Below are 144,179 nucleotides of genomic sequence, written 5' to 3'. Positions count from 1 at the left end.
TTCCAACACTTATTAGCTCTATTATCTTAGACAAGTCTGAGACCTCTCTGAGCCTCAGTTTCTTCACCTGTGAAATGGGGATTATAATATCTAACTTCAGAGTTATGTTGAAGAAAGTGCTGTGTAAACCTAAAGCCCTTTAGAACTTTCATTGGAAGAGCTTATTGTTCAATTTGTTTTGTTTTGTTTTTTAATTTGTGTCTTCCTCTGTGACCCCATTTGGGGTTTTCTTTTCTTTTCATTTTATGAAGCATTTTACATACATTATCTCATTTGAGCCTCACAACAACCCTATGAGGTAGGTAAGGCATTTCTTGGTTGCATCTGGACTTGGGACTTCAAAGACCATTCCCATTGTGGAAATTCCATCCACCCATGCATCTACAACAACTTGTCTTCAATATAATCTTTAAAAAAAATTTTAATAACAAATTTGTACATTAGTTTTCTGAAGTTATATAATCCAAATTGTCTCCCTCCCTTCTTCTATCCTCCCTCCTGGAGTAGACAAGCAATTCAACCTGGGTTATATACATGTATTATCACATGAAACATATTTCCATATTATTCATTTTTGTAAGTAAATAATCTTATGAACATTTTAGAGTTTTTTTTTAACTCTTACCTTCTGCCTTAGAATCAATACTATGTATTGATCCAAGGCAGAAGAGCAATAAGGGCTAGGCAATAGGGGTTAAGTGGCTCGCCCAGGGTCACACAGCTAAGAAGTATCTGAGGTCAGATTTGAACCCAAGACCTCCCATCTTCTAGGTCTGGCTTTCAATCCACTGAGCCATCCAACTGTCTCTCATTTGAGGTTTTCTTGACAAGGATGCTGAGTGATTTGCCATTTTCTTTTCCAGCTCATTTTCCAGATGAGGAAACGGAGGCAAGTAGCATTAAGTGACTTGCCCAGAGTCACACAGTTAGTATCTGAGGCTGGTTCTGAACTTATGAAGATGAGTCTTCTTTACTCTGGGTCTGGAGCTTTATCCACTGCACCAAGTAATTGAGCTGCTGTTGTTTAAAAACTTACTCACAATATGAGCTGGAGCAGGGATGTGGAAAGCTGGGGTGATTTTGTTTTTTATCTTTGTATCCCCCCATCACTTTCATGGTGCCTCCTAAATGGTAGCCACTTAATGAATGTTTGTTGAATTAAATTGAAAGAGTTCTGGATCAAGACTCAGGAGGCCCAGCTTCTAACCCTGCATTTGCCACTGACTAGCTCTCTGACCTTGCTCAAGATATTCCACTCCCCCACCCCATCCATGACTCAGTTTCTTCATCTGTAAAATAAGAGGATGGGATGAGAAAATTTTGAAGGTCCCTCCCAGCTCAAATTTAGCTTCTGCCTTATTACCTATTGTGCTTTCTCTTAAAAGCTGGGGCTTTAAACTTTACTGAAAACAGCTCTGGCTTCACCACTAGCTTCCTATTGCTGACCCAAGTGGGTTGGATTGGCAAACTCCTGGGCATGAATACTTTGGATTCAAGGAGAGGGAAGCACCCAGGAGTCTGAGTCCTGGAACTTCTGCACTTCCCAGGTAGCCATGAATGCTAAAAGAGCTGTCTCGGGTTCAGTGTTCAGTCATCTGTGCTTAGGGAGAGAAACCTAAAGCAGAGGAGGTAGTAGGGGCTTTGTAATCCAGGTCTAGCCTCCCCTTGTCCTGAGTGTGGAGCCACAGCAGCTGCCCAGAGGAGGCCAGGGAGAGGTGGGAGAGAGGAACCTCATCCATCTGCCACAGTGGACTTTAGCTACAGAATATCTTCTGGCCACCTTGTTCCCAGAGCCAAGCATTGCCTCCCCCTGCCTCTGACCAGCCCTTCCCAGGCCACAGACTTTGGGCTGTTCTGTAAAACAATTTAGTAACCCCTTCTCAAGGCTGTACCTTCCAGATGTATTGAAAGCTTGTTGCCCACGTCCCTTGTGGATGCCCCAGTGCTTGGAAGATCCTAATCTTCTCGCCTGGATTCAATACCCTTTGGGATTACTATTTTGATAGTTTTGTGTGTGCGGTTTTGTTTGCTCTTTATAGCCCTTACTTTTTGACTTAAAGTTGACACTAGATGCTTTGGGAACAAGGAATTTGCCCAGGTTCTTTCAGCTAGGAAGTGTCTAAAATCACATTTGAGCCAGCACCTCCAGTCTCCAGACCCAGAGATCCCCCCACTTGTGCTACTTTGCCACCCCAAGGAGTCGGGGTTTATGCAGGCTGACAGCACCCCTGGGAAAGTCCAAGGGAGAGCCAGTGTTGGCTGGGCCCCCAACAAAGAGGCTGGCTGGAAGGAGGCTGAAGACCATTTCTCCTGCAGGCTCGTAGAGGGGATGGCTCTACTTGGCTCAGCTGCTGATGGTCTTGGTTCATCAGCACCCACCTCCTCTCCCCATCACAGGGCTGATAGGACCAGGCAGGGGCATCCAATTTCACATTCCCTTTGATAAGGGGCTGGAGTAGCCAGGTCCTACAGAGTCAAAGGATGCCCATCCATCTGCATGGGAAATGTCGAGATCTTCTCTAAGCTAGGGCTAAACTCTGAGGCTCAGAGGAATGCACTCTGCAAATATGAGGGAAAATGGGTGATGGAATGGTCATCCAATGCCTTCCTGTGCCCCTGTAACAGCCTCTAGTTGTCATGCTAGACCATGCAACCTCAGACACTTAGCAGACCTTTTCTACACAACCCTAGGAGTAGAATGAGCTTCTTGTCCTTCTCAGGGAAGTCAGATACCACCTTTCCTGGGCCAGGGTTCAAGAAGTTGGAGGGTAATAGAATAATGGACTTCCTTTTTACATTGCCTGAGGAAGATTTCTGACAGGGCTTGCTTCTGTGTATACATAGAGATCCTCCTCTTGGTCCCTTCCTGAGGAAGGGTTGGATTTTTACTGTCCTATTGAGAGAATGCTTTTCCAGTCCTGGCAGAAGTCTCAGAGTATCCTTAGCCAATAGTACAGGTATTAGGGGCCTTACTCTACCCTTTGAGGACCTTAAAATGCAGGGCTGGAGTCAGAGGCTGCCTGGGGTCTCTGATTTGGGTACCTCCCCCCTGCTTTCCTGTGGCTTGGGGGTCCAGAGGCAAAGCTTCTCTGACCCTTCCCTTCCTTCTTCCTCTTTAATGTCATTACAGAGTTATCACTAGGGGCCATGTGGACATTGATTTGTTAACTCTGTGTCCTTTAGTTACTCAAATGTTAAGGTGCCAAACCCCAAGTAGTCAAATTAAGGTTTAAAGGAGAGACAGTGCGGTACCATGGAACAGATGCTTAATTTAGAGTCAGAGGACCAGTCAACAAGCACTGATTAAGGGGCAGCTAGGTAGCACAGTAGATAGATCACCAGGCTTGCAGCTGGGAGGACCTGGGTTCAAAGGTGACCTCAGACACTTCCTAGTGTGTGACCCTGGGCAAGTCACTTAACCCCAATAGCCTCTCCCTTGCTGCTCTTCTGTCTTAGAGTTGATATTAAGACAAAGGGCAAGGGTTATTAAAAAAAATAACAAGCATTGATTAAGCCCATACTTTGTGCCAGGCCCTGGGGCATGCAAAGAAAGGCAAAACAAAATAAACCAGATTAGATTCACAAGGAGCTCAGTCTAAAGTGGGAGACAACTTGCAAACAACTATGTACAAATAAAATATATATAGGATAAATTTCCAACTCTGTCATGTGTGACGTGTGTGACCTAGGATGAGTCACTCAATCTTCCTAGGACTCAGTTTCCTTATCTGTAAAATGAGGGGATTTGACCTGATACCACTAAAGTACCTTCTAGCTCAAACTATGATCTAATTTCCATAAAGGCAGGGATGGTCCATCTTTGGCATTTATTAAATACTCATTGAACTGAATAATGAATAAATGAAGTCTGCTCTGCTCTCTATAAATCTTGAGCTTAGAGGCTGGCACAGTCTTGAGTCCCAAAAATGTCTTTTCCCTTTTTTTTCAGGCCCAGACAGCAGTTTTGTGATGGGCATTTAAATCTACAATAACTAAGCCATGATCACATGGAAAAAGCATTAAAAGGAGAAGTGGGAAATTAGGGTTTTAATCCCTTGCTTTGCCACTAAAAAGCTGTGTGACTTAGATAAATCATTTCAGTTCTCTGTACTTCACATCCTTTACTAGGAAGGGGGAGGGCCAGACCAGAAGATCCATAAAGGCCTTTCCAATTCTGCAATTCAGGATCACTTCTGAAAAAATGGTTTCTTTTTTTTTTTTAATAGCTCCAAAATGTTTTAAGTGACAACACTTAAGAAAAAAGAGAGAATGTTAAAGATAGATGTGGACAAGGAAAGATTAAGAACCACAATAGAAGTAGTATGACTCCATCTACCCAGGGGTTTGGAAGAGTCAGCTCTGTAAACAGAATCCATATTTTTATTGGCCGTGTGTGAGAATATGGAGAGAGGGGATAATTATCAGATGCTCCCAGAGCCCAGAAAAAGCTTGGCATCTGGGCTAGAAAGTCTGGTGGTTACAGTACTGGCCTGGGAATGCACAGGGTTCTCATGTTTCAGGTACAGCCTCTCTTGGGAAGGGGAGTGTGAATGACAGGCATTTAATCGATGTCACATGCATGCCACAGCTTTCTAGAAAAGGCAATGGATTGAATGTCTTGGTCTATAATTACTAAATCTGTCCTTCGTGATGAGTTCACTTCCTAACTGCGTTTTCATCCTCTGGCTTAGCATGTCTGGCTTGTTGAGCCTTGCTAATTTTTATTTAGTAAAGGAATCTATTTGTGTGTAAGGAACACAAAATGAAGTGGTATATCTAGAACATTTGGCCTTCCGAGCAGAGATAGACAGACAGAAAAAGACAGACAGACAGAAATGAGAGAGAGTGAAAGAACAAGAGAGAATCCCAGAGAGAGACAGAGACAGAGACAGAGAGAGAGAGAGAGAAAGGAAGAGAGAGAGAGAGAGAGAGAGAGAGAGAGAGAGGGAGGGAGAGAGAGGACCCCACTCTTATAACCCCAAGATTCTTGATGATGCCGAATAAATTGTTTTCTCAGTCCCTGGCAGGAGTTTTTGAGTGTATTTAAGACTAGAGTGTGTGATTAAGGCCCTCACTCTATCCTTTGGGGATTCTAGCAATTCAGGCATGGAATCATAATTTAATTTAGAGAGATTCTTTTTGAGAATCATGCCACATCATAGTATGGAGCCATAGTAGATAGTACCAAACTTGGATACAGAAAGACCTGGATATGAATGCTACTTCTAATGCTTGACTAGCTGAATGACCATGAACAAGGCACTTAGTCTCTGAGTTTTTATTTTTTCCCCTGTTAAATGGAGATAATAATAGCAGCCACCAAGGCAGCCAGGTTCCACAGTGGATAGAGTGCCAGGCCTGCGGTCAGGAGGTCCTGGGTTCAAATATGACCTTAAACTCTTTTCAGCTGCATGACTCTGGATGACTCACTTACCCCTGATTGTCTAATCCTTGCTCTCTTTCTGTTTTGGAATGAATACTAAGATAGAAGGGAAGGGTTTGAAAAATAATAATAGCAGCCACCTCATAGGGCTTTTTTAAGGATCAAATAAGATAGTTTAGGTAAAGCATGTTAAAGTGCTACATGTATGTGAACCACCATTATTAACTTTGTTGCTGAAAAGAAAGGTTGTGAGTCAGGCTGTGCATATACCTTCTCCAAGAATTTCAAAGATCAGAGGGGCAATGCTGTGTTCAGGGAAGAGGATACACTGATGGGACATGGGAAAGAACTACTCCTCCAGACTCCACCACCCAGGAGAAAAATACTTCTTCCTGGAGTGAAGAGCCTCTTGGATAATTCCCAGGAGACCACTACTAGCAAAACCTGCCAAATCACATATTGTGTGGGTGTTGCAAGTCCAGACAGAGAAGTGTGGGAAGGATGGGAGAAGCAGCAGCAACAAGCCCAGGGCTGAGAAAAGAAATAGAGGCCCACAGAATTACCCAGCCAATATGATAGAGACACAGTCAACCAGTGAACAACAAAATAGAGAGACAAGGACGAGAGATAACGACAAACATAAACAGAGAGATGAAAACAGAGAGACAGAAACAGACACTGGGAGAGAAAGAAAGAAAGAAAAACAGAGACACAGAGAAGCAGGAAGATAAACTGAGAAATAAAACACAGAGAGAAAGACAGAAAAATCACAGATAGAGAGATAAAAACAGAGAAAGAAAGAGAAACAGACTAGAGAAAGAAAGATAAAAATAGAGAGACAGAGAAAGACAGAAAAAGACATAGATGGGGGAAAAGAGAGATAAAAACAGAGAGACAGAAAGAGAGAAACAGACACAGGGAGAGAAAGAAAGATAAAAACAGACAGAAAGATAGAAAAGGATAGAGAGGGAGAAAGAGATAAAAACAGAGAGACAGAGAGAGACAGAATGAGACAGAGAGAGACTGAAAACAGAGACAGAAAAAAGACAGAGAGGGAGAAAGAGAGATAAAAACAGAGATAGAGACAACGAAATAGAGAGAGAGATTAAAAACAGAGACAAGCAGAAAGAAAAACTGAGAAAGACAGATGGAGAGAGAAAAAGTAGTGAGAGAAGAAGGAAGGTAAATGGAGGGGGAGAGAGAAATCCAACTCTTGTTTTAGATAGACAGCCAATGAGCATCAGAGAAACTGGAGTAATTTCCTCTCCTAATCTCCCACCATTCTTGTCAGAATCCTGAATGTGGGAATTGGAGATGGTTCCAGGAAGGGAGTTGGAGGCTTCTCTTCCAAAATCTGGCTTTCTTGCCTTTGGCACAGAGTAGGATGAGGAAATACCAACAGCTATGAAAGATGCCTTTGCTTTCTTCAGAGTTTATACTCTTCTTTTCATTCATTCAACTAAAGAGTGGAGGTGGCCAGTGGGTGGAGTGCCAGGCCTATAGTCTGGAAGATCTGAATTCAAATTTAGCCTCAGACACTAACTTTCTGATTCTGGGCAAGTCACTTAACCTCTGTCTCAGTGTCCTCATCCATAAAATGGGGATAATAATAACACCCACTTCCCAGGGTTGTTGCAAGGATTAAATAGGATAATTGTAAAGTTCTTAGCACATTGCCTGGTACCTAGTAAGCACTATATTAAAAAATTCAAATTATTATTTGTTAGGTGCCTATTGTGTATCAGGGACTATGTTAGTTACAAGGGATACAAAGACAAAAAATCCCTGCCTTCAAGGAGTTTGCATTCTAATGCTAATGAATAACCTGAACCCAGACAAGTAAATATGGCATGTGTACAAAGTCATTTTCAGGTGGTCAGGACACTAACAAATGGGGTAAAAGGAAGGGAGGAAATCAAGATAGCCTTTCTGTGGAAGGTAGTTACTAAATTGGCATTTGAACTGAGCTTCAAAGAAAATTAGGGCTTGATTTTGGAAGCAGTGCTGAGGAGGGAGTTTGTTCTCTATGTGCGAGATATCTATAAAATGAGAAGTTTGGACTCTGGGACGCCAAAGGCCATTTCTGATGTTCAGTAAATGAAAATAGAGTTCGTGCATGGAAGGTCATCACCCTCTCCCTCCACACCTGCCCAGGTATCACTAGAACTCTGATATTACATACATAGAAGGGTGGGTCCTCTTTAAAAACAAAAAACAAAACCTTATTTTCTGTCTTACTATCAATTCCAAGGCAGAAAAGCAGTGAGGGCTAGGAAATTGGGGTCAAGTGACTTGTCCAGGGTGACACAGCTTGGCAGTATCTGAGACCAGATTTAAACACAGGACCTCTGAACCCAGGTCTGGCTCTCTATCCACTGTGCCACCTTGCTGCCCCTTACAGGCTGGATCTTCTCTGAAAAATCTATAGAAAAACACAGACAGGCATCAGACAGAATGAGAAGCTGCAGAGAGGCTGCGATCTGTATTAGCTGAGGAAGGGCCTGAGCCAATGAAATTACAAGGGACCAAAGTTCCGTAGGAGCTCCTGGCCCTAATTTAACTGAATCCAGAAAATGAGGGGCTGCGTTGGCTGATGAGTCAGGACTGTCTGCCCGCCCCACTCCTAGCGTGGCACCTCCAGGCATTTTTGTGTTTAGCCCTCTCTGAGAGTCCCAGGGGAAGTGACTGGGTCAGTGCAGGGGATCACTCAGCTTGGTAGCCTAAAGCCTGGCACAGTACTTGGTGCCTGGGGAGAGGAAAGGAGCCTGTACATTGCTTGGCCCTGGGAGCTCCAGGTGAGAAAAGGCCCTCCACCAAGGCAGACTTTGCCCTTGCAAGGTTAACTTGTGGGGGGGTCACACAGCCTTTAAGGTTCACTGTCTAGCACCTCTGCTATGCTGCCTCTCTGCTTCCCCCATATCAGAGGCTCTTAATAAATGTTTGTTGAATTAAATGAATGGTCCTTCCATATCTGTGTGCATGTGTGTGTGTGTTTATATAAATATATCTTTATATAGAGAGAGATTGAGAGAGAGATTTGAGAGAAAATGAGTGAGAGATATGAGAGAGAGATTGAGAGATGAAAAAGAGAGATGAGAGAAAGAGACAGAGATATAAGAGAGAGTTTGAGCAAACAATATGAGAGAGAGATGAGAGAAGGAAAGAGATATGAGAGAGGGAGAGAGATTAAGCAAGAGAGAGAGAATAAGAGAGAGATATGAGAGATTGAGAGAGAGATGAAAGATGAGAGAAAGAAACAGAGATATAAGAGAGAGATTGAGCAAGAGATATGAGAGATGGGAGAGACATGAGAAAAAGAGAGAAGAGAGAGAGGGAGAGAGAGAGAGAGAGAGAGAGAGAGAGAGAGAGAGAGAGAGAGAGAGAGAGAGAGAGAGAGAGAGAGAGAGAGAGAAGTTTTCTTATGTGAATTCTGGATTCGCTTGTACCAATATTAACCAAAAAGATCTAAAACTGTTACATTGTCCACTGAGCTCTGAATGGTAACTCCTAAAAGACAGAGCAAGGTTAATGATAAAGTTCCTGAAAAGCCTATTGTTTCCTAAGTATGAATAGCCTTTGCCTCCTGCTTATCTAGGCTAAAAGAACATTTTTATTCTCGATCATTTATTCCTGAGGTCACTTTCCAGGAGGATGGTGGTTTTTTGTTTTATTTTCTGTTTGGGAAGGTTAAAAAAACAACTTTTAATTTCAATATTCTGTGAATTGCATATAGTGATTTCTTTTGTCTATTTGAGTTTTAAAATAACATTATTTTTCTTTATTTGAGATAATTTTAAAAATTTCAACAAAAAGAGTGGATCTGAGTATCAGAGGGTGAGCCTGAGCTTTTTTTTTTTTAAACCTTTACTTTCTATCTTAGAATCTATACCAAGTATCAGTTCCAAGAAAGAATAGCAGCAAGGACTAGGCAATTGGGGTTAAATGACTTGCCCAGAGTCACATAGCTAGGAAGTGTCTGAGGCCAAATTTGAACCCAGGTCCTCCTGATTCCAGGTATAGCACTATATTCATTGTACTACTTAGCTGCCCTAGCATCTATTGCTTTTAGATAAACCCCTAAATTGAGCAAGATTTAAGTCTTAAAAAAACACATCAGAAATAAGAAAACAACATAAATTCTCTGTATTTTCTCAATTTCATAGAATCTCATTACACTGTGCATTCTTGTTCATTGTATGAATGTTTTCTCTAATTTCCCTGACATATTAGCATCTAGACCCCACTTGGATATTTTCAGTGAGAAGGGTCAGCCTGTTGCATTTTGGGACATCATCAATCATTAGGCAATTCTTCCATAGTACAGGAGAAAGAGCCCTTAGTCTGGAGGTATAGGAGATCCACTTGCTGTACTAAAGGCCTTTCTTGCTGTCTGATAGTGGGGTGGTTAGGAGCTCTCTCCTCGTCAGCCCTCCCCCCCTCCCCAGCCATACCCCAAGATTCCAGTACCACTTCTGAAACTTATCAATTGAGTGACCTCTGATAAATCATTTAACAGCCCTAGCCCTTGATTTCCTCATTTGTAAAAATAGTGGCCCCTGAGGTCTCTTCTGGTTCTGGATATCGTCCTATGGGATCCTTATATTGATCAGAAATCACTCTACATCTATTTGTCCCTTAGACCTAGTTCCTTTCTGGAGTTAGTTACACAGCCTAAACTGAATCCTTCTTCCAGATGGCAACAATTCGGAATATTTGAAGGGAGTATTTTCCCCTAAGTCTTCTAATATTTCCCTTGAGTCTTCTCCAGCCTGAACTTATTGCATCCGGTCTTTAAAGTCCTCTATCTAGCCTGGCTGCAGTTCTCTGGACACATTCCAGTTTGTCAGGCTCCTTCCTTAAGTATGACACCCCAAACTGACTGGTTTTGTAGCCCTGTCTGGCGAAGAAAGCAGTAATACTCTCAACTCCATTCTAGACCTTCGGCCTCTATTTTATAATTACAAGAATGCCCTTAACACAGTGGCCACAACACACCACTGAATTATTGAGCTTGCAGAAAGCAATAATTCCCAGGACATTTTCATAAGATCTGCTGTCAATCTAGGTCTTATACTTATGAGTTTTCTTTTGTTTTTTAACGTGAGTTGAGGACTACGTTTATTCCTGTTTTGTTTTGTCCGCTCGGAACAGTGGTTGGATTGCTCTATTTGGACTCCCAGTACCTGAGCCGGGATCTTGACCCATGTCCTCCCTGGGTCACCTGGGGCCCCACTTTTCTGGATGTTCAGATGAGAGAATTGGATTAAATAGTCTCTTCAGGCTTTTGTCTTCCAGTTCTAAAAATATGATCTTCTTAGATTTAGCTCATGGTTCCAGTTCTGCCCTTTGTAGGCCCTGATGGGTTCACTATGAAAAGATCCAAAGGCTGGCATCAAAGGCTCGGTGGCTCAGTGGATAGAGAGTTAGACCTGGAGTTGGGAGGTGGGAGGTCCTGGTGGCATGGGCATTGTATCCTCAGAAACTCAGGCAAACTATTATCAGGGAAACTCCTTTGCTCCCTTACACCCTCTGATTCCCAACCCCAGACATCTGACCCTGAGAGGATTATCCTCCTTTGGTTGTCCCATTGATTTGAGATGGACAAAGAGACACACCTCATCCATCTGTCCTCCAAATCATGAGAACCTCCCCCATGCCCTTGGGCAAACCTTCCCCCAAGCCATTGCCCCAGAGTCTTATCCTCACTGTTGTAAAGAGTATAAAATCCCCAGAACTGATGTCCTCTGGGGGACATCTTTTCCACCCATGCTGTTCCTCCTAGGAGGCAGGCTTCCACCTATGCTGCCCTCCTGGTCAGATTCAACATTACCTTCCAAATTAATAAATTTCTCTTTTTACTTTTAAGTTAAATTTTGGAGTCTTGCATTCTTACAAAAGGTATCCTTCCTGAACCCTAGGGGTTCACCTCTGCACCCCACAACACTGAGTTCAAATCTGGCCTCAGACTCTTCCTAGCCCATGACCCTGGGCAAGTCACTTAACCCCAATTGCCTAACCCTTACTGGAACTGATATTTAGTGTTGATTCTAAAACAAAAGGTTATGGTTAGGGTTAAAAAAAGGATCCAAAGGCTTTAAGCAATATGATTTATAGGCTTGGGTTTTCATTGACATAAGGAATTCCTAAATGAGAAGATTCCTTCTACCAGTGGAGGTAAGCCTCTTCTCTGTAACTTAAAATCTTAGAGAATTCTCCAGAATTTTGAGAGGTTAAATGATTTGTCCAGGGTTATACAGTCAGTGTCTGTGTCAGAAGTGAGACTTGAACTCAGGTCCTGCAGATTCTAATAGTAAAAAAATAGAAATATTAATGATCAATAATAATATAACTATCAATACAGAAATATTAATAATCACAATCAATAAACATATTCTAATGTGTCTGGAAAGATTATTTGGATCCAGGATGTGAAGGGCTTTAAAAGCTAAACAGATAAGATTACATTTTATTCTAGAGGCATAGGGAGCCACTGGAGTTGATTGAGTGAGTAGATGGGCTTAACAAAAACTATTTTACCAGCCATGTGAAGGATAGACTAGACAGGGAGAGACAAGGCTGGGAGCCCAAGAGGGGTCCATTGCAATAAATTGCCTTAAACTGCCTAAACAGAAACAGTGTTGGAAATACAGTAAGCAATATTCCTCTTCTATGTTGTTCTGGACACACTACTTAAAGAATGATATTTAATACTAAGTATCTATTTAAAAATAAACAAAAGGAAACAAGTATGCTAGAACAATTTTTAAAAAACAGATTAATGGGGGCAGTTGGGTAGCTCAGTGGTTTGAGAACCAGGACTGGAGATAGGAGGTCCTGAGTTCAAATTTGACCTCAGATACTTTGTAGCTGTGTGACCTTGGGTAAGTCACTCAGCCCCCATTGCCTAACCTTTACTGCTCTTCTGCCTTAGAACTAATACATAGTATAGATGTGGTAGAAAGAATACTAAATTTGAATTCTGATTCTTCATTAGAATCCTGGCGCTACCATTTACTTTTTTTTAAGTCTGGAATGATATTAATAATTAATCAAGTCAGTCAGATTATATTGTTTTGTTCATTTATGCCTGTCCTACTCTTTATATATGGGGTGTTTGGCGTGCTCAGGGAGGGGTAGTATCTCTGGTATGGAGGGCTTGTCGTGCCCTCCTAGGGCAGCTCTCCAGCCTCTGACCCTCACCTGACACCCAGCTCTCACTTGTGGCTCCCAGTAGCTGCTAGCATGCGGCAGCAGCCACACTCCGAACAATGGCTTCAACAAGCCAGCTAAACCTTGTGAGGGTAGCCATCGGGTCGTCGTGGACCCCTGGTGAACCAGGGCTTTGCTCACCCAGCATGTGAAGACTGTTTCAGTGGAACAGGCGGAAGAAACCAACAAGAAGGTTCAACTGCTGAGATGGTGACACAGCAAAGCACTGTGGAGTGCTTAGGGCATGTTGGAGCACAAAGGGCAACACGGCCATCCAATGCAGCTGAGGAAGTCTCCGGGTGTAATGACTTTTCGTGCCAATGGACCCAGGCTTCCAACGCCGAGAGAGTGGGACTATCTCTGTGCATAGGCTTTTCCACTTAAATCTCCTTCACGCACAAGTGTCTTTTGTGCAAAAACACATAAAGACAATCGTCATTCTCGGTTACCGAGAGACTACTACTACTCTTTATAACTCCATTTGGAGTTTTCTTGGTAAAGATCCTAGAATGGTCTGCCATTTCCTTCTCCAGCTCATTTTACAGACGAGGAATTTTAGGCAATCAGGGTTGTGACTTGCCTAGTGTCAGCTAATAAATGTCTGAATTCAGATTTGAACTCGGTTCCTCCTAACCAGAGTCAGCATTCTATCCACTATTCCACCTAGCTACCCTTCTGCTACTTAATCTTTTACCTAGGCAAGTCACCAACAGACTCTGGACCTTAGTTTCTTCATTTTTAATATGAGGGGATTGTACTAGATGATCTCCAAGGTCTTTTCCAACTTCAAATCAATGATCCCACAAAAATTATTATTTTAAATTTCCTTTCATGAGTCTGAGGTCTGCCTTCTTTCTGTTATTAATCAACATTGCACTTTTGACCCCATCCTTGTTTTTCTGAACAGAAAACAAATGAACAAAAAAGCTATTTCAGTGTTTTTATCATTTTTGCAAATATCAGCTGATCTTGAGTTTTATACTTCTTGGCACTATTTTCATATGGCTGCCCCTTAAAAACTCTGCCCAAAGGGCTGGAACTTTGCCCAAAGGGCTATAAAACTGTGCATATCCTTTGATCCTGTAATACTAGTACTGGGTCTGTATAACGAAAAGATCATAAACAAGGGAAAAGATGGACCATCTTTTTCTGCATCTATTGAAATAATCATGTGGTTTTTGTTGGTTTGCTTGTTAATATGCTCAATTATGTGGATGGTTTTCCTAATATTGAACCATTCTTGCATTCCTGGTATGAATCCTGCCTCGTCATAGTGGATGACCCTTGTGATGACTTGCTGGAGTCTTTTTGCTAATATCCTATTTAAGATTTTTGCATCTATATTCATTAGGGAAATTGATCTATAGTTTTCTTTCTCTCTTTTTGACCTGCCTGGCTTTGGGATCAGTACCATGTTTGTGTCGTAAAATGAATTTGGTCGAACTCCTTCTTGGCTTATTCTGTCAAATAGTTTGTTTAATATTGGGATTAATTGTTCTTTGAAAGTTTGATAGAATTCATTTGTGAATCCATCTGGACCTGGGGATTTTTTCTTAGGAAGTTCTTTGATGGCTTGTTCAATTTCTTTTTCTGATATGGGGGTTTAGGTAATTTATTTCTTCCTCTTTTAGTCTAGGCAATTTATATTTTTGTAAGTATTCATTCATATCACCTAGATTGCCATATTTGTTGCCATATGATTGGGCATAGTAGTTTTTAATGATTGCCTTAATTTCCTCTTCATTAGAGGTGAGGTCTACCTTTTCATCTTGGATACTGTCAATTTGGTTTATTTCTTTCCTTTTTTTAATTAGACTGACTAGTACTTTGTCTATTTTATTTGTTTTTTTCAAAGTACCAGCTTCTAGTCTTATTTATTAAATCAATAGTTCTTTGACTTTCAATTTTATTAATTTCTCCTTTGAGTTTTAGGATCTCTAATTTAGTCTTCATCTGAGGATTTTTAATTTGTTTGCTTTCTAATTTTTTAATTTGCATGCCCAATTCATTGATCTCTGCCCTTCTTAATTTATTAATATATGAACTCAAGGATATAAATTTCCCCCTGAGTACTGCTTTGGCTGCATCCCATAGGTTTTGAAAGGATGTCTCATCATTGTCATTTTATTCAATGAAGTTATTAATTGTTTCTACGATTTGTTCTTTAACTAACTGGTTTTGGAGAATCATATTGTTTAATTTCCAATTAATTTTCAATTTACCTCTCCATGTTCCCTTGCTAATTATTATTTTCATTGCATTGTGATCTAAGAAAATTGCATTTATTATTTCTGCTCTTTTGTACTTGTTTGCAATGTTTTTATGCCCTAATACATGGTCAATTTTTGTGAATGTACCATGTGCTGCAGAAAAGAAGGTATATTCCTTTTTGTCCCTATTTATTTTTCTTCACATATCTACTAACTCTAATTTTTCTAAGATTTCATTCACTTCTCTTACCTCTTTCTTATTTATTTTTTGGTTTGATTTATCTAGTTCAGATAGAGGAAGGTTCAGGTCTCCCACTAGTATGGTTTTTCTATTTCATCCTTGAGCTCCTTTAGTTTCTCCTTTAGAAATTTGGATGCTATGCCATTTGGTGCATACATGATGAGTACAAAAATTTCCTCACTGTCTATACTGCCTTTTATCAGCATGTAATTACCTTCCCTATCTCTTTTAACTAGATTTATTTTTACATTGGCTTTGTCAGATATCATGATTGCTACTCCTGCCTTCTTTTTGTCAGTTGATGCCCAATAGATTTGGCTCCACCCTCTTACTTTCACCCTATGAGTATCTTCCTCATGTGTATTTCTTGTAGACAGCATATGGTAGGGTTTTGGATTCTAATCCACTCTGCTATTCACTTGCGTTTTATGGGTGAGTTCATTCCATTCACATTCAGAGTTATGATTACTAGCTGTGTATTTCCCAGCATTTTGGTTTCTGCTCCTGTTCCTGCCTTTTCTTCTTTCACTATTTCCTTCTACACCAATGTTTGCTTTTAAACAGTCCCCCTTGTTCCCACCCTTATTTTACTTCCCTTTCTACCCCCATCCCTTCTTATTCCCCCCCTTATTTTCCCTGTAGTCTTTATAAAATTAATCCCCTGCCCCCTCCCTCCTTTGTACTGCTTCCCTCCCCACCAGGCCATTTGTTCCCCTTCTATTCCCCTATAGGGCTCAAATCTATTCTCTGCCCCCAATGGATTGGATTGTTTTTCCCTTTTTGAGTCAATTTCAAAGCATGTAAAAGTTGAGTATTTCCTGTCCTTGACCTCTTTACCCTTCCAGGGTATTGATGTTCTCCCCCCTCCCACCATGAGCTTCTTTGTGACATATAAATTTACCCCCATTTGTTTCTTTTCCCATTTCTTTTAATATTAACCTATTTTTAAGCTCTAGTTATATATATATATATGTATATATATGCATACTCATGTGTATGTATTTATGCATGCATATATCTATATACCTATTTATGTCTTGTCCTTTCATCCTATACAGTTCGTCACTGCTCCCTCTAAGTGTACTTCTTTTTGCTGCCCAGGTAATAACAACAGTTTTTAAGAGTTACCAATGACCTCTTTTCTTATAGGCATACAAATCATTTTAACTTATTGAGTCTCTTAAAATTTTGTTTTGTTTTGTTTTTCTTTTTCCCCCTCTTTTTTAATTACCTTTTGATGATTCTCTTGAGTGCTGTGCTTGTACATCAAATTTTCTGTTCAGGTCTGGTCTTTTCTTTATGAATTCTTGAAATTCTTCTATTTTGTTGAATGACCATACTTTCCCCTGTAAGAATATAGTCAGTTTTGCTGAGTAGTTGATTCTTGGTTGTAGACCTAGTTCCCTTGCTTTCTGGAATATCATATTCCATGCCTTTATTTTTTTCAGTGTGGATGCAGCCAGATCCTGAGTTATCCTCACTGTGGTTCCTTGGTATCTGAATGACTTCTTCTTGGCAGCTTGTAACATCTTTTCTTTGGTCTGATGGTTCTTGAATTTGGCTATAACATTCCTGGGTGTTGTCAGTTGGGAATTAAGTACAGGAGGTGATCTGTGGATTCTATCAATCTCCACTTTTCCCTCTTGTTCTAGGATATCGGGGCAGTTTTCTTTAATAATTTCCTGTAATATGATGATGTCCAGGCTTTTTCTTTTGTCATGGTCTTCTGGTAGTCCAATGATTCTTAAATTGTCTCTCCTTGAATGATTTTCTAAATCCTCTGTTTTGTGAATGAGATGCTTCATATTTTCCTCAATTTTTTCATTCTTTTGGTTTTTTTTATAGTGTCCTGCTGCCTTGTGAGGTCACTTGATTCTAGTTGTTGTATTCTGGTTCTTAAAGACTGGATTTCATCCTTGGCTTTTTGGTCGTCCTTTTCCATTTGGTCTGATTTTCTTTGGAGGTCATCTTTCATCCTCTTTATCTCGTCTTTCATCTCCTTTTTCTCATCTTTCATCTTCTTCACCTCATCTTTCATCTACTTTGCCTCATCTTTCATCTCCTTTGCCTCATTTCCCAGCTGGTTGATTTTGGCTTTCAAGACACTATTTTCTTGTTTTAGTTCAAGTGCCTCTGTTTCCAGATGATTTACCTTAGTTTTTAAGTTCTTTTCCCAATTGTCTTCAGCCTCTTTTAATTGTGTTTTGAATTGCATTTTGAATTCTCCCAAAGCCTGTATCCAATTCGCTGGGATTTCTGATTTTTCCTTTGCTGATCTCTCCCCCTCTCTTTCATTTGCTCTTTGCTCATTACCTGTGCAGAAGCTGTCTATTGTAATTTATTTCTTCTTTTTCTGTTGTTTGCTTGAGTTTACCCCTTCTTTGCTCCCCTTATTTGTCTGTGCTCTTGCTCCTCTCATTTTTTTTTATTTTGGGGCTGTCAGTCTCCCCTCTTGGAGCTTTGTCAGATCTCTTGGTACAGTCTCTAGGGGAGGAATGTTAGCTTCCCTGTCTTCTGGAGGCTTTTGATCAGATTAAGTTCAACTGGGTTGGTTGGACTGTATGTGCTCTGAGGCCAAAGACTCCTGGAAGGCTGGGCCGCCCAGGCTCTCTCTAGTTCTCTCCAGCTGCTTCTCTGCTGTCCACAAGGTTCCCCAGTGCCTTTGCCTGCCCTGAGGTTCCTGTCCTTGCCGGAGGCCCTGCACTCTAGGGGGAGAGGGGTCCTGGCCTCCCTGAGCTCTGAGGAGTCCTGATGGGATTTTGTTCAACTGGATTGGTCTGGATGTGTCCCAAGGCAAAAACCTCCTGGTGAGACTGGAGCCAGATGGAAGGACCCAGCCACCGGTCTCTCCCTGGCTTCCTCCCCACTGTCCACGCTGGAAGGTCGGAGCCCAGCACCCTGCTACTCACAAGGTAGATCCTCCAAACCAGCACCTTTGCCTTCCCAGAGGATCCCGCTGCCACTGGTGGCTCAGCCCTCTGGGTTGGGGGGAGGGGTCCTGGGACCTTCCCTCTGCCTTCCCCTTAGACCCGAGTGTTCTTGAATTCTGGCTTTTGGGGGGCGTACCTTTTGATTTGAGTCCAGAAGGAGGGTTCCCTGCCTCTGTCCTGTTGCTATGTTTGAATTTCAGTCCCCTAGGAGCATTCAGTTTGTGATTGGTAAGGAAGGGTTTTCAGAGAAGGATTTTCAGAGGTCTGACCGTTTGCTGCTTCTAAGCCACCATCTTGACTCTGCCCCCCTCACAGCTTCTTTGAGCCTCTGTTACCCTCCTGCCCCACCTGAATTTTCTTTATTTAAAAAAAAACCCAACATATTTTTTTACTTCTAAATTTCCTTTAAATGTTGGTTTGAGGACATATTTCATTCTGCATGTCCTCAGTAGGCTTTGTAAAGTTTGATCCAGCATGCTAATTGCTAGTTATGCCTCTGCTTGGAAAGATCAGAAATCAGAGGCTTGTTAGAATTACTTTCACTGAGCAGCAATTCTGAGCAGTTCTCTCAGAGAGAACAGTCTACTAACCTCAAAGGAGGATCCTAAAGATCAAAGATACACTAGTTCTAGACTTATTTAAATCCCACAAAGAGGAGTATTTGTTATTTTTGTTAATATACATTAGACCCTTTTAAGCAAAAGGTTCTATGTGAATGTGATTTATTGATAATCATTTTTAACCCAAAAGATTTAAAGCATTTTAGGAACACTGGATACTACATTGTTGATTCCATTAAATTAAACAATCATTTATTTATAGGCTATTATTTTAACACTAGTATTTGACTATGAATCATGGAAAATGGAGGTCTCCAAAAAAAAGAAAAATTTCAGTAAAGTAGCTCTAAGTAGGTTGCAGGATTCATCTTTTTTGTTTGTTTGTTTTTATTAATTGCAATGAGCTTGATTCATTCATTCATTTTAAACCATCACTTTCTTAGTTCTAAGACAGAAGAGAGGACAATCAGGATTAAGTGACTTGCCTAGGGTCACATAGCTAGGATTGGAATGAACTTTATTATTTCTGTTAAAATTAAGTACAGGAGGGGGTAGATGGGTAGCTCAGTAGATTGAGAACCAGGCCTAGAGACTGGAGGTCCTAGGTTCAAATCTGGCCTCAGACACTTCCTAGCTGTGTGACCCTGGGCAAGTCACTTAACCCCCACTGCCTAGCCCTTACCACTCTTCTGCCTTGGAGCCAATATACAGTATTGACTCCAAGATGGAAGGTAAGGGTTTTAAAAAAAAATTAAATTAAGGTATCCCTTCCCCATCATGGTACCTCCACAATCTGGAAAACCCAAGTAAAATTTTTTGGCTTTTAATTTTTTTTGCAAATTTTAAATTTTTACTTATTTTAGTTTTTAAAAGGAAATTGTGTATATTCATGATATTAAAACGTAAGATATGTTGATACGATATAATACTATACCTATTTTTAATGCATTTCTGAGTCTCTAAATTTTTTTCTGTATCATTTATAGCTTCTGCAAAACTCCCCTAAAATTTCCATTTAATTCTTATGCTGACCCATGATATATTGAAACCTTGATGGAGAAGGTTGAGATGTGGAAGGGACACCTATACTTTATTTTGGGCAGATTGTAATGTCTCCATGTCTTCTCATCCTATGTGGCACTTGTTCATATTTTATCATGAACTATTCACTGAAGAGCAGGAGGCCCTCCCTCTCATTCTTTTTTGTATTTGGAGAATCCCAGTGTACCATTTGAGTTTTTCCCCTGTTGTCTCTCATTTTCACCGTGACCTGCCTCCTTCTTTCTTATTATAAATATTCTCTCTGATGTTGTTCACTGATGTGCATCTCATCTTTTATAAATAGCGGCATCAGTGAAACCTGGTGAAGGGAATAAAATACAGAGTCAAGGTCAGGCATGACCAGAAAAAGGGGTAGATCCATTATTTATTGAAATTGAAGGATAGTAAATTAGAAAGCTATTAAATGCCTTCTATGGGTCAGGCACTGACTTGGTTACAGGGCATACACATACAAAAGTGAGATGGTCCCTGCCCTTAATGAGTTTACATTCCACTCAGAGGGGATACACCATGTTCATCGTTTTGTTTTTGTTTTTTAAACCCTTACCTTCCATCTTGGAGTTAATACTGTGTGTTGGCTCCAAGGCAGAAGAGTGGTAAGGGCTAGGCAATGGAGGTCAAGTGACTTGCCCAGGGTCACACATCTGGGAAGTGTCTGAGGCCAAATTTGAACCTAGGACCTCCCATCTCTAGGGCTAGCTCTCAATCCACTAAGCTACCCAGCTGCCCCCTCATAGTTTTGTAAGTGTGGAATGCACTGGAAATAAATACAAAGTGATTTTGGTAGGAGTAAGCGGGCTGAGGATGGGGGATTAGTCAGGACAGCTCTTGAACTGAGTCTTGAAGGAAGCTAGCGATTCCAAGGCACTAAGGAACATTCTAGCCATGGGGGAGATGGACTGTTATATATGAGAGAACAGACAGACTGCCCAAATACATGCAGGTATCCAAGCACAATTAAAGACTAGAAGGAAAGTCTATGGAGTACTGGTTTGATCCATTATATTATACTTTAAAAATTGGTATTATTCATGTCTTTTGTTTTTTCTATCACCAAATTTCCCTCCAGAATTATTTCTCCTCTTCCTCTCCCTCCCAGAGAGCCTGCCCATATAATAAATCACCTTTCTAAAGACAAAAGAAAAGAAAAAGATGAAAGATCAGCAAAACTGATCGATAAATTTTAAAAGTCTGAAAATATATGCAATGTAACACATTTGTGGATTTCTCTCCTCTGCAAAAGACCAGTTTCTCACATTTCTTCTTTGGAGCCCAGTTTGGTCTTTCTTGTTTTGTAACAGTCACTTCTGATTTTTGTGTGTGGCATGCATTTGTTTACATTCTTGGGTAGTCATTTCTTGGCCCTGCTTACTTCCCTTTGCATTAGTTCATGTAGCTATTCCCATTCTTCTCTGTGTTCATCATATTCATCATTTCTTAGAGCACAGTATTATTCCATTATCTTCACATACAATTTGTTTCACTATTCCCCAATTGACGGACATCTACTTTGTTTCCAGTTTTTTGCTATCACAAAAAGTGCTGCTATAAATATTTTGGTGTATGTTGGCACTTTCTTCTTGTTAATGGCTTCCTTGGGGTAGAAACCTAGTTGATTGGGGAATCTTTGGGTCAAGGGGTATGGACTACATTAAGTTTTTACTAAATACTTTCTGTTTGGTACAATGGAATGAACACTGGCTCTAGAATCAGAAGCTGAATTTGAGTCCTATATCTCACACTTACTTAGGGACTTTGGGTAAGTAGGTCTTGGTTTCCTCTTCTATGAAATGAGGTAGTTGGACTGAAGTCCATTCTGGCTCCATCCTCCATCCAGAACATGATCCAGAACAGCTAGGTGGCTCAGTGGAAAGAGTCAGGCCTGGAGACAGGAGATCCTGGGTTCAAATTTTTCCTCAATCACTTGTTAGATATGTGACCCTGGGCAGAATGCTTTTCATATAGCTTTCCCCTCTCAGGTTCCCCCCAGTAGAATAAAAACAGTTAGAATTTTTTCAGTCCCTCTTTATGGATATAGTTCTTTGCATGTTGTCTTCCTCTTTAGAATGTGAACCTGGGTAGTCCAGTAGATAGAGAGCCAGGCCTGGAGTTGTGAAGATCAAAAGTGGCTTCAAATATTTCCTGGCTATGTGACTCTGGGCAAGTCACTTAACCCCAAATGCCTAGCCCATGATGCTTTTCTATCTTAGAATTGACCTCAAGGCAGAAGGTAAGGGTTTTAAAAAGAGTGTGAATCTGGGACTGGTTTTTTGGTTTTATTTTTTGCCTTTCTTTGCATCTCCAGGATTCAGCACAGAGCTTGGCACACTGTAAGCACTTCTTTGCTTGTTGACTGACTGAACTTGACAATCTCTGAGGTCCTTCCCTTTCGAATACTCCGATTCTGTGTCCTCATTTAGTATCTAAAGGGCCCAGTGATAGCAGGACAGTTATAATCAGCCCCAATTAACCTAGGAGGAAACTGAGTCTCAGAGTAATGAAGTGACTCCATTAATGCCATGCAGCTTGTTACTTATGGAGCTAGAATGGGTCTCTCTTCCTCTCACTCCCCCTTCTTGAATCTTAATCTTATGCTCATCTTTCTGGAAGTCTACACGTTTCAGGGGACATGGTGTGCCCTGTATGTGTAAAGTAGTAAATAGTGTTATAATAAGGTTCCATTGTTTGTTCATTTTTGTGGAGGCAGAGCACAAGCTGGGTCTTCTTTCTAGCCACCCACCAGAGACTGGGGACAAAACCACCAGACCAGAGCTGCTTCTTTGGGACCACATTTCACAGAGGCACAAACTGTTAAATGAACATTCCATCTGCAACCTTGGAGCTGGCTAGGTCTATACACTCCTATATCAGAATTGTCCTTACTTCGCCCTCCCTTTTCCCTCTTGCCTGTCTCCAGCCTACCTCCCTGCCTCCCACTTTCCCAATTACAAGTCATCCACTGTTATCTGTCCCTGCTGCTATCTTTTCCCAGAGTGCCATATCTATCCATTCCTACACTCCCCCTACCTTCAGCCAGTTCCTCTGGATCACTTTCTGTGTTGACCTTGGGAACCCTGCTCTATTGTGAACAAATCCCCACACTTCCTCCACTGCTCCTTTAACCATCTCACCTAAAATGACCCTGTCTTTTTGCTAACCACAGGGGGAGAAGGAAGATGGGGCATTTGACTTGATCCCCACTGCTGTGTCCTAACCATTGTTCTGTCACTTTCTTTCTAAAATGTCTCCTCTATTAATAAACTATCAATAAGCACATGAAAAAGTGTTCTAAATCTCTTATAATCAGAGAGATTTAAATCAAAACAACTCTGAGGTACCACCTCACACCTAGCAGATTGGCTAACATGACAGCAAAGGAAAGTAATGAATGCTGGAGGAGATGTGGCAAAGTAGGGACATTAATACATTGCTGGTGGAGTTGTGAATTGATCCAACCATTCTGGAGGGCAATTTGGAACTATGCCCAAAGGGCGCTAAAAGACTGTCTGCCCTTTGATCCAGCCATAGCACTGCTGGGTTTGTACCCCAAAGAGATAATAAGGAAAGACTTGTACAAGAATATTCATAGCTGCGCTCTTTGTGGTGGCAAAAAAAAAAAAGGAAAATGAGGGGATGCCCTTCAATTGGGGAATAGCTGAACAAATTGTGGTATCTGATGGTTATGGAATACTATTGTGCCCCAAAGGAATAATGAACTGGAGGTATTCCATGGGAACTGGAACAACCTCCAGGAACTGATGCAGAGTGAGAGGAGCAGAACCAGGAGAACCTTATACACAGAGACGGATAAACTGTGGCAGAATGGAATGGAATGTACTTCTCTACTAGCAGCAATGCAATGATCAATGACAATTTGGAGGGACATATGAGAAAGAACACTATCCACATCCAGAGGAAGAACTGTGGGAGTAGAAACACAGAAGAAAAACAACTGCTTGATCACATGGGTCAGTGGGGCTATGACTGGGAAAGTGGACTCTAAAAGATCACCCTAATGCAAATATTAATAATATGGAAATGAGTCTTGATCGATGGCACATGTTAAACCCAGAAGAATTGTGCATCATATATGGGAGGGGGTGGGGGGAAGGGGAGGGAAGGAACATGAGTCTTATAACCATGGAAAATAATTCTAAATTATCTAATTAAATAAAATTTAAAATAAAATAAAATGTCTCTTCTGTTAGAAGTTCACACCATCAACTTAGACTATTGTCTCCTGGATATCATCCTTAGGGGTTTCAGCACCTTCTTCTCAGCACGCATTTTCTTTTCCATCTGTGACCCGCCATAGAAGGAATAGGGCTTAATACTCTGAATCTATTCTTTTTTTTTAAGCCCTTACCTTATGTCTTAGAATCATTTTTATGTATGTATGTATCATTTATATGTATATGTATGTATGTATGTATCATTTTAAGGCAGAAGGGGAGTAAGGGCTAGGCAATTGGGGTTAAGTGACTTAAGTCACATATCTAGCAAGTGGTTGAGGACAAATTTGAACCCAGGATCTCCTGTCTCCAGGCCTGACTCTTTCCACTGAGTCGCCTAGCTGCCCCAATACACAATTTCTTGAACTCTACTGATCTTCCTCTCTGCTACTTCTTCAGTGTGGTCCAACCATAAAGCTCCTAATTATTTGGCATTGCTCCATCTCTATTTGACATCTAAAAGCTTACATTTTCTTTTCTTATCGTGGCCTAGTAGCCATCCACCTTGAGGCAAAGTAGAGTGAGATAAAGACAGAGGGGAAAATAGTCTAAACAAATTTGAGTTCTGCCTAATGATTTCTCCAACTCCCATGCTAGTAAAAAAAAAAAAAGGCAGCTGGATGGCTCAGTGGAGGTCCTAGGTTCAAATATAATCCCAGACACTTTCTAGCAGTGTGACCCTGGGCAAGTTATTTAACCCCCATTGCCTAGCCCTTACTGCCCTTCTGCCTTAGAATTAATATTGGTTCTAAGACAGAAGGTAAGGGTTTAAAATAATAATAATAATAATAGTACTAGCAGGACAACTCAGTTTGAATTATTTTTCATGTACTAGTGAGTTATAAACAGTACGGTTCCCTTTTTCTTACCTGGTTAGTTACTGGAGCAACAGGTTGTGGTAGAAAAGATATTGGACTTAGATTCAGAAATCCTATATCCTGGCTCATGCACTTGACCTTGGATAAGTTAACTAACTTCTTTACCTCAGTTTCCTCATCTGAAAACTATACTTCACAGGGTTTTTCTGAAAGCCCTATAAAATGTGAGCTACTCTTGTTTCCTGTAAGAAGCTATAAGGTCTAGACAACCCCTCTGGCTCTCACACTGGTCTCATTATCAGCATATGCCCACCAACAGTTTCTCCATATCTCAGCTCCTCCATCTGCCAAACTAAAGTATCTTTTAGGGATGGCACGAGGATTTGCATCATAAAATCATATATTGGGTCCAGAAGGGACTCATAGAGGCTATCAAGGCCAGCAGCCTCGTTTTACAGATAAGGGAAATGATGCCAATTGAAGTTACATAATTTGCCCTAATCACACGCGTATAAGTCGATAAGAACCTTCAGTGGATCCTCTGGATCACTACCAGAGACCCCACCCCCACCCCCCAAAAAGGGAGCAAAAGGCCAACTAATCCATAGCTGTATTTTTTAATTCTATTTTAGTTCCTCACATGCCCCTAAATGAACGTGGCTTTGAGAAAGGTCTGCTTGCTCTTTTGGAGCGAGGGCCTCTTTAGCTACCCAGCAGGAAGAACCAAAGGATTTTCGAAAACTTGAAAATAACAGTGTTTGCCTGTTTTGGAGAGCGGGGACTGTGCACATCTTTTCAATCCAATGTTACGCTATAAATGGAGTCCGTAATATTTTTTCATTAAATATGTATGACCAAATGACACGTAACATAATGTAATGCAGTGCAATGGGATGAGGATGATACATCTCGACGTCCCTTTCTCCTGTCCGTGCCTTTGCTCCTCCTCCCCCCAAACACGAGCTTTCCTTCCCTTGGCCAGCAGAAAGCCGCAGGCGGATGGACTTTCATGGACGGCCTCAGGAAAAGCTAAAAAAGGGAAAGCGCCGCCACTTTGGCCGGGGGACCCCGGCACCACTGCCTAATTCGGGGCCGGGGCCCGCCCCCTGACCTTTCGGCGGCGCGTGGGGCCCCACCACCTGTTCCCGGCAGCCAATGGACAGCTCCTGGGGGAGGGAGCGAGGGGGGGGGTGGGTGGGTTGGACTTTTATATAAGGCTCCGCTAGAGCCGGGCGTGGGTTCGAGGCGTGTCGCTGCCGTGTAGTGCGGGTGCGAGCCAGCTGTCCCAGCGGAGACCATTGCGATCGCGGACCAGTTGCAGGAGGGGAGATGCTGCGGGTTCGGTGCCTGCGCGGCGGGAGCCGGGGGGCCGAGGCTGTGCATTACATCGGGTCTCGGGTGCGTACCTCCCTCGGTTACCCTCGGCACGGGGGCGTTGCCTCGGCTCCCCACACGGGACAGGCTCATTCCCGCTTTCCCCGCAGGGCTGGGATGGAGGGTGGTGGTAGGGGGATGCGCTCCGCGTCCTTCCGTGTGCCCGCCTCCTACAACGGGCACTGGCCGGGCTGGCTCCGGAGATGGGGGCGGATCGGCGCGGCTGCGGGCTCTGGGAGCGGAGCGTCGGGAGACTCATTACTCGAGTGCAAAATGGATTTGGAATGGAAGGGGGGAGCCCGGGCGTTCTAGTACCCGTCCCCCAGCCTTGCTCCGTGGTTCTCTCGTGGAACAGGAATAGCTCAGACCCCGCCCAGCAGCTGGCGAGGGAACAGCTGCCCTTCTCCCCCTCCTGCTGTCGGGAGTCCCCGACCCTCCTGCCGCCAGAGCCGGCTCCCTGGGCAGACTCAGGGGTGTAACTTTCTTGTGGCCCCTTGGAGGCTCGGTAATTTTAAATTTTATTTGATCTACCCACTTTCCCATATCTTAATTCTGTCTTCCATACTATGGACAGTCCTGAAAGATGCTGACGATGTGGCAAAGACCGGGAAGAATTTCAGGGATTAGAAATGGGGGGTTGGAGCTGTTTATCACGGGAGAGAATGCCTTTTTGAAATGCTATCACTATGGTTTCTTTTGCAGAAGAAATTATTATTGAAAACCTTTTAGTGACAGAGAGCGGGGGATAGATAGATAGCATAGTGGTTTCCCCACTCACATTCCAGGGAGTGCCAAACAGTAAACATTCACTGGGTGGGTGGTTCTGGGAATGAAATGTTGGAAAGTGGCAAAGCCCCTGCCTTCAAGGAGCCTTCGATTTAGTTTGGAGAGAAAGCTGTAGGTGAATAGCTGGAACAGAAGTCAGGACATGATCAAATGGCCAGGAGAGGTTAAACAGAGCGTCTTGAGAGAAATGACAAAGGACTCCCTTATAGAAAGAAGGGGAGAAGAAGAATCCAGAGAGCAGGTGGCAGAGCACCAAGCTGGACCTTGAAAAGAGTGATTCTAAGGGAAGCTGTGGAGGGACACTGTTCTGGGTGGAGGGAAGAGCTAGGGGAAGACATCCTAAGTGTGAGGGGTACCTGAGTGGATAGGGCCTTCTGAGGAATAATAAACAGGCAGACACTTTATGCCATCCCCAGAATAGAGCAGATGTGTATATGGAATAATGTTTGTTTTTTCCTCCTGGAAGCTGGGAAGAGTCTTTACAGGATGGGTGCAGCGAACTTTCCAGAGCACCCAGGCTGCAGCAGCCTCCAGAAACTCCTTTGCTGCTGATGACAAAGTCACAGATCCTGTTCCTAAGGACTGCCCTGTCTCCTCCTATAATGAATGGGACCCACTTGAGGAGGTGATCGTAGGCAGAGCTGAAAATGCCTGTGTTCCACCATTCACTGTGGAAGTTAAGGTAAGATTTGCATGTGTTGTATGGTGTATGTATGCTCCATATGTTTGCATGTCTGTTTAGGACACATTTTTAGGTGTCCCACTCTAGCATTTCCTGTATGCAATTGAAGTTGTACATTTTACATTGTAGATGCTGCCTGAGGTGTAAAACCACAAAATCAGGTAAACATTTTCCTAGGCAAGAAATCCAGTGCTCTCGGCATCAATCTAGCAAAAGTTATGCTGCTTTTCAGTTTATGTAACTTCATGCTGCTAAAACCCGGTAAATCAACTTAGTTGCCATTTTGGAAGTGAATCTAGAAAGCAGTAACCATCTTTTTTTAAAATTCAGAGATATTTTGTTTTTCCAGTTACATATAACAATTTTCAACATACATATCAGAAATTATAAGATCCAAATTGTCTCCCTCCCTCCTTTCCCTTGCTTGCCTCTGTCTCTATGTCTCTCTTTTAAATCCTTACCTTTCATCTTAGAATCAATACTGTATATTGGTTCCAAGGCAGAATTCTGAGCAGGTAAGGGCTAGGCAATGGGGGTTAAGTGACTTGCCCAGGGCCACATAGCTTGGAAGTGTCTGAGATCAGATTTGAACCCAGGACCTCCCAACTCCAAGCCTGGCTCTCTATCTATTATGCCACCTAGCTGCCCCCTACTAACCATCTTTAAAGCTATCTTTTGTTTGCCTTATAGGTCTCAGGATTGTGGACTGCCTGCTGGTCACTGTCCTAGGTTATAGGCCTGAATCTGCCACTCTTTGCTTAAGTGACTATATGGGCAAGTTGCTTGACCTTTTTGGCTCTTGGTTTCCTCATCTGTAGCATGAAGGTGTTGAGCTAGAGGTCTTCTAAGATCCCTTCAAACAATGAACATCTCATGATTTTGAGACTTATTTGATTCTTATTTTGGTGGGTAATTGGAAGATGGAGAAATACATAGCAGCCACATTGCTGGCTTAGAGGTCAGTCACCATGAGAATCATGAGAGCTCAGAGCTGGAAGGGATCTTAGAAGCCATAGAATCCAACTCTCATTTTACATATAAGGAAACATACAGAGAAGTTAAGTGACTCACAGGGTCACACAGCTAGCAAGTGTCTCAGGTAGGATTTGAATCCATGTCTTCCTGAATCTAAGTCTATTATCCTATGTAATTATTCTAGCCACTATCTTTCTTCCTTCTTCCCCTTCTCTTTTCCCTCTTCCTTTCTTTTCATTCTTTCTTCCCTTTCTCTTTTCTTGTCTTGACCCCTTCTAGCCCCTGGTCCCCCCTTCTCAACACTTGGACTTGTCAACACATTTTAGACAATTTTGTAAAGTCTTATGGACAAAATCCCAGATTTCTAGGAGAAAATATGCTTAATTTTTCAGATTATTTTTGTCCACCAAAGTCTTACTCTTGATGTTTCCTCTTGGTGTGGGAGGTAACCTTAGGTTCCTAGGAGCTGCCATTGGAGCACAGGTTCTGCCGGGTCCTACCAAACTAGAAAAGTTTTGAGTTTGGGTCTAGCCATAGACCCTGTAAGTCTGACATCTAAGGAGCAGTTCAGCAAGGTGTGGAGTCTTATCACCACATTGACTTTGCAGTGATTTTTTTCTTAACATGATAACTCTCAAAGCAAGATTGCAACGTGCAGTTAGTTGCATTGGTGGCGAGAGTTTTGTAGTAAGTTAATACTCATTCCTTTGAAGAATTTTACTTATGCTTTAAAAATTAGAATTTATGCTCATATGCGATTATTGGAAAGATCTAGATTTGTGAGAGGAGAGGTAACAGGTGGGGAATGAAATGGATGCTTCTGGTCTTCTGGGAGAAGTGAACATATGAGCTCTTCTGTATTCTCATAGTATAGGATGAAGGAGAAAGTAAGCTTTTTACCCCCAGCCACACTGTACTTCGTCTCTCTCTGAAGACAGAGTCTCAGAAGGGGAAGGGACCTCAGAAGTTATTTTACCTAACCCCCCACATAAGCAGGAAACTCTATAACACATACCTTGCCCATTGGCAGCCATTTTTTTTAAGATGGCCAGTGAAGATAATCCCATTACCTTTTGTTTTTACCCTTACTTTCTGTCCTTGTAACAACTCCAAGACAGAAGGGCAAGGGCTAGGCAATAGGATTTAAGGGACTTGCCATGGGTCACATGGCTAGGAAATTACCAAAGCCAGATTTGAACCCAAGTCTGGCACTGTCTTCACTGTACCACCACCTAGCTGCCCCAGCCCTGTTACCTTCTGAAGCAAACCATTCTACTTTTCAACAAATTGTAATTGTTAGAAAGTTTTTCTGTAATTGTATGAGTTTTTATTTTCTTAACTGTAATTTCCAAACTGAATGAGCATTTCTTGTTTCTTTGTAACTAGAAAGAATAACTATTCTGGGGCTTTTAGTTTAGCTTAGACCTTTTAACCAAGTAACAAGCATTTATTAAACCCTGGCTCTGTGCTAGATACTGTGCTTGGGGCTGGGGATACAACTGAAAAAATGTAACGTTCCCTGCCCTCTGAGAGCTTACATTTTATCAAGGGAAACATGTACATAGATCTCAGACAGACAGAGTGTATATGTTAGCCTGTATCAGAAAAAGGGGAACATTGTCTATTTCCGAGTAGGTCATAGTTTCATAACATCCTGAAGAGATCCAGTCCTTCTAATCCAGTCCCCTTATTTTTACATTTATAGAAACTGAAATTTAAGCAAGTAAGTGACTTGTCTCTGATTACAAAGCCAATGTGTCACAGAGTTGGGATTTGAACCCATGTTTCCTGCCTGCCAATCCAGAACCTTATATCTCTTTAAAAAAAAATCTTGATATCTTTTGTTTTTATATTACAATAATTTATGGACCTGTTCACATTCCCCTTGAAATTCAGTTCTTCTTTGTAATGAGTCAAAACAGTAAAGTACACACCAATGTGTACAGAGATCATACATGACAGGATCCTCAGTATTCTGCCATCATAGTTTCCTGCCTCTCTTGCCAAGAAGAGTGTCTCATTTATCTGTTCTCTGGGATCATCACTCATGTCTCTATTACATTAGCGGGGATGTGGGCCAGGACATTGAGGAGGTGGACAAATCTCTCTATTCTTTCCCACCTCATACACACATTTGGCAGCAGCTGTGCTCTGCATGCCCCCAGGGACACAGGCTGCCCACAGATGCAGAGCTGAACATCAGGGCAGTAGGGAGGAGGAGAGATGATGAGGTACCTCCTTGGTGAGGAAACCCCGGGCGCAGAGGCCAAAGCTCTGGTGGGTTTGTATCTCTGACTTGGATAGCCTTGAGTCAGTCACGTGGTCTTTCTGGGTCTTACTTTCCTCACATCTATAAATGATGGGGTGGACCAGATGACTGCTGAGGGCTCTATGATCCTAGAACTTTGATATCTTCATTCATGTGTTGCTTTTGCATTATCCACATCTCTGAATTAATCAGATTAATTATTGCTTTCTACAAAATATTCCATTACATTTATATAACATGGCTCATGTGGCTATCCCACCAGCCCTGAATATCCACTTTATTTCTAGTTCCTTGCTACCACAAAAAGTGCTGCTGAGATTATTTTGGAATACTTCGGACCCTTCTTTCTATGTTTTTGTCTCCTTGGGAGTATGCCCAGGAGCTAACTTAGATTGTAAGCTTCTTGAGGGCAGGGACTGTTTTTTTTTCTTTCTATCCTTTTTGTTTGAGCAGATGGCTCATGGCACATAGTAAGTGCTTAATAAATGTTGATTGAGAGAGTGGGATCCCTGGGTCAAGAGGTATGAAGTTTTCTCATGCAAAATTGTGCTGTAGAGAGACCAGCTAGTGATGCTGTGAAAAGAAACAAGGATCAAGTGATCAACAAACAGCACCTACTGTATACTTATATCCTTTATTGTCTAAGTGGGGAAACAAAATAGAAGTATAAAGAGCCTGACCTACTTTGTATTTACTACTCAGCTAAATGGAAAGTGTATTATTTGTTTAGGTTGTAAGAGCCTTTGGAATTCAAAGTATTAAGTGATCCCTGGAAGTTGGGGTGGTCAGAGAAATCTTCATGAAGGAGTTGGGACTTGAACTGAGGAAGGGTAGGAATTCTTACAACTTGAGGTCTGTCCAAAGTAATATTCCCTTTTCATTCTAATACTTTCAGGCTTTCACAAATGGCCTCTGGTTCTGACATATCCTAAGAATAAATTTTGTAAAGGGCACTTCAGTGCACTCATTTGATTTTAGGGTCCTTAATTGTTTCCTCCATCAATTTTAGACTTTTTTTGTGTGTGAGTATGCATTCTCCTACACAGGGAAGCTATTCCATCTCCTGGGTCATTTCTGTTAGATAAAACTCAGAAAAAAATTAAATTCAGGCATTTTTTTATCATCTTTGAAAATGCTGACCATAGTCATATGCCATATGATCTCGTTTGGAATCAGAATACTCGAATTTTGTTACAGTCTCTGTTCTGATTTGCTCATTGACCTTAGACAGTTTTCAATGAAGTTTCATGGTGATGGAAGGAATACTGGGTTGGAGGTCAGGAGACTTGATTTGGCCAGTTTTCAAGTATTTATTGGATGTCTAGTCTTAGTTCTTTGACTAATTAGCTTTGTGCCCTTGGGTAAGTTACTTCCTAGTTCCTGGTCTTGCTTTCTGCACCCATAAAATGAATACTTCTCTGTCCCTACCTTAAAAGACCATGAAAGTAAAAGGAATTAACTAGTGAAACTCATTTTTAAAGATTTTTAAGCACAAAATTCATTTTTAGAACAGAAATCTTATTTTAACCCAACAGGTCAGATGTCATTGTCTAATTCATTACAGTGTTACATTGCTTGGATTGTTGTTATTAATAAAAGTAATTCTTTTGCCAATTACTACATTAGCTAGAGCATTGATGGCAAACCTATGGCATGGGTGTCAAAGATTGCACACAGAGTACTCTCTGTGGGTGGGCACATGGCCACTCACCCCCACCAGAGTTCATTACTAGAAAGGCAGAGGGACTTGGGTGGAGCTGCCCCCCTCCCCATCTCCACCATGCCTGATGGTATTTTTTCACATTCCCCACCCCTCTGCTCAGCAGCCCAGTGGGAACTCACAGTGGATAAGGTGGGTAGCTCACAGGTGGCAGAGCTGGAGGGGATGGGAATGGAGTGTTGGGGATACTTCCTCCCTCCCCTGTGTGGGGTAAGGGGGTGGGGCAGGGAGTCTCCAGCACTGTGGCGGGGAGGGGCCTGGCACTCAGTCTCTGAAAGGTTTGCCATCACTGAGCTGGAGCATGGTTCTCAGGAGACCAAAGCTATGGATTTAAAAACAAAACGTGCTTGATTCCTCACCTCAGCTAGCCATCTTGCAAGTGACGGTGGTAGCAGGGTAGATAAAGAGAAAGAAGGATCAGGCTGGAGAATACTAGCCATGTCCTTATTATTAGAAAAACAAAGGGGCAACTAGCTGGTTCAGTGGATAGAAAGCCAGGCCCAGAGACAGAAGGTCCTGGCTTCAAATGTAGCCTCAGACATGTCCTAGCTGTGTGACCTTGGGCAAGTCACTTACCCCCATTGCCTAACCCTTACCACTCTTCTGCCTTGGAACCAATGTACAGGATTGATTCTAAGATGGAAAGTAAGTACTTTAGAAAAAGAAAAACAAATTGCATGATTTAGAGGTAGTGAGTGGGTGAGTTGCATCATTCTTTTGTACAAAGAACAAAAATTAATCCATAAGTAGTTACTTTTTTAAGCTCTTGTTTTGAATTAACACTGTTTAGATTCACAAGACATCTAGTTCCTTCTCAAAGACTACCTAATTGGAGTGTGCCCGTGACATATTTAGGAAACAATATAAGATGTAACAAAGTGTTAAAATTGTGTAGGAGAGTGTATAAAACAATATAGTAAAAGGTCCTGCATGGGGCAAGTACCAAGAAAATTAGAGACAAGAAGATGGCTAGAGATATACATACACATAGAAGCACACCTATATATAATATGCCTATTGTTCTTACCAGTATCATTTATTCTATAAAATATGATGAATACTTATTAGTAAGACCATACATCAGTCTGGGAGGCACCTCAGAGACCACCTCCAATCTATTCCTTTACTTCACAAATGAGGAAACTGAGGCCTAATGAGGTTAAGTGCCTAGCTCAAGGTTCACACAGGATTTGAATCCAAGTCCCCTGATTTTAGAGCCACTGCACCACACTGCCTGGATGAAGGAAACTTTGTGTGGTGGGGGAGGGTGAAAGATTCATTATAAATACAAAAGGTATTTAAAAAGTCACAAGGTTAAAATTAGCTCAGTTTCCAGCTGGGTAAATAAGAAACAGAACATCTGCTTAAGTTCCTTAAATTTCCAGGGACAGCAAATAGCTCTTTAACCTTGACTTGGCTAGCAATGCAGAAAATCTTAGTACTTCAAAAGCCCTAAATTGAGAGCTCAGTAACAAGGACAGCTTTTCTGTTCTCACTGCCCTCTATTAAAAGTACTGTGTGCTGAGCACGTAAAATGTTCCTTATCCCGCAGACGCTGAGTAAATGATTGTAAAGTAATTGAGCTGGTTCGTGGTAGAGTGGAGTGCAAATAGTTTCTAACTCTTGGAAAAAATATTATATCATAAGCATCTGGACCTTGTCCAACTGATTTTCAAGTACAGCTTTACCCAGTAACCCTCACACTTGTTCAAACAGTTCTCTCTCCGTGAGCAGTTTGCTTCATGTCTACCTAGGAAAATTCCACCCTGCACAGAAAAACACATGAAAAACATTTCCCAGGATGGTGTCTTGCAGTTGAGCATGGCAGGCAGCAGCAGCCCATTCTATTGTAGGCTTGGCTGACGTTTAAAAGTCTGCTTGTCCTTTGGCTGTGGCCTGCAAGAGATGTGCTTGGCATGAAAAGAAGGAAAATGTGAATGGGTACTGTAGCACCAGCATGTCTGAAAGGACTAGAAAGAGTAATTTATTATTTCTTTTTGTTAGCTGCCACAGCATGAGTTGGTGAAAGAGGCTGGAATTAACTCACTACTTAAAACCCCAGTGGACATGGCTAGGCTTTGGATGATGGAGTCACTATGAGCCCGAGTCACTTTTGTTCTCATGGTTTCGCCTTCACAGAGATTGTTTGTGGCAGAAATGGTCTCTATGGTTTGGTCGGTCCCCAAGATGGTGGCAAGTAGCCACTGATTTAAGACATTAGTGGTCAAGAGGATGATGCTGGGCCCTCTTGTGGGCCCCACTGTGGAGATCTTTTTTTCCAACCTCATGTTCCCATCTGAGATCTTATCTGATCCCAACTGACAAGAACCCAGCAGTTGTGCCATCCAGTCTGCCCATAAAGTAGGGGTATTGGCAAAGGTCTCATCCAAAGACCAGTTCTCGACCCCTGCTTTGAAGAGAGATAAAGGTTCCAACAGGCAAGGGAGGCAGTGTAGGCCAGCAACAGGGCACAACCTATGCAAAAACAAGGAAGTGGAAAATAGAATACTGTTGGGGAACAGGTGAAGAATTTGCTTGGAATGGATCATATGTGAGGGGGAGTAAATGAAATCAATGTAAAAAGGGAGTTTGAGCCAGTCAAATGGTGGAGGGCTTTGAATACCAGGGCTAAAGGGTTTTGAATTTTATGCCACTGGCATTAGGGAGCAACAAGATAGTGCCTCATACAAAACCACAATTTGCCTGCACCTGGAATATTGTGCATTTTTTTTGGTCAGTAAAGCTGAAGCAATGGAGCTAGAAGATGTCTCAGAAAGGTAACTTAGATGGATCATGCATTGCAGATTAAGAGACCAGGAAAAACATCTAGAGCCTTTGATTTGGAAGGATATGACTGAAGTCTATAAAAATCACAATTGAGTTAAGCACTTGGTCTTTTCTGCAGAGCCCTGTGCTAAGTGCTGGGAGATAGAAAAGTGTGCATAAGGCATAGTTCTTCTCCACAACCTTTGTGGGACTGGAATGCTGTGTACATAGATAGACACAGGGTGAAGGAATATTCCAGATGTAAATGAAGGGTGTAAATGGTCATCAAAAGAATGAAACTTTAGAACTAGAAGATAATTTGTTGAAGCTTGGGAAGGATAAGTGCAAATACAAAAAGCCCTACTTTTTCATAATTGGTAATAAGGACCTTAGTAGCTTCATGAGATGATAGAAACTAAAAACAATTAGCTTTAAGAAGGACTTACATACATAGCTATGTAGGATGATTTCATAGAATCCCATTTTTAGAGCCAGAATGGATTTTAAAGGTTATCTAGTCCAGTTCCCTTAATTTTACAGATGAGGAAACAGACCCAGAAAGGTGGTGATGTCACTTGTCCAAAGTCTTTCTTTTTTTTTTTAAACTTAATTTATTTCATCAATTTAGAATATTATTCCTTGGTTACAAGAATTATATTATTTCCCTCCCACCCTTCCCACAGCCAACATGCAATTTTATTGGGTATTACATGTGTCCTTGATCAGAACCTATTTCCGTGCTGTTGATGTTTGCACTAGGATGTTCATTTAGAGTCTATATCCCCGATCATATCCCCTCAACCCATGTATTCAAGCAGTTGTTTTTCTTCTGTGTTTCTACTCCCACAATTTTTCCTCTGAATGTGGATAGTGGTTTTTCTCATAGATTCCTCCAAGTTGTTCAGATCGCTGCATTGCCACTAATGGAGAAGTTCATTACATTCAATTGTACCACAGTGTTTCAGTCTCTGTGTACAATGTTCTGGTTCTGCTCCTTTCACTCTGCATCACTTCCTGGAGGTCATCCCAGTTCACATGGAATTCCTCCAGTTTATTATTCCTTTGAGCACAATAGTATTCCGTCACCAACATATACCACAATTTGTTCAGCCATTCCCCAATTGAAGGGCACCCCCTCATTTTCCAATTTTTTGCCACCACAAAGAGTGCAGCTATGAATATTCCAAAGTTTTTCTTGATAACAGGACCTCTTGCTTCAAATCTAACCTTCCTTACCTGGCAGTACATGGAGGGGACGGTAGGCATATTCATGCCCTCTCACCCATCCTGACCCCTCAGTAACTTGTCCACTGACCTGTCATTGAAGAAAACAATTTTATCTTGAGAGATTCATACAATCCCATTAAATCCTTTGATGTCAGAACACTTGGACCCCTGAGTCGGGCTTATCATGGTGACGTTTATGTTCTTATTTGGTTGCTGCCTCTTCTTATAGACTTATAAACACTTTTTTCTCCTCTTAGACAAACAGGGTTAAGTGGCTTGCCCAGGGCCACACAGCTACAAAGTATTTGAGATCATATTTGAACCCAGGTCCTCTTAATTCCAAGCCTGGTCCACTCTCTACTAAACCACCTAGCTGCCGCAAGCCTTATAACCACTTTAGTTTGTGCCAATAAAACATTGTGTAAATTGGCCAAGAGTATTTTGGAGTCTATCTTAAGACCATGCTATGGATGATTAGATATAATAATATCTCAAGCAGGAAAAAGATAGCACCAAACATATGATCAGGAAAGTAATCACAATTAAATTCTGTAATTTAAAGTTGCACATTGCTCTCAGTCAATGGTCTAATCCATCATGAGTTACATTTTTCTTCCCTAGGAATTGATCTGCTTTCTTTTATTTCTAGGCCAACACATATGAAAAGTATTGGCCATTTTACCAGCAGCATGGAGGCCATTATTTTCCCAAGGATCATTTGAAAAAGGCTGTTGCTGAAATTGAAGAAATGTGCAATATTTTGAAAATGGAAGGAGTGACGGTTAAAAGACCTGATCCCATTGATTGGTCTTTCAAGTACAAAACACCAGATTTTGAGTCTACAGGTGAGTGGGATCCTGTAGTTGACTTAGCTCATAGAGTTCCAACTATTGCTTGGAGGGAATGCAATGATGACCTTCTGGAAATTCCTTCCTATTCTAGTGATTTTTGCATATTCCAGACTAATTTAGAAACAATTTGGAAGAATGAAAAATGCTGAGAACTTCTAGGGGATCAATATTTTTATGGCTATTCCAATTCAAAGCTGTTTTATGGACAGAAGCTAATCTTTCTTAAATTACAGTCATGGTATAATGGAAAGGGAGCTGGATTTAGAAGATGGATGATTGAGTTTGAGTCCTGACTCCACTGCTTCCTCACTATGTTACCCTCCTGGTCAAGGCCCTTTGATACCTCTCTGAGCCTTAGTTTTCTTCATCTATAAAATAGGAATAATAATAATATCTGTACCACCTACTTCAAGGGGTTGTTGTAAGAAAAGGCCCTTTCAAACCATAAAGTGCTCTAGAAATGTTTGCTCCAAGAACTACAGCTCTCGTTTAATTTGTCTTCCCATAGAAAGCAAGGCACGAGGAGCCTACAGATGTAGCCATAGTGGAACTTTAGGTATTCTCAAGATGAGAGTCTGTTTTCATTGAACTTGAAGATCAGAGTTAATATTTTTAATCATTGAAAGGCTGTTCCTTCAAATATTTAATTTCATACATTTCTATAGCCTATGTGTGAACCAGTGAATTCCATTAATCATTCTTTCATTGCATGTAGTGGAATTTATTGTTTTCTTGTTTTCCTTAGATCAGTGGCCCTTAAATTATTTATTAGGGGTGACTAATCTAACAATTAACAAGTAAGTCATAGAAACAAATATTTGCTGAGTCAGGCTTCTGTTTTTATCTAGTTAATGATTTTTTAAGAAAAAAATGTAGACATAACCATGTTTCTAGACATCTAGGGCACCCTTAGATAAAGAGCTTATCCAGGAAGGCTTCCTTAGGAAATTAGTCTCCTTCTTGGCTAACTTCACTGCTACATTATTCTTGTGCTTGTATTTAGTATTCTCATTTATAATTCTGGAAATGAGGTCAAGCTAATTTGTCATTTTTGATGCAATTACCTTTCTATATCGCCAGAAATACGACATAAGCTGTAAGATATAAATGCTTATGTCTAGTGAGACCAAGAGGTAGCTCTAGTCTTTAGACAGATCTCCTTGTAGGGACATAAGAGTTAAGGCTAGAGCAAACCTTAGGGATCATTCAGGCCAATCCCCTCATGTCAGAGATGAAGAGACAGCAGCCCAAATCACCCAAGGTGATACAGGTACAAGTAGTTTTTTATTAATGTTTAATGTTTGTTAGTGGCTAAACTGTTGGTCAAGTACATTCCCTTTTTTCTTTTAATAATAGCACATTTTAGATATAAAACAAGATGCTAAAATTTATCTTTACAGTTTGGGCAATTCACAGTCTTGAAACCTATATTTTTGCGGTTACATGAAGGACCTTATTTTCTATAGCAGAAGATAACCTGTAGGTACTTAAGTATCTACAGAATAAATGTGGGTATGGTGAAGACACTGGCTGCTGGTGGTGCAAGAAGTACCTGAACTAGTCCCAAATGTCTAGAGGACTACAGGGCTGATTGTTAGCTTGGAGTGGAGGTTCCCATTAAGAACATAAGTAATTTTATGAGTAAAGATTATTTCATATTTTGTATTTCAATCCCCAAAAGCTTCTAGCACAGTACTGGGCACATAGTAGGTGCTTGCTTAATAGATGATTTTTGATGTATTGCTGAACCCTAAGGATTGGGATTTTGATAATACAACAGCAGCAAATTTTATCTCGTGCGGAAACAGTGTAGTAAGAGAATTTGGTACCGTAAATTTGAGCTTTTAAAATTTCTTATTGGAAATTATTGTTTACAATAATCTATTTCTGAAAATTTGTTCTTATGATCATTTTAAGACTTTTTGACCTTTTCAGGTTTGTATGGTGCAATGCCCAGAGATATTCTGATAGTGGTTGGAAATGAAATCATTGAAGCTCCCATGGCATGGCGTGCACGCTTCTTTGAGTATCGCGCATACAGATCAATTATCAAAGATTATTTCCATCGTGGGGCTAAGTGGACAACTGCTCCTAAGCCCACAATGGGTGATGAGCTTTATGACCAGGTACTTTCCTGTCTGTTTATTCATGTACCTTTTTCTACATAACCCATCAGAAATAAAACACAAATATATTTTAAAGCTGTGAGTAGGTTCTGACTTGCAGTCTGTAAGATTATTGCAGTTGTTGAAGTGATTTTTCTAGCATGAATTAGAAAACCCAGAACAATAGATTTATCTACAACTGAAGCTAGGTCTAAAGATTGAGGGTTCTGTTTTCATTTGGGGCCTGTGGATCTAAATTGATATTTACAATCATTAAAAGTCATCTCTTCAGAAAGAATACTATCCACAAATAGAGAAAGAACTATTGGAGCAGAAATGCAGAAGAAAACATAGGATTTATCACTTGTTTCTTTGGGTATATGATTTAGGGTTTTGGTTTTAAAAGATTACTCTATTACAAAAATGAGTAATATGGAAATAATATTTGAGTGATAATGCATGTATAACCCAGTGGAATTGCTTGTCAACTCCGGGAGGGGGAAGAGACAACATGAATCATGTAAACATGAGGAAAAATATTTAAAAAGATGAAAAAAAAATCCTTTCTTCAAATAATTAGTTACAGAAGTTTCTATAGTTTGTGGGAGGTAAGGATTACAGGAAACACTATCAACAGTCTTTATTTGATTGGATTTAATGGAATTCATTAAAGTATCTTACTAGTCAGTCTCTTTAGGTTATTACCACCTCAACTTAATAATGTTTCCCTTTTAGCAGTTAAAAAATAAGTTTTAAATGTAAAGTCATACACTTGGTTTCAAAAAAATCAACTTTACAAATATAAGATAGACATTATCAGAAGCAATTTGTAGAAGTTTAGGGTCAGGGTGATAATAGACTATGATCTTAATATGCATGAGTAATGTGACATGGCAGTCTAGAAAGCTAATTTGATCTTGGGCAGCATTTAGAGAGGCAGAGCTTCTGAGAGCAAGGAAACTGATATTCTCACTGTACAGCTGTAATCAGACCACATCTGGAGTTTTGTATTTTGTTCTGAGTGCCACAGTTTAATGAAGATGTTAACAAATTGGAAAGTGGCCAGAGAGGAAGACCTTAGATGAAGGGCATTGAATCCATATCATAAGAAGAACAAATGAATGAAGTAGGGATATTTCACCTAGAGAAACAAAGACTTAAGGCATGCGATAGCTACCTTCATGTATTTGAAAGATTGTCATGTGGGGAAAGGATTATTCTTATTCTGTTTGGCTCCAGAGATTAAAACAAGGTGCACTGGCTGGAAGTTGCAAAGAGGCAAATTTAGGCTTAATGTCAGAAAAAAATTTCCTGACAATTACAGTTATTGAAAAGTAGAATGGACCATTTTGTAAGATGGCAGCTTCCTTCCCCCTATCATTGGAGGTCATCAAACAGAGACCAGATGGGCACGTGTTATGTATGTTATAGTGAAAATTCCTTTTTAGGTATGAGTTAGATTAGATAGCTGGCTAGATCACAACTTTCAAAGACTTCCTAAGGAGAAGAAAGGAGTTTTTGTTTGCATTGTTGGAGAGAATACCCTGGATGGGCAAAATTGCAGACCTCTGAAGTATAGGGGACCCAGAAAACTCATTCTCTACACTGTTAGTTTTAGTCCTCAGACCATAGCAAGCTCTGTTTGTAATAGTATAGAACGATTTCATTCTGGTAATTTCCAAAGTTGTAGCTAACTAAATATAATAAATCGATGTAAAGCTTATGGGATTTTCTCAAGAAGAATCAGCTGATGTCCTTGGCATCATACCACCTGACTCACCAGAACACCAGAAAATTGCTGACTATCTTAATTCTTTTTTCCCTGTCACATGGGCATGTCTTCCATTCACATGCTTTTCCTCAGTTTTAGTAGCACAGTGTATTTCTTAAATATCATCATACTAATGGATTCTCAGTGAGTCTGAGTTCAAATTGAGCATTCACAGTTGCGTAGTTCTCCTGTTTTTTCTTCTTTAAAACTAGTGTATTGATTAGGCTTTGTCTTTGTTTTTCCTGTTAGGATTACCCAATCTATTCTGTAGAAGACAGACACAAATTGGCTGCTCAGGGAAAATTTGTGACCACTGAATATGAGCCGTGTTTTGATGCTGCTGACTTCATTCGAGCCGGAAGAGATATTTTTGCACAGAGAAGCCAGGTAGAGAAAACTGAAACTGCATCTATCTTGTATATCACCGTAAATTATTATAGTGGCAAATTGTGATAATTTTCCTATCATCTTCTTTTCAGGTAACTAATTACCTGGGCATTGAGTGGATGCGTAGGCATCTTGCTCCAGACTACAGGGTGCATATCATCTCCTTTAAAGACCCCAATCCAATGCATATTGATGCCACCTTCAATATCATTGGACCTGGTCTTGTGCTTTCCAATCCTGACCGGCCATGTCATCAGGTAAGAGAAATGATCCTGGAAATAGTAAATCTGGCAGCTGACAGAATAGTCTTCAGATAGTATTTCTGTGAGAACTGGAAGTTTCTAATTTAATGCTGTTATTGAAGGTTTCTCTTGTGTTCAAATGTCGGATTGCTGATGGTATGTATATTACTGTGGCATGAGATTCCATTGGATGTTAACTCTGGCCATTTGCTTTTGTCAAAGCTTTAAGTTCCTCCATATGTATGCCCACACACATATATGTGTGGTCTTTACAAAAGATTTTTTTTTGCATCATAATCATTACTGCATAAAACATCTACCCATCCCTTCTTTATAACAAAGAATAACAGGTAAGTCAAAGCAACCAATACATACATTAACCAGATCTGGCAATATAGTCAATATTCTTCCCTTCTAGTCCCCAGCCTCAACCTGGATTTGGGGAGAAATGTTTCCCTATTTATTCTCTGGGATCAATATTGGTTATTTCAGTTAATCAGAGCTTAGCATCCTTTCATTTATTTCATTGTGCATGTTGTTCTAATTCTACTTCACTCTGCATTAGTTTATTAAAAAAATTTTTTAAACCCTTACTTTCCATCTTAGAATCAATACTGTATATTGGTACAGGCTAGGCAATGGGGGTTAAATGACTTGCCCAGGTTCACAAAGCTAGGAAATGTCTGATCCAGATCTGAACCCAAGATCTCCTATCTGTAGGCCTGGCTCTATCCACTGAGCTACCTTGCTGCCCTTTCTTATGATTTTATGGATAGGCATTGGTTAATAAAAATAAATCTTTGGAACCATTTTTTTTAATGTAGATCTCTTGAGTCCTTGAAAGCACTGGAAATATTTAACAGGCACATATTCATCTAAAATGCTAATTAGCCATTATAAATCACCTTAGTACTTTCAAAACCTATTAGGCCAAATTTTCCTTGCTTTGTAACATAAAATTTGTATGATTGCATAATCAGAAGTCATAATCTGAATGTTTGAAAAATAACTGTTAAAGATGGGAAATGTTGAGATGACATTTCACATGGAATTGTTGATAAGGGCCAACAGAGGAGCAAGAAATTATAAATATTTTTGGATTTTTCTTTTAGATTGAACTTTTCAAGAAAGCAGGATGGACTATAGTAACTCCTCCAACTCCAATCATCCCAGATGGTAAGAATTCCTTTCTATAAAGAGATTAACCCTAGATTTTAAATTCATATATATGAAATACAACATTTAGCAATTTGGGGGAATTATCTCCCCCTGCCCCCCCCAAAAGTAGTTCTCAGAACTCACTTTCTTCTTTTACAGTAAGAAGCAGGGAAAACTGGCCAACAAGTAGAGGGGAATTGTTTAAAACGTCATTTAAAATATAGCACTGTGAAATCCAAATTTATAATTACTAAAGAGTGATACATATTTATATCCATGAAAAGATTATGAGGATAGTACAAAGGCCATCCTAGGGAAAAGGAATTGCATGGAAGCACTATAATTTTATTTTTGTGCTCTTTTCTTGAAATGCTCTCATTTAAGTTGAAAATAAGAACAGTACTAAGACATAATTATTGACTTTCTTCTTTTTAGATCACCCACTCTGGATGTCATCCAAATGGCTCTCCATGAATGTCTTAATGTTGGATGAGAAACGTGTTATGGTAGATGCCAACGAAGTCCCAATTCAAAAAATGTTTGAAAAGCTAGGTATGTTCACTACCTTAAATTCTTTTTAAAATTATTCATGAAAGAGTTAAGTTAAAATGAGATCTGAGAAAGCAGCATTCTGGGTCAGAGCAGTATATTTTGTTTCTAATGGTGATACCAAGAAACATTTTGTGGGAAAACATTGTATTTTGCCCTTCATGATCTCAACCTAAAAAATTACATGTCTTCAAATCTATATAACTTCCCCTTAGTAACCAGTTATTTAAGTTCATAGATTATAGTTCTCTAAACCCTTCAGGCACCAACAAACATTTGATAGCTCATGTGTAGGAACAGCCACTTTGTAGGCAGCGAGGTGAATTGATCAACTATGTTTCAGTGGTGAAAATGTTAAGAGCTTATTTAAAACTAAATGAAATGTCAATGTACTTTTAATAAGCCTTATTAGGAGGCAGTTTTCTTCACGTGTGATGTGTGAAAGAGAGTATTGAGAGTCATCTGAGGATACTTGAGCAATCTTTAAGCTAGAAAGGAAAAAGAAAATTAGCTGATCATTGTGATTTGGGCGAGTGTTTCTCCTGATATTTTCTGAAGCCAATGGCAGTCATTTATGTTTTTGAAAGGAATTTTTAAACGGCGCTCGTCTTCGTGTGGCTTTTAAGTATGTATGTATTTTCCTTTGGGAGTGTTTATCTCTAAGCTTCCAAGTCTTAAAAAGGGCATTTAATAGAATAATGGCCTGGCTGAAGAGGCAGTTGGGGAATCCAGGCTGTATCAAATGTTGAATTTCCAAGCCAGTAAACTCAATTTGCCTTGAATCTTATAAAACTATATATCCGCACACGTTTCTTAGGTACCACATATTCATCGGTTAATTTTAGATGGAGCCCAAGACTGCTCTGATGCTTTGTGTCCTGACCCTCCCTGCTTCTCAGGGATGTTGCCGTTCCTCCCTTGCCCTCAGGGATCCTCCTTCCTCTTGGGGTTCCTGATGCTGCTCCCTGGGCTCTTGTCCCCTCTGATTAGACCTGGGTCATTGCTGTGGCGCTTTCTGGGTCCCATTCCCTCACTGTGGGTGGTCTCTCCAGCAAATTCGGTTGGCTTCCCAGAGGAGTTCCCTCGAGGAAGGCCATGCTCACATCTACACCTCTTGCCTTGCTTTCTGGCCGGGGCCAAGCTGTGTCCGCCTGGATGTCCATAGGCGCCATCGTCTTCCCCAGCTGGGTTCACTTGAGCGGCACCTCCTCAGCCACACAGGCACTGCCTGGCCCTCGCTGCCTCCTTAGCTCCCTTGGTTTGCTCCACAGTCCACCTGAAGTGGGCTTAATGTTTCTTACATGGGGGCAGCTGGGTGACTCGGGGTAGAGCCAGGCCTGGAGACGGGAGGTCCTGGGCTCTGATATGGTCCCAGAAGCTTCCCGGCTAGGTGACCCTCGGCAAGTCACTTACTGCCCCACCCTTGCCTGGCCCTTATAGATCTTCTGCATTGGAGCTGATACTTAGTGTTGATTCTAAGACAGAAGGTAAGGATTATATGTCTATATCTTAGCCTTAGTGCCTCCTCTCTGAAGTGTTTGATACCTTGCTAGTATCTCTTCTCCAAAATTACCTTGTATTTACTCTGTTGTGTTTTTTTTTTAACTCTTACCTTCCATCTTAGAATCAGTAATGTATATTGGTTCCAAGGCAGAAGAACGGTAAGGACAAAGCAATGGAAGTTAAGTGACTTGTCCAAGGACTCACTATTAGGAAGTGTCTGAGGCCAGATTTGAACCCAGGACCTCTTGTTTTTAGGCTTGGCTCTCAATCTATTAAGCTGCCTAGCTGCCCCCTGTATGTGTGTATTATACCTATTTTGTATGTGGTATTTCCCTTGATATAATCTAAGCTTCTGGAGGGCAAGGCTTAAAAGATTGTGTTTGCATAAGTAAGTGCTTAACAAATGCTTGTTGATTATTCCTAATTTTATTACTTATTTTTTAAATTTAAATTTATGTTAAAATTCCCAATAATTTTAATCTTTTAAATGGAAAGCTTAATAAGTAACTTCTAAACCAATCTGAAGTCTACCAACCAAAGGTTATTTTATCTTTCTATCAAAGGAGATATCACTATCTTCCTATCCTTGGAATATTATAGACTGATTCAGGAAGAATATAAACTTAATTCCTCCTCTACACATTCAGAGCCTTCTCCCATCCTTCAGGAACCAATCCAATGAAACCTTCCCTAATTATTTCTCTGATTATTATCTTCTACTTGTTGTACTGGTTGCCACTTTTATCACCTTGTTGCATATTGTTTTTGTATGTGTATCTTCTTTAAGTTCATCTTTTAATGCTTCCAAGGACATATTGGATATTTAGTCATTGGTTGTCTAATAAGATGTTTGATTAGCACAGAAGTCATATTTATATCATGGCTTGCTTCACACACTATTTTGAATTGTGAATATAAAATTGAACAAAACTTTAGAGCTTTTAAAGTTTTGTGCATATTTTAAATATCAGGTAAGGGAAAGGTCTAGATTAATCTCTTTCTATATTGGTTGTGTACATTTTCTCCTGAATCTTCTGAGAAAGGCAAGTGTCAGGTGGTGTTTTTCTTATTCTAGATACTGTCCTGATAAATGTTTTTTAAAATACTGTCTCATTACTATAGCCCTGAGATATAAGTACCATTATTACCTCTCTTTTATAGTTGAGGAAACAGAGGCAAACAGAATGAATTGCCCAGGATCACATAGTTAGTGTCTGAGGCAGGATTTTAATTCAGTTCTTCCTCATTCCCAGGCCAGGACCTTACCCACATTGCCACCTCACTGCCACCATATATTGCACTAGAGACCTATGAAGCCAGGATTTCTACAACCTAGAATCTTCATTCTCATCTTTCTTATTTAAAAAAATCTAGTAAGAAGCAGCACCTTGTTTCAACCTTGTTTCTCTATTTTCATGCAGGTATTTCAACAATTAAAGTCAATATTCGTAATGCCAATTCATTGGGAGGAGGTTTCCATTGCTGGACCTGTGATGTCCGTCGCCGTGGCACCCTGCAGTCCTATTTTGACTAGACCTGGCCAGATGAGTGGTGGTGGGAGCTTAGCTTGAAATAAGCCGGGGAAGCTGAGGTGTAAGCTTCACTCTCCTGCTAAAACAAATGCATGAGCTAGCTGTATAGCGCTTTAAGCAATCATGTCCTTAACAGGAGTCTTGAACCTAGTTTATTCTCACTCTCTTCCATATAAGGGAAAAAAACTTAATTGCTAAGTCTTTGGGCTGGCTTTTCAAAACACTTTTTTGCTCTCTTGAAGTTACCTTGGCTTCAAGTGTGGAAACTTGACAAAATGTGTTTCAAGGCAAAGGTTAGCCACTAGAATAACTTGGCCACTAATGTTTAACCATCTACCTCTGTTTAATTTTCTATCCAAACGGCAGCTTGAAATCATAGCCCTGAATTTAACATTCTTTTTTCTCTCAGTTGAGTATTGTATATGTCACTTGTTTTCTAAATAAGAAAAGTACTTAAGTACTCAGATTTGAAGTGGTACTGGATAACTGCCTCTTTTTCTAACTTTTTTTGTTAATTTTTTATTTCTATTTTTTTAAGATAAGCTAAACTATGCAAACATCTAAGGGGATTCACTAGGAATTTTAATATTCTCACTTCAACATTCAACATTAGTGTTACTTCTAAAAGCATCTTCATGACTTACCTCGTCTCAAATGAAATATTTTGTCCACATCTCCTGTTATTTCTAAGATTCTTACAGAAATACTTAGTGCAGTGAGATAGAATTTTAATTTCCCATCTCTCACTTTTTGGTGTGTTTAGTAGCTACGTGCTACACCTGCAGTTTCCTTTCTTTGGTAAGTTAAGATTTGTTTACATAAGTGCAAATTCTTTAAAGCATAGCTGAGAGATAAAAGCATTTAGTAATTAATGGAAAAACCCTACATACCTATGTATACCGTGGTTTTAATGTTGGATACTGGACATGTATTTTTTATGCTAATAAAAATTTTTGTGTTCAAAACACTCTGTGCTAATGTGGCATTCATGGAAACCTTTCAAATTTTGGAGGCTACACAAAGACTGCCCAGTGGCCAGCATCGATGTTAAGTTCTAATGCCCTAATAGTGAATGTACTTTGAAGACAGGTACTTCAGAACTGTATTAAATTGTCAAGTTGGTTGAAGCAGTCATTTTTCTTAGCTTGAGAATCTGTGAATTTTTCATAGAAGACAGACTTTGGGACTAGAAGGGGGCAGCTATCTTTAGAGCTCATCTATCTAACAGATGAAAAACTAAGGCTATAAGAGTGACTGAGAATTCACAAACATTTTATACTGTGAGTAGTACTTAATTAAAAAGAACAGGGACAGTGACTCCACCAAGTTCAAACTATACCTGACCAAGTAAATCCTCTACAACGTGATGGATTAGTAGTCTTCAAATCTTTCCTGAAAACCTTCCAGTGGGAAAGAACATACACTGAGACAACCCATTCCACTTTGGTATAATTCAAATTATGAACATTTTTTTTCCTATCCAAGCCTAAATTTGCCTTTCTGTAACTCCAATCTCTTGTTCTTATGGGGGTAAGAAAAACCGATCAAATAAAGTTTAAGTGAATGAAGGTATAATAATAACTCATTGCTCCTTCACCACTTACCCTCTAACAGTGACCAGAGTGCCTGGGCTGTGTTTATCCTCATGCACAGGGATTTTCCCCTCAGTTTGACCAGTCCTCCCCCACCTGACTTTCCCTTTCCCTGCCAAGGGTTTGACACCGACTGAAGCAGAACTGTCCTGGATAATTGACCACATCAACAAGCAAACCAACAAAAATCACATGATTATTTCAATAGACACAGAAAAAGCCTTTGATAAAATACAACACCCATTCCTATTAAAAACACTAGAAAGCATAGGAATAGAAGGGTCGTTCCTAAAAATAATAAACAGTATATATCTAAAACTATAAACTAATATTATCTGCAATGGGAATAAACCAGATGCATTCCCAATAAGACCAGGAGTGAAACAAGGATGCCCATTATCACCTCTACTATTTGACATTGTACTAGAAACACTAGCAGTAGCAATTAGAGAAGAAAAAGAAATTGAAGGCATTAAAATAGGCAAGGAGGAGACCAAGTTATCACTCTTTGCAGATGACATGATGGTCTACTTAAAGAATCCTAGAGATTCAACCAAAAAGCTAATCGAAATAATCAACAACTTCAGCAAAGTTGCAGGATACAAAATAAACCCACATAAGTCATCAGCTTTTCTATATATCTCCAACACAGCTCAGCAGCAAAAACTAGAAAGAGAAATCCCATTCAAAATCACCTTAGACAAAATAAAATATTTAGGAATCTATCTCCCGAAACAAACACAGGAACTATATGAACACAACTACAAAACACGCTCCACACGACTAAAACTAGACTTGAACAATTGTAAGAACATTAATTGCTCATGTTACGAGCCAATATAATAAAAATGACCATCCTACCCAAACTCATTTATCTATTTAGTGCCATACCCATTGAACTTCCAAATTTTTTTTTTACTGATTTAGAAAAAACCATAACAAAGTTCATTTGGAAGAACAAAGGATCAAGGATATACAGGGAAACAATGAAAAAAAAAATACAAAGGAAGAGGGCCTTGCAGTCCCAGATCTCAGACTATATTATAAAGCAGCGGTCATCAAAACAATTTGGTACTGGCTAAGAGACAGAAAGGAGGATCAGTGGAATAGACTCGGGATAAGTGACCTCAGCAGGACCGTATATGACAAACCCAGAGAACCCAGCTTTTGGGATAAAAATCCACTATTTCATAAAAACTGCTGGGAAAATTGGAGGACAGTGTGGGAAAGATTAGGTTAAGATCAACACCTCACACCCTACACCAAGATAAATTCAAAATGGGTGATTGATTTGAACATAAAGAAGGAAACTATAAGAAAATTAGGCGAACACAGAATAGTATACATATCAGACCTTTGGGAAGGGAAAGATTTTAAAACCAAGCAAGACTTAGAGTCACAAAATGCAAAATAAATAATTTGGAATACATCAAATTAAAAAGTTTTTGTACAAACAAAACCAATGTAACTAAAATCAGAAGGGTAGCAACAAATTGGGAAGCAATCTTCATAAAAACCTCTGACAAAGGTTTAATTACTCAAATTTACAAAGAGCTAAATCAATTGTACAAAAAATCAAGCCATTCTCCAATTGATAAATGGGCAAGGGACATGAACAGGCAGTTCTCAGCCAAAGAAATCAAAACTATTAATAAGCACATGAAAAAGTGCTCTACATCTCTTATAATCAGAGAGATGCAAATCAAAGTAACTCTGAGGTATCACCTCACACCTAGCAGATTGGCTAACATGACAGCTATGGAAAGTAATGAATGCTGGAGGGGATGCGGCAAAGTAGGGACACTAATTCATTGCTGGTGGAGTTGTGAATTGATCCAACCATTCTGGAGGGCAATTTGGAACTATGCCCAAAAGGCACTTAAAGACTGTCTGCCCTTTGATCCAGCTATAGCATTGCTGGGTTTGTACCCCAAAGAGATAATAAGGAAAAAAACTTGTACAAGAATATTCATAGCTGCACTCTTTGTGGTGGCCAAAAATTGGAAAATGAGGGGATGCCCTTCAATTGAGGAATGGCTGAACAAATTGTGGTATATGTTGGTGATGGAATACTATTGTGCTAAAAGGAATAATAAAGTGGACGAATTCCATGGAGACTGGAACGACCTCCACGAAGTGATGCAGAGCGAAAGGAGCAGAACCAGGAAAACATTGTACACAGAGACTGATACACTGTGGTACAATCGAAGGTAATGGACTTCTCCATTAGGGACAATGCAATGTCCCTGAACAAGCTGCAGGGATCTAAAAAACACTATCCACAAGCTGAGGATAAACTGTGAGAGTAAAAACACTGAAGAAAAGCAGCTGCTTGACTACAGGGGTTGAGGGGATATGACTGAGGAGATATTCTAAATGAACACTCTAATGCAAATACCAACAACACGGAAATGGGTTTGAGTCAAAAACACATATGATACCCAGTGGAATCATGTGCCGGCTATGGGGGAGGGGGGAGTAAAAGAAAATGATTTTTGTTTCCAATGAATAATGTTTGGAAATGACCAAATAAAATAATGTTTAAAAAAAAGAATGAGGAAGGGTAAATTTCCTCAACTTTTTTACAAGTCAATCTTTCTACTTTAATCCAATCATTTGTGTTAATGCACAAAGAATCCATATAAGGGAGTATTATAAGTGGATTCTCATTAACCCTATTTCCCTTTATTTCTTTTCCCTTCATTTTTCTTCTCCCATCCATGATATCAGCCTCTCTGGGAAAGGAGGGCATTTAAAGAACTGCACTTATCCAACTAAGCAGTTTCCCAAGCATGTGGACAAAACAAAAAGCAGTCAGTTGTTGTTGTTATTGTTCTGTTTCATTTTTCTTCCTTCCTTTATTGATGTCTGAGCATCTGGGAAAAATGGATTTGCAGATACAAATAGATCCTAACTCACCAAATTGGGATCAAGAGAGGATGAAGGCTTTTGAGCACTAAAGTTTCCAGGAATAATAAAAATAGCACATGGCTGAAGTCTTGCAGAATGTTAAGTTGTTCCAATGGACAATACAATCCATGTAAACCCCTGTCTTCAATTTATAAATTGCTTTTTTAGCTTAAAAGCTCTTAATGCATCAGTCAGTTTTTAAACAAAGTGACTTAGACCTTTTAGACTTTGGTTAGTAAGTCATTGGGATGAAATATTTCAATTTTTACATATGATATGGAGAAAAAGTATTGTTGCCTTATATCAGTAATTGCCATCTTACTGTCCAATTAAAAAACAAAACAAAACAAGGGGGCCTTTTGCCATTTTAGAATATCTGGTTGATTTAAATAGTGATATTATGTTCAGATGGGATTTTGTTTGATACATATTTGATTAAATAATTCCTTTGTCTATTGCTATTAAATATACTTATAACTAATCTGGGATGTTTTTCCTGAATGAACTTGACAGTATTTGGAAAAAAAGAACTGTCCTGGATAGTTTAAGCAAAGCAGTGCGGTGGGGATGGCCAGCAAGGGGCAGCAGATGCAAGCTATATTCTGAAAGAAGATGCCAGCTGAAAGGCTGTTAAGAGGCCAAAAGGAAGTAATGACAATGATGTTCCTATGAAGCTACAAATGTCACTCTTGCCTTCTTGCCCATAGGGTAAAAAATGGTTTCCTGAAATAGTCCCCTGAAAATAGTCACCTTTGCGGGATAAATGTGATTTTATTTTGAAGTACCTCCCCACCAAACCCTTGTTCCCAAGATTTAGCAATTCCAGAATATGCCAGTTCCCAATAACATCTTCATAGCAAGGCCTTTATTGCATTTATGTGTTTTTTCAGAAGGCTCAGTGACAGAATAATTAGAATAGAATAATAGAATAATTGGAATATTTATCTGGCAGGAAATACTAACCCACATTATTAATGAATATTCTCTGACAAATAAGCCACAAAAGCCTACTGACCCCAGGGTTCTGCTTCCACTTCTCGTTTCCATTCTGGATTAGCTTTAGTCAACAGTCAGGCTCTTCAGCTGTGCCCACAGCCTAAGGGTGTCAGAATGATGCCATGGAGCTTCCTGCACATCCTATACATGCAGCTCCAGGGGGTCACCTTCAAGGAGGGCAGGAAGTATGGTTGAAGAGCTGGCAGCAGTTGGCCAAAGTCTCTGCCCCAGACTCCACACCTTCCCAGAGACCAGAGAAGGATGGAGACTTGCTGACATTGAGGACGGCTAGGCTCAGGCTGGCACTTAGAAATAAGGAAAACAGAGTCCATGTGTCCACAGAAGCAATTGGCATTAAATCCTGTTCCCTATCATCCCATCATATCAGTATCCTACTGTCTCCTTCCCAGCCCATTCCTGACCCTGCCTCAATTCATTCAGGCCCCTTTTACCAATGAGCAGGTGGGAGCTTGCCCTTTCTCTTCCCACTGAAAGCTTAAAGACTGCCCCTACTCCTCTGTGGTAACTGTTCTCTCCTCCCCCGTGGTTATCTTCAACAGGGCTCTTGTATTCAAAGAAGGATCCCTATAGTCCTGGAAGTTCTCACCATTTTAAACTTTTATTTTCATTTATTTTTAAACCTTTACTTTCTGTCTTAGAATGGATACTGGGTATTAAGTTCCAAGGCAGAGTGTGGTAAGGGCTGGGCAATGGGAGTTAAAGTGACTTGCCCAGGGTCACACAGCTAGGATGTGTCTGAGGCCACATTTGGATTCAGGACCTCCTAGCTGCCCTGGTTCTCACCTTTTGAAAAGATCTCTGCAGCAAACATAGTTTTCGTAGTTGGTGGTGGTAAAGTTTGTCTTGTTGAGAAAAGAAACACAGTTGGCCTCGGCTCCTCTGGGGACATAGAGGATTCCTAAGAAAAGGCAATGAGAAAAATAATGCCAAGGAGAGCTGCTATAATGTTACTCTTTTCTGGTCTCTTCTGTGAACTCCTCAAAGGCAGAGGTGATATCTTGTTTTCTTTAGTATTTGTCTTCACAGCCTGATATAATTAACTCACTGCTGGTTCTCCAAAAATGTTACTGACTGATCTGGGCTTCATCTTCCCTTTGGGTACTGGGTTGATCCCTTTTCCCTCAATAATTGACCTCCCTGTATGACCTGTGCTTATTTATATAGATCAAAATAGTATCTCTTGCCCTGGGACAAAAAGTAGTTTTAATATGTGATCCCACTTCCTGCTGAAAGCTGGAGGAGAGGTGCCTACCTGCCACACAGGCATTGACAAGGGACACACAGGATCCTGTGAGGAGAGCACTAATCACAGTGTTGGAAAAGTCACTTTTCCGCTGGGGCACCATTGAAGCTGCAGGGAACAGAGGAGACCAGGAGAAAGGATTTTCATGTGACTAAATAAATACAGTAGATGCTCACTTCTCACTGGAAGCATCATCCTTAAATGCAAAATGGTCTTTAATTCTGTCTACACTCATACCCATAACTGTTGTATTTATTAAATAAACCTCTTATTTCCTTACCAGTCATTTCAATATTTAATTGTTCTGGAAACAAACATCTAGATTGTGCTTTCTCAGACTCAAAATTCTTTAAAGAGAAGAAATATTTTTATCTGCTTGCTTGTAAACATCCCTGGAACTCTGATTTTTAAAAAAACCCTTAACTTTTGGGGGCAACTGGGTGGCTCAGTGGATTGAGAGCCAGGCCTAGAGATGGGAGGTCCTGGGTTCAAATCTGCCCTCAGACACTTCCCAGCTGTGTGAACCTGGGCAAGTCACTTGACCCCCATTGCCTAGTCCTTACCACTCTTCTGCCTTGGAGCCAATACACAGTATTGACTCCAAGATGGAAGGTAAGGGTTTTAATAAACAAACAAAAAAAATTAAAAAAAAAACCCTTACCTTTTGCCTTAGAACGAATACTAGGTATTGGTTCTAAGGCAGAAGAGTGGTAAGGGCTAGGCAATGGGAGTCAAGTGACTTGCCCAGGTTCACACAGCTGGGAAGTGTCTGAGGGCAGATTTGAACCCAGGACCTCCCATCTTGGGGCCTGGCTCTCAATCCACTCAGCTACCCAGCTTCCCCCCTCTGATTTAATAAGAAGAGAGAACTATAATATAAGGTCTGCTGAAGGTGAAGAAATTGCCTCTACCAGTGTGAGTGGGCATTGTGAGGTTACGGGACTTGCCCAGGGTTGGTTCCACAGCCAGGGTGGTTCAGAGGTAGTACTTGCTCCTGGTCTTGCACAGGCTTAAAGACCACTTCTCTATCCACTAGGTACTGTGCTACCTTTTCTGATAAAATGCTTTTTTAAATATGTTAAGGAGGACTTCCAGTCAAGATGGCGGCTTAGAGAAAGCTAAAGTCCAGATCTCCTGAAACCCTTCCTTACCGATCTCAAACCGAATGCTCCTAGGGCACCGAAATTCAAAATGATCAACAGCATAGACCCCGGGAGTCCTCCTCCTGGACCTGGACCTGGATCAAAAGGTACGACCCCCCCCAAAAGCCAGAACCTGAGACCACTCGGACCTAAGGGGTAGGTAGAAGGAAGGTCCTAGGACCCATCCCCCCCAACCCAGAGAGCTGAGTCCGAGGCAGCAGAGGCAACCTCAGAGCCCCACGGCCTGCTATTCTGAAGGCCACATCCTGAAAACAACCTAACCCAGTTGAGGGGGCACCCAGAGAGCAGGGAAACAGAGAGAGACGGGGGAGCTTATAACCCCCTGGCTGGATCCTTCCATTGGAGTCTCACGAAAAAAGTCCCTGCCTCAAGGCATACTAAATTCAACCCAAGGAAAACTAATCTCATTAGGAGCCCTTGGAGCTCCCGGAAGCCACGGCCCCTCCCCCCGCAGAGTGCTGGAACAGGAACAAGGGCCAAGCCAGGCTTAGAGCGTGGAAGTAAGGCAACGGAGAAGCATCAGGAGGGTGCCAAGGAGAGGAGGGCAGTAACAGGGACACACCAGCAATTCCTGGCTTCCCAGGAAGACAGAACAACAACTGCATAGAACGGACAATCTGCCTAGGGCTAAAACCTCTGAATGCCAGACAGAGATAAGAAAAGCTAGTCCCTCCCACTCAGATAGAGATGGCAAATGCCACAAAAGCACAAAAGTCCCAAAATTAAAAAAAAAAAAACAAGAAGAAGGGGGCGACTTTGGACACATTTTATGGAGCAAAAATACAAAACACAGAGGAGATAGAAGAGGAAACACAAGCAAATGCTCCAAACCCTTCCAAAGGAAATGGAAACTCTCCACAAACCCATGAAGAATTTGAATCTGAAATGATCAAAAAGATGGAAGCCTTCTGAGAGGAAAAGTGGGAAATAATGCAAAAGAAATTCACGCAACTACAAAACCAGTTTGACCAAACTGTAAAAGAAAACCAGGCTTTAAAGCAAGAACTAATAAAGCAAAGCCAAAAGACCAAGAAATTAGAAGAGAACATAAAATATCTCACTGACAAAGTGACAGATTTGGAAAATAGAGGGAGAAGAGATAATTTAAGAATAATTGGACTTCCAGAAAAGCCAGAAATAAACAGCAAACTCGACGTTGTAATACAAGAGATAATCAAAGAAAATTGCCCAGAGATTCTAGAACAAGGGGGCAATACAGCCACTGACAGAGCTCACAGAACACCCTCTACACTAAACCCCCAAAAGATAACTCCCAGGAATGTAATTGCCAAATTCCAAAACTCTCAAACAAAAGAAAAAATCCTACAAGAAGCCAGAAAAAGACAATTTAGATATAAATGCCAGTCAGGGTCACACAAGACCTTGCAAGTTCTACTCTAAATGATCGTAAGGCATGGAACATGATCTTCAGAAAGGCAAGAGAGCTGGGTCTTCAACCAAGAATCAGCTATCCAGCAAAACTGACTATATACTTCCAAGGGAAAGTATAGGCATTCAAGAAAATAAAAGATTTCCAACTTTTTGCAATGAAAAGACCAGAGCTCTGTGGAAAGTTCGATATCGAAAATCAAAGAGCATGGAATACCTGAAAAGGTAAATATGAAGGAAAGGGAAAAGGAGAAAAATGTTATCTTCTTCTTTTACTCAAACTCTCTTCTAAAAGGACTACATTTATATCAATCTATGTATACTAACATGTGGGGAAAATGTAATGTGTAAATAGGGGGAAAGAAAGACCAAATAGAATAATCATTTTCACACAAAGATTCACATGGGAAGGGGAGGGGAAGAAAACTCCTATAAGAAGGAGAGGAAGAGAATTTTTACTTAAACCTTACTCTCAGGGAAATCAACTCTGAGAAGGAAAAACACCCAGATCCATTGGGATCTTGAATTCTATCTTGCCCAACAAGGGTAAGGAGAAGGGAAAACCAAGGGGGAGAGGGGGAGAGGGAAAACAAAAGGGGAGGGAAAGAGAGGGGGGGAAGGGGAGGGAACAAAAAGGGAGGGACTAAAAAGGGAAACATATCAAGGGAGGGGACAAGGGGGACCAATTTAAAGTAAATCACTGGACTAAAAGGTAGAGCCGAAGAAGAAAAGGTTAGAACCAGGGAAGGATATCAAAATGCCAGGGAGTCCACAAATGACAGTCATAACTTTGAATGTGAATGGGATGAACTCACCCATATAACGTAGATGAATAACAGAATGGATTAGAATCCAAAACCCTACCATATGTTGTCTTCAAGAAACACACATGAGGCAGGTTGACACCCACAAGGTCAGAATTAAAGGATGGAGTAAGACCTTCTGGGTCTCAACTGACAGAAAGAAGGCAGGAGTTGCAATCATGATATCTGATAAAGCCAAAGCAAAAATAGACCTGATCAAAAGGGATAGGGAAGGTAATTATATTTTGTTAAAAGGGACTTTAGATAATGAGGAAATATCACTAATCAACATGTATGCACCAAATAATATAGCACCCAAATTTCTAATGGAGAAACTAGGAGAATTGAAGGAAAAAATAGACAGTAAAACCATATTAGTGGGAGACTTAAACCAACCATTATCAAATTTAGATAAATCAAACCAAAAAATAAATAAGAAAGAGGTGAAAGAAGTGAATGAAATCTTAGAAAAATTAGAATTAATAGACATATGGAGAAAAATAAATAGGGATAAAAAGGAATACACCTTCTTCTCAGCACCACATGGCACATTCACAAAAATTGACCATACATTAGGTCACAGAAACATAGCATACAAATGCAGAAAAGCAGAAATAATGAATGCAGCCTTCTCAGATCACAAGGCAATAAAAATAATGATCAGTAAAGGTACATGGAAAACCAAATCAAAAACTAATTGGAAATTAAACAATACGATACTCCAAAATCGTTTAGTTAGAGAAGAAATCATAGAAACAATTAATAATTTTATCGAGGAAAATGACAATGGCGAGACATCCTTTCAAACCTTTTGGGATGCAGCCAAAGTGGTAATCAGAGGTAAATTCATATCCCTGAGTGCATATGTCAACAAACTAGGGAGAGCAGAGATCAATCAATTGGAAATGCAAATAAAAAAAAAAAACTCGAAAGCGATCAAATTAAAAACCCCCAGCAGAAAACCAAACTAGAAATCCTAAAAATTAAGGGAGAAATTAATAAAATTGAAAGTGATAGAACTATTGATTTAATAAATAAGACAAGAAGCTGGTACTTTGAAAAAACAAACAAAATAGACAAAGTACTGGTCAATCTAGTTTAAAAAAAGGAAGAAAAGCAAATTAACAGCATCAAAGATGAAAAGGGGGACAGCACCTCCGATGAAGAGGAAATTAAGGCAATCATTAGAAATTACTTTGCCCAATTATATGGCAATAAATACACCAATTTAGGTGATATGGATAAATATATACAAAAATACAAACTTCCTAGACTAACAGAAGAGGAAATAGAATTCTTAAATAATCCCATAGCAGAAAATCAAATCCAACAAGCCATCAAAGAACTTCCTGAGAAAAAATCCCTAGGGCCTGATGGATTCACCAGTGAATTCTATCAAACATTCAGAGAACAGTTAATCCCAATACTGTACAAATTATTTGACATAATAAGCAAAGAGGGAGTTCTACCAAACTCCTTTTATGACACAAACATGGTACTGATTCCAAAACCAGGCAGGTCAAAAACAGAGAAAGAAAACTATAGACCAATCTCCCTAATGAATATAGATGCAAAAATCTTAAATAGGATACTAGCAAAAAGACTCCAGCAAGTGATCAGAAGGGTCATCTACCATAATCAAGTAGGATTTATACCAGGGATGCAGGGCTGGTTCAATATTAGGAAAACCATCCACATAATTGACCACATCAACAAACAAACCAACAAGAATCACATGATTTTATCAATAGACAAAGAAAAAGCCTGATAAAATACAACACCCATTCCTATTAAAAACACTAGAAAGCATAGGAATAGAAGGGTCTTTCCTAAAAATAATAAACAGTATATATCTAAAACCAACAGCTAATATCATCTGCAATGGGGATAAACCAGATGCATTCCCAATAAGATCAGGAGTGAAACAAGGATGCCCATTATCACCTCTACTATTTGACATTGTACTAGAAATAGTAGCAATAGCAATTAGAGAAGAAAAAGAAATTGAAGGCATCAAAATAGCCAAGGTGGAGACCAAGTTATCACACTGCAGATGATATGATGGTCTACTTAAAGAATCCTAGAGATTCAACCAAAAAGCTAATTGAAATAATCAACAACTTCAGCAAAGTTGCAGGATACAAAATAAACCCACATAAGTCATCAGCTTTTCTATATATCTCCAACACAGCTCAGCAGCAAAAACTAGAAAGAGAAATCCCATTCAAAATCACCTTAGACAAAATAAAATATTTAGGAATCTATCTCCCGAAACAAACACAGGAACTATATGAACACAACTACAAAACACGCTCCACACAACTAAAACTAGACTTGAACAACTGGAAGAACATTAACTACTCATGTTACAAGCCAATATAATAAAAATGACCATCCTACCCAAACTTATTTATCTATTTAGTGCCATACCCATTGAACTCCCAAAATATTTCTTTACTGATTTAGAAAAAAAAACATAACAAAATTCATTTGGAATAACAAAAGATCAAGGGTATCCAGGGAAATAATGAAAAAAAACCACATATGATGGGGGCCTTGCAGTCCCAGACCTTAAACTATATTACAAAGCAGCAGTCATCAAAACAATTTGGTACTGGCTAAGAAACAGAAAGGAAGATCAGTGGAATAGACTGGGGGAAAGTGACCTCTCAGCAAGACAGTATACGATAAACCCAAAGATCCCAGCTTTTGGGACAAAAATCCACTATTCGATAAAAACTGCTGGGAAAATTGGAAGACAGTGTGGGAGAGATTAGGAATAGATCAACACCTCATACCCTACACCAAGATAAATTCAAAATGGGTGAATGACTTAAACATAAAGAAGGAAACCATAAGTAAATTGGGTAAACAGAATAGTATACATATCAGACCTTTGGGAGGGCAAAGACTTTAAAACCAAGCAAGACATAGAAAGAATCACAAAATGTAAAATAATAATTTTGACTACATCAAATTAAAAAGCTTTTGTACAAACAAAACCAATGTAACTAAAATCAGAAGGGAAACAACAAATTAGGAAAAAATCTTCATAGAAACCTCTGACAAAGGTTTAATTACTCAAATTTATAAAGAGCTAAATCAATTGTACAAAAAATCAAGCCATTCTCCAATTGATAAATGGGCAAGGGACATGGATAGGCAGTTCTCAGATAAAGAAATCAAAACTATTAATAAGCACATGAAGAAGTGTTCTAAATCTCTTATAATCAGAGAGATGCAAATCAAAGTAACTCTGAGGTATCACCTCACACCTAGCAGATTGGCTAGCATGATAGCAAAGGAAAGTAATGAATGCGGGAGGGGATGTGGCAAAGTTGGGACATTAATTCATTGCTGGTGGAGTTGTGAACTGATCCAACCATTCTGGAGGGCAATTTGGAACTATGCCCAAAGGGCGACAAAAGAATGTCTACCCTTTGATCCAGCCATAGCACTGCTGGGTCTGTACCCCAAAGAGATAGTGGACAAAAAGACTTGTACAAAAATATTCATAGCTGCGCTTTTTGTGGTGGCCAAAAACTGGAAAACGAGGGGATGCCCATCAATTGGGGAATGGCTGAGCAAATTGTGGTATATGTTGGTGATGGAATACTATTGTGCTAAAAGGAATAATAAAGTGGAGGAATTCCATGCAGACTGGAACAACCTCCAGGAAGTGATGCAGAGGGAGAGGAGCAGAACCAGGAGAACATTGTACACAGAGACTAATACACTGTGGTATAATCAAACATAATGGACTTCTCCATTAGTAGTGGTGTAATGTCCCTGAACAATCTGCAGGGATCTAGGAGAAAAAACACTATTCATAAGCAAAGGATAAACTATAGGAATACAAACACCGAGGAAAAGCAACTTCCTGACTACAGCAGTTGAGGGGACATTACAGAGGAGAGACTCTAAACGAAACTCTAATGCAAATATTAACAACATGGAAATGGGTTCGAATCAAGAACACATGTGACACCCAGTGGAATCACGCATCGGCTATGGGGGGTGGGGAGGAGGAAAAGAAAATGATCTGTCTTTAATGAATAATGCTTGGAAATGATCAAATAAAATATTATTTAAAAAATGTTAAGGAAAGGGATCTAGCAATTTTAGAAAATCAATGTGTTTATGAACTAGAAGTCTACCACCAAGAGAACTGGTGAATGTGGGTTTAATGAGTTTATTTTTCAGTGTAAATAAGAAACATAAACTCTAGCTTCAAAAGAGTGAAAAAAGGTCTTTTGATGAAGGAATTTCTTTTTTTTGCCTGAAGAAGTGACAGTCATGGAAGAGATGAAATTAGCAAACAAGCTGTCCTTTTATTCTTCTAACTGTAAAAAAAAAAATTCATGAACTCTTGCCCTCAGAGATGTGCATAGATTGATTATACAAAAAGGACCAAAGTCCATTCTTAGGAAAAGAAAAGGAAAATACATATGTGATTTTTTTCACTTGAGCTCATAGTAGAAGAAATCTTAAAGATTTTTGTAAATGAGCTGTTAAGAGTCTAAAATGAAGAAATTTTTAGGTTATAAAGTCTGATTCTATTCAAATCTGACAAAACCCAGTATCTATTATAAGTTGTTCTTTTAAACACGTTTTCTTCTTAAGTATGCCAGTGTGATTTTACTTAATTTTTTTGTTTAGCTTTTGATAGCTATTTTTATAGAGAATAGCAGAACTGAATGGAAAAGTATGCTCATCTCTGTCTCAGTTGAGTCTGGCTATTTGGACCATAAGGTAAGACCCTATATACCACTCCCCATCTCCTGATAGTTTACCCAGATTGTATAAATAATAATATATCTATATATAGTGTGGCATAGCTTACAAAGTGCTTTATCTAGTTAAATCACTTGAACTTTACAACATCCCTATAAGGAAGACAAGGCAAGTATTCCAATCCCCATTTCACAGATGAGAAAATTAATGTTCAGAAAGGTTAGGGGACTCACCTGGTTACTAGTGGCAGACTCAGATTGGCACCTTGGTCTAATGGCTCCAGCCAGTTGACGTCTACCGTACTGCATCTGCCTCCACAGACAGAAGTACTTAGGCATCAAAAAGATTCTAGAATGCCAAGGGAGCTGACCAAAATCTCCAGGGCAGGCAGTGCTGGGGGAGGACTTTCCTAGTAGGCTGACACCTTCTTTACAGCTTAGAATCCTGGAGCATGGCCTTGGGGGTCCCCAGAGGCAGGACTTGAGTCCCAGCCTCCAAGGCCAGTTCTCTGTCCCCTATATCAAACTGCCTCTCAGAGCTAGTTCCTTTCTTCTCATTTGTCTCCTTTCTAGCAATAAGTCCTATATATATTTTTTCTTCGTTCAAGAACGTTTCTAGAATTTTTTTTAAAGCTACCTTTTTGATCAATGATCCCTTCCAAAGCACCCAAGGAGTTTTACATTCATTAAAAATATTGGGCCTCAGGGAGCCAGAAGCATCAGTAGACTTATGCCAAAGGAGAGCCACATCTTAGCACCATTCCAAGCAAATCTATTAGATCATGAACCTCAGAGCGTCTAGTCCACTTAAGGGCCTGTACTTCTAGAAACTCAGAGATTAGCAGCCAAATGCTGTCTCCCTGTAGTGTAGGAGTCAGTTATGCTTCATTTCCTGCTACCTTGGGATGCAATGAGCTAGGACTAAAGTCTGAATTCAGTCCAGCCCAGGGGACCCAGTCACTACTTGTAACCATCATCTGCAGCTGACTGCAGTTGCCAAATCTCAAGGAAGCAAAGGTAGCAGAGGGCATGTGCCAAAGGGACAAGGGCATTCATGAGAAAATCTGAGCCTGGAGAGCTAGAAGTACCAGAAGACTTGCTCCAAAGGAAGAATGCATCTAAGATCACTGTTAGATCCATCAAAGAGTTAAAGATTCAGAGGGTCAAAGGTACTGTGCTTCTTCAGGCAGCTGGGGAGTACAGTGAGCCTGGCAGCAGGAAGACCTGAGTTCAAATTCAGATTAAGACACTTAATACCTGTGTGATCCTAAGTGAGTCACTTAACTTCTGTTTCCCTCAGTTTCTTCAATTATAAAATGGGGAAAATAACAGCATCTCCCTTGCAGGCTTGTTAGGATTAAATGAGATGTCTGTAAAGCACTTAGCACATAGATTGGCACATAGTAGACACTATATAAATGCTTACTAATAATAAGCAGGTTTCCTCTCCCCTCTTCCCCTTTCTGGACCTCAAAGATTGGGAGCTGAAGGTTTGTTCTACACTCAGGTCTTTGGGGTATGCTTTGTACCTGTGTCATCTTGAGATGGCATGGATATTAAAGATTCAGTGATATTGGTGCTAAGTATGGATTCAATCTGACATGCTCAGAAAGAATTTCCTACCACCTTCAGCTACTGGGGTAGCCTCTCAAATTCCCTGTGTATGGAGCAAACAGCTTTGGACACTGACACATCTGCCTCCATAAGGATACTGTGCTTAGTTGTCATGAATCCCAGTGGCCCTGATCACCTGGTTTTCCCCCATTCTTTAGGGGCAGGAAACAGATGATAACTCCTGCTTGCCTTATCCCTGAGATACAAAATCACTAAAATCCCTTCCCTCGATACCTTCTCCCTGTACTTTCATTCCTATCCCCCTCAACCCCATCTCTCCATAGTTCATATTTGCCTCTGGAGGCCTCTTGGACTTGTGCCTTCTGGAATCTCCATTCTGTAAACAAGCTTTATCTTACATCTCTTCACTCTTTCAACCTTCTGATTATCATGGAAAACTGCCCCCCTCTAGATGACATAATTCTACTTGAACACTATATATTTCTTCTAAATCTATATAAACTCTACTCTCTTAAACTCTAGTTCTGCATTAACAACTGCTTGTTGGACAGTGCTACCTGGATGTCCTATAGGCATCTCAAATTCAACCTGCCCAGAACAAAGCTTGTTGTATTTCTCTCAAATCTGTCCCTCATCCAAACTTCCCACTTCTTTAAAGGGTAGCACCAGTCCTTCTAGTCCCTTAGCTTCACAGCCTCAAAATCATCCTGAACTTGTCTCTTCCTAACCCCATATTCAAATCAGTCCCTCACCAAGACTTAGCAATTCCACCTCCACAATACCTTGTAAATCCTTTCCCTTTTACTTGCTCAGGTAGTTACTGCTCTACTTCTGGCCCTCAGCACTTCTTGCCTAAACTACTGCAGCAGCTTTCCAACTGTTCTCCCTCTCTCCTATCTCTCCCATTTCCAATTCTTCTTCTACACTACTACCAAATTAATATTTTTGTATGACACACATATCTTCTCTGCTTAGGAATCTATAGTGGTTCCCTGTGGTCTCTGGGATAAAATACAAATGTCAGTTTGGCATTTAAAACCTCTGCAATATGGCTCCATTCTTCCTTTCTTGACTTGTTTTATTTTGGGCTCTGCATACTCTTTCAGACAAAATGATCCAGTAGCTGCTTACTTAATAATAATTTCTGTCGTCCATCTCTGTGCTTTTGCACAGGCTGCCCCCATGTGTCTTGGATACATTCCCTCACATAGGTCTCTCAGATCCCTTAGCTTCTTTCAAGCTTTAGTTCAAGTACCACCTCCCAAAGAAAGCCTTTTTCTGTTTCTTACCAGTTGCCCCCTTCTTCCTCAAACTAATTATTTTTTATTTACCTATTCTGGTACATATTGTTATCTCTTCAGTAACATACAGAACTCTTGAGGAAAGGCATCTTTTCATCTTGTCTTTGAATTCCCCAGCACTTAGCACAGCACATTGCATAGAGCAAGCACTTAATAATGATTACTGAGCTAAATTTGTCACATCTATGGGATGTTATAATATTTCCAACTTTATTGTTCCATCTCTCTCCATCACATTTTATATTGCATCTACACTTTTAATTCTATAGACAGATGCCACAACAAAATCCTCATTTAGCCCTTTCGATCATCTCCATCATGGTCTCTAAGATCCTATTATTGTTTAGAAGGAGTTCTAGTAAAGGATGGGAAATAGACAATGTGTTTCTTTCACTCACTCAGGCCTCCTAATATGATCCCAATAGAGCCCAGGTTGGCAAATCCACAAAGAGCAAAAGTTGTGATGATTTCTGCTCTCACCTTGAAAAAAAAGTACAGGAGAAGCTGTAGGCATCATTGAGGTTAGCTTTATAAAATCTAGTGTTCCTAGCCTTTCCATTCTAAATATCTTTAAGAAATCTCGAGCAGACACAAACTACAGAATTTCCCATAGGAAAACACTAGAGTAGGTACTCGTCTCTTCAGTGGCAGATGAGGGCAGGAGCTTCTTGGGTTTTTTGTTTGTTTGTCTGCTTTGGTACCTGTGAATATCTCAAATTGATTTTTTGGCATTTGAAGGAAAAGTCTGAGAAAAATAGCCATGGAGACATGTTAGTGGGATATTAAGCATTCTGATTCTCTGGAAAACTCCGAGAATAAAGTATTGTCAACTAAAGAGTGTGCAATCAAGTCTGTGGATGACGCCAACTTTTTTTTTTCTACTAACCTTTCCCCTCAACTTGCTTTTTACTTACATGACTGTGATAGCACCTTCACTAAGAAAAGAAACCAATGGAAAGCACCAAAACTCAAATTAGGCAACTTTTCCCTTGTACCAGCTTTGCTTTTAAAAATTTGATAGGAACTGTGAGAACATTGTACACAGCAATAGCAATACTGTACAATGATCGTCTGTGAAACACTTGGCTGCTCTTAGCAATGCAATGATCTGAGACAAAACTGAAGGACTTGTAACAAAGAATGCTATCTACCTGTAGAGAAAGAACTGTTAGAGTCAGATGCAGATCAAAACATACCAGTTTTTCACATCAGAGTATTTATGATTTTATTCGGGGGTTTTGGTTTTGTATGAGTGTGCTCTTACAACAATGAAGTGTGTTTTTCATAATACACATATGGCCCAGATCAAATCACTTACTCTCTCTGAGTGGGGGAGGGGGAGGGAGACAGTTTGGATCTTATAATTTTAGAAAATGTATGTTGAAAATTATTATTACCTGGAATTGAGAAAATAAAAACATCTTTGAATGGAAAAAGTTTGATAAGAAAAAATAAAATATTAGCTAAAAACTAAATATAGATATAGATATATATATCTATCTATATATAGATAGATAGATCTATCTATATATAGTAGATATAGATCGAAATTTATGCTATCTCTGTCTAGCAAAGTTTATTATTAGTACATTGTGAAACAAGCAGTGAGTCCCAAGATCTAGGTTCACATGTTGATTCTGCTACTATTGGACCTTGGGAAGCCATATCACTTCTTAGTCTCAGTTTCTTCATCTGTAAAATAAGGGAATTAGACTGGATCACTCTAAAATCCCTTCCAGCTTAAAACCTACAAATCTAGTTTATTTATTATTTTAGTGACACTTCAGAATCCAAGTACTGAATTTTACATAAATTCATTCAGAGTTGTGTTCTAACAATTCTTTAAGGGTCATATTTGATAGTATTATGATTGTCCCAAATTTTAAATGGCAGGGAGGATCATTTTGTTAATCCTCTCCCATAAAGCCTTTCCAAAGAGGAGAGTCAACTAGAATTCTGATAACGTAGGGTGAAAAACATTATTATTAGGTGATCAGGGTGCTGTCCACCCTGTGACATAAAACAAATACTCCCTTGTAGTCATCATTAGGAGTTGTGAAGTTCTTCATCAGAGAAAGCCTTTACAGTATCTAATGATGTGACATGCATTTTTAAAAACTAATTCAGTGTGAACAAAGTAGATGAAGTCCATGGGACCAGCAGGACTGGTCACAAGAAGAACGAAACTAACCTAACAGTAATGATATGGATTTACCGGAATGTTTGGGTGTGCTTGAATTTTAAGGTTATCAAATATAACTATTTCCTTTTTACCAGCCTCAGGGCAATACTTTGACTCTAGAGAGATAGATAAGAACCTAAGGAAATGATGACTAGGAGGCTTGGATTAAGAAATATTAGCAGTAAAAGACCCTGATATTGATAAACAAGATCTTGCTATTTTTTCCTATGTTAATTATAAGACCGTGAAAAGGATTTTCTTGAGACTACCCTTAATTTTGCTCTAAAAGCAGGTAAACATCATGACTGAAACTTCAGATGCTTCTCTGCTATCACTTACAGAAATCCACTGTTTCTCCCCCTTGATCCATTCCTCTATTCCAGAGAGACGTCTGTTCTTGTACTGAGACAACTGCTTATAGGCCACAAACTCATTCAGGAAGAATTTTATTCCCAACATCTCTGCTACTATTGGACAGTCTTCCCAGTCTACACCCATTATAAAAGCTATGGGTCGTAAAGCAAATGAGCAGATGACCTAAGAGAGAGTTTAGTACAAAGGAAAATTAATGTAAAAAGAAACTAGTAAGTAATTCCTCTATAGACTTCCTTTCTTCAAGGCTAGCCACCTGACACTTTGGGCAGGGCATATGAAACTAGTGGTCACAGCATCAAGGTCCTGTAGAACCCAGCTGTACCCTACCTCTGGTAGCTAGCAGGGAGCTCCTACCTGAAGTCACTCATACTGGCATAGGGCTGTTTGCCTGGATTCAAAACTCAAGTACTCAGGGCACAAGCAAAGTTCTTATAGCTCACTGACTACTGCTAGAAAAACTAATCATTCTTTTTTCGAACCCTGACCTTCCAGATTAGAATCAATACTAAGTATCAGTTCCAAGGTAGAAGAGTGGTAAGGACTAGGCAATGTGCCCAGGGTCACACAGCTGGGAAGTGTCTGAGGCAGATCTGAACCCAGGACCTCCCATCTCTAGGCCTGGCTCTCCATCCACTGAGCCAACTACTTGCCCCCAAATTAACCATTCTTAACAATGAAATAACATATTACCTGGAAGCTGAGGCCCTGTACGTTCACCATCTCCCCTAGCCAAGAGAGGGTTGTGTTGATAAAGGCTAATATGGCCAGGAAGGCAATCAGATTAGCAGCAATGTTAGCAACTACTCCTACTGAAATTGCTGCTCCATTGGTAACAGCTTCCAAAAGGTTCTGCGCCTCCCTGTTGGCATCAGTAATTATTTTTACTGAATTGTTTTTAAACATTAGCGACTATAAAGATCTGTCCTAACTTGTCGATTCATGGTCTAATTTGGACAAATGGGAAATCCCAACATAGTGGAAGTCTGGGAATGGAAATGAGATTAGGAACCAAGAGATCACAAAAGCATTCTTAGAAGTGGAAAGCACTGCAAGAACCATCATTTCCGCCTATAACTATACAACTTCTGACAAATGATAATTCAACCACTTTTTGATCACATCTGATGATGAGCTACTATTTCTTGAGGTATACCATTCCATTATTAGGACCGCTGACCTTTTATTACATTTAAACCCCCTTCTCTGCTTCTTCTTCCAAGGGCTCTTAGTTCTATGCTCAAAGGGCAACCAGGACAAACCTAAATCCTATTCTCCATAGCAGCCTTTCAAATACCAAAGGACCTGGGTATCACATCCTCCCTTAGCTTCTCTTTTCCTGACTAAGTGCATTTACCCAGAGCATCTGATAACTGACAATAGGTTTCTTGAGGATACCAAGGATGGGAAATAGAAGGCTGATGGGTCAGAAAGGATGAAATGACTCAAGAACATTTAGAGCCAAAAGTGAAAGATGAGAGAAATGAGCAGGTACAGAATGGATAACACAACCGAAGGGGAGAGAAAAAGAAATATAGGAAGGAGAGGGACAATGGGGCAGTATGGAACAATGATAGGTGATATATGGCATTTTTATAATTTGGAGAATACCAGGGAGACAGGGAAAAGTCTGGAGAATGGTGAGGGGGCATTCCCAGAAAATGGAAAAGGAAAGCAATTTTTACAAGTGACTTTAAACAAGAGGTGTAAAGTCGGATTAGGTAGGCAGAAGGCGAGAAAGGTTGTCTTTAGAGTTGCTTCTTGAGCAATTCATGTGAAAACCCTCTTTCTTCCCTAATTATCACTATTATACTGGGACAACTGCTTACCTTGGGACTATTTCACTGGGGCTGTTACCTCATTGTCACTCAGCCTATGACAGTCACTCTTTTCCCATACCTGACTGAATATTTCTAATCTCTTTAACTCTCTGTACCCCATTGGACTCACCCATATAACAGTATCACTCCCTCCTCATTCTTGAACTTGGAGACTTCCACTTCTGGGTAAACCAACTTGGACAATGCAAGAGCACAAGGTGCAGCCATTACAGAGGCAGCAATCAGAGATGTGGAGTCAATCTGAAAGACCAGTTAACAGGAATTGGTTCCTTTATAAAAAAAAATTCCAAATGGGGGGGCGGGAAGGTATACTTCACCAGGTTGGAAAATTATTGCATAAATTAGCTCTATGTTTAAGAAATATTATAGACAAATAAGAAGCACTGGATATAATACTGCCCCCAAATATTGGATTTCCTTTCCTTTTTCTCTCATGTATATGAGAATGTTTCCTCTATTAGGTACAAATCTCAACTCAGCACTGTCATATCTACTGTGGATCTGATCTAAGCAAGAATTAAATTCTTTATAGGTACTAGAATGATGTTTTCAATATTAATTTATCAGTCAATTGTTCTGGTGGTTTAAATAGGATTATATCTGATCCTATTAAATAAATGTAATGAAAGAATTAAGAAATGCCATTGTATTAGGTTAGCTTATCTTTATCCAGATGAATGTTTCATATATTATGTCTTGGCGAATTCTCTTAACAACACTAGAAAAGTACAAGTACCAATCCCTAGAATAAAGGCAAATGGAAACTATCTCTGAATGCTAAATTTCTGAGTGACTTCAGGGGTCTCTAGGCTTACTCCAAAATAAGGTATGGGAGAAGTGGCTTAGGGAACAATTCTGGCTCAGCTGCCAGAAAGGAGCACTCCCTGGCCAGGCCAGTTCCAGATAGTCAGAGAACTCTTTCTCCCATTAGCAGGTCAAACCTAGGTCCAATGGAGAAATTTATACTTAAGAGGGATCCCTGGAGCTTTCTCTAGAGCTGAATAAAATACACGAGAGAGCCTGGAACAAATGTAATCACCTAGAAGAACTCAGACTGGGGCAGGTTATTAGGTGGAACCTCCTCACTTCTTTGGATTCTTCCTGGACATATCTTTTTCTTGACTGGGAGCCCAAGAAGTATCACAGGGTTTTTAGTGCAGACAGCTGTTCCTTCCTTCCCCCACACATACAGCAGAAGAAATGTGGCAAAATGAAATGTGGGTAGGAAGGGGAATGTTTAATATCCCTATGGTATTGATCTATGTCATATAATAAACTATGGCAAAATTAGGCACCCTTTAGGCAAAGTTTTCTTGTCATTATCCCTAGATAACATACCACATGAAGCTTACAAATGTTCCTAGAACTATATTAGAAACAGGTATTATGAGAGATATGGAGAACTTATGTTCCAGGAGTAATTCAATAATTAATTGAAGGGATATCCATCAATTGGAGTATGGCTGAACAAATTGTGGTATATGATGGTGATGAAATACTATTGTGCTGCAAGGAATGATGAACAGAATGATTTCAGAAAGAGCTGGAAAGACCTTCATGAACTGATACAGAGTGAAATAAGCAGAACCAGGAGAACATTGTACACAGTAACAGCAATATAGTGGGATGATCAAATGTGGATTAAATGTGATAGATTTAGCTACTCTCAGCAATATAATGATCCAGGACAATTCTGAGGGACTTTGTAAAGAAGAATGCCATTCACCTTTAGAGAAAGAACTGCTGGCATCAGAATGCAGATGAAAGCATACGATTTTTCACATTTGGGTTTTTATTTTGGGGTTTTGGTTTTGTATGATTATCTTCTTTAAAAATGAACAATATGGTAATATGTTTTGCATGGTAATACACATATAACCCAGATCAAATTGCTTACCAGCTACAAGAGAGGAGAGGGAAGGGAGGAAGGGAGGAAGGGAGGGAATTTGAATCATAATTCATATGGAAATTTGTTATTACATGTAATTGGTTAGAGAGAGAGAGAGAGAGAGAGAGAGAGAGAGAGAGAGAGAGAGAGAGAGAGAATTCAATAGGAAATTCTCTGAAGGATCTCATTTTCTCTCCATGGCCTTTCAAAAAAAAAAAAAAGGATCAAAGCTCTTAATATCCTAACATCCATAAAGCATTTGCTCACATTCCATCAAAGGACAGCACTAAAGAAAAACAGTAACATCATAAGTCTGGGAAATTTGCCTAAGGAACTTGTGCTTCCTCACTGTATTAGAGCTTGATGCTTTTGCTCAAACAAGGCTGAGAGAGTAGTTCTTACCCCAAAAGACATATAGGCTCCCATTACACTGCCTGCAATAGTGGCAAAACCTCCAGTCATCATGGCATGGATTTCAGACAGTGTCATATCTGCAAGGTAAGGCTGGATCAGTAAAGGTGCCTCTGTCTGCAAACAAGAGAAGGAAATCAAACTCTTAGACATGGACAGACATATTTTTGACCACTTCATGAAATGGCTTCATAGAAATAAACATGGTATTTCTGCTACCTAGATTTGCAAAACAAGATAGTCATGGATCAAGAAGGCTTTAGATAAGCAGAGAATAGTTACTGCTGATGTGGACATTCTAAAAACTAAAATTCTAAAAGGTTCTTTTTCATCTAAAGTAGAGCTCTGTGTGGTTCTTAAAAACTATTCTGAAGCTGTTAAAGATTGTATGCTGCTTACCATACCCACAAAGATATTTCCTGCCACACTCAGAGTCTCTGTGGCTATGGTAGCCATGGTGACCTGCATCAACCAGGCAATCTATAAAAGAAAGGGAAACATTGCACATGAAGCAGACAAAATAAGTACTGGATGCACATTTTTTTCTTACCAGATCTCTTAAATGAGTCTATAGGTCTATACACTGACATGATAACACTAAAACTACTTTGAGGCCTCTATGCACAGGTTTTACATTGACTTCAATTTATATGCCACAATGGTTTGATTATTTTCGGTGCTGTCCTTTCCCAGGGTCTTCCTCATGTTTCCCAATATGAAGATGGTTATCCATATTAATTCAGAAGAAAGGGCTTAGCCATGGTTAATGTCAACTCTTAACACTCATCAAAGTATTATATATAATCCTTAAAGGCAAACTATAGACCAAACTTCTTATCTGGTTACATGGCTGCTTTCTTTCACTTATGTTCACTGAAATGACTTCTTATTTTCATTCTGCAATTTCATGAAGCCTAATTTTTAGCATCTTCCTCCTCTTCTTCATTATCTCAACCACATATGGCAGTCTGCATTCTATGATCATAAAGGAGTAGGTAAAGATGAAAAGAGGAAATGTGATGGTAACAAAAAATGGCTTACAGAGGCTCAATCTACTCATTTTCTCATATTCAAAATTGCTTTTTCTTCATTGAACAATTGTACTTTCCCCACCCATTAATATTATCCTCTGCATAAAGATAAAGAAAAGGACATTTAGAGGTCAGAAATGTAAAATGGTGGAAATCTCTGAATTCATCTCCACCTCTTCTTTAATTCTTCCCTCTGGCTCCCTCTCAACTCCTTGTTGAGAAGCTCTTTTATTTGCAATTTTTAAGCTTGGATTCAGGTGATTCTAAGGCTACAGATGGATAGTCCATCATTTTGTATTGTTCTTAGTATTGTCTTTTTGCATTTGAAAATTAACATTGTTGTACATAAAAGAACATCATTAAGACCTATTTTTTGAACCCTTACCTTCCATCTTAGAATCAATACTGTGTATTGGTTCCAAGTATAAAAAATAGACTCGAATACAGGACTACAATCCCCACAAGCCTTTGCTCCACTTCCCCAGAATGCCTTGTAATCTCACCTGAGCCGAGATGAGAAGGTATTTAAGCTGATTCAAAGGCTTTTGAGGCTTGCTCTCTTGGCTCTTTTTGGACTTCCATTGTGGAGCAGGCTCGTCTCTTGCGTGATGTGAGGTTATTTTGTCTAGGCCTCTGGCCTAGGCACATGTTTCTTACTTGTATATTCTTTAATCTTTAACCTTTAATAAACCTCTAAAAAATATAATACTCCTTGCAGAGAGAAACTAATTTCTACCTGCCTCAGATGCCTCAGTCTCCCCATCTCCCCTAAAATTTAATCTTTACACAAGGCAGAAGAGTAGTAAAGCTAGGCAATGGGGGTCAAGTGACTTGTCCAGGGTCACACAGCTGGGAAATGTCTGAGGCCAGATTTGAAGCCAGGATCTCCCATCTCTAGGCCTGGCTCTCAATCCACTGAGCTACCCAGCTGCCCCCAAGATCTATTCTATTTTTAAAGAAGTGTGTTCAATAAAGCCTCTGAGAATTGAGTAAAACTTCAAGCTTATCTAACAACTACTTTTTCATTTTTTGAACTTAATGGTGGCTTTTCAAGTCCCAGCAATATATCAATGATAATTTAGATAATTTAGAATCTAAGCTCTAGTCGCTGTCAGTTGAAAATTGATGTGTTTTCTCCAAAGAAACTTTTCAGTAGCATCACTAGGAAGTTTAACTGTGCACAGAAATGGGGTAAGCATTTCCACTTACATCTGCCCTGTAAAGTCACATCATGGTGGCATTAGTGGTAGTATTAACTAGAGAGGGATCTAGAAAAGCACCCCCCCACAAAATCCAGGATAAAGCACAGTCTGGAGTTGTCTTATGTACCACTTTAAATGAGCTCCAACATGGGGTGGCTGGGGTGAGAGACAGAGAAATTTACCTTCTGGATTAACCACTGCATGAGGCCCATGTGATAAAGAACAGACATTACACAGCTGAAGAAAACAATAATTGGCAAAACCTGTGGACAGAACAAGGCATCATGGGTCTGGAGTTTGGTCAGAGACAAATAGATCTTGCACAATGACAGAGAGCTCTCAAGAGCTACCTGCACTTTTGTTTTTTCAAACCCTTACTTTTTCCCTTTCTTTTCAAACCCTTACCTTCTGCCTTAAAATTGGTATCGGTTTGAAGCGTGGTGAGGGCTAGGCAACTGGAGTTAAGTGACTTGTCCAGGGTCACATAATGAAGTTGTGCCTGAGGCCAAATTTGAACCCAGGTCCTCCTGACTCCAGGCCTGGTGCTCACACTGTGCTACTTGGCAGCCCCCTATATACAATTTAAAGACTAACTTCAGGTTTTTGCTAAATCGATCAATTCAAGTGGCTGTAAGCTCTAGTGCTCCAGCTATCAATTGAAAATTGATATGGTTTCCCCAAAGACATTTCTCTGTAGCATCACTCAGAAGTTTAATGGTACACAGAAATATGGTAAGAATTTCCACTTACATCTGCCCTGTAAAACCACAGGGCCATAATTTTAGGACTATGGGAGGAATTTTAGAAATTACTTTGTTTAGACTGTTGTGTACTTCAATGGAAGAACTACTAGATTTGGAGTCAGAGGCCTTGGATTTGAATCCTGGCTCCTCTCCTTAGTGCCTATGAGATCTAGGTAAGCCATTCAATTTTTCTAGACTTCAGGTCCCTTATGTGTAAACTAAAGGGACCAGATGACTCTAAGGTTCTAGCTCTAAAATCCACGGTCTTGGGAAACCTAACTGGTAGGTCATGTGTTAAGATTATAGATCTACTAAGAGATAAAAGTGGGAAACTAGGTGGTACAAGGAATTGAGTATGGGGCCCAGAGTCAAGAAGAGTCTTCTTGAGTGCAAATCTAATCTCAGACACTTAATAGCTGCATGATCCTGGGCAAGTCACTTAACTCTGTTTGCCTCAATTTCCTCATCTATAAAATGAGCAGGAGAAAAAAATGGCAAACCATTCCAGTATCTTTGCCAAGTTTCCTTTGTATTACTCTATTTTATGCATTTAAAAACATTCTATAAAGGGATCTATAAGCCTCACCAGACTATCAAAGGGGTCCATGACACAACAAAGGCTAAGAATTCCTGTTCCTGAGAAAGAAGATGATTTCTTCAAGAAGTACAGCCCTTGGAGAAAGAGGATTGACTATGTAGAGAGCAGAGTCAATGAGTTATTTGGAGAGGGAAGATCCAATAGGAAGGGGATTACTTGTTTAGAAACCCCCAGAGTTTGTTTATATTCCAAGAGGAGTCTGACTCACAGGTTGGTGAGAAGTTTTGGGTGAAATCCTGTGAGAGAAACTCACTAGAATGCCAAGATTACTCAGATGGCAACCCCAAATTTAATTCCCTTTCAGAGAGAGCTGATAGGTTATTTTTTGTGTGTGTTTATCTAGTTTGGGGCTTCTATTAGTCTTTGAATCTTATGTACTTTCTGTGGAGCAAAATATTTAGTATCTTGTGCAGGAGCTGTGGCCCCTATTATCTGAATTTTTGGAAACCCAGTCATGATCAAAAGGATTTGTGATGGAGTCCCCTCCATTGATGCAGATGACATACATCCATGCCTGCATAACCTGTATGACTCTTAATCATGTCCTACCACAAGTTTGTCACAGGCTACCTAACTTGGAGTCCTTCCTTGCAGCATTCTGACATCAAGAGGTACCATGGCACACTCACGCTATGCACCTATAATTCCTAACCATACAACTATCCTATCTTTTTTTTCCTTCTCATATGATTCCTCCTCAGAGATCTCATTTCCTACCTGGCTACACTCATTTTGGACTTTTTTTTTATTTATGATACTTTCCCCACTTGTAAACCTTAAAATTTCTTAGACTTATAAATGTTGGAAATTTCACCATTGGGAAATTTCATACTTGAAAAATTTCTTACTGATAGTCTATTGGAATGTGAACCCCATTGGCATGGGAGGTTCCTCCTCCTCCCTTCTTAAGATTACTTTAGGACAGAAACCTTTTGCTGAACAATGGAAAGGGCTTTGACCTATGCTTAAGCATAGAACAGGAAGTTCTTTGAGTCATGATTGATTTTAGAATTGATACAATAGAGATACTTGGAATGACAGAACCAGGTCTTGGAAATTACAATCTCCACCCTACTCAGTCCTAACAGGATTTAGGAAGGGCTGCAGCATAGATCAAAATTTAATTATTCCAATCTCTACCCTACTCAGGGTAACAGGATTTAGGAAGGGCTGTAGCAAAGGATCAAGATTTAATTATTTGAGAATATGACCTTCAACAGACATGTGCAAAGCCAGAGACCTCTGGGCGGTCCTGGGTTAAGCTAGAGCCACCATTGGCACAGGGAAGACATGGACAGTGATTGGTAGATGGGAGAACTGAGGGGAGGGAACTTGGATGGTTTCCTTAAAGATAGGGGGGTCTGAGGACTGAGGTGGGGTTGGTTGGAGAGTTTTGGCTCTGAGTGGTTGGAGAGGTGCTCTGAGAAGCTTGCTCTGAAGGAAGCTGGAGGTGGAGGCCCCTGAGACTGTTTCTCCATTTTGGTCACGTGAGTAATAGGGACTGATCTCCTTTCTTGCCCCAGCTATCTAAGGGCTTGGGCCTTTTGGCCCAGCCTAAACAGAAGGGGTATTTAAGCCCTATTCCCTTCTCTCCCCTTTCTCTCTCCCTCTCTCTCTCTATCTCTAATACCTTTCTTCATCCTGTTTGTAATTAAACTCCATAAAAGGTTGACTGCTGACTTGAGTTTTCATTTAGGAATTACATAGATGAATTCCTTGGCAACCTTAAATTAATATATATCAGTCTTTTAAAGTGATTTCCTTGTCACACACTTCTGGCACCTTCCTTCTCCCCCTATCTTTTTTCAGCTTTCTGCTTTCAAGGCAGAGACTGTCTTTCTTTTTAGTATTGGTATTCACAGCACCTGGCACTTAATAAATGTTTATTTATTGTTGACAATTTAATACTTTGGTGACATCTTTTACTCCTATTCATCTTCAAAGCTCCCCATTCATTACATGTTATAGTCTGCTCACATTCGACACCTGCCTTTTCATTGTCTTCTATATGATATTAATTTTTAATTCCTTGGACTCCACTGTATCCCTTGTTTAACTGCCCTACCGCAACACCAGTAGAATGGTAGCATTAAAAAGATGAACCTTTCCTTTCTCAGGAAGCTTGCAGTATCCCAAAGACAACCCAACCTTTTCTCCTGAGTATATTAGGGGATTTATAAATCCCTAAATACACCCTGAACATATGAGATTTTTCTGAGGAACAACTTTAGGTGGTAACAACAACCTAAAGAAGAGAAAATGACTTTATAGCAACCTCCCTGGATTTGTCCTTTTCTCCTTGACACTCTCCTCTTTCTAGGTTTTCATGACATTCCTCTCTCCTGGCTCTTCTCGGCTGACCTGACCACTCCTTTCTTTCTCCTCTGCTAGATCTTCATCCAGGTCATGGTCACTGACTATAGGTGTCTCCCAAGGTTCAGTGCTGGGTCACCTCTTCTCCCTCTGGGTTATTTCACGTGATGATTTCATCAGCAACCAGGGATTCATCTTTATCAACCTAAAGTCCCTCTCCAGACTGCCAGGCTTGCACCTCCAGCTGCCTATTAGACATCTCATTCTAGATGTCCCATAGACATCTTGACCTCAGGATGTCCAAAGGGAACTCGTTACTTCCCCATAGCTCTCCCCCTTTCCCAACTTGCCTATTTCTACCACAAGGATCACCGTCATGCTAATCCTCCAGTCTTAAGACCCTCAATCTTACCCTTCATGTTCAGTCCATTGTCAACCCTTGACACGTCAGTCCCCAAAACGTCTCTTGTGTCTGATTCCTTCTCTTTGCTCATAGAGCCACCACTTTATTTCAGCTGTCACCATCTCTCAGCTAAACGACCACCACGGCCTCACTCTTAATTGCTTCTAGAATAGAATATAAATTCCTGTGCTAGGCTTTCAAAGCCCTCTACAACTTGGCCCCACCCTGCCTTAGACAGTCCTCTTCCTGTACGTCACAGTCCAGTCGAATGAGCCTCTTCTCTTTCCTTCCAACAGGGCACCACTGCGCACGCCTCCATGCCTTTACAGTGACTCTCAGGCCAGCTTTCTTAACTCCACTTCACACAATCACTTTTTTCCTTCAAGAGGCAGCTCAAGCACCGCCTTCTAGGTGAAGGCTTTCCAAATCTCTACCTGCCCCTAACTGCGAATGCCTTCCTTTACCCTCTCCCTTGTTTTTCCCTGCCTTGCATTTTTCTGCATACACTAATGTGTGTGCATGTCTCCCGGGATAGAATGTACGCTCCTTCACAGTAAGGTGATCTCAGTGCCTAGCACCGAGTCTGGCAAATTGTTGTTTCTTGTTCCTTGGCTTCAAACATAATTCAGAAACCTACAAATGCTATTCTATCCTTCTGGGAGGTTGAGACCTAAAACATGAAAACATGAACTACTTAGTGAGTCTGTTCTTTTCCCTTAGGATCTGCATCGTAGAAACAACGCCAAAGCAAATTTGGTGGACTAATTAGAATTGTGACCATTGTAATAACTTTTGAAAACTATTTGCAAAGTTGACAAAAAGATTTAAATACTTAGAGCTTTCTACTCTAACAAATGACCTGACCTGAAAAGCAAAGACCTCTTGAATCAGCCTGTCTCCAAAGACAAATCTGGAACCAACTGTGGTATAATCCAGGAAAACCTGGAAATAAGGACACATATGTTAAAACACAATCTTTTCAGTTCTCCAGACAATACCCCTATAATCTAGAGTTGTTTTATCTCATAATATAATAGGAACTAGTTTAGTGGGGCCTCTCATTCTACAAATATCGGAAAAATATTGAACTCTAGTCTGGAAGTTTACAGGTAAAGTTAGACACAGTCCTGCCTATTGAGATTATTCCCCAAACCATGCAATTGGACTGCATAAAGGAAGCTTTTTAAGAAAAGCAATATTAACCACCCAATGTGTTACCATCCAAATGTGAGGTGCCAATCTCTGGGGAAACATCTTTTCCCTTCTACTCTCCAATGAAAATATATTTTAGAAATTTCCTTTTCCTTTGCCTGTAATATAGCAAGAACTTTGGGTATCTAACAGAAGAGTGTACCTGGGACCAAATCATAATTAGTATTTTATAATATTGCTATTTGAATTAAAGGATATAATTAATACCTGAGACCTGCAAATATCATGACTGGCCAGTTCCTAGTTATCTACAGTGACACCATACAATGCTACTATGGCCCACTCTTGAATCTTGCACAGATCTCTGCTTCTAAACCCTCTTTGTCTCTAGGATATGTAATTCTTTTCTTTTGATGGTTGAAAACAGAGGATCAAGTGGGAAACTTCTGATCCCAGGTCAATAGCCCCTTTTCACATTCTGTTTTCTCAGATGATGCCCCTCTATACATGTCCATTAAGATAGTGGATCAGTTTAGCCTATATAGATCATAACAAGGAATTAGTTCTTTGTACTGAAGCAGCAAAAATCTTCTCTTTTTGTGATGGGTCTCATCTTCTATCTCTGGCACTCTCACCTCCATATGTTCTACCTTCAGTTCTACCCAGGCTACCCAGACTCTACCAGTAACAGAATGAATGGACTTTAAAAGGACTCAGCTCCATCTAATCAATTCCCTTGTATCTCGACAGGATAAAATCTGAGCTTCCTCCCAAACCCCAATCTTTAGGGACCCCAAAGTACCAGTTCCTAGTACCTGAATTTGGTTACCAAGCCACTGAAATGCAGCAAATCCAGGATTAGTTCTGATGACAAAGATCCCAAGAGAAAACTGCAGTCCAAGGCCCCACAGCACTGTCCTAAAGGATACCTGGGATGTCACATATATGCCATTTTAGTACAACCTGTTATACTTTTTTACTCATCAAGTCTAAGGATTCCTCCATAATTCTTGTGCATAATATTAAAAAAAAAAACAAACTTTTACTTTCTGTTTTAGAATCAATACTAAATATTGGTTCCAAGACAGAAAAGTGGTATGGGCTAGGCAATAGGGATTAAGTGACATGGCCAGAGTCACACAGCTAGCTAGGAAATGTCTGAGGCCAGATTTGAACCTAAGATCCTCTGTCTCTAAGTCCGGCTCTCTATTCACCGAGCAACCTAGCTGCTCCATAATACTTTTTAAATCAGTGAAAATTAGTTTTTTCCAGTAGTAACATATTGCTATTATATTCAACCTGTATTAGAACTTGGATTCTACTACAACAAGCAAATTTTGTCATAGTGGCACTGAATGGTCATTGACCAGACCATTTGTGGGTGTTAAGTATTTTCCCACAGTTACCTTCCTCGAACTTTTCCTAAACAAATCAAAACCTATTTGTTATTGACTATTTCAGCAATTTAGTTTAGAATCAATCCTAACACAAGGTTCTAAGAAATCACTTTCTATAGCTGTTAGGAAACAGAGAAGAAAAATCTTTAAGTCAGTGAGACTGGTAAAGATGTTACCAAAATAAAATGACTCCAATGGTTTGGTTTCACAGTATTCTAAAAGCTTTCTAAAAGCTCTTTGTACTCATGAGCACTGGGGATTTGTTTTCTCTTTCTCTCCACCTGCAAGAGTTTGTATCACTGTGTTAATTCAGGGATCAAAATTTGGTTGAAAGTAGCCCAAACCAGTTAATGTTATAGCCATACTTTGCAGCCTTTGCCCTGCAAGATGACCTGCTAAGTGGGAAAGACACCTACCTTCTACTTGAAAGGATTCCTGCCCTGCTTGGGAAATGCCCTAATCCAACTAGCCCTCTAGAATACTTTCACACTCAGCTTGATCCAGAATGACAGGAGCTTTGCTAATCTCTGAGAGCCTCTCAATCACCTTCTACCAACCCTGCAGATTGTATATTCACCCTGCTGTACTCTGTGTTAGTAGGTAGCTGCTGGGCTAGGGTGGTTAGTTACATCTTTCCCAGCCCCCTGATGTCAGTCAAGGCTGCAGCTGAGCTGTAACTTACTGCATGGTGATGTTTGGAGCAAATAAAAAGGATGGTGATGAACAGACAGAAACCAGTGAAGGAAATCAGTTGCTTTGGATTTCGTGAAGTGTCCAGAATTAGCCACAAAACCAAGCTGATCAGAATGGCTGCCCCCATACCCCTGCAGAAGGAACATATTCACATATAATTGGACCTGTAGGAGGCCAACTAGATTAGTGACAGAAAGAATAGGCTTTAAAAAAATTCAATAACCATCCAATCAATCCCCCTGTCTCTAGACAAGACTGAAAACTATACCCAAAAGATAACTAAGTGTCTGGGCTCACAGAATTGCCATGGTGTTAGAAATAACTAATCCCTCTCTGTGTATTTAACTGAAATGAATTCTTTGCTCTCTCAAAAATTAGGCTGTAAGAATTTTTTGAAGTTTAAAAATATATTCAAGGCTAATAAAAACAATTATTATTACCTAACAGAATGTTCCCAGAAAACTGTTTAAACTTTAAAAAGCAAATTTTAAAAACTGCCCAGTAGCACAGAAAATTATATACAATTTGTATGACATTTTATCATTCTAACTTTGGGTTTAGGAAAACACCTGGATAGAATTACGTAGAACATATTGCTTTTCATCAGTTGAACCTTAAAATAATCTTGATGTCCATAATAAGAACATTTAACCCATTTTTATTTTTTAAACTTGTCAGATATAAAACCTCTAATATCTCCCCTAACCTTAAATATGTAGGAGACAGTTAACTTGTTACTGTATATTTTAATATTCTGATGGTTTCATAGAATTTTAAGAGAGTTTCTACAATTCTACAATCTCTTTTTGGCAAAGGATGCAAGTGTTTCACAACAAGAATTACCAATCACCAAGAAAACATTCTTTAAATGTCAAACCTGTATCTCTTCTACTATAGTTTAATTTCAAACCCACTTTTTAAAGGTCCTAAAAATAAGGAAATCTATCTGTGAGCTGCCAATAAATACTGAAAGGTATCTCTGTCCTTCAATTCTCCATCTTCACCAAAAAGCCTGGAACATATATAAAATGTTTATATAGTTGATCTTCAATAAAGCTAGTATTCCTTCTTTCTCTTCATATAATAGAAAAATTCTTGTAGGGGTTCATTCATCTAAAAGCAGAAACATCAATCAAATGAAAGGTATTTGAAATATTGTCAACCTAGTTTTGACATTGAAACTTTTAGATAAATTAGAAAAGATCTGGTTTTTAAGTAAGTTGTAATTATTAAATGGACGACTATATGAATTAGATTGTTGGTGGTGTGTGTTGTCAACATAGCCATTTATAGTACCATAAGATAAAAGAGATAAGAGACCTTACAGATCATCTAGTTCAGTCCTCTAATTTTACAAATGTAACATAAAACTTCTGAGTATTTAGGTAGTCAGGGGCTTTCCATTCAGCAAGGCTGTGGAAATATGCCCAGTATACCGCAGAATGCAAGACCTCTAGGTAGCCATTAGCTTAGAAGCAGTAAGACACGTAGCTTTTCCCCATCCAGCATGAGAACCTAATCCAATTTCCTCCCCCAAATACCAAATGTTCTGCCAGGAAATTACTGGTGCAAGAATTCCATGGGAAACCCAGCTAAAGAGTAACACATTGACATATTGAACCCAGCTAGGGAGTAACACATTGACATCTGATTATGGATAGTTTTAATTTAGAACTGCCCATTTATATCCTCTGACCATTTTTCAGTTGAGGAATGCTTTGTATTCTTACAAATTTGACTCCATTCTCTATATAAAATTTTAGAGATGAGGGCAGCTGGGTGGCTCAGTGGATTGACAGACAGGCCCAGAGATGAGAGGTCCTGGGTTCAAGTCTGGTTCAAATATACAGTATTGATTCTAAGACGAAAGGTAAGGGTTTTAAACCAAAAAAAATTTCAGAGATGAGTCTTGTCAAGAGATATTTGCTAAAAGATTTTCCTCCCAAATTTATTGTTTCCCTTTTAATCTTGGTTCATTGGTTTTGTTTGTACAAAACCTTTTAAATTTAATGTAGTTAAAATTATCTATTCCATTTTTTCTAACAATGTCTATGTCTTACTTGGTCATAAATTCTTCCCTTAATCATAAGTCTGACAAGTAAACTTTTCCATGTTCCCCTCATTTGTTTATGGTGTCACCCTTTTGATTTTACCCTAGTGTATGGTGTGAGGTGTTGGTCCAAGCCTACTCTCCACCATGCTGCTTTTCAGTTTTCCTGGCAGTTTTTGTCAAATAGTGAGTGAGTCCTTTCCCCAAAAGCTTGATTCTTTGGGTTTGTTGAACACTAAGCTGCTATACGCATTAACTGTCATGAGTGATTGCCTAATCCATTCCATTGATCCACAACTCTATTTCTCAACCAGTTCTAGATTGTTTTGATAATTACTACTTTATAGTATAGCTTGACATATGGTATATCCAGGCCTCTTTCTTCTATATTTTTTTCATTAATTCCCATGATATTCTTGGCTTTTTGTTCTTCCAAATTAACTTTGTTATTTTTCTAGTTCTAGGAAACAATTTTGGGGTACTTTGGTTGATATGGCACTGAAGAGGTAAATTAATTTAGGTTTTCATTTTCATTACATTGGCTCAGCCTGTCAATGAATAATAGTTTTCCCAGTTGTTTAAGACTAAAATTTTTTTTGTGTGTAAAGAGCATTTTGTAATTGTGTTCATATACTTGTTGGATTTATTTTAGTAGGTATACCCCAGGTATTTGATATTGCCTAGGCCCTAGAGTGATTCTGAATGGAATTTCCTTTTCTATCTCTTGCTGTTGGATTTTGTTTGTAGCAAATAGAAATGTTAATGATCTGTGTGGATTTAATTTCTTCCTGCAACTTTGCTGTAGTTGTTAATTATTTCTATTGGTTTTTTAGTTGATTCTCTAGATTTCTTGAGGTATAGCATCATATCTACAAAGAGTGATAATTTTCAATGCCTATTCTAATTCCTTCAATCTCTTTTTCTGCTCCTATTGCTATAAAGAGCATTCCTACTTCAATAATAAATAACAGTGGTGATAATGGCCAACCTTGTTTTACCCCTGATATGACTGGGAAGGTTTTTAGGTTTTAGATAGATATCATCACTTCAAGGAAAGTTCTCTTCATTCCAATGTTTTACAATGTTTATATAGGGAATAGGTATATTTTGTCAAATGTTTTGTCTGCATCTGTTGGAATAATTATGTGGTTTTCTGTTGGCTTTTTATTGATATAGTCAATTATGCTGATGGTTTTACTAATATTCCTGCATTTATTTCCTAATAATTCCTGCATTCCTAGTAAAAAACCCACTGTTTTGTGGTGATTGATTGTGGTGAATGATTTTTATAGTATAATGATGTAATCTCCTTGCCAATAGGGAGATTGGTCTGTGGTTTTCTTTCTATTTAAGTACAATACTATATTTGTGTGATAAAAACAGTTTGAAAAGATTCCCTCTTCTCTCATTTTTCTAAATAGTTTATTTTGTCTCAGAGTTAGTTGTTCTTTGTATGTTTGGTAGAATTCACTTGTGAATCCCTCTGGCTCTGGGGCCTTGTTCTTAGGGAGCTCTTTGATGGTTTATTAAATTTCTTTTTCTGTGATAGAGTTGTTTAAGTATTCTATTTCCTCTTGTTAATCTATGTAGTTTATAATTTTGTAAGTATTCATCTATTTCACTTAGGTTGGCAGATTTTCTGGCATATAATTGGGCACAATAACTTGCAATAATTGCACTGACTTCCTCTTCACTGGTTGTGATTTCACCTTTTTCATTTTTGATGTTGGAAATTTGGTTTTCTTCTTTTTCTTAATCAAGTTAACTAATGTTTTGTCTATTTAATTTATTTATTTTTCATAGAAAACCAACTCCTTGATCAATGGTTTTCTGACTTTCAACTTTATTAATCTCTCCCTTAATTTTCAAGATATCTAGTTTAGTATTTAATTGAGGATTTTTAATTTGTTCTTTTTCTAGTTTTTTTAGTTGTATACCCAATTCAATGACCTCTTCTTTCTCTCATTTATTTTATTTTTAAACCCTTACCTTCTGTTTTGGAATCAATACTGTGTATTGGCTCCAAGGCAGAAGAGTAGCAAGGGCTAGGCAATGGGAGTTAAGTGACTTGCCCAGGATCACACAGCTGGGAAGTGTCTGAGGCCAGATTTGAACCTATGACCTCCCATCTCTAGGCCTGGCTCTCAATCCACTAAGCTACCCAGCTGCCCCCTCTTTCTCCAATTTATTGATATAAGCATTAAGAGACAGGAATTTTCCCCTAAGTAATGCTTTGGCTCCATCCCATAGATTTTGATATGTTGGCTTTTCGTTGTCATTTTCTTTAATGAAACTGTTTCTATGACTTGTTCTTTGACCCATTTGTTCTTTAGGGTAAGACTTAGTTTCCAATTAATTTTTAGTCTTTCTACTGCCCTTTGTTGAGTATGATTTTTATTGCATTATAGGCTGGAAAGTATGCATTTAACATTTCTGCTTTTCTACATTTGAATGTGAGGTAAATTTTATGCTCTATTATTGGTCAATTTTTGTGAAGGTGCCATGTACAGCTGAGAAAAGGTGCATTCTTCTCTGTTCCCATTCAGTTTTCTCTGGAGGTCTATCATCTCTAGCTTTTCTAAAGTTCAATTTATCTCCCTAATTTCTTTCCTATTTTTGGTTGGATTTATCTACTTCTGTAAGGAAAAGGTAGAAGTCTCCCACTAGTAACTTTTTACTATCTATTTCCTTCTATACCCCATGTAGCTTTTCCTTTAGGAATCTGGATATTGTTTGGGTGCATATATGTTTAATATTGATATTGTTTCATATCTATGGTGACTTTTATCATGGTGTAATTTCCTTCCTTATCTCTTTTGATTAGATCAATATTTACCTTGCTTTGTCTATCATGATTGCTATCCCTGCTTTTTTTTTTTTACTTTAGCTGAGGAACAGCAGATTCTGCTTCAGCCTCTTACTTTTATTCTGTATGTGTTTCCCTATTTTAAATAAGCTTCCTGTAGATGTCATATGATTGTGTTTCTCTCCATCTTATTTTCCCCATTTACTCTGCTCTCTCTCTCTCTCTCTCTCACTCTCTTTCTCTCTTCCCACCCCCCCACCTTTAGCCTTTCACCATTAATAGATTTTTTGCTTTGGACAACTACCTCCCCTAGTTCACCCTCCTTTTTTGTTCATTTCCCACCTTCCTTTACTCTCCTTACCTTCCTACTTCCCTTTAAGGTGAGGTAGGTTTCTCTAACTGGCTGAGTGTGGGATTATTTCCACTTTGAGCTAGCTAGCTCTGATAAAGGTACGGTTCAAGTATAGTCACCCCCACCCCCCTTCTTCTCCTCTACTGTAATTGTCTCTTATGTACTTCTTAATTAGAGGTAGTTTACCCCCCTTTTGTCTCTCCTTTTCTCTTTTCCCCATGTGTTCCTTTTTCCCATCCTTTTTTTTTAGTGATGGTGGTGATATGAGCCCATCTTATTAGCTTCCTTCTTTCTATGTATATTCCTTTCCATTGTTCTAATAGTGATATCATTCTTAAACATCTTAGGTACTTTAGTTATCTTGCATATTTTGAGTACCATACCTTTCTCAAGTATCATAATTATCTAATTATTTTAGTTCTCACCTTCCCAGGTATAAATGTACACATTCAACCTTATTGAAGCCCTTGAGTTTTCACTTTACCTTTTTATCCTTCTCTTGAGTGTCAAATGTGCTCATCAAATTTTCTTGTTAGTTCTGGTTTGTTTTTTTTTTTTGGTCAGGAAAATATAAAATTCCTCTAGTTCACTGAAAGAGAATTTTCCCCCTGGAGAATTATGCTCATTTTTGTTGGTATATAATTCTAGGTTGTACTAGATCTTTTGCTTTTTGGAATATCATATTCAATGCCTTAGAGTCCTTTAATGTAGAAGCTACTAGTCCTGTGTAATCCTGACTATGGCTCCACAATATTTGACTTTTTTGACTTCTGACTGATAGTAATTTTTCCTTGGCTTCAGAGTTTTGGAATTTGGTTATAATAGTTCTGAGGTATTTTGCTTTAGGGTGTCTTCCAGGAAGGGATTGGTAGATTCTCTCAATTTCTATTTCCCCTTCTTATCTGAGGATATCAGGGAAGTTTCCCCTGATGATTTCTTATAACATGATGGCCAAGCTCTTTTTTTTTTTATTGTGGCTTTCAGGAATTCTGATGATTCTTGATTATTACTACTGTATCATTTTTCCAGTGAGGTATTTAAGATTTTCCTCTATTTTTCATTTTTTAAAATTTTTGCCTCATTGTTTCCTGATGTCTTATGGTTTCCATTAGCTTCTATTTGTTCGATTCTAATTCTTAGGGAGTTATTCTCTTCCTTGAGTTTTTGTGTTTCCTTTTCCAGTTGGCCAGTCCTACTCTTTAAAGAGTTGTTTTTGTCAATTTTCTTTTTCTGGCCTCTGTCAATTCCTTAGGGAGACATTTCTTCAATGTCTTCCTTTCCTTTTTCCTTTTCCCCTTTTTAAGGGAATTAGTTTCTTCAGTGATTTTTTTCCTCAGCTGTTGAGTTTTTCTGCCAGTTCTTTTATATTTGTTTTTTTAACATCTTTTCTTCCAAGGGTTCTTTTGGGGCCTGACATCCTTTCACATTTTCCTTGGAGGCTTCACATATTCTTTTCAGCCTTGTCCTCTTTTGAGTTCATATTCTGATCTTCCCTGTCACTAAAGTAACTTTCTAAGGTCAGTGTTTTTTGTCTTTTTTGTTTATCTATCTTTTGCTCATTTTTCTAGTTTTTTTTCTCCCGTGTTTCCTTATCTATCTACTGAGGTACCTCTCTGTTCCTGGAGTAGAGGGTGCACTACTTCAAGCCCAAAGAGTATTCTACTTGGGGTAGGCCTGGCTGCCTTTTTTTCTCATGGTGCACCTGTCAAAATGGTAGCCCTGATGGCTTGCTCTGGGGAGGTTTGCAGCTATTTTATCCAAATGTATTCAGCACCTTGTGTTAGACTTACCCCAGGTGCTTTTGGGGCTGGGTTGGTCCCCACTCTGCTACTTCCCTGCTCCTGCCAAGTGACTTGGGTTGGGCAGATTGCTCTGGACTCTGCTGCCTAAAGCCCCCTGCTGCCACAAGTGAATATGGGGATTCCTGTGGTTCAGTCAGTCCCCCTCTCTGTTTTCCTTGTGACCCTGAGGTTCAGCTATCAGGTGGTAGTTGATGTACTATAATCCATTTAAAAAGCCAAAGGTCTTTTGGGGGATTAACTATATTTGCCCTTCTTGTACTTGTGCAGTTGGTTTTTTGAACCCAAGCTACATTTAATTCTATTGCCGTAGTAGCTTTAGCCCCCCATTCTAGTCTATTGAGGTTTTTTTTTCAAATTCTGACTCTGTCATTCAAGGTATAAAATCTCCTTCCCAGCTTTGTATTACCTAAAAATATGATAGTTGTTTCAGCCAAGTCTTTACACAAAAGCAACTCCCCTGTTACTCTTATCTGCCACTCCCACAATGCACAAAAGCTACTGGGTCTCAGGAGAGGAAGTATGCAATGCAAACAGAAATGATAAAATGTGATAGGATAGGAGTGCCTCAGAGAAGGTCTTAAAGTCAGTGAGATTCCACAGCAAAAATATGATGGCACATTTTCCCCTGCTGATGCTACAGTTGTGGCCACTCATTTTTCTTTAGCTGTAGCAAGAAGCAGTCTAAGGGTCCTGCCAGTGACCAACACCGAACTTTTAATTTCCACCAGATCCCAAATCTTTGTCCTTAGTTGCGGAGGAAGACAAGTTCTGGTTCCAGAGTTTCTGGATCTCACTAACTAACCTTTTTGGAAGCTACATCAAAAAAGGGCTGCATTATATTATCTATACTCCTTTGCTTACTTTCAGAACTAGCAGCAGCAGATAAGCAAACTGAACCATGCATTTCCTTGAAGTTCTCAGTCCAAAGTGTACAATATACTCTCTGGGGGCCTTCATTTCACACTGTGTATATGTATACACATACATATATATACAAACACATATATACATAAATGAATATGTATGTATGTATATATTCATTTTTAGAGATTATATCCTGTTTTATTGATGATACTAATTCTATACACAAGTAAAACCTAGTATCCAAATATGTGGTTATGTAAATTACTGACAAAAATTTTAAAGAGTAGAAGACAGGACAAAAATCCCTAGGGAACCTTCATAGAGACCTCCTTCAGGGCTGACATCAAACTAATGAGCATTCTTATGCTTCAGATATATAACCAGTTTTGTAACTACCTAACCATACTCTTATGTAGTCCACATCATTCCATATTATTCACAAAAACAGCACAAGAAACTTTGTCAAATGCTTTGCTAGGTTCTGAGTAAACTTTCATAGCAGCTCCCTAACCTGCTAGCCTGGTGATCTATCATAAAAGAAATTGGGTTTGCCTGACTTGACCTATTCCTTTTTTCTTTTAAAATAATCCTTACCTTCTGTCTTAAAATCGATATTGGTCCCAAGGTAGAAGAATGACAATTGATGTTAAGTGACTTACCCAGGGTCAAATAGCTAAGAAGTATCTGAGGCTAGATTTGAACCTAGAACCTCCCACCTCTAGACCTGGCTCTCTATCCACAGAGCCATCAAGCTGTCCCTAGTACTTAGTTTTGAAGTGAATGGTGTAATTTTCATAGCAGAATTACTTTCCTAAATAGTCATGATTAGGCTTAAGTGAAAAAATTAGGTCAGAGTCACCTATCATTGCAACAGATTTGTTGAGTAGATACCAAATGTTTCGATGGCCCAAAGACATGCTAAATTGCAAGAAGAAAATCAGCCTAGAATTAAGGATTTACAACTAAAAGGTAGATAGTAGAGAAGATGATCATTTGATTCATTATCATTTATGTTTGTCAATATACATTGAAATGCCAATGTTATATTAATAGTTGGTTTCCCTGACATGAAAAATAACTTCATATTCCCCAACTGATCTAATAGCTAAGAAGATGTAAATGAATTGTTTTAAGCATTTCTGTTCATCGGAGATTGTAACAAGACCCAATAATAATTCCAAATTATTCTCCAAAAAAAAATTGGCCAGAGAATTTTCACATACACACAAATGCAATTTGCTGAAATGTTCTAGATCCAAGTTACTAATAGGATTCTTGTGTTGGAGGAAGCAGCCCAACTCTTTTGTGTTACTTACCATTTCAGACAATAGTTCAGGCGGGATTTTCCAAAGACCTTGAAATATCTCATCAGCTTCTTCCCAAAGAGCCTATTAAATAATAGGCTATGGGACAGGAAGAAGAACATCACACAGGTGAAGATGAATAAGGCCAGAGCCCTCTGGAAATCCAAGACACAAGCAGCCAACAAGAAGGCAGCATAAGCTAATGAGAGGGGAAAATGGGATAATCAGGGACTCAAAGGAAGCAATCATAACCTTTGCCCTCACTGATTCTTTTTCTCTACAGAGGCTACCTACTGGTTGGAAGACAATGGATATGTATGGGGAGAAAGACATTCACCCCCTAATATATCTAGGCTCTGAAAGATGCAACTACTCAGGCAGATGCTGGAATAGCCATGACCTCCTAGGAGAATCATCCACTTCACCAAGGGGACATGCACAAAGAAACCTTCAGCAGATTTGCTGAAGAATTAAACAGAATAACAACAGGGAAAATATCAAGAAATTAATTCTTAATTTAGAAAAAACATGAAATGTTTGTAAAGAGCCAATTAATTTACTTTTCTTCAGTTTTTTGTTTGACAGAAGCAATAGTTTAGAAGATGAAGGGTGAAAGAAGCATAGTGAGGGTGGATTAGTTAGGTGGCTCAGTGGACAGAGAGCCAGGTCTAGAGATAGGAGGTCCTAGATTCAAATCTAGCCTCAGACACTTCCTATTTGTGTGACCCCCCAGGTAAGTCACTTAACCCCCACTGCCTAGCCCTTATACCTCTTTTACTTAGGAATCAATATTTAATACTGATTCTAAGATAGAAGTTAAGGATGAAAAAAAAAGTTAGGGTCCCTCAGCATACTTTTGTTTTGTTTTGTTTAAACCCTTACTTAAGTATTGGTCCCAAGGCAGAAAAGCAGTTAGGGCTAGGCAACTAGGATTAAGTGACTTGCCCAGGGTCACACAGCTAGGAAGTGTCTGAGGCCAAATTTGAACCTAGGATTTCCTGGTTCTCTATCCACTAGGCTACCTAGATGCCTCTGGGACCCTAATTTTTAGGAAACATGAACTACTTCCTCTTGAGGAAGACTCCATGAGAAGCCATCAGAAGGGTTGGTGTAGTTCATATATTATATTGCCAAATGTACATGCTTCAACAAGGCAGTATGAGAAACAGCCATTTGAGGGAATGAGAACAGAGGGTCTCCTCTGAAGTACAAATTCCAGAATACCAGTCAATTCTTGATCTCCTATTACACTAGGGTGGTATGCAGGATGCTAACTGATTTCTATTTAAGGACAATGGAGGAAAGGACCCAATATATAGATTTTTTTTTAGGCTAGACTACAATGGTAGAAGGAAGGAAAAATCATAGAAGAATTCCAAAAGTAAAGCACATGACAATCATGATGAAGACAAAACCTGTAGTCTCTGGTCATCATCATAACCCCTTGTTTGAACAGAGAGTTTAATAACAGCTTGTTCTGGCTTTGGCGTGCAAAATCCTGGACAATCCAGAATCAAAAGTCAGAGGAGGTAGTAACAGGTGCTTTGGAGAAATAATCTGCCAGTACATGACCCTTCACTGATACTGCTTTGCTTGTAGAGGTATTTAATAAATGTTGGTTGTTCATTCCTCTTTTTTTTAAAGCATTCTCTGTGAGTGGTTGAGGCCAGAAATAATAGAAACCTCTGGAAAAGGCCAGAAGAATGCCTTCTAGTAAGTCTAAGAACAGAGAATATAAAATGTGAGTGGCTCTTCAGAAAGAAAGATCAGAGCCAGGAAACTTTAGTAGGGCTTTTTTCCTCATCAATCCATCAAGTTAGGGTTGTACAGGAAGTCAGGGAAACTTCAGCAAGAGGATCTCAGGGCAGAACAGAGCTGAGAGGAGTAACCTGTGAGAATAATCCTGGTCTCTGAGAACAATTAGGACTCTGCTCATGTTTTCAGTCTGTAACTTTTCTGCATTTTGAAAGTACTACATTCAATGTCTCACCTACACACATCAATCCCAGCAGGATCCACCAAAACAATTGAACATGAACTTTGCAGAAGTTTCTTGCCTTGGAGAGAGACTTCAGACTCCTCCTGAGAAGAATGTAAAATGCATAATGTAGAAACCACTCGGACGTATTCTCATCAAGTTTCACACTCAGAAGGGGACTGTTGTTGGCATCGGGCAGATTCTGGCCTCATTTAAGGGCAGGGGATGATGGGATGATGAGAAGCCTTTCTGATAGAAAGCTTCATATTGATCTTGGTTATGCCAAAGGACCATATCCATGGAACACTACAGTATCAGAGCAATCACATCCGAACCCAACAGCATCCCAATTAATTCAGATGTATTAGAAGGTACAATGTAGCGCTTAGGAAAACAACTCTGTATTCATTTGTCTTTCTGTCACTCGAGTATACCAAATAATCAACCCTCACATTGTGATGGGAATGTGATTTATTTTTATTTTTATTTTTTTAAAAACCCTTACCTTCTGTCTTAGAATCGATCATAAGTATCATTTCCAAGACAGAGGAGGGGTAAGTGCTAGGCAGTTGGGTTAGTGGGTGAGCTGTGGATCACCCACCTAGTAAGTATCTTAGGCTAGATTTGAACCCAGGACCTCCTGTGTCCAGGCCTGGTTCTGTCCACTGAGCCACCTTGCAGGCCTTTTTTTTTTTTAATTTTAAGATTGAGCGTACACATCTTACCCAAGCTGGAATTGCAGGGGCTTCTCACAAGCCAATCCCACTACTGAGTCAAACAGGAATTTGACCTAATTTCTAATCTGGGTTAGTTTACATCTATTTAGACAAGCTGGGGATTTCTGTGCGCAGGAGTTCACCATTTTGTGGCTGAAATGAATGTGGACCCTGGATTGGCACAGCCCACTGCTGCTCAAGAGATTCACTGGCCTCAGTCTTGGCCGGAGCTGCTGGAATTACACATGTGGCTGCCATACCGTGTTGGGCTAGTCTAGTCTTTTTTCCTCCGTGAGCCATTTCTTTGCCTTCAATAGGTGGGTAGCTCACATTTCTTACTTTCTTTTCTAGGTTGCTGATTATGTGAGAAAAGCTTAGGCTGAGCTTTATTTGAGGAAGATAGAGGCACAGCTCAAAGCAAAGACATCCTGAATATAGAGAATATAGTTCAAACTGATCTTACATCTCTAATTAAGGCTTTTTAAAGGAAAATCTTATATGCATTTTTAAAGAAAAAAAAAAAACCCCTTTCAAGGCTAGATTTCTGAGGCAATAAATCTCTTGAAAAAGAGAGCCTTTGAAGCTTTGCTGCCACCTGGTGGCCATAATATCTCTAGCTCAACCCTCCAGAAAGCAGAATCTTTAATACCTCTTATGTTTCCCTTCTTATTACATGGAAAAGGTAAAAAGTTAAGGAAACCTCATACCTCCAAAAAAGGAGAGGCCAAATTTCTTCTTTCAGATGATTCTCTTCTTCTTTAGTCAATCTAGTTCCTTCTGTATTCTGTTTTTCCTCCTATAATACCAGGCAAAATCACTGTTGTTAGGCTTTTAAACAAACAAACAAACAAATATATATATATATATATATATATTGCTAGTACAGTAATTTGAAAGAGATTTCTGGGAGATTTAAGGGGAGAAGGCCATTTTCTATCTGGGGATGCTTTGCCTCTACATGGAAGCTCCTCCCTCCTCCCCCTTTATTTCTGGCCCATTACTCATATTTTATGTTCCCCGTATGGTTATTTCGGAGGCTTCTTCAATTTCTTATATATAGTTTTAAATGGTAAATAATGCCATGGTGATATGGCTTAGAAAACTTGGGGAAAGGTGATGTTTCTGACAGCATTGAGATGAATACACAAAAGCTACATGATCAATAAAGGCAAAGTTACCATAAGCTCCAACCCTAGATTCTCCACACCATTCTCCAGGGAAATTAAAGCAATAGGCTCTTTTTCTCTCTTTTCCGCCTCCATCTCCTATCTTCTCCTGCTAAAAATAAGTAAATAATCCAAAGCTGAATGATAGTCAAAAAAGTTAATAAGCAACAGATCATGCATATTGTACAAGTCACTCTAAAACAGAAAGATACTTCTTCTGTCCAAAAAGAAAGCATTACCTTTATCAGTCAGCAAGTATTTATCAAGTACCTGCTATGCACTAGGCATATTGCTAGATGCTACGTATAAAATAAGCAAACAGACTCCCTAAATAAGCTTACATTCTATTAAGGAAAACAAAATATGCCCATATAAGTAAATTTTAAAATATACAATAAGTAAATACAGGGGGAGCTAGGCAATTCAGTGGATAGAGTGCCAATCCTAGGTTTAAATCTGGCCTCATATACTTCCTAACTGTGTGACCTGGGCAAGTCACTTAACCCCAATTACCTAGCCCTTACTGCTCTTCTGCCTTAGAACCAATACTTAGTGTCAATTCTAAGACAGAAGATAAGGGCTTAAAGAAAAAGTAAATTCAAGGTGATTTGGGGGAAGTGGGGCCAACACCATCTGGTAAAGGGGAGCAGTAAAAGCTTCAAGGAGGTTACAATACTTGAATTGACCTTTGAGAGCAGCTAAGGATGCTAAAATGTCCCATGTATATCTTGAACTCAACATGTCCAAAACTGAATTCATTATTTTACTCCCAAAGCCATTCTTCTTTAAAACTTATTTCTGTCAAAGGCACTGTCAGCGTGGAATCTAGAAATCCCCAGTTCATTTAGTTTCAAGGTAGAAACCTCAGGTTTTGACCTTGTCACAGGAGAGTTTTCTCCCTGAGGGAAGGTTCTACTTTACTGGTTTCAGACCAAAAATAGACCTTGAGTTATAGCGCAATGGGTAGCGTGTCAGTCTCATAAGCCAAAGGTCCTGACTTCAGTCCTGGAAAAGGGGATGTGATACAATGGGAAAAGCTTCAAAAAGAGGCATCTGATGGGATTAGCCACCCCCACTCAGTACTAACTCAATGTCTATTGTTAGCCTGAGACCAGTGAAATAGGACCTTCCCTCAGGGAGAAAACTCTCCTGTGACAAGGTCAAAAATTGGGGCTTCTACCTCCAAACTAAATGAACTGGGGACTTCTGGATTCCACGATGACAGTGCCTTTGACAGAAATAAGTTTTAAAGAAGAATGGCTTTGGGAGTAAAATAATGAATTCAGTTTTGGACATGTTGAGTTCAAGATATACATGGGACATTTTAGCATCCTTAGCTGCTCTCAAAGGTTGATAGCACCACTGTCTTTTTTTTTTTTTACCTCCTGTCTTAGAGTGGATATAAGTATCAGTTCAAGAGTAGAAGAGCAGTGAGGACAAGGCAATTCCCCAGGGTCACACAGCTAGGAAATATTGGAGGCCAGGTTGGAACCCAGAATTTCCCAACTCCAGGCCTGTTGCTCTATCCACTAAGCCCCACAGCTGCCCCAGCATCACTCTTTCCAGGCACCCAAGGTCACAACCTTTGATTCATCTTCCATTATTTCCCCTCACTTACCCCACAATCCACACTGCCCAGCCTCACTGATGCTACCCCATGGCCTCTCTCCCACCTGTGGCCTTCTCTGCTAGGGCTACCAGTCATGCTTGCTCAGAGTTTTCGTGCTTTAGGGATGACACAGAGTCTGGATGTTTCCCAGGACATGTGGGATTCAGCCCTTAGGGGTGCTTTGGGGGTAACAAAGCAATCTGCTTCCTGACCACTGAGCAGGAAGAGCCAGTGATTCTGTGGATCCCTTTGAAGCCATTCTGGAGGGTTTGGGAAGGAAGGTGGTCACCCTCCAACCCCCCACCCTGTCAAAAACGGTTACTGCTCCCTGTGGGAGCTAGAGTAGCTTTGTGTAGAGGCTACTGGTGACTGGGTTTTTGCTTGCCTCTTCTCTGTGTGCTTTCCTAAATATAAATGACTGAAAAAGCAATCCTGAGGTGGCCGTGTCTGGTTTGGAAGTGACCTTGTGAGTGATGCTGAGTCCCCCATCAGAGAAATCCCCTGCTACTTCTTCGGAACTCTTGAAGTTGACTCCTGGCCAGAGAGTAAGTTAAACTTCTCGCTTGCCATAAGATGTAGACATTGAGGCTGGCAGGACAGAAACTCAATGAAAGTTAAGGATGACCCTTAAGCATCATATAATCCTGAAAACTGCTTCTTATTCATTTAAGACTCAACTTCCCAGGTGAGTATAACAGTAGCTGTATATCCTGCTTTAAGTGTGTGTCTATTTTATTAAGCATTTCTTTAGTGTAGGAAATACTTAACTCATACCTAATTTACAATTGTGTGTTGTCTACCTTTCTATCTTCCATTTAGGGGAAGCCTAGAAATAATCCAAACCTGAGATATAATTTTTCCTTGGGGTACTAGGGTGGAGGCATAATAAGTCAGAGTGCAAGAAAAGGAGTCTGGAGGACTAAGCCTCACTGATCTGCCAAATCCATTTGTTCATATTAAAAGGAAACCTCAGTGGAAAGGGAGAAGGGTCAGAGGTCTGGTCCCTTGGGAATGGCAGTGGTTTTTATCCTACTACACTCTTATTACCTGTTTTCTGATTAAAAAAAAAAACGATGCCTAATTGATCTCCTTTGGTTCAAGACTCTTCCCCTCTCCAATTCAGTTCTCACCTAGCTACCAAAGCAATTTTTTTTAAGGAACTACAGCTGTTCTCTTCCCTGTGACTCCAACTACTGAAGCCTTAGGAGAAAAAATGTTATTATTATCAAAGTACTTGGCACCACCAAATAACTCAGTATCGGAAACAAATATGTTTTGGACTATCCAAATGACACTAAAAGCCTTATCTCTCTTCTATGATCCTGTCAGACTGCATTATTTGTCATGTGGACCACCAGGCATTTACTCTCTGTCCTGACCCTGGAGGCTAAGAACCACCAAGGCTCCATCTACCCTGTGAACCCTCCTACACATTTCTCTCATTATTAGAATATAAGCTCCTTGAGAACAAGGCTAATTTCATTTTTCTATTTGTATCCCCATAAAATAGTGCTTTTGTAAAAAGTATTTAAAAAAAATTTTTTTAATCATTCATTCGCTCAAGAGGAGTAGGTTTTTGAGATGAAAAGTTAATAAGTTCCATTTTGGACATGTTAAAATAGAAACGCCTATGTGGTATTCACTCAAAAATGTCCAATAGGCAAATGTTGATGCAAAACTTGAGGTTCAGGAAAGACTCATTTACTCATTACTACCCAGACTATTGCAATCATCTCCCAACAGGGCTTTGGATCTCTGTCTCTATCCTCCGTACTATCCTATATAGCAATGATGGCAAACCTTTTAGAGATAGAGTACCATTCCCTTACTCTCCCCCCCCCCCTTCCCACTGAGTGCTGGGCATGCCCTGCCTTACTCCACAGAGGGGAGGAAAAAAGTGCTCCCATTCGGCTACTAGGTGGAAGGGCACATGAAGTAAGGAATGTTCTTTGTGAGTGTAGAGAGGGGGAGGGGAGTGTCCCAAGTACTCCCCTCCCCTCCAGCTCTGCTGCATGTGAGCCACCCACCTTACCCCATGATGGGCTCCCACTGGGCTGCTGGGCAGAGGGGTGGAACATGTGGAAAAAAATGTCATCAGACACGATGGAGCAGGGCAGGGGAGCAGCTCTGCCTGAGTTCCTCTGCCTTTCTAGTAAAGAACTTGGGGTGGAGGAGAGGAAGGGCAGCACAGATACCCACTGAGAGCTCTATGTGCCATCTTTGGCATCGGTGCCATAGGTTCATCATCACTGCTATATAGTGTTGCTAGATTAATCTACCATATCCATATAATCACATCATTGCTTTGCTCAGCATCTTTTAATGTTTCTCTATTAACAACCATGACAAGTTAGCTTGATATATAAAACACTCCAGAGTCTGGTGTTACCTTCCCTTTCTAATCCTATTTCATATTCTTCCTGTCTATATACTCAACTAAAGTAACTATTCACTATCACCTTTACTCATGCTGCCACCATGCCTAGAATGCCTTCCATTCTCTCTCTGCCTGTTGAAATTCTAATTATCATTTAAAGATCATGTCCAACATTTCTTCTCCTATGAAGCCTTTCTGGATAACCCCAATTGGTAGCTATGTTTACTTCCTTGGAAATCACATAGCAATCATTTTATGCCTCTGACATTTTTCTCAAGTGTAATTATGTATTATAATTATTTATATCTTTCTACCAGACGGTAAGCTTCTTAAGGACTGTGACCATGTCTTATCTCAATTTAGTATCTTTCTATCTAGTAAGTGCTAAAAATATTTGCTGAATGCAATTGGCTCTTTACCATTTCATTTCCTTCTTTGGTCCCTTCCTCTGAACCTCATGTTCTTCATTTGTCAAAAAGAGATAATACTTATATTATTTATCTCTCAAGGTTGCTGTGAGGAAATCACTTTGTAAAATGTAAAACAATAGATAAGCTATTATTTTCATATGTGAAATGAGTTGTTCAAAAGCATTGAATGTTGAAGGTTAAATTAGTTGAAAGGAATTTGAGTTACTTTTAAAGTTTTCTAGCTTGGAATATTAGGGACATTATGGCATCGTGCCTAATGGTAGGGTAGTTAGGAGCAAGACAGCGATAGAAGAATAAGCAGCTATTATTTGCCTTAAGTTGATGGCAATATATTCATTGTGAGATGTCTTATACTCAAGACATAATGACAGTTCTTTGAGGGTCTATGATAGAAGTCCAATAGATCAGCCCCAGAAGTGCTATGTGCTAATATTATTCCCAACAGTCCTCAGACTATGAATGTCCAGAAATGTGAACATTTCTTTTCCTCTTGTTAACTACTTCTAATTCAGGAAAAGCTAGAGATGACTATATCCTACTAGTAATGTCAACAAATGGTTTTGTGATAGTATGTGTGAAAGTCAGAACTTTTAGGTCTATACTCTCTCTCTACCCAAACTTATATGGCCCCAAGACATAAAATGAGATTCTTGATTTTGTAAATATAAAAGCAAACAGGTCCAAAGTAAGCAAGTAATCACAGGGCTAGTCAAGTGTATATATAATTGACCCGTATAGGGGTGAACACCGGAATTCAGAAATTCTGATCAGCTCCACAAATTCCTCTCCTATCACTTCAGTGCTGACCTCAAGCATTCACTTTTCTCTCTTCCCCATGGTTCCTTCTTTATATTAATGCAATTATTTTTTTAATGCAATTATTTTCCCACTAAATTCCTACTTATGTGCCATATCATGGTATGGAGGGGAAGGCTCCTGGGTTTTTGGAGGCCATGACAAAGGAGTGAAAACTCTGATGGTTCTTACCAAACTGAAAGACTTCAGGTATGGTCAGGCTATGAATTACTAGGTTTTCCTCTGAGCTGACTTGAAGAAGCTCATCACTAAGAGGTCTGGCCATGTGGCAATTTTTGTTTTTTGTCTGTTCTTTTGTCTGTAAGCCATGGCTTACATCTAGCACTTGGATTTGCTTGAACTCTGATTCCTTTACTGTGTGACCTTAGACAAGCCACTTAATTTCACTGGGGCCTCATTTTCAAAGGATCATAAATTTAGAGTTAGAAGAGCCTGTAGAAGCTTATTTAATAGATAAAGCTGTAGGACAATGATATTAAGTGACTTGCCCAGAGTCGCACAGCTAGTATTTGAGCTAGGTTTCATTCACACTTGGCTCTTCCTAATTCTATCCACATTCGATCAACATTTATCAAGTTCCTGTCATACTAGGCACACTGCTAAGTGCTGGGGATACAAAAAGAGAGGAAAGATAGCCGTTGAGAAGCTTATAATCTTTTTTCTTTTTAAAAAAAGTTCCTGGGGAACATCTGGGTGGTTCAGTGGATTGAGAGTCAGGTCTAGAGATAGAAGGTCCTAGGTTCAAATCTGACGTCAGACACTTCCCAGCTGTGTGACCCTGGGCAAATCACTTAACCTCCCAATGCCTAGTCCTTACCACTCTTCTACCTTGGAACCAATACATGGTATTGCTTCTAAGACAGAAGCTAAGGGTTAAAAAAGATTCCGTATTTTACAAAACTGAATAAAATAAGCATTTCCATGTACAAAGGAAAAGATTATATATAGAAATGAAATCACAAATCTCATATATTTAGCTTACTTTTCTTCATATCTACATAATCCCTTCTCACATCCCAGAAGGTATTATCTGGGAGACCAACATATACATATAAATTAAGTCTTTCATATTTCACCTTTCAGTTCACTTTCTAGAGATAACTGTCAGTTTATTCTTCCAGAAACTTATAATTGAGTAGAGGTGTTTACAATCTGTGCTTACCCTCTTTGAATCATTTCTCACTCATACTGTATAAATATATAGCTTGCTTTGTTCATATTTGTTTGTATGTTGTCTCCTCCATTTGGAGTAAGCTACTTGAAGGCAGGAACTGTCTTTTGCCCCTTTTTATATCCTCCAGCGTTTAGCATAGGGCCTGGCACACAGTAGGCATTAAATAAATGTTGATCAAATCTAATTTAACAAATTAAAAGCCCTGATCCAGGCCCTTCCAGCTCCAAGTCCTGTAAGCATAAAAGCATAAAAGCAGGTAGGCTTTATTAAGGCACTAAGGAGCGATCTAAGTGGGTGAAGGGAGTAGGGAGTCTCCAGAGAAAGAACATCACCTGGCCTCGAAGTACGTATTGTCAGGTTTTTTCATTATGTTTTCCCACACACACCACTCTGCAAATCATGGCTCCCATTTCTCCTCGGGCCTTTTTACCTCAGGAATTTCAGCCTCCTTCACCTAAGCTAATTCCTTTCCTTTCCGCCCTATTTTCTCATTCTTTCTCGTTTCTTTCCAACCTCGCGTTCATTATTATCTCCCTGCTCCCATTCCCTTCTTCTTACCCACTCTCTTCCCTTTTCTTCCCCGCTACCTCCCCGCTACCCTCGGTCCCTCCTCTCACCAGCCCCGAGTGCAGCTCACGTAGGGGTGGAGAGAGACTGGGCACAAAGAGGCTGTTGGTGACCTGGGCGCGAGGCCGAGACCCCGGAGATTCACGAGAGGGTCACGACTCCGCCCTACCGCTCTCACCTTGCTTCTTCCCTTTTTTCGCCCTGCCACTGCTGCTCTGCCCATCCCCTTGGCCCCGCCCCTCCTTTGATTGGTAGAATAAGGATGAATAAAGAAATAGAAGTGGAAATGTAGATAAAGTAGAGGTTTAAAAAGAGGGAGGGAGAGGGAGAAATGGAAAGATAAAAGACTATGATCAAGAGCAGCTAGATAGCTCAATAGAGAGCCACGCCTAGAGATGGGAAGTCCTGGGTTCAAATATGGCCTCAGATGCCTCTTAGCTGTGTGACCCTGGGCAATTCACTTAACGCAGTTGCCTAGCCCTTATAGGGAAAGTAAGGATCAGAGAGAGAGGGACTTCAGAGTTCAAAATCAGCAAGGATGTTGCTGTTATGGGCAATGGAGAGCTCTAAGGCATGGCCTTCTCTGTGAGTAACTGAGTGAGTGAGGCTACAAGCCATGAGAGCTGAAGTGATGGATGTGTGAGGGCAAGGGATGGGGGGAGAAAGATTCTGAGCCAAGTATCAAACTCATTGAGAAAGGTTGGAGAGTGGCCTGGACACCAACACATCACAGTGGTAGGATGTGGACAAGACAATACTGACAAATGTAGGGAGCCTCAAAGAAGGAGAACTTGATGAAAGATCACAACACAAGGAGGCTGAGTGAACACATAGCAGAGAGAAACAAAAAGCATGCTGACTTCTGACAAAAGAAGTAGCTCTCCACTCTCTTTCTCTGGCCACAAGCTCTATGAAATCCTGATTGTTGCTTGGTTCTTAATGATCTCATACAGCAAATTGGGACACTAATGCATTATTGGTGAAGCTGTGAAATGATCCAATCATTCTGGAGGGCAATTTGGAGCTATGCCCAAAAGGCTATAAAACTTCATACCCTTTAATACCACTACTAAGTCTGTATCCCAAAGAGTTAATTAAAAAGGGAAAAGGACCAACGTGTACAAATATATTTATAGTAGCTCTTTCTGTGGTGTCAAAGAATTGGAAATTGAGGTTAATGTCCATCAGTTGGAGAGTGGCTAAACAAATTATGGTATGTGTTGGTGACAGAATACTATTATACTATAAGAAATAATGAGCAGGATGATTTCAGAAAAAGCTGAATAAGATCTACATGATCTGTAAACAGAACCAAGAGAACATTGTACACTATAACAACAATATTGTACAATGATCTGGAACAGATCTTGGAGAACATGAAAAAGAATGCTTTCCATTTCTAGAGAAAGATACTGTTAGAGTCAGATGCAGACAAAGGTATATTCTTTTTCACAATAGCTTTATGGGCTTATTTTGGGGGTTGGGTTTTATATGAGTATTCTATTATATAATAACTAATATGGAAATATGCTTTGCATAATAATACATATATAACCAAGATCAAATTATTTACCATCTCCAGGATTGGGATGAGAAGAAAGGGAGACAATTTGGAACTTTTAATTTTGGAAAACATATTTTGAAAATTGTTATTACGTGTAATTGGGAAAATAAAATATCTTTGAATAAAAACAAAAAAAAAATCTTACAGCCTTCTTTCTCAACCACTCCGTGCCTCTTCAGTACTTTTGTTCTTCAAATATTGGTATATTCTATGACTCACAGCCATTGGATATCACCAGAAGAATAATGATGTTAAAACAGACTGGTCCTCACTTGAGATCATGAAAAACTCTGGCAATTTCCCAGTCCCCAAAATATTAAAAGACCTAGAAGTCTAGCACATTGAGTGGAGGATTGATGGAAGTATGACCAGAAGCACACAAAATAGGAAGACAGAAGAGAGGTAGCAGAGGAGAGATGCTGTACTTGTTATTTAGTTTTCAGTCAAGTCCAATTCTTTATAGCCCCATTTGGAGTTTTCTTGGCAAAGATACTGAAGTGGTTCACCATTTCCTTTTCCAGCTTATTATACAGATGAGGAAACTGAAGCAAATAGGATTAGGTGACTTGCATGAGACACTTAAATTTGAATTTTAAAAGATGAGTTCTAGGATCCAGGTCTGATATTTTATCATCTGCATCATTTAGCTGCCAAAAAGGGAAGGGAAAGACACCATGACAATTTCATGGATCCAAAGAAGGATTAATGCTTCCACATGAAAAGAAAGTTATGGGGGGACAACTGGGTAGCTCAATGGATTGAGAGCTAGGCCTAGAGATGGGAGGTCCTAGGCTCAAATCTGGCCTTAGACACTTCCCAGTTGTGTGACCTTGGGCAAGTCACTTGACCCCCATTGCCTAGCCCTTACCACTCTTCTGCCTTGAAGCCAATACACAGTATTAACTCTAAGATGGAAGGTAAGGGTTTAAAAAAAAAAGAAAGAAAGAAAGTTATGGGTACTGGTGGAGATATTCCTAAAAAGATTTTGTTAAGCCAGATCCAGAGATGGGAGGTCCTAACTGTGTGACCTTGGGCAAGTCACTTAACCCCCATTGCCTACAGCTTCCCACTCTTTTGTCTTGAAACCAATACATAGTGTGGATTCCAAGATGGAAGGTAAGGGTTTTAATTAAAAAAACAAAAACAAAAACTAAGGACATTCTTAAGCCAGGCATTACACACAGAAGGGAAAATATCTGTCTGGTTTCAGATGGGTATTCACTTTCACCATAGAAATGTGAACCAAAATGAAAATCCTGATATGGTACGAAATCAGTTTGTATTTAATTTAATGCTGTGTATTAAATCAGTTTGGTCATTAAAAAAGATTTTTTTTAATTATTTGCTAGTTACATTAAAATTCCCTGGTATCTTATCACCCTCCCAGCAACATCTCCTCTGCAACAAAGACAAAATGCACATATAAATTATGTATATATATGTATATTTATATATATGTATATACATGTACCTATAAATCTTTCACGTTTGTATATATCAGTTCTTTCTCTCAAGGTGGATATTTACAAGATATTCTTGAAACAATATTCTTGTTGCTGTATATAATGTTCTCTTGATTCTACTCATATCATTTTTTATAATTTCATGTAGGTCTTTCCAAGTCTTAAAAAAATTAGCCTGTTATTCATTTCTTATGGAGCAATAGTATTCCAAAACAATCATATACCACAACTTGTTCAGCCATTCCCCAACTGCATTAAAAAGGAATCTAAAACCATTTCGTTTCAATAATAAAATGAGAGGGTGAAGGGAACAGATAAGAGGTATCAAATTTATGGCTCTGGCCCTCAGGAATTCCCAAGTACAACCTGAACTTTATTAAAATATAATTGAGAAATGCTTAACAAAAATTTAAAATATAATACAAGTTAATGTTAATTTATGGTCATCTAAGTTCATATGTGGTTTTAGGGATCCCACTGGATTAGGAGACATCTAAAGCTATTCTAGCTCTAGATTCTATGAGTTATAGTCAAATATTGTTCCACATTAGGACTGACTTAGAAACAGATGGAATGGTTGTAGAGTCCACAGCAGTTGGCAAGAGTGTTAGTACTGAACTCTGGGCTTGTCATGTTGTTGAGTGTGAAGCTGAAATGGAAAAACAAAGATATTTGTCACTTGGTCAGACTTGAACTTCTCTTAAGGAAAAATAAGACAAATAACTAAAAAAGGAAGGGAACATGGAACCATGAAAGGCAGTCAAGTTGCTTAGTGAAATTTATCACCTCCTTCAAGCCCAGCTGAATATCAAGAAGAGCATTTTCTGAATTTGGAGTTAGAGGATCTGAGACCAAATCTCATTTTTGACATAGTCACTTGAAGTTACTTAGGCCTCAGTTTCCTCATTTATAAAATGACAAAGTTGAATTAGATGTACTCTAGGGTCCTTTCCAGCTCCAGATTTATCACCTTTTCTTGTATTCTTCCCTTCCCTCCAGAGTTCCATGTGACTAGAGAAAATATAGAACTCTATTTGCTGATAATCTGGGCCATAGGAAACCATAGGAAAGTTTTATGGTTGTCACACAATATGTATTAATTTCCAGAAAAATATACAGGTGACCAAATTATCCATACAGACACCATGACCAAATCTTGTTTCCTTTGAGAATCTATTTCCAGGACAACTGAATGGAATTGAACTTCAAAGCTATAACCTAAAGATCCAGAATCCTAAGTCTTTCTCTTCTGAAAAGATGTTTTAGGTGTCCTAATGCACCTTTATAACTTCAGAATTCTGTGAGCTAAACATAGACACAAATAATTATAACCACAGGAAGATTTTCTACAAAAGGCCTGTGCTAGTGCTTCACAATGGCACAGAGACAACCAGGAATACATCAAGGTTATGCTGGCAGAGCATAAACCTGGACAGGTCCTTCTAAGCTAGAATACAATCTTTAAAAAACTCTAGAATTTGGATCAATAGTGGTACCCATCATAGAGACAACAAAACTGTGGGTGGATTGGTCATTGTAGCTCTCTTCCCACTCACCATTTGAGCCAAAGACATAATGAGGATTCTCAGATGATTCCACGCATCTCATCAGTTTCTCCCCATAATGCCTTTTAATGAAACGGTAAGCCAAGAAGAAAAGGACCAAACAGGTGAAGACAAACAAAACCAGAGCTCTTTGGGAATTCAGGATACAGGCCACCAGGACTTAGGCACCATAGGCTAAAGAGAGGTAAAAGAGAAAAAAGATAAAGGTCAGGGAATGGACTTGGAAGAGGGCAACTAGAACTCTTGCCATGAATTTGAAGGATCTGAGCAAGAAAGATGTATAACAAATTAACCAAGCTCATCCCAGCTCCTTGACATGAAACAGCATTAAGCTGAGTTGCTCAGATATCTATCACCTTTTTTATTTTATTTATTTATTTTTTAAATTTCATTTATTTATTTATTTAACAGAAATCTGCCCTTTCTCCTGCTTACTCCATCCGTTGTCTCAATTCAGAATGAAAAACAAATAAACAAAGAAAGCCCTGTTACTAACATGTATAATCAATCCAAACAAATTTCTTCATTAAACATATCTAAAAGAAAAATATATCTCATTCTGAATTCCAAAGCTCGCCTATCAGGAGGTCAGTAGTATGTTTCATCATGAATTCTCTGAAATCATGTACGAACATTATGCTGATTAGAATTCCTAGATCTTTCAAAGTTGTCTTTACCGTATTGTTATTATTGTATAAACTGAGCTTTTGGATCAGCTTGCTTCCCTCTGCATCACTTCATTCAGGTCTTCCCAGGTTTTTCTGAAACTATCCCCCATATCATTTCTTAGAACACAGTCATACTTCATCACATTCATATATCACCTGTTCAGCCATTTCCCCAATCCATGGGCATACCCTCAATGTCTAATTCTTTACCTCTGCAAAAAAAGATATGAATATTTTTGTACATCTTTCGTTTTAGCTTGCTCAGAATGAATCTCTCCAGTAATCTCCAATCCCTCTTATTCCCCCTTCCCTACTTTCCTTTCATCCAATTTCTCTGTTGAGTAAAATGTATTTCTATATTTCTGGGTGTATGTGTATGCTTCCCTCCTTTGATCAGTTCAAATGAGAGTGAGGTTCATATAATCACCTACTTCCTTTACCCCAATCTCTTTGTTTTATAGATACGTTTTCATATAACCTGGTTTTGTGAGAAATTTCCCCTAACCTTCCTTTTCCAGATTAAGAGTTATCAGATTCCACCTCATTCAAATCTTGCAAGCAATTAATAGGCCTTCCTGCCATCTGGCCATTCCTACTTTTTAACTTTTCTATTAACTCCTATGTTTGAAGTTCACAGCTCCTTTCTTTTCATCAGGAATATTTGGAAATTCTCTATTTTATTAAAAGGTCAAATTTTCCCCCCACTAGAATTATATTCAGATTTCCTGAGTTGTTATTCTTTACTGGAAGTCTATTTCCTTTGCTTTCTAGAATACTGTATTCCAAGCTATCTGATCATTTTTATTGGATGCTACTTAATCATATGTGATCCTGACTGTGACTCCTGTGAAATTGATTATTGATTAATAGTTGGTGACTGATTAATAGTTAAGAGTTTTAGTAATCATTGAAAACATTTTCTAAGGCTTAGATTTAGAACAGTTTTGTATAGAACTTGGTAGAAAAGTTTGTATGAGACTTGGTAGAAGACTGTGTATGCAACTGAGAATGGACTTGCCTTGAAGGAGATAAGGAAGAAGGGAGGATGAGTCAGCCTGGTACAGGAGATGTTTTTCCTATCACCAAATATCTCTGGTATGGGGTGGAGTGGAAATAACTGTCACAGGGATTTTCAGAGGATGCTGACTAACTGTTTTTGAACTCTAGAAACCCCTTTTGCAAGTCAGAAAAATGTAACCCATACTTGGCTTCTAATGCAAACCAATCACAGTCTTAGTTTAGTTTTATCACTGGATCTTATTTAACTACGAAACTATATAAAAAGCTACTTGGATCATAAGGTGTGTCTCTGGTCACTGTAGAGTTGTTACCTCTAGTATGGTCATTGCTAGCTTTAACAATAAATAGATTATGCTCTAATTTTTGTGCCTCAGTTTCTCTTCATTGAAGTTTTTATTGTGCTACTCCTCAGTACTTAAGTTCTTTCTAACAGCTTGAAGTATTTTTCTTTGACTCAAGATCTCTGGATTTTGGCTATTATATTCCTGGGAGTTTTCTTTTGGGAGCATTGTTTTAGGAGGTAACAAATGTTTTGTTTTGTTTTTAATATCACAGCAGTATTTTTAAAAATTTATTTAATTAATTAATTTAGAATACTTTTCCCATGGTTACAAGATTCATGTTCTATGCCTCCCTTTTCCCACCCGCCTCCTGCAGCCAATGTGCAATGTCACTGGATTTTATATGTGTCATTGATCAAGATCTTTTTCAAATGGGTTCTTTCTATTTCCACTTTGCCCTCTAGTTCTGGGCAAGGAGTATTCTTGCAAGATTTCTTGGAATGTGATATCTAAACTTTTTTTTTATTTTGGAGTACAAGCAGTCCAGGGATTCTGAATTTTTTAGTGGATGCAAAACGAATGCCATCATGACTCTTGTTGATGTTTTCCTTTTGTTAGTGATTATCATTCCTGTTGTCCTGAAACATCAGGCTTGATTAGGTGTGATATGGAAATCACTTTAAAAGACTGATATATATTAATTTAAGGTCGCCAAGGAATTTAGCTATGTAATTCCTAAATGAAAACTCAAGTCAGCTGTCAACCTTTTTAATGGTGTTTTAATTACAAACAAGAGGAAGAAAAGTATTAGAGGGAGAGAGAGAGAGGGGGAAAGGGGAGAGAAGGAAATAGGGCTTAAACACCCACTCTGCTTAAGCTGAGCCAAAGGCCCAAGGCCCTGGATAGCCAAGGCAAAGAAAAGAGATCAGTCCCTATCACTCACATGACCAAAATGGAGAACAGTCTGTGGGCTCCTCCACTCCAAGCACCAGGCTCCAACAACCTCTTTCCCTCCACACAGGAAGTCCCCAGAACTCCTGAGCTGTCCTCTACCTCACTTCCTGTGTCTCACCTGTGCCAATGGTGGCTCTAGCTTGACCTAGGACTGCCCAGAGGTCTGTCCTTTTTGCACATGCCTGTTGAAGGCCATATTCTCAAATAATTAAATCTTGAGTTTTGCTGCAGCCCTTCCTGATCTTGTTACCCTGAGTAGGGTGGAGATTGTAGTTTCCAAGACCTGATTCTGTTATTCCAAGTATCTCTATTGTTATTGATCAGGAAATAGCTAAATCCCATCTTCTAAAGAATGGTCTGAATAGGGTTGAGTAGTTTTGAAATTCACATAAGTGACCAGAGATCTCCATTAAAGTAGTTTGGGACAATAAAAAAAAAAAGAAGAAGAAGCCTGCTTCATAATTTAATGATATAAGTATATAAATTATTTTTTTGGAAACTATTTAAACTTGAATGGGAAGTAGAATCATGACATTACCAATCCAGTAGTATCACTCTCTTGTCCCTTCTCTTCATTTCAGTACCTATTTTTCTTCCTTTCAAATATATGATCATATTAGCTCTTTCCATAGAAGCGAATTCTAATTTAAAATATCTATTTAACTTCAAAATTTACCTTTTCTCAAGAAATAAAAATGAGGTCAATATGCAGTACAAATTAGAGCACTGACAAGTTTCTGATTACTTTGATCCCATTCACCAAAATATGCATTTATTAATTTAGTTTTAAAACAGAAACAACTACTTTGCCATGTTCTAGGAACCTAATTTGGAAGTAGATACTTGCCAAGATGGGAAAAGAGGAGGTGCAGCAGTACAAGCAGAGTACAAGGCTTGGAATAAAGAAGGTTTATCTTCATGGGGTCAGATCTGGCCTCACACACTTACTAGCTATTGTAAAGGATAATTTTAGCATTGTGACCTAAACTATATTAATTATTGGTCCCCTAGCTTGTGCCAGGGGGAAGATTAGAGGCTCTAGGAAGATAAAGTTTGGAGAGTAAAGGAGGAAGGAATCAGCCTGAACTCCAAGAGGGCTGAGCCAAGATGACTGAACCTGAATTATCTCAAGGGCAAACTCACCACCAAAACCCAGACAAATAGCTGCCACCACACCAAGATGTCGGAAGACTTAGCACACTTCCAGCCAGAGCCTCTTCTCCAGGGAAAGAGACAGATGAGAGGAAGCCCCATGAAAAAAACCTAGACGATTCTGCCTCCCTTTCCTGTGTCTCCTCTGCACCAATCGTAGCCTAAGTTTGACTTAGGACAGCCCAGGGGTCAGCCAGCTATTTCTGATTTGTCAATTTCTCTATCAAAGGCCATCCTCCTAAACACTCAATCTTCAAGCTTGGTTACAGGCATTCCAAATTTTGTTAGACAAAGTAGGGTGGAATAATGCAAAGTTCCTAAGACATTCCTGATTTTGTTAGGCAAAGCAACTTCATTGTTACAAATCAGGAGATAGCTAAATCCAATCTTCACACTATATGACTTTGGGCAAATCACTTAACCCTGTTTGCCTCAGTTCCTTCTCTATAAAATGAACTGGAGAAAAAAATTAGCAAACCACTCGAGTATTTTTGCCAAATGGGATCACAGAAAGACACAAATAAGAATTGAAAAATTTGGCAACACATTATTTGTCTATATAGTTTATCATTAATGATGATATTTATAATATAGCATCATTTTCTGCTGTAAAATAGAGATATGAATTTATTACATCAATTTCAGGGAAAGGGTAGGAGATAAGCATACATATAGAGAGATGAACCATTATATAAAAGGGATGGTAACCACTCAGTTAATGATTACAAAATGTATAATTATTCTCATGTAAAAAAATTAGGTTTTAGGGGCAGCTAGGTGGCTCAGTAGACAGAGAGCCAAGTCCAGAGATGGAAGGTTCTGGGTTCAAATCTGGCCTCAAACACTTCCTAGCTGTGTGACCCTGGGCAAGTCACTTAACCCTCATTGCTTAACTCTTGTTGCTCTTCTGTCTTAAAACCAATACATATCATACCAATCCAACTACACAAAAATTATTTCATAGAATTAGAAAGAATAATAAAAAATCCATCTAGAAGGACAAAAAATAATATTAAGGGAATTAATTTTAAAAAAATATGAAGGAAAGAAGCTAAGCCATACCAGATCTCAAACTATACTATAAAACGTAAATCATCAAAATAATCTGGCACAGGCTAAGAAATACAGTAGTGGATCAATAGAATAGATTAGATAATCCGTACGTGGCAATTAATGTCCATAGCAACTTAATGTTCAATAGATCAGTTTGGGGGGAGAAAGAGCTCACTATTTAACAAAACCTGCTGGGGAAACTGGAAAACAGTAAGGCAGAAACTAGGCATAGGCCAACACTTTACACCACACATCAGGATAAAGTCAAAATACTTGATACTTAATCTAGAAATAAAGTTTACCTGTCAGACTTAAGGATAAGGGAAGAATTTATGACCAAACAAGACACAGAGAACAAAAAAATTAAATGGATAATTTTTTTACAAGTGTCTGAACAAATTGTTGTATGTGAATTTCAAGAAAGACTTCCATGAAATGAACAGAATGGAGAAAGTAGAACTAGGTGAATATATGTATAGTAGCTACAATAACATAATTGATAACAGCACTAACAAGTGAAGAAAGCTTGATAAATTTTAGTGAATATCTTGTTTCTTTTTTTCCCATTTGAATTAGTTTATTTAGTTAATTTAGAACATTATTCCTTGGTTACAATAATCACATTAGTCCTTGATTAGAAACTATTTCCATGTTGTTGGTATTTACATTAGGATATTCATTTAGAGTCTACATCCCCAGCCATATCCCCTTTGACCCATGTGGTCAAGCAGTTGTTTTTCTTCGGTGTTTTTACTCCCACAGTGTTTCCTCTGAATTTGGATAGTGGTTTTTCTCATAGATCCCTCTGGGTTGTTCAGGATCACTGCATTGCCTGAAATGGATAATTATGATTAAATTTAAAAGGTTTTGTACAATGGTTCGATGGGGTTATGATTGGGGATGTAGACTCTATATGATCACTCTATTTCAAATAATAATATGAAAATAGGTCTTGATCAATGACATGTGTAAAACCTAGTGGAATTGCTCATTTGCTACAGGACAGCAGGAGGGAAAGAACATGAATCGTGTAACCATAGAAAATATTCTATTTTAATTAATTAATTTTTAAAAGGTTTTGTACAGACCAAACCAATGCACCAAGATTAGAAGAGAAACAACAAATTTGGGGGGAAATGTTATAGCGTGTGTCTTTCACAAAGGCTTCATCTCTCAGATACATAGAGAACTAAGTCAAACTCATAAGAATACAAAGTATTCCTCAATTGAAAAATGGTCAAAGGATATGAATAGGCAATTCTCAAAGGAAGAAATTAAAACTGTCCTTAGTCATATGAAATAATGCTCCAAATCACAACTGATTAGAGAAATGCAAATTAAAACAACTCTGAGATTCTACCTTACACCTACCATGACTAACATGACCAAAAAGAAGAATGATTAATGTTGGTAAGAATGTGGAAAAATTGGGACACTAATACACTATTGAGGGAACTGTAAACTGATACAGCCATTCTGAAGAGTAATACAGAATCAGGCTCAAAGGACCATAAAATTATGCATACTCTTTGACCCAGTAATAGCACTCCTGGAGCCTATATCACAAAGAGATTAGTGTAAGAGAAAAGGACCTACCTGGACCAAAATATTTTTAGTAGCTCTTTTTGTAGTGGCAAAGAGTTGAAAACTGAGGGGTTATTTATCACTTGGGGAATGGATGAAGAAGATGTGGTATCTGGTTGTAATGGAATATTATTACACTATTAGAAATGACAAACAAGGAGGCAGCTGGGTGGCTTAGTAGATTGAGAGCCAGACCAAGAGATGGGAGGTCCTCGGTTCAGATCTGGCCTCAGACACTTCCCAGCTGTGTGACCCTGGGCAAGTCACTTAACCCCTATTGCCTAACCCTTACCACTCTTCTGCCTTGGAACCAATACACAGTATTGACTCCAAGATGGAAGGTGAGGGTTTTAAAAAAAAAAATAAGAAATGACAAACAAAATGAGTTTTTTAAAAATCTGGAAAGACATATAAACTGATGCAAAGTAAATTGAGCAGAGTCAAGTAAACAATGTATACAATAACAGAAATATTATATGATGATCAACTGAAGGACTAAACCATCATTAGCAAAGCAAGTCTCCAAGATGATCATAACAGATGTATGATGAAAATGAAATTTAAAGCCAAAGAAGGAATTGTTGGTGTCTGAATGCAGATCAAATCACACCATCTTCCACTTCATTTCATGAAAGTACTGGCATATAACTTACATCAGGCTATTTACTACCTGGAAGCATAAATTGGAGAAGAGATGGAGGAAGAAAATCTGCATCCTAGAAATAACCTAAATTGTCAAAAATTATTTCTACATGTAACTAAAAAAAAATTCATTAAAGGAACCAATACATAGTATTGATTCTAAGATGAAAGGTACAGTTTTAAAAGTAAACTTCGGTTTTAGAAATTGCTGGATAAATTTCTATATATATTAATGTATAAAATATACAAATATATTGAAGGTATATAAAATAAATATATTTCTAGGTTTATTTCCATGTGGAGAAATTAATGTTTTTAATACTTACTTTCAACTGTGACTAAAGACATTCTAGTAAACCTTGAAAACGCAAAAATTCCAGAGCATTTTACATATTTTATCTCATTTTGAAACTCACAACAAGCCTGTGTGGTAGGGGATAATATCCCCTATAGTTTTACTATGAAAAACAGACACAGAAAGGTTGTCATAGCTAGCAAGTATCTGAAGAAGAATTTAAATTCAGGTCTTCTTGACTCCAGGCCCAGCACTCTATCCACTGTACCACCTAACAGCCTATTTATAGTGGCACGGCTCCAATCCCACAGTGATTTAGTTTCTAACTTCCCAGTATTTGAAGACAAACTGAATTCAGAGTCTCACCTGTAATCAGGAGGCCCAATAGTATTCTCCGGAACAATTGAGCATGAATTTTGTAGAAATGTCTTGCCTTGGAGAAAGGCTGCTTACTCCCCCTGATTGAAGACCAAATAGCAAGAAGTTAGAATGATTTCAGTTCCTTCTCACTGGCTCCCATATTCCCATCCTAGAAGAGATATCTTGGTTCCTGATAGAATCTATCTTTAATCAATGGAAGAACTGAGCAGGTAAGGCGCTTCAGCATGAAGAAAGCTCATCTGGGGTGCATCAAATCTACCCTTTCTGGGCCAGAAATCACATCAAACTCCATCCCAGCTTGGACCCACATGTCTCAGCATCATGATGTCTCTTTCAAAGAAGGCCTTTATTCAGAGCTGTCCCCTAAGGTTACTGAATGCACAATGGTCACTTTCTGCAGCAGAAAAGGGATCAATGGTCTCCTGAGAAGCCCTTCTGGGCTTTCTTCCCCCAGGATCACATCTCTGAACAGTCCATCAGAAATATAGTTACAGACTGGAAATCTGTAGGAAAGGGAGGTTTCCTAAATGGCTGCTTTGTTAGGAGTACTTGCTAATATGAGGGAAACAGAATGACTCTATCTCTTCATTTTTCCCTCCTCACTTATCTCTGATGTCTCTGAGCTTCCTTTACACCCTACAAGCCAACCTCCTTGTTTCTCTGGGACCAATTCCCCACTCTCTGAAGATAGTGGTTTTTCCAGGAAGGATTTTTGTTGGGGAGAATTGGAGGGTGTCATCTAACTTCTCAGTGTACCTGGACAACTAAGACTGAATTACTAACCTGAATCAGCTCAAGAGGGTGGAGCTAAATCAAAGGATCAAAGAAGCAGAACTAGAAGGGACTTCAAAAACCATGAAATTTAATTCCCTCTTTTTGCACAGAACAAACCGAAGTTAAGCAAATTAGCTGAGACTTGGACTATGTCCAAGGTGACATGGGTAAGCATCAGAGGGGACATTTGAATCTAAATACTCATTCCACTATAACATTATGCCTGTGGATAGGGGTGAAATCAAAGGTCTGATAAAGAAACAGTCTAGCAGATGTTTACTAATACATATTCATTAATAAACATTTATTAATCATGACTATGTGCGGGATATGTTCTAAGGGCTGGGGATACAAAAAGAAGTAAAAGTTAGTTCTTATTCTCAAAGAACTCAATCAGCTGGACAGACAGACAGGAAAGAGATAGAGAAAGAGGCAATTCCAGAAAAACAAAAAGGAAAGAGATTATGAGAGAGAAAAAAAAAAACAGAGTGATAGAGTAACAGAGATATAGGCAGAAGAACAGAGAGAAAGAAGGGGAAGGAAAGAGGGAAGAAAAAGGAGAGTAGGAGAGGAGAGGGGAATAGAGGAGAGGAGAGGAGAGGAGAGGAGAGGAGAGGAGAGGAGAGGAGAGGAGAGGAGAGGAGAGGAGAGGAGAGGAGAGGAGAGGAGAGGAGAGGAGAGGAGAGCAGAGGAGAGCAGAGGAGAGGAGAGGAGAGCAGAGGAGAGGAGAGGAGAAGAGAGGAGAGGAGAGGAGAGCAGAGGAGAGGAGAGGAGAGGAGAGGAGAGCAGAGGAGAGCAGAGGAGAGCAGAGGAGAGCAGAGGAGAGCAGAGGAGAGCAGAGCAGAGGAGAGGAGAGCAGAGGAGAGGAGAGCAGAGGAGAGGAGAGCAGAGGAGAGGAGAGGAGAGGAGAGGAGAGGAGAGGAGAGAAGGGAAAGGAAGGGAAGAGAAGACAAGAGAAGAAAATCTGGCATTTGTGGTTCAAGTATAAAGGTACATCCAGGAAATTGGAGCTCAGAAGATTATTGAAGAGTCTAGATAAGGGAAGAGACTCTTTGGGCAGAATAAAGGTTTGACTTGAAGGACTATGGATAGAAAAGTTAAATATTAGAATAGATATGGAAAATGGCACCTGCTAAGAGAATACATGTCTGCCCTCCCACACAGTAATACCTGTTTAGCAGAGTAATAGTGAATGACCATTGTTCAAATTTGGCTTCTCTTCTTTTATCTTTAGATTTTCCAGCTCTAAAGCGATACTCCCTAACTCCTACCCATCCTCTCATCATCTTGCTATGGCCACATTATACTTTGTCAATGTCCTTACAAAAATGTGGTGACCAAAATAGAGCACAATAGCCCTGGTTGTGATCTGAACAATACAGAATGAAACATTGCCTCCATTTCGCTTCTGTCTCTATTGCCTGCTGTATCATACCACTGACTCATATTGAATCTGATGGCCACCAAAATCCTCAGAGTCCCCAATGTCACACAAACTGCCTCCCAAACCTGCCCTCTATGCTCTACTTGTCAATTGGTCAGACTACTAGCACCTACTATGTGCCAGGCACTAGGCTGAGTACTGGAGACACCAAGAAAGTCAAAAGACAGTCAGTCCCTGCTGTCAAGGAGCTCACAGCCCAATGGAGACAATACCTCACCAGGTATAAACAAGCAGGATAAATTGGGGTTAGTGTCAGTAGGAAACCACTAAGATTAAGGAAGACCAGGAAAGGCTATTTAAGAAAAAAAAAACCCTTATCTTTTATTTTAGAATCAACTATATATTGGTGCTAAGGCAGAAAAGTGGAAAGGGCTAGGCAACTGGGGTTGAGTGATTTGCCCAGGGTCACACAGCTAAGAAGTATCTGATGACAGATTTGAACCCTGGACCTTTCATCTCTAGGTCTTGCTCTCTATTCACTAAGCCCCCTACTTGCTCCACAAGAAAGATTTCTTACAGAAGGTTGGACTTTAGGGGGCAGCTCGGTGGCTCAGTGGATTGAGAGCTAGGCCTAGAGACGGGAGGTCCTAGGTTTGAATCTAGCCTCAGAAACCTCCCAGCTCTGTGACCCTGGGCAAGTCACTTGACCCCCATTGCCTTACCCTTACCACGCTTCTGCCTTGGAGCCAATACACAGTATTGACTCCAAGACAGAAGGTAAGGATTAAAAAAAAAAAAACCCAGAAGGTTGGACTTTAGCTGACAGGGAAACCAGGAGGTAAGGTTAAAGAGATAGGAGCTCTAGATATGAGAGAGAGCTAGTGAAATCTACCTGTGAGTGGTTTTTCTGAATTTTTGTAGGATTTTAAATTCATCCTCATTAAATTTAATACTGCACCTTTCAAAATTGGAAAGCTCTGACTTTTTCTCTAAGTTATTTCCTATATCTTCATTCCTTGTTATTTCCAGATTATCTGATTCTTCCCCCTATAAGCATGGACAAAGTCTATGTAAGTCTTGGAGACCAGCAAAATCAGACAATGATATTGAGGCCAACACCCATATTTCACTGAAAGAAGAAACAGAAATTACCCTATTAGTCAGTCCCTGGTTCTCCATGTTCTCCATTGAAGGGAGAGAGAAAGATTCTCTCTCTTTTTCTTTCTCCATCTCTGTTACTGGTTTTTTTTTTTTAGCTAAAAAAAAAAAATCAAGGCTGAAGTTTGAGTTGAACAACCCATAGTTTGGAGACAGAAACCTTTTCCTATTTGAGGTACCAACCCATGAAGTCAAGTCAATAAGCTTTGACCAAACACTTACTGTGTGCCAGATACTGTGTTAAGCACTAGGGATACTATGAAAAACAAAAAAAGTAACTAAATAGTTTCTGCCCTCAAAGAGCTCATAGTCTAATGGGGGAGATAACATCCAAATGACAATGTATAAGCAAGATGTATACAGGATAAGTTAGAGATAATCACTTTAAGTTAGAGAGCTAATATTTATATAATATTTTAAAGTTTGTGAAACATTTTATAAATACCTCACAATAGTCCATGGGAGATAAATACTACTATTAATATGATATATAATATTACTAATAAAATGACTACATATAACATTATATAACATTATAGTATCTATTGTGAATTTTAGATTTACTCTACCCTGCTTAGTCTAAAAAACAGGAATGTCTACACCCCTACTTAAGGATTAAGTGTTGAGAAGTATGGCTATGACAGACATGTGCTAGCAAATGACAAATCAGAAACAACTGATAGACCCCCTAGGCTTTCTCAAGTCAAGCTTAAGCTACCATTGGTACATGTGAGATGCAGGAAGTGTTGTAAAAAATGGTCTATATATGTCGTGTCACTTCTTCTCTCCAGTTCTTTTCAAGGAGAGGAAGCTCTGGCTCTCGTTGGGCGGTGGAGGCATCTTGGCATGGCTGCAGCTATTGTCTGGGTTTGGTGGTGAGCATCGTTGATACAGTCCTGGGAGAAGCTTAGTAGTGTGGTTCAGGTGGGGAATATTCCCTGAGCTCTCTCAGAGTTTAGGTTGACTCCTTTTTTTCTTTATCTTTCCTAAAAAAATGCCATCCTCCTAGGAGGCCCCTCATCTCGAAGGAGGCCTGATGGCTGAAAGGTTTCTGAACTGCCCTTGGCTCAGGCGAGGCTGGAGAAATCTTATACCCTTTTCCCTCTCTCTTCTTCTTAATTCCTTCCCTCTATATTAATTAAACCACCATAAAATTCCCAAATTGACTTGAATATTTTTGTTGGGATTTGAATTAATCCCTGGCAACCATAAGGATAATGTATTAGTCAAAAACACCTAAATTTACCCCTTACACTATAATAACATAGTATATAGTATATGTTATTCTACATATAGTATACATACTAACATACTATATATGCTACAGAGTATATATAATAACATAGTGTCTGGGAAATAGTATATAGAATAACTATATATACTATGTGAAATATATAACAACACAGTATATAGTATATGTTATAACATACCACATATACTACATAGTATGTATAATAGTGTATATAGTATATATAATAATAGCATATATACTATATAGTATATAATAACATAGTATATAGTATAACATACTATATATACACTAGTATATAATAAACTATATAGTCTATATATAGCAGCATATTATATATCACATAGTATATATAGCATTGTGTATATACTATATAATATCTATATCATAGCATACAGTATATCTTATAACATTATATGTACTATATAATAACATTCTATATATATATTACATAGTATATAATATAGTGTATATAGTATATATGTAGTATGTATTATATAATACAGATAATAGCATAGTATATAGTATAATATGCTATAAATACTACACAGTATATATATTAATATACTATATAGCCTATATAGAATAACATTCTATATATACTACCTAATATATATAGTAATATACTATATAGCCCATATAACATTTATATATAATATTGTGAGATTTAAAATGGTTTAGGTCTTAAACTGTAGTGATTAAAATAGTGGAAGATATAAATTGTGATAGATATAAGAGAGGATGAGTAAATTTGACTGCAGAAATATGTTTCACTACAGTGTCTTGGGTTTTTAAATCAAATATAAGGTGGTCACCAGGGAAATATTCCCAATTATTCAAATACCCAAGTCAATTGGGTTTTATAGAGATTTTAATTAACAATACAATGAGTAATCAAAGAAAGAGAGAGAGAGTAAGAAAGGAATAAGTATGAAGGGCCTCAAGCCAATAAGGCCTAGACCTGAGTCTTAAAAGAGAAATCAGTCAGTTTTTTAACACTCACCACAAGGTCTGACTAAACAAGGATACTAGTGACACCAGGCCAGCGTCCTTCCTCAAAGAGTCTTCCAGCCAGAGATTGTTTCAAAGGGCCTCTCTCAAGAGCCTCCAGAGCTCCTACCCCAGAGGGACAGAGCCCCTCAGAGGAGCTCCTCAAGGAGCTCTCCTTCAGAAATGAGAGTCAGAAATTGAGATTTTTGAATGAGATCCAAGCTCTTATTTTTAAGGGCAAAATTTCCTCTGTCACCTCCCCTAAGTCCTTACATCTACCAATCACTGTAGATGTTTCTAAAGGATCACCCATTTTGAATTCACAGCTGAGTAATTTTTATCTCTTTAGTAAGTCAGAAAAAAATGCTGCTGTGTCGACAAATTTCATTAAGAAAAAACCTCTGAATAAGTTATCACCCTTTTAGGTTTAAGTAGTTTACAAGTTGTTACTTAGGATCCCATTGTATCAATTCTAAAACAGTCATGACTCAAAGAACTACCTGTCCCTTCCATAAGCATGGATCAAAGCACTTTCATTGTTCAGCAAGGAGCCCTCTGTCCCAAAGCAGTCGTAAGTAGGGTGGAGTAGGGATACTCCCAAGGCAAGGAGCCCCCACACTCAAATAGAGTTCTCACCATCTGCTAGGGAATTTTTTTAAGTAGAAGATTCCCCAATGGGGGAAACCCCTAACATTCATAAGTCTGAGAAATTTTGAGGTTTACAATATATAGAAATAGTATATGTTATATGATACAGATAATAGTATATATTATAACATGCTATAAATTCTATATAGTATATCATAATATACTATATAGCCTATATCTAATAACAGCATAGTATATATAGCATAATTAATAACAGTATATATACTATATGGTAAATATAATATATGTTCTATGTAATCTATGTAATAGTAATATTACTATTATGCTTATATTTACAGATGGGACTCTAAGGCAAGCAGAGGTTCAGTGACTTGTCAAGAGTCACATAGCTACTGTAAGAGAGAAAAAATGAATCCAGCATGCAAAAGACCAACCCAAGCAGGGGAAGGGCAAGGAAGACCCAAGATTCCAAAAAAGGAACAGAAGAGTTGAGAGGATTCAAAGCAGTTACTTCACTTCTCCTTGAGAACCCTCCTGGAGTGTATGGTCTGAGAGGAAGCCTCTGAAACAGAGAGCCTCTCTGGGCATTGATCATCTTCCAGTGAACCCCATATCCCTTTGTTTCCAACAGAAGACAATAAAAGTAGATTTGGGGCTTTGTAAAAAGCCATCTGCCAAAGAAGATTCTCTCTATCCCCAAATTGTCCTTGAACTTCATTTTACAACTAGATTAGATTAGGAGGAAGGATAACCTCAACAACTGACCAAAAGAGGGTCAGGTAGACAGCCTGAACCCTCAGGATTTGGGGGGGGAGGTCAGTTGTTAGTTTATAGGGATTCCCAATTCCCACTTTCTTCATTCAACCACCCCATTCTCCCTGCTTTGTGTGTCCCCCAGAATAAAGAGTTATCTTTTTAGTTCAGGTCTGCTTTCTAACATCACTGAAGGGGACTGAAGCTTTGGGGGAATTGTACATTTCTCCCCAAGGAGGGGAGTTAGCTCCAAATCAGACCATAGAATGCCCAAATCAGGTCTAAAAGGGAGAAAGGTGGCAGTTGGGAAAATGGGAAATCCAGAAGCAGGAGAATTACTCTGCCCTTCAACAACAGCCAAGATCAAGAGGGGAGGCAGTGGGTCAATTCTCTAGGACCTTCTTCAGTCCTCAACCTCCATATTTAACCTAATCTCTGAGGAGACATATTCTGTCCCTCTAGAATACAGATTGTGCTACTTTCCCCAAGGAGAGGAAAGGAAAGGATCAATCTCTCCCCTCTCTCCATTTCTCTAGATCCTTCACACACCCCTCTCTCTAACGCCCCATTATAAGTGTAGGTGACCTCATTCTGGTCCTATATTGCTCTACCTAAGGCTTCATTTGAACTTGGGTCTTCATGATTCCATGTCTAACACTCTCTGCTTTAAGCCAACTATTTCCCTAAGGAGGGAATTAACTAGTAATAAAAGGGACTGGTAAAGACCTTGTAAAAGATGAAATATTAGCTGAGACTTGAAGGAACCCAAGGAAGGCAAAGCTGGAGATGAGGGAGAGCATTCCATGTATGAGGGACATTCAGTGAAAATGTCTACTTGGGACATGAGTGCCCCCTGTCACAGGGTACACTGTGAGGATTTAGGTTGAAGGTGGTTGAATGTGTAAATACTGGGGAAAACAAGAGAGACAGAGAGGGCTAGGCAGCAGTGACTGAGACAACTGACACAATGAAGTTGAGGGGGCATAAAGGGTTAAGGGGATGAGGAATCAAATCAGCCAAGAGGACACAAGTTCACTATCTATTTGCTAAGATCTATCATTTAACTGCTAGAGGAGCAGGAAGAAACAAAGTTGCATAATGAATCACACAGGTTGTGCAAGGAGTACAGATGATCATCTTTGTTCTGTAAGATTTCCCCCTTTGAGTACAAACTAAAGGGTGTGTGGAAATGTTACTGTGAAAGTGATGAAGGGGTCAAGATCAAAACTGGGAAGACTTCCAAGGCTGAAGTGGCTATCTTGAGGATTCTAGCATACTATTGACTGATAATTCATTTCTTTTGTTGTTGTTGAAATCCTTACCTTCTGTCTTAGAATCACTACTATGGATTGGTTCCAAAGCAGAAGAGAGGTAAGGGCTAGGCAGTGGGGGTTAAAGTGACTTGCCCAGGGTCACACAGGTAGAAAGTATCTGAGGCAAGATTTGAGCCTAGGACCTCCCATCTCTAGGCCTGGCTCTCAATCCACTGAGCCACCCAACTGCCCCATTACCACACTTTATTAATCCTATATTAATTCTTCTTCTTCTTCTTCTTCCTCTTCTTCTTCCTCTTCTTCTTCCTCTTATTCTTCCTCCTTCTTATTCTTTCTTCTTCTTCTTTCTTCTTCTTCTTCTTCTTCTTCTTCTTCTTCTTCTACTTCTTCTTCTTCTTCTTCTTCTTCTACTTCTTCTTCTTCTTCTTCTTCTTCTTCTTCTTCTTCCTTCTCCTCCTCCTCCTCCTTCTCCTTCTCCTCCTCCTCCTTCTCCTTCTCCTCCTCCTCCTTCTCCTCCTCCTCCTCCTTCTCCTCCTCCTCCTCCTCCTTTTCCTCCTTCTTCTTCTTCTTCTTCTTCTTCTTCTTCTTCTTCTTCTTCTTCTTCTTCTTCTTCTTCTTCTTCTTCTTCTTCTTCTTCTTCTTCTTCTTCTTCTTCTTCTTCTTCTTCTTCTTCTTCTTCTTCTTCTTCTTCTTCTTCTTCTTCTTCTTCTTCTTCTTCTTCTTCTTCTTCTTCTTCTTCTTCTTCTTCTTCTTCTTCTTCTTCTTCTTCTCCCTTACCTTCTGCCTTAGAATCACTACCGTGTATTAGTTCTAAAGCAGAAGAGAGTTAAGGGCTAGGCAATGGGGGTTAAGTGACTTGTCCAGGGTCACACGGCTAGGAACTATCTGAGGCCAGATTTGAGCCTAGGACCTCCCATCTCGGGGCCTGATTCTCTATCCACTGAACCATCTAGCTGTCCCCTAATAGTTAATTTCTGCTAGAAATTCTTTCCCACACAACAGCTAGTTATGGTAGCCTCTAAATCGGGTTTGGGAAAGAATCTAGTTATCCTTCAAAAGCAGCTGAGTCATCCTATGATATTTATTTTAAATCTTTATCTTCTGTCTTGGAACCAATCTTGTATTGGTTCTAAGGCAAAAGCGTGTAAGGGCTGAACAGTCATAGAATTAACTTAGTTTAGTCTTTCTCTTCTAAAAGAAGCCCTACAGAGAAATTTGTCAGCATAGGACACTCACTTCCCCGTAAATGCTGGATGCCCTGGCAGTACTTCGGAAGAGCTAATGTGATTTTGGATCAGAGAAAAGGGGTAGGGACAGCCTCTCATGGGGCTCTGAGGACAGGGAGCCCTCCTGGAATGGGAAGCAAGTGTTTGAGAAGAGTGGGAAAAAATAAGGGGATGGACTGGGTACAGAGGCTGGGGTACCATAGATCTGGAACTTAATTTCCGCTATTTACTCCCCGCTGCTGTGACCTTAACCAAATTGCTTCCTCTTTTTGGGGTCAGTTTCCTGTAAACTTACAGTGTTAGGATTATGCCAGAACACCATTGATGAAGCTACCAAACACCTCCTGACAGAGGGATGATGAATTCAAGGTGCAGAAAGAAAAAATATAGATATCCAGTCATGGCCAACATGAGTGATTTGTTTTTGACTATTCATATGTGCTATATGACTTTTGTTTTTCTTTTTTTAATTGGCTAGAGAGGAGGGAAGGATATAAAATAAATATTTGTTCATTAAAAAGAAAGTAAAGTGGGGCAGCTGGGTAGCTCAGTGGATTGAGAGTCAGGTCTAGAGATGGGAGATCCTAGTTTCAAATCTGGCCTCAGATATTGTATGACCGTGGGCAAGTCACTTAACCCCCAATGCCTAGCCCTCACCACTCTTCTGTCTTGGAACCAATACACAGTATTGATTCTAAGGTGGAAGGTAAGGGTTTAAAAAAAGGTAAAAGGAAATAAATGTTAATAAATAAAATTTTATAATGTTATAATAACAAAATTAAAAATATGTTAAAAAGACAATCAAAATAAAACAAAAGAACCAAGAGAACCACAACCAAAACAAGGATATTGCCCTCAAGGGGCTCACACTGGAAAATAGAAGAACAACTGAGATTCAAGACAACCGAGACTGAATGAGAGACACTAATGACAAACTTGAACAACTTCCCAATTTGGGCCAAGGTTAATATTGTCTACTATTCAGTACCTATTTTTATCTTGTCTAGTGTCTTCAAGCCAGGTTGAGTTAAGCTGGGGACCAGGCTATGTGCAGTGAGAGGGGGAGATATTAAATAAAACAAAACATAAATCACTGCTCTGAAGAAATTTAAAATCTGTAAGCCATAAGAAGGTTATAATACAAACTCCTACGAGACAGTTTTAAAAAATCAATAACTACCTAGTAATCCATCTAAAGGACTCAGGGTGACAATAGTGTTACAGAAATCACAGTTATAGAAGTTCAGAAAAAAAGATTCGTGAATATAGGGAGGAAAAACTGCCTCGAGGCATCTCCACTTGGATGACTGGCTGTCACCTTAAAATGATTCTGTGTTCCATGTAAAATCTATACTAGATGGCTTAGGGTCTCAGGAAGTGGGAAGAGAAAGAATGGAAGAAGGGAGAGTGAGAATTTGTCTCAAACTTTAAAAAATGAAGATATAAAAAAATTTTAATATAATTGAGAAAATAAAATACTATGTTAAAAATGATTCTATGGTCTTTCCTGATCTCCCTCTGCCTTTCTTATCCCTCTTTGATTTTGGTCCCTTCTTTTTCTCCCTTCTCTGATTCCCCATAAAAAAGAAAAAAAAAAGATACCTTCTAGTTCCTGCTCCAGAGCTGGGCTGTGGAAAATGTTGCAGCTGCTAACGTCCTGTGTAAGATGAATAATGCCAAAATGGTCATGTAATTTCTCTCTTTGCATCCTCCCTTTCTTGCCCCACCTTCCCCAAGTCATATTATGTAAGAAACTTGACTTGACTTTGACTTTCAGTTTACAATTCACCCCCAAATGAAGAAAAAATAAGAAGCAATTGTAACCACTCCCTCTGTGACAAGGAAATCACTTTAAAAGACTTATATAAAAAGAAAATGATCTATGTCTTTAACGGATAATGCTTGGAAATGACCAAATAAAATATATTTAAAAAAAAATAAATAAAAGACTGATATATATTAATTTAAGGTCGCCAAGGAATTCAGCTATGTAATTCCTAAATGAAAACTCAAGTCAGCAGTCAACCTTTTATGGAGTTTAATTATAAACAGGAGGAAGAAAGGTATTAGAGAGAGAGAGAGAGAGGGAGAGAGAGAGAAAGCGGAGAGAAGGGAATAGGGCTTAAATACCCCTTCTGTTTAGGCTGGGCCAAAAGGCACAAGCCCTTAGATAGCTGAGGCAAAGAAAAGAGATCAGTCCCTATCACTCACGTGACCAAAATGGAGAAACAGTCTCAGGGGCCTCCACCTCCAGCTTCCTTCAGAGCAAGCTTCTCAGAGCACAACCTCTCAGAGACAAAACTTCTCCAACCAACCACCCTGATCCTCAGACCCCTCTATCTTTAAGGAAACCATCCAAGTTCCCTCCCCTCAGTTCTCACATCTACCAATCACTGTCCATGTCTTCCCTGTGCCAATGGTGGCTCTACCTTAACCCAGGACCACCCAGAGGTCTGTGGCTTTGCACATATCTATTGAAGGTCATATTCTCAAATAATTAAATCTTGATCCTTTGCTGCAGCCCTTCCTAAATCCTGTTACCCTGAGTAGGGTGGAAATTGGAATAATTAAATTTTGATCTATGCTGCAGCCCTTCCTAAATCCTGTTAGGACTGAGTAGGGTGGAGATTGTAATTTCCAAGACCTGGTTCTGTCATTCCAAGTATCTCTATTGTATCAATTCTAAAATCAATCATGACTCAAAGAACTTCCTGTTCTATGCTTAAGCATAGGTCAGAGCCCTTTCCATTGTTCAGCAAAAGGTTTCTGTCCTAAAGTAATCTTAAGAAGGGAGGAGGAGGAACCTCCCATGCCAATGGGGTTCACATTCCAATAGACTATCACTAAGAAATATTCCAAGTATGAAATTTCCCAATGGTGAAATTTCCAACATTTATAAGTCTAAGAAATTTTAAGGTTTACACCTCTCAGATGATTTATAAAATTGACCGGCTGTCTTACACCTCCATCCTCAATTGAGCCATAAATTGTCCTTGATTTTTCCCATCTCACACATTTTCCTTTTCTCTTTCTCTTGTGCAATTCTTGCATTTCCAACTTGACTAGGAATCTGCAGGATTCCCCAGGCTGGTAGTTTTGACAGAGGTAGGATCTCTAAGCACCAGTTGAGACACCCTCTTAAAGTACCTGCTCCACCCTCCCAGGCATAGGGCCAGAGGACAACATCACTCCAAATTTGGATTTCCTTTCTCAGGTCCCTCCTAGCCAGCACCTAGTCAAACCTCCTTGCAATCCTCTCACTCCACTTCTCCCTCCCAATAAAATCTCATTCCTTTACTCTGTCTACACTACGGAACTTGTTCAAAGGTTAATTTTCCAGCTTTTTTTTAGCTCTTTCTTTCTGAGTACCAGTTCTAAGACAGAAGAGCAACAAGGGCTGGGCAATTGGTGTTAGGTGACTTGCCCAGGGTCACACAGCTAGGAAGCATCAAAGAACAGATCCTCCCAACTCTAGACCTGGCACTCTAACCACTGTGATATCTAGCTGCCCCTAACTTCTCAGCTTTAAAAATCTCTTTCCTTGTAAATAAATTATTCTCTTTCAAGGACTTCCTAAGACATAATATCATCATATCATGGATGGAGAGCTGGAGGAAAACTTACAGACCATGGGGTCCAATCACTCATCTTACAAATGAGAAAACTGAGTGCAAGGGGTCAGTATGTGAATTTCTGCTAATCTATGCAGTTAGATCACACAGTGGAGAGAGCATTGGGTCTGGAGGCAAGAATACACCTTTTCCTGTGTTCAAATCCAGCCTTCCTAGCTGTGTGACCCTGGGCAAGTCACTTAACCTTGCTTGCCTTAGTTTCCTCATCTGAAAAAATGATCTGGGGAAGAAAATGACAAGCCAGTTCAGTATTTCTGCCAAGAAAACTCCCAAGTGGAAGTCATGAAGAGGTGAACATAATTTAAAAATGACTAAACATGCTAAATAATCATATAAAAATGTTTATGAACTGTAGGTAATTGTTTAATTGATTTATAATGGTTAAGAACAGTATCATAATACCCATATAATTTTATGACATACTGCAGTTCTTTCAAAGGGTTTTCTTTAATGTACCTAATTGCCCCTTAACAATGATCCTTCCTTCAAGGTAGGTTGGGCAAGTCTTATTTTCCTGATAGAAGCTCAGAGAGATTAAGGGACTTGTTCAAAGGAACATAGGTAGTAAGAAACAGATTGGACAGGAAAATGGGATTTCTGGCTCTTGACCCAATAGGCTTGCTATATAATACCTCTGTGGAGTGCCAGTGGAGGCAGAACCTTAGAGAGAGCTGTTTTGAATTCAGTGTCCTTCACAACTTAGCCCTCTGCTTAGCCTACAACCTTCCACTGCTTCTTTGCTTCATTCCCCTCCATGTACTCTGATCCAAAGACATTGGTTGGCTTGCTATTCCTCACTAGATTCTCCATCTCCCAACTTCTTATCTTTTCACTGGCCATCTCCCATTCCTACTATGGTTCCTCTACACCTGGACCTCCTGGCTTCCTTCAAGATTCAGCTCAAATCTCACTTTCGTCAGGAGGTCTTTAGTGTCTGCCCTCGGAGATTACCTTCCATCTACTCTATAGTAAAATGTGAACTCTGGGAGAAAGGACCTTGTTCTTAAAGGCCTTAGCACACTACATGGCACATAGTAAATGCCTAATGAATAAATGGTTGTTGATTCACAAGTGTGCAATGGCCTGCTTCTAAGAATTGTTGGTGATAGAGTGCTGCTGGGCTATAAGAAATGATAAGATAAATTCAGAAAAAGTTGGAAAGATCTATGGAAACTGATGCAGAGTGTAATTAGCAGAACTGGGAGAACATTATACGCAATAACAGCAATATTATATGATGATTATCTGGGAAAACATGGCTACTCTCTGTAATACAATGATCTGGGACAATCCTGAAAGACTTATGATGCGGAATGCTATCCACCTCCCGAGAAAGAACTGTTGGGGCTGTCTTTCAAAATCAGTGTATTTTTGGTTTTATTTGGGGGTTTGGATTATGTATGGCTTTGCTCTTACAATAATGACATATATATGGAACTGTGTTTTGTATGACAATAAAAATAAAATTAAAAAAAAAAGAAACATGATCATACCATAACTTCTGCTGGGAGAACTCAGTTCTATATGATTCCTACATACATGGGTCCATTCTTGACTGCCACACAAGTCTTAGGAAAGTTATCCAGTGGAAATATATACTTTTGGGGGCTTATAGAGTGAACCATAGAGAAACAGCTGGTGAACCTTGAGGACTACTTACACTCACCTAGAAAAAGGCAAAATCAGATTATAATGGCATTGAGGTCCCTATTAAGTTCTGCAAAGTACCAGGCAGGTACGTACATTAGTCCAACTCAAAGGGCATATTTTTAAAATTCAGAACAGATCTAGAAGAATGCCTTCTATTCATCACCAACTTTGATTGTAAGGATGTTTTATGACCACGACTTCTACTCCAAGCTTAGCTTGATATAATATCTGTTCTTTAGAACCTAGGCAAAATATATAAAATCCTTGGAAAGGGGTAGTTATTTCTAAGGAGTCACAAATGTTCCACACCATCAATATTTTTTAGAGAACCTGATAATCCATCTACAATTGGTGCCTCCCTTTCCTGACTAAGGAAAAAAGTAATCAAGTATGTGCCAGTAAATTCAGGATAGTATAGGGGCAGCTGGGTCGCTTAGTGGATCCAAGCCTAGAAATGGATGGTCCTGGGTTCAAATCTGGCATCAGATCCTTCTTACCTGTGTGACCCTGAGCAAGTCACTTCATCCCCATTGCCTAGCCCTTGTCACTCTTCTGGCTTTGATCCAATACTGATTCTATAATGGAAGGTAAGCGTTTAAAAAAAAATTCGGGTTAGTCTGTCATATTTCCTATAACTGGTGGGGTTGGTCATCCTTCTTACACACACACACACACACACTCACCACACTCATCTCTAACCCTTCCTTCCAGAAAACAAAGCTGAACTCCTGAACTTAGCTTCATGAAACGAGAAAATTGCCTCAGCACACCTGCTCAGATGATTCTCTTTCCTGTAACCATCTTCCTGATTTAACCTCTCTCAGAGGTTAGGTTCCTCTCAGAGCCAGAACCAAGGAAGAAATCCTTAGGATCAGAGCCAACCTCAGGTGGCAGAAGATTCTCCCCCACTGCCTAAGCAGGGACCCCTTCTGCTCCAAGTGACTGCCAGGGATCTAAACAGGTCCGGCTTACAGGTCTGGCTGCTTTTGCCAGCATTAACTCTTACCCGTGCTCAGTTCCCCACCTGTAAATCTCTGGTTGTTAGCAACACACCTAGACCTCAAAGAGGCTTCCTAATTGGCTACTTTCCCAAGGTCTAGGGAACTATTGACTTAAGAAGCTAATGACTAAGGAAAAAAGCAATCAAGCATAAAGGCTTATCATAAATAAAGCCTTAAAGATAAAAAAGAAGCCTGATAATCACTCCTGGAATTTTTTAAATTATTTTGTTTCCAAAGAAAATATTTTTTCTGCAAAAACTTTGTGAGATGGGTTAAAAGGAGTATTTTCCCTATTTTACAGATGGGTTAGTTAAGTGGTTTACCTAAGTTCCCACAATTACTGAGAGTCAAGTACTCTAACTTCAAAATCTAGCTGAGAGATTTTTTTTTTAAATATAGAGAGAGGGGCAGCTGGGTGGCTCAGTGGATTGAGTCAGACCCAAAGATGGGAGGTCCTGGGTTCAAATTTGACCTCAGACACTTCCCAGCCAGGTGGCCCTGGGCAAGTCACTTAACCCCTATTGTCTAGCTCTTATCACTCTTCTGCCTTAGAACCAATATCCAGTATTGATTCTAAGATGGAAGGTAAGGGTTTAAAATATATACATACAAATACATATACAGAGAGAAGGCCGTTGATTTGTCCATTGCAAGGTTACAAGTGATTTTACAGACAAAAAGGGATTATTTAAACAGACAAAAAGGGTTTATTATTTAAGAAAGCCATCCAAAAAATGGTCTAGAATGTACTTTCCATACATCATATTGCATGTACATCTCTAGACCTTTTGTGGAATAATGAGAGACAGAACATCAAAGATACTAGCAAATTCTCTTTGTGGTAGCAAAAAAATTGAAAAATAAGGGGATGCCCCTTGATTGAGGAATGGCTGAACAAATTGTGGTATCTGATGCTAATGGAATTTTATTGGGCTATAAGGAATGATGAATTGGTGGATTTCTATAAGAACTTGAAAGACCTCCATGAACTGATGCAGAGTGAAATAAGCAAAACCAAGAGAACCTTATACACAGAGATAATCAAATGTAATTGACTTTGCTACTAATAGCAAAGCAATGATGCAGGACAATTCTGTAGGTCTTATGAGAAAGAACACTATCCACATCTAGAGAAAAAACTGTGGGAGTACAAATCCAGAAGAAAATATGTGAATCATTTGTTAATACAGGTTAAGTGATTTGGGGTTTTGGTTTTAAAAGATTGCTCTTTTACAAATGAATAATATGGAAATGGATTTGAGTGATATATATGTATAACCCAGTGGGATTGCTTGTCAGCACCAAGACGGAAGAGGGAGGAGGGGTGAAAGAAAACATGAATCATGTAACCAAGGAAAACCTTTTAAAATTAAAAAAAGAAAAAGAAATACTAGCAAGTTAAGGTCTACAAGCAACTTTACATACATCATCTCACTTGATCCTCTTGACAATCCTACAAGGTGAATACTATAGCCTGAAAGCAGGACTAGTCTGGGAGTAAGCATCCTCCATAGATCTTTCACAAGTTTAGTTCAGATCAATAAATATATTTATTTGTTGACTAAAGGAGAAACTGACTAAACAATCACTCCACTAAAATCTCTCATGTCCAGCACAAGCCCTTTTCTCCTAGTTAGTTCTTTAATGGAAGGGAAGAATTCTGCTTGATTCAGATGTCCATATATTCAGCTTTCTCTTCTCACCAGGCTAGAAGCATTAAGTCCAACAATCTTTCCCTATATGGTAATGTACAAAGTGTGTTGCATCCTTCAGAGACTCATCTTAGATTCTACTTATGATATGAAGCCTTTCTTGATCTCCACTCCATCTAACCCATAGCAATCTCCTCCAAAAGATCACATAGAATTAAAAAAAAATATTTCTACTATTCTTCCATATTCTAATTTGTGTTGTAGTTATCTGTGTATATGGTTTATCTCTCCTAGTCAGTTGACAAATGTTAAATTTTAATTGTGGTTGAACTTGAATATATAATTGGGTGGTCACCAGGGATTTAATTTCTAAATCCCAAAATGAATTTCTAAAGTAAAATGTCATTTATGGTAGTTTTATTTACAAAAGAGGGAAGATATTAAAGAATAAGAGAGAGAGAGAGAGAGAGAGAGAGAGAGAGAGAGAGAGAGAGAGAGAGAGAGAGAGAGAGAGAGAACTCCTGCTTCCTCTGAGCCAGGTAGAAATTCTAAGGCCCTAATCAGGGAAAAAAGTCTCAAGACATGCTCCTTTCTCGGAGGTTTAGACCTCCGAAAAAGGCAGGGTTACTAAGTCAGCCCTTCATTCACCAAGGGTGACCACCTAAAAGGAAAGCAGTCTGAGGTCTCCTCCACAAGCTTCTTCAGGGGTCCAGTTCCACAGCCAAGTCCGAGTGTCAGTCTTCCAGACTCTCCTCCGAGTGAAAGTTCTTCAATCTAACTGGAATCGAATCACAAACTTCTGTCCTCTTGTCCTCTTTTTAAAGATCTTTTTCTCTTATGTCACCTCCCCTAAATTTCACTTCTACCAATCACAGCAAACACTCCTCTCTGGGACTTCCCACTCTTTAGTTTACATCTTCATTGGTTAGATTATACCTTTTTGGGTTAGTTCACCTGTTGTAGTTAGTTAACACATTTTTGTGGTTAAAATGAGTAGATCTACTTCAAATACTGAGTTAACACCTTTTGGGGATTAAATATAAAAAGAGACTGGATTATAATTCAATCTTCCCAATAAAGGAAGAGCTAAGTACCTTCATTGTTACAATCAGGGGATTAAAATTTAATCTTCACAACAAAGGAAGAGCTAAGTATCTTTACTGTTACAATCAGGGGAGAGCTAAATCCAATCTTCACACAAGCATGTATTTTGTACTCCTTATGTGCCAGGCATTGTGCTAAGCCCTTGAGAAACTACCAGGGAAAACTATTCTTTGCCTTCAAGGGACTCACATTCTAATGGGGTGGGAGGGTGATAAACATGCAACAATTATGTATAAATAAGATATGTATGAAATATGACATATATCTCACATGCCATATATGTATGTGTATGTATGTAGATTATATATGAATGTAGAATATATATAATGTGTGAAAAGTTGGAGGTGATCTCGGAAGGAAAGCTCTAGCATGAAGGGGACTTGAGAAAGACTTCTTCTGGTGATAGGGCTTTAGGTGAGACTTTAGCTGGGAAAGCCAGGAGATGGAGATGAGGAGGGAGAGCATTCCAACCATGAGGGACAGCCTCTGATGAGAATGCACCAAATTGGGAAATGGAGACACTTGGGCAAAGAACAAGAAGGAGGGAACAGTTAGGTGGCTTGGTAGATAGAACCAGACCTAGAAATGGCAGGTCCTGGGTATAAATCTGGCCTCAGACACTTCCTAGCTGTGTGACCCTGGGCAAGTCACTTATCCCCCAACCCACCCCCATTACCCATTCCTAACTGATGTTCTGCCTTGGAACCAATACTTAGTATTGATTCTAAGAAAGAAGATATGGGTTTAAAGGAAAGAAAAAGCAACAACAAGAAGGCTAGTGTTACTAGAACACAGAGAACATAAAGGGAGTAAAGTGAAAGAAGACTGGAAAGGTAAGAATCAGCCAGGTTATGAAGCACCTTAAAAGCCAAACAGAATTGTATATTTGATCCTGGAGATAATAGAAAACCACTATGGTGGATAGACTGCTGGGCCTAACATCAAGAAGACTCATCTTTCTGAGTTCAAATCTAATCTCGATTTCTAGTAACCCTGGGCAAGTCACTCCCCCCTGTTTGCCTTAGTTTCCTCATCTGTCAAATGAACCAGAGAAGGAAATGGCAAACCACCCCAGAATCTATGCCAAGGAAATCCCACATGGGGTCATAAGTTGGACACAACTGAAAAACAACATTGAATAGGCATTGCCAGACCTGTTCTTGAAGAAAATGGATTTAACAAATGAATGGAAGATGGACTGGAGTGGGGAGATACTTGACACAAGATTGCAAGTTTGTAAGCAGCTCACAGAAGTAACAGAGATATGATTTCAATTTTATTCAACTTGTGCCTTAATGGAATAATTAAGAGACAAATGCCATGGTAAATTCTTTTCTCAATTGGTTTGCTGCTGTTGTTGCTATTGTTAAACATGTAGTCAATGATGCTGGAGTCAAAAGATTCCAGTTTGAATCCTTACTGATACTTACTAGCTGTATGACTTTAGGCAAGTCATTTCATCTTTGAGCCTTATTTCATGATCTTTAAAACAGGGACAACACTTGTGAAGAGAGTGCAACAAACAGTAAGCACAGAGAGCTACCTTTAGCACAGGGTTCATGGAATGGAAATTTTTTTAAGCTTTTAAGGATCTATTTATGTATTCTGTGTTATCTAATGAGGAGACTGGATTAGAAGGTCATTTTTTACCTTAGTTGTATACTTAAACTCATAGTTTATGAAATCCAATGTGTGTGTGTGTGTGTGTGTGTGTGTGTGTGTGTGTGTGTGTGTGTGTGAGATTATTGTAACTGGTAAAAGACCTGAGCCCAGGCAGGATTGAAAAGTATCTCTGATACTCCTCAATCTCATTCTTTCCAGGTCCTTCACCTAGTTTGTTTGTTTTTTAAGCCCTTGCCTTCTATCTAAAACTAGATGTCGTTTCTAAGGCAAAAGAGCAGCAAGGACCAGGCTGTTGGGGCTAAGTGACTTGCCCAGGGTCACACAGCTAGGAAGTATCTGAGGTCAGATTTGAATCCAGGACCTCCCATTTCTAGTCCCTACAAATTGCTAATAACAAGAAAAACTCAGATTAAAAGAATTGAAGTTATGTTTCATTACCAGAAAACTAGAAAAAGATAAAAGATGATAACTGTCATGTTGGAGGGGCTACAGGAAGACAGACATACTAATATATTGTAGCTAGATCTATGACTCAAATGTCTATAAAGATTTACCTGGAAATTCTACTGCTAGATTTATGCCCCCCAAGAAGGGCAAAAATAGTCTATATACCAAAAAAAAAATGTATAGCAATGCTGTTGAGAGTGACAAAGAGCTAGATCAAAATATATAACCATGAGTCATGAAATTGCTCAGCAAATTGTCTCTGAATGTAGTAGAATAGGAAAGAGTTGTTCTACAGAAGTTAAAGAAAGATGGAGATTCTGTGTAATTATAAACATAAAGCTTGGCCTCAAAGAAGAGATATGACCTCTCCTTGCAGAGGGGGGACAATAGATGTGGAACATCACACATACTTTCAGACTTGACTGACATGTTAATTTTGCTGAACTGCAATTTGTTCCAAGGGATGATTCTTGGTCTTGGGGAGTAAAGAGGGATGTCTTGAGAAATAAAACTATTGTAAAAACAAAATATATCAATAAAATTCCATATAGATATAACTCTCTAAATTCCATGGTCCTGTGAATTGAGATTTGTTTGTTTTTTTTAAACCCTTACCTTCCCTCTTGGAGTCAATACTGTGTATTGGCTCCAAGGCAGAAGAGTGGTAAGGGCTAGTCAATGGGGGTTAAGTGACTTGCTCAGGGTCACACATCTGGGAAGTGTCTGAGGCCAGATTTGAACCTAGGACCTCCCCATTCCAGGCCTGGCTCTCCATTCACTGAGAAACCCAGCCCTGTCCTCCATGTAATAACTTTCAACACAGATTTTTCTGAAATGTAAGATTCAAATTGTCTCCCTGTTTCCCCCACTCCCCAGAAAGTAAGCTATTTGATTCAGTTTTACATGTATTATCAAGCAAACATAATTCCATATAGGTCTTTGTTGTAAGAGAATACTCACATGAAACCCAAATCCCAAAATAAAAAGCACAGATAAATCAAAGTGAAAATTAGTATGCTTTAATCTGCATTCTGACTTTCTTTCTCTGGAGGTGGAGAGCATTCTTTTTCATAAGTCCTTGAGAACTGGGACAATTCTGAAGGACTTATGAGAAAATGCTATCCACATCAAGAGAAAGAATTGTGGGAGTAAAAATCTAGAAGAAAACATGTGATTTATCATTTATTTATATGGGTAGGTGATTTATGGTTTTGTTTTTAAAAGACTGCTCTTTTACAAAAATGAATAATATGAAAATGGGTTCAAGTGATTACATATATGATATATATGTGTGTATATATATGTATGTATGTATGTGTGTATGTGTAATCCAGTGGAATTGCTTGTCAGGTCTGGGAGGGGGGAGGGATGAAGGGAGGAAGAAAACATGAATCATGGAACCATGGGGGGGAAAAATAAATAAATAAATAAATAAGAACTGTTCTAGATCATTATATTGCTGAGAGTAGCTAAATCACAGTTGATCATTCCACAGTATTGCTGTTACTGTGTACAATGTTTTCCTGGTTCTGCTTATTTCACTCTGCATCAGTTCATGTAGGTCTTTCCAGCTCTTTCTGAAATCTTTTTTTATCATTCCTTAAATCACAGTAGTATTCCATCACCATCATATACCACAATTTGTTCAGCCATTCCCCAATTGATGGGTATCCCTTCAATTTCAAATTCTTTGCCACCACAAAAAGAGCAGTCATACATAAATATTTTTGTACATGTAGGTTCTTTCACCTTGGAAAAAAAATTCTTTGAAATATAGACCTAGCAGTGGTATTTGTAATAAAATAGATAAACTGTGTGGATACTCTGGCTGACTGGAGAGCTGCTAGTATGGGGACACTTAAGGGCTGCCTAGTTAAAATGGGGATAGATGTATTTGAGAGATACTAAGAGATATAGAGATGCTGCTACAGGGGAATGCTCTAGGGTTTGCCCACTGATCACTATTTGATGGCTAATGGATCAATATTTTTATTAACCTCCTCCTCCCTTCACTTCCTCCCTTCTTCCACCCTCTCCCTCCCAGGTTCTTCTGAAGCTTGTCCCCCGCCCCCCCCCCCCCCCAGTGGACTATGATATTTATGAGGAAAAACTTCTTCCTTTCTTTTCTCAGGTAAGGGGTTTATTGGGATAACAGGACAAGGAAACTGAGATGAGAGGGATGAGGGTTTTCCTAATCTAGAATGAGGATTATGAGGGTTTGGGAAGTCACAGCTGTTACAGGGGGACAGTCAGAGATGGAGGATAACTATTAAGTCTTCTTTTCTACTTTCAATTCACAAAACCACCAAGGTCTCTGAGCCTAATTTCACAAGCCGCCCCAGGGTCCGTCAGCCTGGGACAGAAGCTAATAGGATCAGTTCAGCTTCTTCCCCCTTTAGCCAGTCTTGCCTCCCTTGGTCAGTAAAACCCAGAGCCAAAGTCCCAGTTTTTCTCCTCTCTCTGGCCAGCTTCAACTGCCTCCTCCCAGGAATATTCCTTTTGGAATCTTCACCTTGATTTTGCAGATCAGGTCCCCAGCTTGGTCTGGGGCTTGTCTGGCTTGTCCTACAAATCCTCTCTCTCTCTTCATGTCTCTTCCACATATTACAGGATCAAAGGGTATGCACAGTTTTATAGTCCTTTAGGCACGGTTGTATCACTTCACAATTCCACCAACAATGCATTAGTGCCCGAATTTTGCCATATCTCTTAGGGCATTATTAGTACTTGTGAACCTCATTGGTCTACATTGTTCATTCTACTTATTAACAAATGAATCCTTGGTAACACATGAGTGAGTACTGTGAATTGTGAATTTGACAAAGCTCCCATTTAATGAACTCATTTCTATGCTAGAGTAAAAGCAGAATCTCCCTCTTCAACTGTCTTTCCTTTTTTACTGTCCTGAAATTTGAAGAACTAGGATCATCTCCCAGGTCAAATGGCAAAATAGTACCCTCTCCTACTTGAACTTCCTCATTTGGAGGCTCCCTATTCTCTTCTGTGTGTCAGTATGAAATAATACAGTCAGGAATGCTTGCTAGAAACATCTCTGAGGCAAACATTACAAATCAACCTACTTCCCTATTCCTGTAATTCTTCTCTATTCATCAGAATCTATTTTTAAAAAGAATGAATTAATACCATGAATATATATTAACTTCATGAATGTGTATTTTGATTAGTTCTTTTTAGACTTTGATTTCTGAGGCCCCATTTATTGGCAATTGCTAGCCTTTCTATACAAATGGATTGTACTCTGAATTCTAGCTCTCTGCCTATATCGATTTTCTTTTCTTTTCTTTTTTTCAATCTTACCTTCTATCTTAGTATCAATTCTAAGACAGAAGAGTGGCAAGGGTTAGGCAATTGGAGTTAAGTAACTTCCCCAGGGTCACACAGCTGGGAAGTCTCTAAGCTCAGATATGAACTCAGGTCCTCATAACTCCAGGTCTGGTGCTCTATCCACTGTACTACCTAGCTGCCCCAGTCATCACCAATTTTCAGGTGTGACAGCACCAATGTATAGTGTTTGGGGTCCTAAGGAGCCCTGTCACCTCATAGTATTGTGTGTGCCTGTGTCAGAGGGAGCCATGGAGTAATGGACAGAGAACTGGCTTCAGAGCCAGGAAGACTTTGGTTTAAATCCAACTTCCGATGTTTACTGGCAATGGGCTATGTGTAAGTCACTTACTGTCCTGCACTGGTAGGAGTCCACTCACCTAGGAATTCCCTATGCCAATGAATCATGGGTCCAGTTGCTAAGTCTATCATTATTCCTTCTAGTTAATAAATAGGTAGCTTGATGGCACAGTGGATAGAGCTGAGCCTGGAGAAAAGAAGACTTGGGTTCAAATCTGTTCTCAGACACTTACTAGCTCTCTAAGCCCTCATACTGGAATAGTTTTCCCAAGCATCAGATAGTATAGTAGGAAAAAAAACTATCAGTGGGAATCAGGAAATCTGGCTTCTAATCCCAACTTTGCCTCAACTAACTGTGTTTCATCAAAAAGTGACTTTGCTCCTCTGGTCTGAGCTCTGAAATGATGAGCTTACATCATTAAGATCTCTTCCAACTCTGACACTTTGTGATTCTATCATGGTTATATTTGTCTGGGAATAAAAGTTAAAGAGAACAAAGAAATACTTCTTGGAGCAGAGAAGAGAAAAGATGTACCAGTTAAATGGATCCTCTCTGAAGCTAAATCTCAAAGTGCTATTACAATAATATTTAGCAATTGTTATGATTATTAACAACTAGTATTTATACAGCACTTTAGAGTTTGCAAAGCACTTCATATGTGTCCATTCATTTGTAATGTTATTTTATGTTACAGAGAAACAATCCACTCATACTGCTTTATGGCCAAGAAAGATCAAGCCAAAAATAAAATAGAAACAGAAGAGCAAATCAGACCTTTACAACTGCAATAACATTAATGAAGTACAAGATTACAACGTACTAAATAAGATATCCCCAAAGAATCTGTGTCCATCATTTCTGAATTATTTACAGTCATCAAATCATGATAATTGAGAGGATCCAAAGATCATGGAGCCATGTTATGTCGTCACCACAAAGCACTAAGTCTCTACTAGACCTAAGAACCTATTATTGGAGTTTGACTCTGCATTTCTGCAGTACATCTGGTAATGGTTACACCCTTTAAACAGATTAAATATTGGTCTGGATCGTATTAACTTATAGTGGCCACTTCAACTGGTCAAAAGCCCAGAGGTTCCATAATGATACCCACTAACCGTCTCTACTAGTAGAGCCAATAGAGTGTGCTATGTTTTCATTTCTTCTAATGCCAAGCAAATGCTATTTGTGCTGAGCCAATATAATAAAAATGGAAATTCTGCCTAAGTTAATTTACATATTCCCTACCATACCAGTCAAACTTCCCAAAAATTATTTCACAGAGCTAGATAAAATAATCATAAAATTCATATTATTATCAAAATCATATCAAAATAAAAATAAAATTCATCCGGAAGAACAAAAGGTCAAGAACATCAAGGAATTTAATGAAAAAATACAAATGGAGGTCAGGATGTACCAGATTTCAATCTGTACTATAAAGCAGTAATCATCAAAACAATTTGGTACTAGCTAAGAAAAAGCATAGTGGGCCAATGGAATAGATTAAGTAATCAATACAAGACCATAGTAACCTATTACTTGTGTAAATGTAATAATAACAGACCCTGTCGCTGCCAGATTCAATATGAGTAGAGCAAACATCCCTTCCTCCTTTTATGGAGAGAGAGAATTTCTGAGAATAGAAATTTGGGTTCCTAGACCTAGGATTAAGATACAGTAATGACTGGCTCATGCCCAGGGATGAAGTTCTTTTTCTGAGCACTCGGAAGCATATATTTGCTTAGAGATTTTCAGGTCAGACCAAAGAGGATTGTAAACTGAAAGTGAGAGGAGTGGAGGAAAATCTTCCCACATACGGCCCACTAATCCATATATCCCCTCTATGGAGAGGGAGGAAGTATTTGCCCTTCTCAGTTGTGAAAGGATATATGCAAGGAATGGATTCAGTCCTGCGGCAATAAGGCCTCCAAAAGAAAGTATCAGGCTCTTTCTCAAACTCTCTGATTCTTTACATCCCCATATCTAGGGAGAATCACTTAGAATTTAGCTTTGAGTCATGTGTAAGGTCTTCCCAAAGTGATGAGTAGAGAGGTACTCTAAGGACAATGTAAATCAGATCTAGGACAGCTATTTATTCTTGCACACAAGAAAAGTGCTTAATGTACATTAGATCCACAGGCACTAATTGACAGGAAAAAATAAATTAACCAAGGGGAAGAATATATTCTACTGAAAATAAACATCCATAAAGCTGGTTGTGGTACTATTAAATAGGCATTTTATCCTTCATCTCATTTTTGTGCTTTTCAACCAATTCTCTTTAGACTCATATCTTCCAGCAAGTCAGACCAGGTAATTTTCTGCCAAAGGTAATTTTCTAAGTACTGAAATAGTTTCCAGACATCCTTCCAGCTGCCACTTAGCTTCAAATGAGACCTCTTGAACTTACCGAGTTACCTCCAAGGCTGGAAATGCAGATCTCAGGATTACTTCTCAATGCCCTATTCTCAGGAAAGAAACAAAATAAGTGAGAAAATCCCAAAGTTTATACTCACCAGGGCAGAACAAAATATTTTAGCTACCATATGCTTGCAATCACCAGGCTGCCAAGGGGCTAGTAGCTCCTTTCCCCTACTCCAGAGAGAGAGAGGCTTGAATAATCTTCACTTGCTCAGCAAATAGAGAAAAAAAAGATACCCAGGGCGTCCTTTTTCAAGGTCTATTAACTCTATGGGTCTTCCTGCTTGGTGGCTAGCAAGAGAATTGCCTTGTCATTTCAAAGCACCAAGCTTCTTCATTGCTAAACTATACATGCAAACCTATGTGAAGAGAACTCAGCACACATACAAGACTATCCCCATGCATGTTCCATGGAGTACAACTTCTACTACATTAAAGAAAAATGCATGGGGGCAACTGGGTGGCTCAGTAGATAGAGAGCCAGACCTATAGTCAGGAGGTCCTGGGTTCAAATTTGACCTCAGACACTTCCCAGCTGTGTGGCCCTGGACAAGTCACTTAACCCCTGTTGCCTAGTCCTTACCACTCTTCTACCCTGGAACATGGTATTGATTCTAAGACAGAAGGCAAGGGTGTTTTTAAAATTGTATATTGTTCTCCCTACTAGTGAAGGTGAAAAGTCTAGAGAAATACTTCCATGTTCTTCCTTATAGTAGAAGACATAGTGTTCTTTGCAAGAATGGAAATATTTCAAGTGCAAAACAAAAGTAAAGAAGAACATGAAGAGGTTAAAAGGATTCCAAGCCTGCCAGGAAATTGAAAAGTATAAGAAAATTTACAGAAAAAGAAGAAGAGGACCATTGAACCACTGAAGCTAGGTATAGCCAGGGTTTGGGGTATGTCCAGATTACCTAAGTCCCACACATATGGGAGACACTAAAGACCTGCTTCTAGGAGACAAGAGGACTGGCATGAGATTAAACATTCTGTGTTGGCCTACTCTATGGTAAGGCTGCATGGGGTGTTTAGGGAGGACAAGCACTTTCTGGTGTGAACGCCAATATCCCGTGCAATATGGTGCCACCTGGATGCCCAGGGAGGACTAGCACCTTTTCAGGGCTGCTCTTCTACCTCTGATGTCTTGCTTTTACCCAGCTCTCACCTAGGGCTCCAAGATGCTGTAGCATGTACAGCAACTACACTCCAGTAAAATCAACTCAGAAGATGGATAAATTAGGTTGAGGCTTCAAAGCCATTAGTGACTTGGGGGGGGGGGGGAGGAACATCTATCCCAAGCATGTAAAACCTATCCCCAATAGAATGGAAAAATGAAAATAATTTGTTCCAACAGCCATGAAGGTAGCTGAAGCAAACACTGTGAAGTGCTTCGAGCTCTGTCAGACCATGGAGAATCCAAAACTTCTGCATCCTGAGCCTTCCCAGGTCATCTGGACTTTTCTCTGGCTACTGGACTTGGATGACTCTGGAAGAGAGAGTGTGTCTGATGACTTTGTGCAACTCTAGCTTATTTAAATACAATTGATGTCAGAGTCAAAAGATATCACCCTAGGGGCATCTGGGTAGCTCAGTGGATTGAGAGCCAGGCTTTAAATGGGTAGGACCTGGGTTCAGATCCAGGCTCAGAAACTTCCTAGCTGTGTGAGCCTGGGCAGGTCATCTAACCCCCATTGCCTAGCCCTTGCTGCTCTTCTGCCTTGGATTGGTACTTGGTTTTTTATTTTTTAGTTAATTTTTAAAGTATTATTAGGTTTTTATATAATTATAATTTTATAATTATTATATAATATAAAATTAAGTTAATTTAAGGGGCAGCTAGATAGTACAGTAGATTGAGAGCCAGGCTTGGAATGGGGAAGTCTTGAGTTCATATCTGATCTCAGACAATTCCTAGCTATGTGAACCTGGGCAAGTCACTTAACTAGCCTAGTCCTTACTTTATCTACTTCAGCTTTGGAATTGATACTTGACATTGATTCTAAATAGAAGGGAAGGGTTGTTGGGGTTTTTTAAGCTAATTCGAGGGGCAGCTAGGTAGCACAGTAGATAGAAAGCCAGGCTTGGAATGGGGAGGACCTGGGTTCATATCTGGTCTTAGACACTTCCTAGCTGTGTGGTCCTGGGCAAATCACTTAATCCCAATTGCCTAGCCCTTGTTGCTCTTCTACCTTGGATTGATACTTGGTATTGATTGACAGAAGGTAAGGATTTTTTAAAAGTTAAAATTTTAAAGTATTGTTATATTGTATAGAATTATAATTTTTATTTTTTTGTTATTATGTATAATGTAAAGTTAATTTTTGAGGTTAATTTAAGAGGCAGTTAGGCAGCACAGTACATACAGAGCCAGGCCTGGAATGGGGAGGACCTGGGTTTAAATCTGACCTCAGATTCTTCCTAGCCAGGTGAGCCTGAGGAAATCATTTAATCCCAAAAGCAAAGCCCTTCTTGCCACTCTTCTATTTCAGAATTGATATTAGGATACAAGGTAAGGGTTGTTTTTTTTAATAAACCACTGATTTGACTATTAAGTAGTTAAGTGATCCCCAAACTGAAGAATCATAATTGGTGGGGCCTCTAACCAATTACTGAAAACAGAGACCCTTCCACACACCCACTGGGGTCAACTAGTCCTGGAGAGGTACCGGAGGGTCCTAGAGAACTCAGGGGAGTGAAATGTTTCACACCTGATCCTCTAAGAGTAGGGCCCAAGGAAACCCCAATTACATATTTAATAGGGGTTTGAGGCTCTCCACAAAGAGCATAGGGCTGGCTTTTCTGAGAAGGAAGCAAGTTCTCCTCCATTGACTAGGATCCCCAGGTTCTGCCTGACAGGCTGAAGATATCTAATACTGGTCCCAGGAAGAAGAGACAGTGACTGTGCTGAAGCAGTTTCCCAGGCAATCCTGGATCATCCTGATATGAGCAGCTGGGAAAGGTGATGTGGTCACAGAGATGCTATATGGGGCAACGGAAGAGCACCTCTGAGAGTTGGAAAACCCAACAACCACTTCCCTCTTCTGGGAACACTTGAAGAAAAGGGATCTAAAAGGTATCTCTAGAGATAATGAAGTCTGGGACCTAAAATGCAAGATCTTGGGCTCTATGCTTGGTGTTTTATTCACTAGGTAGTAAAGGGGAGAGAGTGCCCTGCCCAGAGCTGGGAAGACCTGAGTTCAAGTCTGATCTCAGACACTTCCTAACTGTGTGACTCTGGGCAAGACACTTGAACTTTGTTTGCCTCAGTTTCCTCATCTGTAAAATGAGCTGGAGAAGGAAATGGGAAACCACTCTAGTATCTTGGGATAGAGATCCTCGACTCATCCATGAAATATATGAAAAGACCAGAAAGATGTCACCTCAAGACTGTATTTGAAAGAGACATTCACTTTATATCATTGATTTTGTTCTCGTGGTAATAAAGATATTATTTTAATATTTTTAATGACCCAAATGGAGTCATGAAGTCAAACACAAGTGAAATAATTGAGCAACATAAAGCTGTTACAAGGCTGAGCTTCAGACCAGAAAGGGGCATTTGGGAAGTGTATACCTGTCTGAGAATAAAATTTGGGCTCCTCAAAAAATCAAGGATTTCCCAAAGAGATAATAAGGAAAAAGACTTGTACAAGAATATTCATAGCTGCACTCTTTGTGGTGGCCAAAAATTGGAAAATGAAGGGATGCCCATCAATTGGGGAATGGCTGAACAAATTGTGGTATATGTTGGTGATGGAATACTATTGTGCTAAAAGGAGTAATAAAGTGGACGAATTCCATGGACACTGGAACAACCTCCAGGAAGTGATGCAGAGTGAATGGAGCAGAACCAGGAGAACATTGTACACAGTGACTGACACACTGTGGTACAATCAAATGTAATGGACTTCTCCATTAGTGTCAATGCAATGTCCCTGAACAATCTGCAGGGATCTAGGAGAAAAACACTATCCACAAGCAGAGGACAAACTGTGGGAGTAAAAACACCGAGGAAAAGCAACTGCTTGACTACAGGGGTTGAGGGGATATGATTGAGGAGAGAGTCTAAATGAATACTCTAATGCAAATACTAACAACATGCAAATGGGTTCAAATCAAGAACACATGTGATACCCAGTGGAATCACGCGTCGGCTATGGGGGGGGGAGGAAAATAAAATGATCTTTGTCTCTAATGAATAATGCTTGGAAATGATCAAATAAAATATCGTTTAAAAAAAATCAAGGATTAAGATACAGTAATGACTGGTTCACATCCAGGGACATAGTGCTTCTTGTGAACACAGAAACATATATTTGTTTAGAGGTTTCAGGTTGGATTAAGAGGGCTTTAAACTAAAAATGGGACCAGTAGAGAAAAATCTTCCCATACATCTACTAATCCATATAAAACAGAGGAGCAGGTGCTACCTAGGAAACAATAGCAGTACAAATACCCAGG

General features: G+C 39.4%; 2 protein-coding genes across 10 annotated transcripts; one reads left to right on the top strand and one right to left on the bottom strand.

Moving 5' to 3' along the window:
* Nucleotides 1-25,605: 25,605 nt before the first annotated feature.
* Nucleotides 25,606-47,507, top strand: GATM (glycine amidinotransferase). Its single transcript, XM_001363475.4, has 9 exons — nucleotides 25,606-26,043; nucleotides 27,272-27,487; nucleotides 37,094-37,289; nucleotides 39,231-39,421; nucleotides 41,421-41,558; nucleotides 41,651-41,815; nucleotides 42,913-42,976; nucleotides 43,394-43,510; nucleotides 46,432-47,507. The coding sequence occupies exons 1-9, from the start codon at nucleotides 25,975-25,977 to the stop codon at nucleotides 46,542-46,544; spliced, it is 1,269 nt and encodes a 422-aa protein (XP_001363512.1). The 5' UTR covers nucleotides 25,606-25,974; the 3' UTR covers nucleotides 46,545-47,507.
* A 4,380-nt stretch (nucleotides 47,508-51,887) lies between these two features.
* LOC100013176 (sodium/nucleoside cotransporter 1-like) lies at nucleotides 51,888-100,681 on the bottom strand. Of its 9 annotated transcripts, none has more exons than XM_007472489.3 (18): nucleotides 100,577-100,681; nucleotides 93,545-93,641; nucleotides 93,074-93,162; nucleotides 91,663-91,754; nucleotides 89,685-89,871; nucleotides 80,484-80,625; nucleotides 79,220-79,333; nucleotides 78,117-78,194; nucleotides 73,378-73,458; nucleotides 71,362-71,442; nucleotides 70,954-71,079; nucleotides 68,773-68,903; nucleotides 67,516-67,684; nucleotides 66,790-66,987; nucleotides 64,667-64,748; nucleotides 53,314-53,412; nucleotides 52,845-52,959; nucleotides 51,888-52,345 (listed from the first exon to the last, which is right to left on the bottom strand). In XM_007472489.3, the coding sequence occupies exons 2-18, from the start codon at nucleotides 93,626-93,628 to the stop codon at nucleotides 52,210-52,212; spliced, it is 2,004 nt and encodes a 667-aa protein (XP_007472551.2). In that variant the 5' UTR covers nucleotides 93,629-93,641; nucleotides 100,577-100,681; the 3' UTR covers nucleotides 51,888-52,209. The 9 variants fall into 9 exon arrangements, with proteins under 9 accessions (XP_007472551.2, XP_007472548.2, XP_007472546.2 ...); XM_007472486.3 differs by having other exon boundaries at nucleotides 100,557-100,662; XM_007472484.3 differs by having other exon boundaries at nucleotides 93,545-93,644; nucleotides 100,557-100,656.
* Nucleotides 100,682-144,179: the final 43,498 nt, after the last annotated feature.

Source organism: Monodelphis domestica, chromosome 1 (assembly GCF_027887165.1).
Source record: "Monodelphis domestica isolate mMonDom1 chromosome 1, mMonDom1.pri, whole genome shotgun sequence".
Classification (NCBI taxonomy): Eukaryota; Metazoa; Chordata; class Mammalia; order Didelphimorphia; family Didelphidae; genus Monodelphis; species Monodelphis domestica.
Note: the sequence above shows the minus strand (reverse complement) of the source record. Positions and strands in the feature narration are given on the sequence as shown.

What these genes read in the sequence shown, in the direction of transcription:
- GATM (XM_001363475.4), top strand. Translation starts at nt 25,975, where the DNA reads ATGCTGCGGGTTCGGTGCCTGCGCGGCGGGAGCCGGGGGGCCGAGGCT. An exon ending in ACCAGATTTTGAGTCTACAG is followed by an intron (nt 37,290 to 39,230) that starts GTGAGTGGGATC and finishes TGACCTTTTCAG; the next exon opens with GTTTGTATGGTGCAATGCCC. An exon ending in AACTCCAATCATCCCAGATG is followed by an intron (nt 42,977 to 43,393) that starts GTAAGAATTCCT and finishes TCTTCTTTTTAG; the next exon opens with ATCACCCACTCTGGATGTCA.
- LOC100013176 (XM_007472489.3), bottom strand. Translation starts at nt 93,628, where the DNA reads ATGGAGGCGGAAAAGAGAGAAAAAGAGCCTATTGCTTTAATTTCCCTG. An exon ending in GCTCCAAACATCACCATGCA is followed by an intron (nt 79,334 to 80,483) that starts GTAAGTTACAGC and finishes GTGACATCCCAG; the next exon opens with GTATCCTTTAGGACAGTGCT. An exon ending in TGTCAATGCCTGTGTGGCAG is followed by an intron (nt 52,960 to 53,313) that starts GTAGGCACCTCT and finishes GCCTTTTCTTAG; the next exon opens with GAATCCTCTATGTCCCCAGA.